At 42.3% G+C, this 125,085-nt stretch overlaps 4 protein-coding genes across 10 annotated transcripts; 1 reads left to right on the top strand and 3 right to left on the bottom strand.

Annotated features, from left to right (window-relative positions):
- Positions 1–937: 937 nt before the first annotated feature.
- On the bottom strand, positions 938–4,149 carry LOC121198255 (putative protein TPRXL; the record flags this gene model as incomplete). Its single annotated transcript, XM_041062249.1, has 1 exon — positions 938–4,149. A coding segment is annotated over one exon (576 nt), but the record flags the coding sequence as incomplete, so codon positions are not given.
- Positions 938–97,439, bottom strand: si:ch211-278a6.1 (SRC kinase signaling inhibitor 1). Of its 7 annotated transcripts, XM_041062130.1 has the most exons (21): positions 97,374–97,439; positions 41,783–41,812; positions 40,522–40,868; positions 36,200–36,226; positions 28,365–28,560; positions 26,780–27,075; positions 24,338–25,161; positions 23,904–24,005; positions 23,343–23,470; positions 21,481–21,501; positions 20,641–20,801; positions 17,705–17,880; positions 16,630–16,760; positions 16,147–16,294; positions 15,182–15,488; positions 14,766–15,027; positions 14,233–14,372; positions 13,860–14,015; positions 11,406–12,332; positions 9,589–9,726; positions 938–4,470 (listed from the first exon to the last, which is right to left on the bottom strand). In XM_041062130.1, the coding sequence occupies exons 3-21, from the start codon at positions 40,843–40,845 to the stop codon at positions 4,465–4,467; spliced, it is 4,470 nt and encodes a 1,489-aa protein (XP_040918064.1). In that variant the 5' UTR covers positions 40,846–40,868; positions 41,783–41,812; positions 97,374–97,439; the 3' UTR covers positions 938–4,464. The 7 variants fall into 7 exon arrangements, with proteins under 7 accessions (XP_040918064.1, XP_040918061.1, XP_040918058.1 ...); XM_041062127.1 differs by lacking the exons at positions 40,522–40,868; positions 41,783–41,812; positions 97,374–97,439 and adding exons at positions 13,292–13,420; positions 39,093–39,213 and having other exon boundaries at positions 23,343–23,383; XM_041062124.1 differs by lacking the exons at positions 40,522–40,868; positions 41,783–41,812; positions 97,374–97,439 and adding exons at positions 13,292–13,420; positions 39,093–39,213.
- Positions 97,440–106,447: 9,008 nt separating this feature from the next.
- arf2a (ADP-ribosylation factor 2a) lies at positions 106,448–113,510 on the bottom strand. Its single transcript, XM_041061894.1, has 5 exons — positions 113,403–113,510; positions 110,095–110,249; positions 109,845–109,955; positions 109,583–109,707; positions 106,448–108,656 (listed from the first exon to the last, which is right to left on the bottom strand). The coding sequence occupies exons 2-5, from the start codon at positions 110,237–110,239 to the stop codon at positions 108,495–108,497; spliced, it is 543 nt and encodes a 180-aa protein (XP_040917828.1). The 5' UTR covers positions 110,240–110,249; positions 113,403–113,510; the 3' UTR covers positions 106,448–108,494.
- A 1,141-nt stretch (positions 113,511–114,651) lies between these two features.
- wnt9b (wingless-type MMTV integration site family, member 9B) lies at positions 114,652–121,087 on the top strand. The gene is given in 5 exon segments (XM_041062930.1): positions 114,652–114,708; positions 114,710–114,831; positions 115,413–115,666; positions 117,415–117,680; positions 119,113–121,087. Coding segments are annotated over 5 exon segments (1,161 nt in total). The 3' UTR covers positions 119,575–121,087.
- Positions 121,088–125,085: the final 3,998 nt, after the last annotated feature.

The raw sequence follows: 125,085 nt of genomic DNA on the forward strand, positions 1-125,085 counted from the left end.
CCCCTAAGCACAGGCACTGGTCCAGCCTCGTACACCTCAATGTGACCCTTCACATCAGGAGGCAAAGGTGCAAACGAGCTGGACAAGCATTTTCAGGGACAAGCTTTTCATAAATCAAAATTACATAAACTCAGTGTTCATAAAGAAAATCCTAGAATTCAAAAATGAACTTCACTGTATATTACAGAGGCTAACTGTTATCTATACAGATATTTTTTTAAACAAATATAAAAATGTTCTGCATATGAATAAATAATCTCAGTGTGAAATGTTATTATCTCTCAATGAATTAAAAAAGAAAAATCTGTACAAAATGGTCACTAATATATAAAACTGAAGAGATGATGACATTTTACAGTATATAATTTAATCTAGGCCTATATATATCACACTTTTCTTCACAATTATAATATCATACACAAACATCTCACTTAGATATATTTATATATGTATAGTTCTTCTATGTTTGATTTCAAGTTTGCATGAGTTTTTATGATTGCCAGGGGCATCCACTGTGAGTGTCTTCAACATGCCCTCTAAGCCTCCAGCCATGTTGAAATCACAGCCCGCTAACACTCGTCTTGAAAAAAAAAAAAAATCATTCCAGAGAGCACTGTCACGCAATTCTTGGAGGGTTTCATCTCAGGCTTTACTTGGGGAAAGCAGCCAAGCATGAATACTTCCTCCCCAACGGTCACCAGACGCAAATGCAGCAAATTTAACTCGGAGAGTTATGGATTTGAGTGTGGAACAGCATGAGTAAGTGAATTTCTTTCATTTGACTTCACTCAATATGAAACCCAGGGCTTGAACCTGCCTGGCAGAGCTACAGAGCACCCAAGATGAGGCTTAATTCGCTGTGCTGTGGGCTTGCAGTTTTGCACATTGTCAGAGCTGGGGGAGTGTTTAGTCAAATGCCACCGCTGCAACCTGACACACTCTGCATTTCAAGTGCTGTTTTCAGTTTTTTTTTTTTTTCCTGCAAAAACAAGCCAGTTTTCGCAAGCCTCTTCTTTGGGTCAAAGTGTCATTCTGTCATCGCTGTTGATCTAATACTGTAACACGAGATCAACTGGGGACTTCTGGCGAGAACAAAGTCTTAGAGGCACTGGGAAAAACACTGTTACAAGTCCTTACAGACAAACAGGGAGGAGTTTCTCAAAGGGCAAGAGCACTACCTCGGTAAAACTGCAAGAGTGCTAATTACATATCGCACACACTTTTAATAATTGAGGCCCATCAAACTTTGTCCTAGCATGACCTCAACTGAGTGGTTTTTATTTCACAGACGCACCATACCAAAGACGAAGCAAAGTGAAAGGGGCAGGGAAAGAGCGGCCGTTTAATGGCTCTCTGACTGTCAAACCCTTCCTCTCATCTCTTTGGGCCTTTTATATCACAAGCACCCTCGATGGAGACAAGGCAAGTCAAAGCCGGCCTTATTAAAGTAGCCTTCAAACACATGTCCCCAAACTAATCCCCTCTCCTCAAGCTGTCTACTCTTTGACATGAGCCCCTTCGCACATGTTTTAATCTCAATGCCACAAAGAATCGATTTCACACAGTCATTCTGGTGAAATGACTGAAAAAAATGACTTTGTCTCTGACTGTCCGTTCACCTCCTCAGTGGGCAGCCTTGAGGCAACAACACAGGACAGGAAGCTTCGAAATGGCTCCTTGTGCAGGTTTTACACTTAGGGAATCACTGACAGGCCTTTGATGTGCTTTAAATAATAATAACTTGAACTTCTGTCACTGAGGCACACCAAAGACCTAACATTCAGAAATGTTTTCTGTCTCAACATGCAGGTCATTAAACCAAATGAGGCAACAGCAATATTGATAATCTAGTGTGCAGCATTTTATATATGTGGGGGTGTTTTTTTCTGCCCTCAGGAAACATTTGTAGCTTTGTGCTTGTCATAGTTTTCCAGATTCACAAAGTTAAAATTAACGGTAAAGGTCATGTGTTTGAGAGGAAACTGTGCTCGATTTACATTTCTATATTTTCCTCTCAGATCCTTCAAGAGTCGACCCACATTTGAAGTTTCTAAATGTGTGCTGATTAATATTCTTTATCTATTTAAGAGCTGAAACAGTGTAATAGATGTTGAAGTGCGATCAATTCACTAAAGTGAAAGATATATTTTGTTCTTGTTCAAAGAAGGTATTATGTCCTACAATAAGGCCTGCAAAATGCAAACTCTGAAGTTCAAAACAAGCAAGTGTCCAAAAAGAAAACATTTGATCTGTTAGTCAGATTCTGTAAAGACAGAAATCATGTTCTAGTTGTTATGGCGTATTTTACCAGGGTGCTCTTTTTCAGTGGTGCAACAGATGTGACTTAAAATGAATCATCACACACGACTGCTGAAACAAGAAACTAGCAGCTTGGCTTTACACGAGCGTGTATGACAAAATGTGTGTATTATTCATCGCTGTGTGTGCTTGAGTCTTTGGGATGGTTTGTGATGTCAGGTGCTAAAATGCCAGAGCAACCTGTAAGATGCTACTGTGAAAACATCCTGATTGTCATAATTAACTCGTTTGTACGCATATACAGGAATTCAACATTTGTATAAAATACACAATTTGCATTTTTCCCTTCCATTTGTGTAACTGTGCCTCCTCCCATTTTAAATAGAGATGTGCTGTGATAAGACTGCTCCCTACAGTGTGCTTTCAGAGTAATTTCAATTTTCCAAAAAAAGAAACTTTAAAATTGAATATTTTATACAATTAATTCCAAATTTTGGAAGGGAATGGATGCATATAAATATTCAAATAGCATGAAATATGAAATCAAAGCAGACAGTGGAATCTGCACTTGCACCAAAGTGCAGGTCAAAGATCGGGGAAGTTCATGTAAACTCTTTACACAGTGTGTACAAACAGAGGGGGAAAATATAGCACCAGTTCAGAGTTTAAAACACATGTGATGCAAGAAAAGCCACAAATGCCCTTTTGACACAAAACAGCTTGAAACCACAATCATCACCTTGATCTACTTTAGATTTTTTCTTTTTTTTTTTTCTGAGAGGGCTCACATTCTGCCAGGTGATGCAGGTAAGTGAGAGCAATATTTTCCAGAATACACACAACTACAGGACTCACTTTGTGATTATTGCATTCTATTTTCTATGATAAAAGTCACAGTCTAGATATTATATCTACTCCACTAACAACCCACCGAGTGAGGGTATATATGAGACTGGTGCTGTCAGTAAATCCATCCAGACCACATCAGCTTACAGCAGGCAGATGGTGGGAAGGGGAGGCCCGTTTGCGCGCTCTCTAGCTGGGACACTGGCAGTATGACTGTGTGGGAGAACTTCAGAGAAACTATGGAACCAGATCAGAGTGGGGAACTTGTCCAAGAAGACTGTGACTCCATTTACAATATGGTAGTTCTTGCCGTGGAAATATGATAAGACTCTCCATACTGAACTGAGGTCAAAAGTAGGAGGAGGAAAAAGAAGAAAGAGCCAAAATGTCCAGTAAAAAAACAAAATTTCTCTTCATGTGATGGTGCTTGAAAATCATCCCCCCATATCCTCATCCTCCTCTTCTTCATCATCGACAGTTATTCACAGGTTTGATGCCACCCTCCTTGCAGCCGCTGAGGCTGGAGCTGTCAAGGCTACGATCGCTGGACTTGAGAACCGCAGAGGAGAGGGTGAGGGAACTCAAAAGGGTAGGAGAAGAGGGAGACAAGGATGGAGTAGGGGTGGTGGGTGAAGAGGAAGAGGAAGAGGAGGTAGCAGTGGGAGTAGGGGAGGAGGACTGGCTGCTGGGCAGAGGCAGGGAGGAGGATCGCTGCTCGCGCAGAAGCCGATGATGACGGAGGGTGGAGGAGAGGAGCAGGGCCTCAGCGCTCAAGCCGGAGGCAGACAGGCTTGCCAACAGAGCCTTCGCTTGACTGGAGGAGGCTGTCAAGGAGGGTACTGCCCCCTCCTGGGGGTACTTCCTCAGTCCAGGGGCAAACGCTGCCGCAGGAGAGGGCACTCGGCTTGAGAAAATGCCCGTTTTGATACCAGAGAGGTATGGCTCAATACTGCCACTGGTGCTGTTGGTCCCCAAGGCCTTCAGGTAGAGCACCGACACAGGAGACAGGAAGGCGGAGGGTAGGAATGTAAATAGATGAGGTTTTCAGGGATCAAAGGGGAAACCATGAAAAATTAAAGCCTTAAAATTGGTTGTGGCTGGGCACTGTCCCCTGCAGCACCTTCCCTTACCATTACAGTCAAACATGCCCGTGCACGCATGCTTGCGCACACACACACACACACACATACACACATCCTCAAATGCACACAGAGTGGGGTTCAGTGTAGATTTTTGAGAAAACACTGGAGATGTGAAGGTAGCTGAAAAAGTAGATGGGGGCAGATGGAACTATGTAGGTCTGTAGTCAGGTGTAGATGAGAAGAGGGAAACTGAAGAGGCTGGACACGGACAGGTTGCTCACTGCTGCGGGGTCACAGGTACAGGAGGTGGTCAGGCCAGGAGGTGCAGGGCAGCACGGGTGCACGCAGGGTGAAGGGGTGGGTGAGGTTGCGCCCCAGGAACAAGTGTCAGAGGAAACATGTAGCGGAGGGGTTAAGGGTGAGGGAGAGGTGAAAACAGAACAAAAGACAAACACAGGAGATTGTTATTCAGGTTGATATCAGCATGTGTGATGCAAGCCATGAGACAGGTTGCCATCTACACATGATGGCCAAACCACTGCTAAACACAACTTCTGTCATAGGGCACAACATTGAAGGTGGTCACCTGCAAATTGCACTGTTGACCATCTTTATTTTGACACTTGTTTTAATGATTATTACTCATTAACAAATGCAAAATATCCTGATGGACAGACAGTCTCACCCCTTCAGTCCCTTCATGTACTGCTGGAATGTGCCAGGAGGTGGCACTGTTCCAACACATGAGACTTGTGGGCAACACATTCACAACATGAATTTGTCTCTCGTTTACAGGTGGAGCTAAGGTGAATGCATCCGACAGAAACAGTTTGTGTGTTTTATGTACAGCGAAACAGACCAAAACAAAATGTACCGGAGTGCTGACAGAGTGAGATAAGAGCGAGATTCTACTTTAAAGAGCCAAACCTAACTTTTTATTTTAAACAATTTTACAGTTTAGGGAAGTTTTATTTATGCTTTTCATAAGATGCAACAGTAAAAAAGTTTTTGATGTGGCTGTAAAAGTTTTAAAAGGTGTTTGAATGGGGATTACAGGGATTAGTTCTGTATGAAAGGAGAGCAGGTGTGCTAGTCTAGACTGCGCTGCTGGGAGGCTTTCACCTGCTCTGTTGCAGTTCCAGAGCCTGTGCTGCCAACCGTCCCTGGAGAGCAGGGCCGTTCCTTCTGCTCGAGGAACTCCTCTCAAGCCTGGCCGACACATTTATTCTGGTCTGTGAGCACGGCAGAGCAGCCGCCCTTCATCTCTACACACTCAAAGCTTCCTGTCAAACGATTGCCTCCAAGGATAGGCCTTCACAACCTCCACCTCATGCCCAGCACCTTTAATTAGCCAGTTTTACTGCCAGAAGTAATAAGAGGCCAAATGGGAAAATGAAATAGGGTTTTGTGGCATGAAAGTGATTCACATTGTCATGCCCTTCTTGATCAGTGCCAAAGCAAACGGGGAGAAATTGTGGTTCTGAACTGTCTATTCTTATCCAGCACATTGATTTGAAGGATCCTCATGCCTGGATTGCTCTAATACCTCAGAGTGAAGCTCTAGTGAACAGACAGCTCGAGCACAGCTGCACCATAGCACCATCAGAAAGGCTCTGTTAATTTTAACACCCGCAATTAACATACAGACATAACATCAGAGTCGAAACTGACAACGAACCCGATACTCTAAAAAACTTGAACATTAGTGCCACTTTTTTTTTTTCGCTCCAATGATCAAGTCTATTTGGAACACACTATTAGCAGGGATATTTCAAGGAATGTGGTGAGGGGTAGCAAGTCATTACACCTAAAATGTGATCGAGGCAAGTTCATTCAGCCAGCATATTTTATCTTAATGAAACTTAAAAAATTAAACGGAGTAACTTGAATTGGCAACACTAAAATCACGACCCACACAAACCCAAAAAGTGGTGCCAGTGCATCTTGTTCTAGCTGTCTGCAGTGGGTACAGAGTGATGTCTTAAACTGTTGAACTGTCCTTCCAGCTGGCTTTCACGACATGTTAATGAACACCAGCTGCCTTTCATTTCAACTGGGGCAAACTGTCACTGTGTGGACCATGCCAGTGCCACTAGTGCTAAATTTATATATTTAGATCTATTAATGTATTAGCGGGGGTGGGAGGACCAGTGCAAGGCTCCAAAGTGCCGTGCTCATTCCTTGAGTTTGTACCCTGTTCAAAACGCCCTAGAAATGTCAATTATCATTTGGCCAGAGGAGACAAAAGAGAACAATCTAAAACACCAGTTGGAGCTGGAAGGAGGGAAAACGTTTGGGGTTACATTTAGGGAGTAATGTCCAGGAAAGGTTTAAGAGAAGAGACACCTTTACCTTCAGCTGTGGGCAGAGCAGAGATGTCACCCAAGGTGGGCACGTCTGATTGTCAAAACAACAATATCAGTCAAAAGGAGGTGTGAGCTTTAAGGTGAAATCTGGGTGAGGGGAAGTTCTGCCTAAAATAGGGATAATTTTTAGATTACAGCTCAACAGTGAGGCATAACGTGGATCCTAGAAATACACGGGCAGCTTTCATGGGTGCTGGATGACTGTGTCTGATTTCACACGCTCTGCTATTCTTTAAAAATAACCTGCTTACTTTTCAGTTTCCCAAAAGCAGCAGAATGTATCGTGTTTTAGAGTCTAGTCATTAGATAATTAGGATTTCTCTTCACAAAGGTCACAAGCCTGATGCCAGTGACGGGTTAAAAAAAAAAAAAAAAACAGGGTGAAGTGAATATAAAGTCGGCAAAAGTTTCTAATTAGCTCTTAAAGGCTGTATGCAAATCAGCCAGCCGCCTCGATAATTTGATGAGATGAACTGCAGATAATCAGCACGTTTTTCTAGCATAGTCTGTGTTCAGCTGTTTCATTATGCTGAATTTAAAATGATTTAGTAGACAGATTTTGCTTCACCCATCTGTAAGCTAAATTGTCAGGATCTGTGCTGTTTTGTTGGTTTGACATTGAAGACGCCAGAAATCTGACCAAAAAAAAAAAAAACTATTTCAGCTGTAACAGCTTGTGGAAACCAACAACACAACGCTCGATTCTCAGCATCGTGACTTCATTAAGGTTTGCACGGGGTGTCAAAACATTTGTGTTGGTCTTTTCTGCCAAGCTCACGCTTCAGGAAATGGCACTGCATGGCTTACAAAGTTTGCACTATGGAAATTGTTCAATATTAAATAAATAAGAAGACATTACAAAATGAATAAATGACATGAATAAATTGTGTAAAATATATAAATGAACAAACAGTTAGCCAGCTACTAATACGACTAATACACCACAATGCTTAGCAGTTGTTTATTAAGACTGCTCTGCTTTCCTGATGAATGTCCCCACGTTTGTTTTTTTATATGACAAAATCTGCTGCAGCTCGCTGTTTGTTCTCTTAGTTTAGGTCAGCTGGTTCTTTTATTGTTGTCTTCATGCAGTTGCAGTTATGTTGCCACCCTAAACAGCCTGGCACCAACTTCCCACGGCGACAATTAGCTTTGTGTGTTCACTGTCCCTCCGAGGATAGCGCTTTCACACATACAGCGTCTTTTCACAATGACTGTTTTGAACAGTTTGTGGACAAAGAGAGCGTGCCGTGTGCGAGTGTCATACTGGAATAATGGGATTAATTTTGCTTTCATTAGACATGTGTAGGAATCCACTCTGCTTCCAAATCACAGGGAGTAAGAGACACCGACAGGGGGAAAGTGAAAGGAATAAAGGGGCAGCGTGTGTAAATTGCAGAGTACAGAAAGTGGAGGAAGGAAAGAGAGACATAAAGAAGAGGAAACATGAAAGACTTAATGGTGGTGAAAGAGAACTGTCCTCTTCATACTGAATAATCTGTGATTGCCAGTGACTCAAGGGGCGATTATTACATAGTACTGCAGAGATTCCTTCCAATCTTCTCTCAGTCTGTGGCGACCAAAGCTTCATTACTCCCACCATCTCTCAAATCTCTCTTTCTGTGCCTAACACAGTTATTTCTCTGCAATCTTCAAGACTGAATTTGTGTCTGAATGGTCTGTCAAATTCTGTGCAGTATGGGGGTTTAGGTGCACTTCACTGCTCCTGTTATTTTTCAAATTACATTGACATTAAGTTTTTTTCCCCCTGTGCACCGGGATGGTGCGAAAATCTTCTATTGGCTTTACTGGACTGACATGCTTCAACAGTTCAATTTCCTCGCCTCCAGAGGCCATCAAGCATCCTTATGTCCAGTCTTTTGTTACGTTAAAGCACTAAAATGCTAAACCAAAAAAATATGTAGAGCCAGCTATCAAATATATAAGAAATGCATAGAGAGAGGCTTTAAAAAGTTTTATAAATTAATGCTTGACTTTCTGCCAGACCTCAGATATGAAATACTTGTGTAGGAGTAAATGTATTTTTTAACATCTGTGTTGTTGGGCTGATTTCTTACTCAAAACAAACAAGCCAAGTTTTCCATTTTTTTAGATCAATAAAACCAAACTGAAGACTTACAAAAGTATATTATGGTAATACATAATGCTAGGTAAAAGTTTTTTTTTAACTTTATATACTACAATTTTAAAGTAGATGAACTGTTTAGGTAATTGAAGTACTAATTCTCAACCACTTTAACCTGACACATCTTTCTGTGGGACATAGAGCCTTCACAGGATCCAGGATCTGTTTTAACAATCACATGATAATGAGCCGTCACAAAATTTATGATCATTAGCTAAAAGTTTTAAATTCATCAAGAATTCATCATTACGGTCGTCTTTCTCATACAGAAAACGTAGGCTTATGTCTTGAATATTAAATAGTATTATATATAATATAAATATATAATAATATCTGATGATTGTAAGCTAAGGATCAGAGTGTGTTGGGGACATGCAGTTGTGCGTTGGGGGTAAAGCGAGATGATAAATTATGCTTGATCTGGTGTTTGCAGGGGTTCAGATGCACCTTGCTTTTCAAAAATATACCTTTGAAGGCTTGCTGACGTGTGGGGGTGCCATCACCTTCATGACAACTTTTGTTTCCTTATGAAGAACAAGGTCATCAACTGTGCTTGTATATACTAAAAAAATGTTTTTCATATCGTTTCACATCCAAAGAACTCTGTGTCCCATTTGTCTTGATTTATAATGGACATGGATCATTGCTTCTCTTTGCCTCAGTCGTAGACTGAGGGCATAATAATATGCAGTGTCTTTCCATAATAATAATCATCTTCATTTTTTATCATTTTTATGTTTTTTTATGATTATATGCAAGCCTTCTTAAAACATGTCTGCCACAACCACAGAAGGCAGCCAATACTGAGAGTATCTGGAAAGTACCGTACAGTCCCATCTGCACACATGCTGCCAGATCAAGCGTGCAGTGCTAAATATAAAGATGATACCTGCTGCTGGCCCTGGATCTTCAGGAAGTCCTCTCTTTTGCCACTTTTAGTCTTGTCTGTGCTGTTCTGCTGCAGGTGCTTCAGCTTGGAGGCAGCTGAGGACTGGAAAACTTTACCGATGCTGGAACTATTCCCTCCCTGAGAGGAGAGGAGAGGAGAGAGGAGAAAAGCATGAATCAGACCGTGGACACACAGTACATGGTTGTACATTTCATGTTTCCTCTTCAGTCCCTTTGGCTGATGCCTCTGACACACATAAACTCTGTGCAGAGTCTGATTCCAGCAAGCAAGTCTGTCCACTGAGACTAGTGAGGTCTTTAAGATCAGAGCTTGTAGGCAATATAAAACTGAACTATCCACTTCACAGAGTTTCACCATCTATCAGAAGAAAACGACAAAGAAGAGAATATAGAAAGGCAGCATCAAAACTGACATTGCGTAGTCTGTCCTCACTGCAGGATCCACAATGCAGTGAGTTTAATGATCTTTCCTGCTGAGTTCCTCTGTCGACTGTCTCTAATACGCACAAAAACAAATACACATTCAGTCAAATTTCAATCCAACTGTGCCTCATCTGCAAACACACAGACATTAGCTGAAAGGAATACTAATATAATATTAATCGTGGTAGTTTTAAATAGCCAGTTTTTCTCTGCTATGGCAACTCCTGCCTGTCTCCCTTCCTTGCTCATTCTTCTCTCGATGTGAAGCAGAATTGTGAAATCCTCATTCTAATGTCCTAATTAAAAACCAGAACTGTAATGGGGCTTGAAAGTAGATCACTTGTCAGTGTGAATTTGGTGAGTACACGAGCAAATGTTGGACAAGAGTAGGAAGAAGGGTCATGCTGAAATGATGAACGTGGTTGAAGTTGGACTGATGAAATAAAGCGTGAAGACTCTGTAATCCTCATCCTTCCCATGCCCATGGGAATACTCCCTGGCTCTACATCAGAGGGCTGAAATTCACCATGGCAGTGTGACTGTGAAGTGTTGCAGCCCTGCCCTGAGTGGGAGTCTACATTCAGAGCAACAGGGAATACTACGCAAACTGTCAAGACACATCAACGAAGTGGCAGCTGACACGGCAGCGCAATAAGTTTTTTGATTATCATTAATTTTGCTGTTGAGTTGCGGTCAACTGGAGGTGAGTTGAAAGGAGGCTACTCACAGTGTCTGGTAATAGAATTAAACATGTGGTCAGTAAATATTCATTCTGGCTTGACGTTTTCCCTACAATTTGTAACTTGTGCGTGTGCAATTAAAATGCGACACAGTAAATAAAACGTGCATTCATGCTTGTCAAAGTACAGCACAACAGCAGATGTACATAGTCCCCACACAGTCCCAAAATTCTGAGCGAAAGACCAGACGTCAAGGCAAAACAAAGATGAGAAGACAGATTCATTTGATAGAGCTAAGAGGAGAAAGAAGAAGAAGAAATTAGAAATGTTCGTATCGTCTATGCACTTTTTATTGCCTGTTTGGTGTAACAAAAGGTTAAATTGTCTAGGTTTACAGTCTGAATGCAGATTCTAGGACAGATCAATAAAAGAAATAATTAACATCTTCTCAGCTCAGCAGGACAGCAGCTCCGGAACTGATCACAGAACAGACAAGAAAGGAGGAAGTCTGTTGTCTGTCCCTTTTACATATTTTCAAATGCAAAAAACAATTAGATCTCAATTTAACCAGGGAGCAGACATCAGAAGCTTGAAAGTGAAGCTCCAACAAGCACCAAGAGGGAAGAGGTGAAGAAAGAAAATAGGGAATGTTGCTTTAGAGCAAGAATCTGCACAGCAGGTGTAAGCAATGAACCTGGATCGATGCTGGGCTGAAAGACGACGGCTTTGGTGGCACTGGAGGCTTCTTGGCTCCTGAGGTTGGACTACCAGTAATCTGTGCAGAAGCACTTTTGATGGCTGTCACAGCGTAGAGCTGCTCTGCAGTTGGATGGCCACTGATCTCTATCAAGGTGTTCTCCAGCTCTCGAATTGTCTCCTCCAAGCTGTCCAGCCTCCTATAGGTGCTGCGTCGGACATCTTCTGTCGTTCTCGTCCGACTAACTAGACTGTCCACAGAGCTAGCCGACCCACTGGACTCAAGACTGCTGTTTACCAAACCCTGCTGTGCCTCAGGAATCATCTTAGTTTCAGTGTTGTGGGGAAGTGCCAGCATCCTGTCCCCTGTCTCTTTCCCTTGTCTCAGAGCTTCAACCAGAGAGCTCTGCTGGCCTGAGTGATAGGAGGATTTTATTCTGGGTTTGGGAACTGGCTTGGATAACTCCAGAAGGGAATACAGAAGCCTGTAGGCCTCTCTGACAGTTTTTTCCTCCCTGAAGAGCACTAGGAGAGGTCTGTCAGCCAGCAGAACGTCAGAGACATCTTTAGTGTGTGGGTAGATGGTCAGAGTCTGTAAAACTTTTCCTGCAGTCTTGCTGAGCTCCTGGGCCTCGAGAGAGGACACCACCCTCACTTCCATCTCTGTCAACAGCAGGGCAACCTCCTGTTTTAGCTCCATTTCCTGTTTAAAACAATGCTGCTCTCGCTGAGTAGAGCTTCCAAATGAATGCCTTTCCTCTGAAATTGGAGTCTCATAGACCGTGTGATGACCCGTCCAATCTCGTGATGGACTCTCCTCCACAGAGTCATTTGCTAAATCTCTGACGGGATCCTCTGAGGCAGAAGGCGAAGCTGGCAAACACTCTGTCAACACGATGTGGGGGACAGGAGACAAGCGACTTTCCTATAAATGAGGAAAGCACTTGAGCTTTAAATTCAAACACACTTAGCCTTAGCACAGTCCAACAACTTCAAGTGAGACTGATGATCACTGCATAATATGACAACCAAGTACAACTAAAAAAAAGGAAAAAAAAGAGAGAAAGGAAAGTGTTAGTGATATTATTAACTAAAGTGCAGTGTATTTCTAGACAACCTCCTCCTTAACATAAATAGCTCTCACACAAAAAACATCAACAACAACTGTAGACCCACAGCAGAAAACACTCACACTTTATGTGGTTGTAAAGGACAGATGCATTCATATATAAAGGAACTGAATGTGTGAGTAGGTTTCTCAGCTGTTAGTGAAGGCCAAACCAGAGCTAAATGAGAGTGAATCTTGATTTTACACAGATCCAAATGAATGCTCGATGTGTATGTAGGTAACTGCTCGCTAACATGTCAGGCATGGCAACTTAATTAACACAACATAAGCTGATAGTGTGGTGGAGGCAACGTATGTCATCCAGACTGAATGTTTTCCTGCCCCAGAGTCATGTTTTAGTCATATGACTAATGCAGCTTTAATTCCAAATTGTGTGTGTGTACAATTTTTCAGAAAAGTAAAAGCACTATCAGGTAATTATGTTGTACACGGTTACATAGTCTCAACACCAGCCACATAATTTAATTAAAAAATGCTTAATTAGAGAGAAAAAAGCCCTTGCTTTGGTGTGTTCTGCATATTTTTTTGGGTTGGTATTCCTGGAATGTGTGCAAATAAATAAATAGCAAAAAGAGACACTAGTGAAAAATAACATCTGCTCTGTTAATTTCAGGTTAACGAGACTTGAGAGGTGAATGAGTGTCTAGAGGCCGAGCAGTAGCTGGGGGTTTGTGTGTGGTAGAGGGGCTAAGAGGAACAGAGACTGAGGTTTAAGAAGTTTAATCCACAGCACTCAGGGTCAGCCAGAGTGTTACCTCGGTGCCTAGGGCCTGAGAGGGCCACAGGTCCAGTCTGCACTGGGGTACGCTTTTCCTGCTGCGAGGGCTAACAGGCAGGGAATGGGGAGGGGGCAGGCTGAGCCTGACTGGGGCTCTCTCAAACAGCTGGGGAGGGAAAAGGGAGGTTCAAAAGCTGTCCTAACAGGATAAAAACACAACAGCCGCGCAATTATCAGAACCAGTTGCTGCTGACTCTTTGTTCCATCAAATTTCAGGCAGGCCATCTCAAACATAGTCCAAGCAGCCATCAGGGTCCATCTGTCTGGTTGTGATCTGTGAGCCCTGGGTGATGATATGTGTGACTGAGCAGTATGTGATCTTTGGGCTCTCGCACAGCCACGGGCAGGGGCACATATGGCACCTGCTGCTTGAACATGTGGTAATGATGGTGAGCTTCTCTGCGTGCACATTGTGCGCGCGCAAAAGCCAGTGGCAGATTGTGGATGTAACATAAATAATAAAAAGAGCGCAGTTTTCCCACTCATTGAACAGCAGCCCAATGATGATATGAGCACCATAATGCACAAGACATGTTTTAATTTACCTCCAATTCAGCAGCAATTTTCTCCTCCTCCCTTCCTTCCTCCTTGTCCCCAGAGGCCAGTGTGGGGGGTGTAGACGCAGGGCGAGGGTTTTCTGACACGGTCCTCCTCAGTTTTACATGAGGCTTCTGGCCTTCAGTCTCTTCAGATTCAGACTTCTGCAAACACAAATACAATCCTCAGCTTGCAACCTGAACATTTTATCGACAGGCACACAATGATTTGATCTAACAAGAATAAACTGATTAGTTGCCATTATCTTCCCTAATCTGTTGATATGGGTTTGTCAATCAAAGATTTTAACTGCAGAATACATACTTTATATAATACAGTGCACATGTGAAAACTGTATGTATGGGAGATTTGCTGTCTTACCTTTATACTTTTTCCAGGAATGAGGGGCTCTCCACTGCGGGTGGTCAAGCCTGGAGAAGACGGGAAGCTACGTCTAGGTGGTGGCGGAGGAGGAGACTTGGAGGGTTTCTCTGTGCGATATCGAGGCACCGTCAGCTCATCTGGAAAAAGAAGTAATACAGGCATCTTAGTAATACATTTACAGTGTTTTCAGAATGAGATATTTGGCTGTTTTTAGTCATAATATCATGTGTAGTGTTTAAAACCTACTTAACCCTGAATGCAGTGTCAAGTGACTTTTCTTAAAAATTATCTTTCGTCTCCAGTTTTTCATATTTTATTTCAGTTTAGGGAGCAGATGTTCTTGAGAAGATTAGATGACCTACAGGGCATCTGAAGGACATTTGATTAGTTTAAAAATTAATAGTGGTTACCTTGAAAACAAAGCTGTTTTTCTTTGCTCTTAAAACGTTGACAGTTTGAAGAGGCAAGGTTTCCTCTTTACAATTATGTATAAAAATTATGCCAACTCAAGCAGTGAACTCTCATCTTACCAGAGCCACGCCTGGATCCTCCCTCTTTCCCAGAAAGCTTGTGCTGGGGCTTGCTGACACGGTGCTCTGGGGTTGCCACCCCACTCTGAGGGGCCTGAGAGGAGGTTGTGTTGGAGGAGGGCTTTATCTGCTTAGCAGCAAAGTCCAGGTCTGGAATAGCCTTCATTAACTCAGCCTGAGTCTCCTCCAGCAGCCGGTTAATGTCCTGAGCGCTGTACTGGGTCAGACTGGCCCGCTTCTCCTCCCAGTCCCGCTCGGCTGCCTGTGAAAAGAAGAGGCGGATCGAAACACACATACCCACTGTGGGGTTGCCTGACTGGTGTAACTGTGTTATGATATGATTTGTAATGCGTATTATGTATGCAGGTGGTGAGAGAATAGAGGAAAACTTGAAAAATAGCAGAAATCATTCATACCAGTCGGACCTCTACAGACAAAGCTTTGTCCGCAGCAGCACGACGCTCCAGCTCCTCCAGGGCTTTGCCCTTGTGGGGAACAGGAGGATAACTGTCCTTGTGAGGGCCGGATGGGTTCCCGTGGCCTCGGCTGAGGCTGGAGTGGGGGCTCCAGTTGGACAGGCTGTTGCCTCCCCCAAGGTCATTGATGGTGAGTGGTGGGCTAGTGGGAATGTCAAAGTCTGCAAACTTGCGCAAGTCATCGTTGTGCTTTGATGAAGGACTAGAGAAGTCCTCCTGCTTCTTCCACACCCCCTCATTCGCTTGTCTGTCAAGACATGGAAGATGAATTCATTAATCAAATAAAATAAAATGTTAAACAAACTAAAGCATGAATAATCCATGACTTGAAGTAAAAACAATTGTGGCTGAATGCCAAAAACATCCAAAGAACTCAAAATACTGTGATGGGCAAACTCTTTTCAGTCAACCCAACATAACGGTTGGTCAGTTCTCAGTCTCTGTAAGAGTTTCAGAGTTTTGGCTTAAAAACAATAAATGTTTAATGGCGGAAATCTCTGATCCGGATCAACAACAATATCTAATCAATCTTCCTTTGGTCCAAGGTCTGTCTGTCCACTGCATTTTATAAAAATCCATAATGTTCTGCTGACACACAAGCAAAGAGGAATGAAAATATAATGTCTCTGGCAGATGTACAAATGGAAAATCCTTCCTCAAACTGATTAAAAATGAGCATTTCCACGTCAGCTAATGTTGGACATATTTCACTGCAAATATCGCTACGTAAGAATTTATTGGACAATTGCTTCCATCAGTATTTATACGGTTATTTAAAACTTTTCAATCTCTAAGAAAAGTTTCAGTATTCAACACAAACAGACTTTCTTCAGTAGGGATGTAAAAGTAAAGCAGGGGCTGACGAACTGTTGCTCTCAGGTGTAGCAGGTGGAGCAGGTTCATACTTGCGCATGGTGGCGAGGGTGTCAGTTATGGTCTTGCAGCGTTTTAACAGGGCATCGAGTCTGTGTGGCTCTTCTTTCAGGAATTTGACAGCCTCCACTTCTACCCTGAGCACCACCCGCATCTTGCTCTGCAGGCCTGGGAACTGATCTGCAGGAGAAAGCAGCTGAGTAACACAGGAAGCTAACCATGTTTCCCCCAAACAAATCAATTCCACTTGTCAAAGACACTGAAAGCCTTTTAATGTAATCAAACAAAACATTCTGGACAATTGTAAATGGTCAGGAAGTTCATTAAGACAATGAACAATCTCAGCAATCTGAGAGTGATTAAGCGTTTGACAGGCTGGCTGTGGGTGACTAAAAGATCATCACTGCCTTGGTGAGTAATTAGTGCATTATAAACTGTCTACCAGAGTAAAGGACTGTGTTTTTTTTTTGTTTTGTTTTCTGCCTGTGACAGTGAAGTGTGCCAGCATGACTCACTTTTCAGTTCTGTGAGTGTTTCTCCCAGTTTTCTCAGAACAGTGGCCTTCTCCTCCAGCTCCTGCACTGTCACAAGCTTGTGGTTGACAGATGACTCCTTCTGGATCTCCTCCACTGACTTCTCCAGGTCACTGAGATGGAACAGACAGAAGGCTGAACACCAGGGATTCCTCAGCTGCACTTAAATATAACTGGATTTTTATCGCAGAATTATTCCGTTTGAGTTCCTGTAAAACCTCTGCCAATAAAATGTCTCTCAATCAACTGGCAGCTAGATTAACCATTCTGGACAGCTGAACCGGAGGAGTATGGATTGGTATTTAAAAGTTTCCTGCAACAACCGAGGGAAAAGGTGGAACAGAGAATCTATACCAACGTCAGTTTGTTCAGCTCTAATGTTGAATGTGTCCGGTCCGGTCAGACTTGATGTCAAATAAATCTGCCTCAAGTTATTAAGGAATCAGAGTTCTATGTATAATTAACCAAAATAAATTGGCCATTAGCTGGGCTGAAAAACAGACTCTGATTAGCAGAGATCATCTGACAGTTCAACCAATTAGTCTGTGATCAAAATGCAGCTCAGAGTGAGATCCAGGAACTATTCTAACGCTCACAGAAAGATCCAGGAATTATTACTGCACTGAACATTTCCGCATATGGACAGACAGAAGCAAGTTATCTGCTTATTAAATCTCAAGGTAGCTCTCAGCTCTGGTTTTGCAGTCACTTCAATTACTTGCTGGACTGTTTCATGCTTCAGATCTTAATAAGCATCTTGCTCTATGCCAGGCTTAATTACAGTTTACAATTTCATCCTATCATTGCGTCACTCAGTAAGTCATCTAATTACAAAACAATTAAAGCAATTTTTAAATACCTGACAAAATTTCATCTTAAATTCTGTAAATGTCAGTTTATATACTGAATACCAAACCAAAAATAATTTATACAGACACATTTTTCTCTTTGTTACTACTGTTTGGATTATTACTGATTAAAAAAAAAAAAAAAGATTTGAGGAGAGTTTGTGGGATTTCAACATGTACTCTTCTACTCTTCTTATACTGTAACTAACTGGAGCTGCTGGATGATGAGCTCCTCCTCGTTGAGGTACTTGAGTCTCTCCTCCTCCACCAGGAGGCGCTGTCTCTGCAGAGGATCCTCCTGCTTCCTCAGGGCGTCGGCAACGCGCACATTCAGTTCAGCTCCTGTCCGCTTCAGTAGAGTTTTCACAGAATCCTGGTTCTCCAGCTGCACACACATATTCACACACAACATCAGAGATAACATGCAGTATATTGTGCTTACTTCAGCTGGGCATGTTGTATACTCAGCGGGTATTCAGAAATAAATTGTATCAAGGTTAGCCTCAGTGGCCTTGAGAGGAGAGCTTGTCGAAGTCATGAAAGCTGTTTGCAATAACATCTCAGAATTACAGGACAATAATGAAGAGAACCTCAGCCTTTTCAAAACAGACCTCAGAGCGATTGCACATTTTGTTTTCCCCCATCCTTGAGAGGGCCGACTGCGGCCTCTTGTTTTACTGTACAACCTTCACTGCTTAGTTATCTGAGAGGAGCGTTTTGCTCTATCCTTGTTTGCTTATGTGTTTTTCAGTCATTGCTTCTGGCTTAGCCTTCACACTGAATGCTTTGCTCTTGAAGACACTGGTAAATGTAGCAAGTAGTTCACTCTGTGGTGTGTGTGTGTATCAGCACGTGCATATAATATTTCCCTTAACACAGAAAGCCAGGAAGCCCTGAAGAGAATGAAGGATGTCCATGACAGAAGCACTGAGCATGAACTCAACCCAGCTCTCGGTGTTATGAATGGAATATTCTACAGGACCTCTGGATGTAATACAACTCCCTGAGATGAAAGCACCTGGTAAGCAAGAAAAATTAATAATTGATCAGCCTCATGTTCCAGGAAGTGAAGCAAGACAACAATATTGCCAACATTTAAAATGACCCAGTGTTGCCCATTATCCTGCGATCAGTGAAGATGCAGATGCAGCAGGCCAAAAGCAGGGGATATGGTAACATATCTTAAAAATAATTTACTATGTCTAGATAATGCATTTTTTAAAATTTATTTATATTTTTAATCTTGCAGTAGCGTCCTCCCTCTCACCTAGTTGCCTGTCTCTCCTGCACCTTCCCTCTGTATAATTCATGAGCCACATGTAAAATTTAAGGTGCTGGCCATCGCCATGGGCAACAATATGGGTCCAGGTGCAGTGGTCACACTTGGGCAAACAGACAAGTAAGCAGCACACTGTCCTCTCTGGGTACAGCAACGTCTCAGCTGTTTGGTCTCGCTGTTTGGTTCTCCGTCTCCCTGCTTAGCTAGTTCAAGGAGCCCTTGTGACTTCTGTCATGGAACAAATAAAAGCGCTGCATGCCTGTCATCTGTCACTGCCATTCCTCTGGCTTTTTCTTTTTCCCCTGCAAGAGACTTGAATCCTCTCCTCTGCATATGAAAGCATTTAACTCATCATCTCCCCCTGACTCCTCCTACAGTAACCATGGCACCGCTTGCATCTGAGATAAATGGAATAAATAAGGACCTCGTCTCAACATTTTTTTTAACCCTTCCATGTGGCATTTCATCTGATTCTGAATCCATCGTGACATTCTGAATCTCTGTAGAATACCACACAATGTGAACTAAGCTTTTATCTCTCTATTTCATTATTAATCCTCAAAAGGTACAATGCCCCCAATGTGTCATGCTGTACAGCTATGTGAACCTGCAGGTGTTATTTACTGTAGGTAACAGTATTGAAGTGAAGATCAAATAAACATCAAAGCCACTGCATATATGTGTGTTGAAACACTGGACAGTATACACGCCTCACCATAAAAATGTTGTACATGCGTGACTGAATGTACCTGTCGAAAGCAGAAATATTGTCGACTAATTAAGGCGTTTCCTTCAGCTTTGGGGCAATCTGTGGACCTCTGCGCCACAATCAAACCTCATATGATGTACATAATGTGGTCATACATTCTGCAGGTCATCTACAGACACTGCAGGTGTGTAGTGAGACAGGAGAGACCCCGCAAAGAATCATTCTTATTGCTGTACATCATTTAAACTAATAAAGATAACGCATCTTCAAGCACTGAAAATGACATCTGAACCCAGAGACAGTGTCCTGATTACTCTGGATAATCCACTGAATATACCTACAACACTTTTCACAGGGACTACTTCTTTGGCAGAAAGTAATGAATGATAACTGTTCAAAAACCTGTGAATTATATAGAGCAATCAGGATATTGTTACTGGACGTGTTTCTTTTTTTTTAATGTACTTTGTTTTTACATTTAGTTTAATATATAGTTGCAGTTTATTATGCTCTCGCAGACTGACAGCCGAGAGCAAGTGTATGGAAACAAATTAGGCAGGCTGACTACAAGTGTCTAGAACCTTTTTTCCTTTTTTTTTTAAACATCAACAGTGATAACCTTGGTTTGATTTTCTTCTTTAATTACCCTTTGCTGGGTATTCATACTTACCTGCTATGTTCTGCTGCTCATTTTACATTTGACTAGAGACTGAGCTCTGCCATTTTGATTTTATGAACCTGAGCGTTCAAAAAAGGAAAAAAAAAACCATTTTCTTTTCTTCTACTGACACAACAGCTCTTGGGATATGAGAGGAGTAGAAGTGTTCATGTAAATTATATGCTATTGATATGTAGATCTACAGTCCAGACCACAAGTATTTTGACATTTACACACTTTTTGTTCTTGAGACTCTGTGCTTCAGTACATTCAGTTTGAAGTAAAATAATTGATACTACATTAAAGTGCCAAGTCACAGTTTTAATTTGAGTAGGTTTATCTCAATATAGAAATACAGTAACTGTGTGGGAGCTATAGCTCTTTGAACGCAGTGGCCAAAGTTTGGCGGTTTCAAAAGTAATTTGCTAGATACCCCTGAAGCCATCATTTTAAATATTTTGTAAAAATCCTTTGCAGTCAATGAGTGCATGGTATGTACCTGTATCTTGCGCAGCTGGGTGAGCTGCTTGCGTAGGTCGGAGGCATTTTGCTGCAGGCCGTGCAGGTGGAGCTGCATCTGCAAGCGGCCCACACTGTTCACCTGGGTTGTGTTAGAAGGTGGTGGCGGCATCAGAGCTAGAGGTGCCGATGGCGTATGAGCTGCCAATCACAGAGCAGGACATGGAGGGGGTCACCGGGAGGTCGTTGGGAAACAAATTGGTTAGTTTGCTGGGCTGTGCTCCAGTGAGATCTGCAGTCAGCCAGCATGACATACAGTACAAACAGTAACACACAGCATACAGGCCCAAAGAAATGTACATACACGGAAAACCTGGGCACACACACTTGAACAAATACAGTGTGTGAATGCAACAAAAGCGCCATATTCACAAAACTCTGGTAGCCCACTGGGAGAAACGTGAGCTCATGCCATTAGTAACCTATATAGAAGTGCAATTAGTCTTTTCAATAGCGACACACAGGGGGATAACCATGCTCTTATCTTAACACAAAGCTTTGTGAGTATGGCCATTGACTTCCCAGCTATTCCCGTAAACATATGCCTCTTCAACATACACACTCATAAAGAAGAGCCCGGTGTCTGACAAAACAACCCTCTGAACTTCCCAAAGGAATACCCAAGCAGAAATTTGAACGGTAGAGACAGAGGCAAGACGAGGGAGGGTCCGCTCTCGGTGAAACCAACCGGGAGGAAAACGTGAGGATTGACACCGCCAGCTACCCAGAAACAGCACACACCCATACAGGGGGCAGAGAGCCATGAGAGATCTCTGATAGGAGCAATAAAAAGGGTGATAGAGTAGGAGATGGCAACTACCTTTATGCTTCAGTCGTCCAGCTGGAATATAGAAAGAGTCAGCCAGTTACAGAGGAATTAATGAGAGAATGAAAGAGAGACAGAAAGGGAGAGGAAAACCTTAAATGTTCATATTTACAGAATGATGATCCTGGGGAGCATTTTTATAGACTAGCAGCTGAGAAAACTACTCTGGTGATGGCTTAGTGTTTTGGCAGTGGATCACTTTGTGAGGAAGCTTCAAATACAACTGTGTCCTTGCACTGGCCCTGTGAAGGTCTGGCCACAGAGAACGTTTGTGCCAAATGTGCACAACAAAATTATGAACAGAGAAGACAGAAAGGGGAAAATAGATACAGGGTATGGAATAAAAGAAAAGCAAGAAGATCATACAGTATCATACAGTATATATGGGGCTACAGATGTTGTAGCCTGTCGCTATTTCAAAAATTCTATCCTGAAAAATATATCTGTTTCGTAAGTTAAACAACAGTCTGATATTTTGAAAAGAAAAAAAAATCAATCTATGTGCATCCGGTACAGAGATAGTAAAAAGTGAAAAAAAAGAAAATAAATCTTTCAACTACTTCAAAGCTGCTTCTTATTACCTCGCCAAGGAGGTTATGTTTGCAGTCTTGTATGTTGTTTGTTTGTTTAACACCTTTCAACAGCTCCAAAGCTGTTAGGAGGTATATATATATTTTTTATTTTTGACAGAGCTTCGCCAGCATTTCCCCACTGCTTTTTGTATTTGTGCTTAGTAAAGCAAAAAACTTCACCAGACTGGACAAATTAAGATGAAATTCACATACTGATTTTCTCATCTGACTTACTGGAACAATACTAAGGAGTCCTTCCCAGGCATTGCACTATTCCCTTAAAGGTTTGAAATGGCCTCTGTCTTTAACAGTTCTATAAAGTGGATTTGACCAGCTGTCATTTTTTTGTTATCTGTGTTTTCAAATAGCAAATGAGTCGTTGGGAACAGAACTCTTCAACTTCAATAGAGAAAGACGTAGTGAAAGAGAAACAGAAACAGAAAAAGAGAATGAGAGATGAAATCTCAGTGAGAGTTTAAGGGTGCTTTCACACCTAACCTACTCCGTTTACTTCAGTTAAAACAAACTGCTGTGTTTGCCTGTGTAGTTTGATTTGTTTGGGCTGGTGTGTGAAAGCTGTCTGTCAAACTCTGGTGTGTCTGGTCTACTCGGTGTACTTTGGCAGTCCATCAAGTCCATTAAGTACATGACAGAGATCCCACTAGAGCTGCAACGATAAGTCAATTAACAAACTGACAGAAAATTAATCAGCGACTATTTTGCTAAACAAATAATCATTTTAGTGATATTTCTGAGCAAAAATCCTTAACGTGAGGATCTGATGTTCTATCATGCATGAATATCTTTGGCCAAGGTGTTCAAAATATTTGAATATACCCCACATGGGTCCATGTAGCATTGATGATACAGTCAGTGAATTACCTGTCAGTCCATAAAACTTACAGCTCATGATTTGTTAGTTAAGAGTCAGTGTAAACATGAACTGGACCAGAACTAAACATATCATTTTTTTCTCTTGTTCCCAAACAAACGAACCACAAGTGTGACAGCAGCCTCAACCAACTCAGCATCCCTTAACTGAACCAACAAGGTGATAAAGACAACAGCTTTCTGTCAGATTTAGACAGTCTTAAAACCAGGAGATCATTGCTTCTTTGTAAGTTCATTATCCTCTGTAAATTTCAGTTCATTGTTAGTAGGAAAAAAAAATAGTAAAAGAATTTCTAGACGTTGCAGAGATCAGCACGGCAGCAGCAGTGTTAGTAACAAGTCGACTGGTGAGTAACAGTACAATACAGATCACGATTACACTGCTGTACTCACTTCCAGTGGCGGAGCCGTCACTGTTGGTTTCGGTCTTCTCGCTGGAAGAGAAAGGTAATGGCCGTGAGAACTCCGTCCCTTGGTCTGGAGGGCAGCCCGCCATCATGCAGAGACGCAGCAGGCCGCATCTGAGGATCAACGGCCACAGGGCAAGGCAATTACAGTGCTAACGCTAACAGCACTACTACTGGACACTATCAGACTGATTACGTTAACAAGCTATCTTCTTGTTAATGAGCCCCTCTTGTGTTCATGAGGATGAAGTGCCATGATAACAATGTCCACTGTAAATGAGGAACTCAAAGTCTACTGACAAGCTATCTTACACATCTCTATGTATCAGTGCATAAATCAATAGTACTGTGCCCTGCAGCAAATGGTTAGTGCTCTGTACTTGTGCTGTGCTCACGCAAAGTAATGTACCACTTCACTGCTATGGAACTGATAATGGCTCTGATAATGGCCTGCTGCTGTTTCTGTCAATAATGCTGCCTATGTGTCTGAGCTGAGGCTGTATCTGTGAGTTTTACAGGGTTAATGGGGTATAATGGAGACTCTTACGTGCTGTCACTGTCTGGTGCTCTGGTCAGCACACTCTGGACCAGGCCCGTCAGGCTGGCTATCTGCTTCTCCATGGCCTCCATACGCTCCAGACGATGATCCCTATGAAAGGAAAAGCTACAACTGTATTACAAAACACTTAATGAGCTGGTGAATTGAAAAACGGATTAGATGCAATTGGGCACATAATAGCTTTTGCAGTTTTTAATGCATCAGTTTAAGCAGTAAAGCTGTTTGAAGCCTCTGAAAACTTTCAAATAAAGTATCTTTCAAAAACATTTGTGACTGAATAAGACCCAAAGTTGAAGCTGGAAAAATATGTTTAGAAATAAAGTACTGGTTTAAAATGGCAGAGGCTGAAGGGGTTTTTCAGGACCCCCCCACCCCCCTACACAGTACAACATACCTCACCACTGACACAGACTGGTACTTACCTGCTACTGTCAGAGTCTTGTCCAGACAATGAAGGACCGAAACCAGGCGTGGCCCTGCTACCCTCCCCGGGCCCGGCTGTCAGACACAGAGGCTCTGAACTGGAGCTGGGCCTCGACTTCGGGCTCTCCACAAACACAGAGGAGGAGGCTGAGTCCTTGCGAAAAGTCTGCCTGACAGGTGAGGCTCGGCTGGGTGAGCTGGAATACGAGTCCCTGTCCCTCAGCTGCATGTCAGGGATTTTCTGTGGGGATGAGGGTGGCATGCGAAAACCCATGCCCAGAGTGGCTGAGGAGTATGTGTCAGAGTAGAGCGAACCTCCAGGCTTGTAGAGGGAGTCCTCCAGGTCCCCTTGAAGAGCAGCGGCTGAATAGGTACTGAGGGACCGCACAGAGCCACGGCGGTACAGGCCACTGGAAACAGGGAAGTTAAAGGGGTCTCCGATGGCAGCTAAAGACTGGGTGGAGGCGATGCTGAGGCGGCCCTCATGCATCAAGCTGTAGGGGTCTGCATACAGCCCCTCATTCTTCATTAATGCCATGTTTTTCGCTGAAACTTCTTCATCAGGCTTGACGTCACGGCGCTCCAGGATGGCGCTGGGTGAAGAAGAAAGGCCCGCATTGGCACCATGGCCAGCTGAGGGATGGTGGGGGTGTCGGGGCTGTTCATGCTGGGAATGGGACCCTGCGAAGGAGGGAGGGCGTCCACCGCTGTAGGAAAGGCGTGAGCGAGATGGAGAGCCAGAAGACGCCGAGGCCGTAGAGGAGGGGAGGGTGTTGAGGCGGCGAGTTGGGGAGGAGTCGCGAGACGAGTACACCATCTCCCTCTGAAATGAACAAGCAGGGCTGAAAGTTACCATGTAGACTTGCATATGACAGTGCTGTGTTTGCCATGAGTCAGTTTGGCATGAACATGGCTTAGATAATAAGCCATGTTCCAGGACTGCACTGGACTTACGTCCAGAAGATGGTAAATTTCTCACAGGACCACTTAAATCACTAATGGCAGAATGAGTCTCTAAACTTTTTGGAGTTTTAAAATAAAATAAAAGAAAACTGACTTTCTGGGCCAAAATGGAAACCTTTCAAGAGGTCAATATATCCATTTATTCTTTTCAGTAGCATCGTGACAGGGAGCTATTCAGGCGAATATATTTGTGTCCATTATTTTCAACTTAGCTTTTAGTTTTCTCAACCTGCCTTTTTTGTTCAGAGTCATACTGTCATCAAACATGTCGTGGCGCTTTTCTCTACCCACCTCTGCCTCTGTTTTCCTGTTGGGGATTCACGCCTGCTGTGGTTTTTCTCATTTCTGCAGCTTTCAAAAGCCAAATACTCTCCTTTCCCTTGTCACATAACTACTTTTGTTGCTGTTATCCCTGTTTTTAGTGTTTTTGTTTGTCTCTCTGCTTTATAGCTAACATTGTCATGTGTCACTATGCAATACACAGAAAATATTGGAGCGTGACAAAAGAATTTGGGCTGCTGAGCCTTTATGCCCAGGGACAAAATCATGTATATTCATGGCTATATGAGATGGTCTGATTTGCACAAACTGTATGGACACAGCTTAAGCTACAAGACACAGCTCAAGCCTTTACTTGCTCAGCACACAACATGCACAGGAGGAAAGAATGGCAGGATGCTTGTTAAGATGCAGTCTGCGTTTACAGTCCAAAAGAACTTACGGACTTTTACTATGAAAGATGATGGGTAACTTTGATGATACTGGGTGTTGCCCAATAAAAGTGTCACTTGAAATCATGCCTGTAAGATTTTCTGGTGTCGAACTCAGTTTGAGGGTGTCTTAAAAAGTAGATGAGCTTCTGCAGTTTAAGGGTGCTGGTGGGCTGTCTCTTTATCTTTCCCTTTATACACAGGCATGAACATGCACGAAGGGGTGCACAATCACATACACACAAAACATACAGTACAGTGCATGCACACACATTATACACAGGCATAATCGTTTTTCACTGCCTGTTTGCATCGTTAATAGCAGTTGTGTTCTGAGCACTGTGTGAATAATGCAGATGGTAAGCAGGGTTCTGTATAAAATAATTTAAAAAAAAAAAAGGTTTCCCTCAGGCTTCCTTGATCTTCACTGAAGCAGAAATAGCTTTGGATGTTAAAATATGCTCATTTCACAGAGGAACATTGTTCTCTGGTGTCTGCACAGCAACAGATGGCCTACTTGAAGATAAGAAAATACATTTCCAGGAGGAATACCTGTTAAATTACTAACCCACATACACCGCAACAGCCTGTCAACGTTACCGCTGAAATACAAAAAACACTATTACCTTGCACAGTATTATAGCAGTTCTCACTGACGGCTCAGTTGTCAAACATCAGACTTGCAGGAGATCAGACAGCATTTTTTTCTCTAAAATAACCCGGTTTGCCCTGTTCACCTCCCAACTCCCCCAGCTCCCTTCTCCTCACCCTCAGGTCTCCGTTAGCCAGGTGTGCAGCAGCAGGGTAGGAAGCGTAGATGGGCTCTTTGCGGTAAATCTTGATGATGCTGCGGTCCTGGATGTCGCGGACGTCCTCCAGCTCGTAGAAGACGTTACGCGCCTCATCCTTGATCAAGATAGCTGTGTTGGGTGACTTCAGCATACCCGCTGTCAACTTCTGAGGGAACATGTGGACGATGAGAGCATGCAGCGTGTCCAGGCTGCTCAGCTCGTGAGTAATATGCACCCGGCGTGTCTCATCCCCGTACTGCAGGAACAGCACGCCTAAATAAGGGTGATAGAGGAGAGACGGTTGAGTCAGAAGGTAATGCCTTCAGTGGATAGAGAGAACAAGTACAAAACCAAATGTGATCCAAATTTTCTGCCTCTTGGTGTATGAGTTCTAGGCAATGATTTTTACAATCAGATGAATAATCATTGACAGTGTAAACATCAGTCCTCTCTTTCTGAATATGAGAAAAGGAGTGTGGGAGCTGGGTGGGACTAAGGTGCCAAGATTCATGTTTAAGGCATTTTTAAGTTTTGGTACTACTTTTTTGTTTTTTTAAATAAAACTTACCTCCTATCAATAATTGAATAGATATAATGAATATTTGATCACCCCCCAAAAAACCACACTGCATAGTGAACTTTGCAGCAACCCTTGATTTTATAGGAAAAGACGAGTCTGATGCCTGACTAACCTGCATATTCATCTTCATACACCGTGGGACAAACAAAAAGAACAAACAAAGCAAAGAAAGACCAGTGATTAAAAGTCAAGCAAAATAAGTGTGATACTGCAGACGAGTTAGGGAGAGAAGAAAACAAAGACAGCAGTTAGTATAGAGACATGGAGTGGAAAGATTGCTGTTCTACTTCTCCCTCCTCATTCAAAACATCCCTCATCAGTCACTGTCACTTTAGTTTTACAGCCACTTTTTTTTATCTCACCGTGCCTGATGTAACACCACACCTTGGTCTTTATGAATTCAGTCCAGCTTCACACTAATCCTCTCTACTCTCCCAAGGGCCTTTAGTAGTAAACCTATTCACTGTGACTCTGTAGTTTACTCATGCAGTTGCACATAAACATATCCACAGTCCTGCCAGATCAACACGAGTATGCAGTATTACAGTCAAATAAACTAAAATAACTTCCTGAACAAAATGGTATGCTTTAATAATTCTACACTTAATACTGTAAAATATACTTTAGAGCTCATACACCTGCACAGACTTAATAAAAAAGTTTGCCCATGCTTTCTGGCTGAATAAATTAGGAATATATTGTCTACAGTCAAAAGATTAATCTGTTGTATTGCAAGTTCTCTAACTGCTCGAGAAAATGTAGAGTCAGGAATGACTGCTCTCCAGTTCTCTGAAACAGAACAATTAGACTAAAGTAAAACTGTTACAATAAATGAGATGAGAGCATAACACTCCCTCCCATTCTCTGTAGGCACAGCAGTTCATATCACTAGCTATATGAAGCAAACAGACAGCTGCAAATCTGCCTGAAGTCCAACCAGCCTGTTGTGACAGAACCTGCCAGTAGTGCTTCAAATCTTAACCTGGAGATCGTAGCTTATTCTGGCTGGCAGAGCGGGACAGCGGCAAGCTCTGGCGAAAGCGGTTCATCCGGTTGAATCCGATGGGGATGTCGGCTTCCGACATGGTCTCCAGGGATTCAGCGGAGGCAAAGGAGAGCTTGGCGGCCTGGTCGGCAAGCCCAGACTGGGTAGACTGGGAATGCCGTGGACTGCGGCTCTGTAGGAAGAGAGAACACATGGAGACACACAATCATCTACTGAGAGGTGAATTCGAGGCGGAGAGAATCGATTGGACAGCACCAATAGAGTAACACCAACCGGAAAAAAGACAGTGAACACACAATGAGACTCCACACAATGAACCACATAACAAGATTAACGAGACCTTGACAATGGTTTAGCTACCAGTCATTCAATAAGAATTACCAGCGTCTGACATCAGTTGAATGCTGCAGCAGAAAAACACAATATAGTTGTACTCAAATGGCACAGCACTCCAGGGCATCAGCCTTCATGAATCACCTACAGTGGGTGAGGAGCAAAATTAAGCCGGAAACTGTGCTCCAGCTTAGCATAAGTTATGTCATGTTTGCTCGACTCTGCATGCCTCCCACATGCCCTCATCCAAACTCTTGTCCCTGTGAAGCTACAAACTTTAAATGAGTGCTTGTGGGATGGGAGGAGAAGCTCATGCAAATCCCGGGCTGTCACTGTGGGTTTATCCCACTGGCCTATGCCCAGGCGTCTCTCGCTGAAAGACTGTTAGTGCAGCTGGGGCTGAGCTCACTGAACTGGCTCCCTGATCCCCCACTGCTGTAGCGTCTACTCCTGCTCAGAGGCTGCTGTAATGAGCTCCCAGAATGCTGTCTGCTGATTGTTTGGATGGCAGAGGCAGACACATCCTTAGCTACAGTACAGTAGCTGTGCCCGTCTCCTCCATGAACAGTTTTTCCCCTTTCCAAGGATTTCCTCTTCTCCCTTCCTCTGCCTGAGTCAAACTGCAGCATGGATCTACTGCGACTTCCATTAACGTGGTATTTAATTAACGTGAGACTGACAGAAGCAACACAGAGAGCTGCGCTCACTGACTCACAGCAGTGAGCTGTCTGAATTCATTCAGAAACACAAAACACTAAACAGAACTTATTTGTACATCCATTTTTGATTTTGTTAATTGGGCGATAAGCCAGGAGCCCATGGTGCACAGTAATCTGGAGCTGCAACTAGAGATTACTTTCATCATAGATATTTTTCAATTAATTAATTTTTTAACCATAAATATCAAGAAAAGAAAAAGTAAAAGAATGTCCATCACAATTTCCGAGAAACCAGGCAATCTTCAAATTGTTTACGTCTGACCAGCGGTTTAAAATCCAAAAGTATTCAGTTTATAATGATGTCAATCAGAAAAATGCAGCAAAACATCAAACGGCCATATTCAAATCACTATAGAGCCATGCTTTGTTCCAGACTTAAATACCTCAACAACTATTGGTTGGATGGACAGCCGGGAAATTTTGTATAGACATTTATTGCTCAGTTTGTTCAATACTTTCTTTTATGACCAAAAGTATTAGACAAACCTAAATAAATTAGCCTCTGCTATATTCTGTGCTAAATTTGTGCTGGAAAACAAAGAACAAAGTAGTGAACATGGGAAACATTACACCTAAACGACTGGTCAATCACTTAATTCATTGGTGCAAAAATATAATAGGCAGTAACTAAACTAGGGATCTAGCAACACGTCACTAGGACTATTGGTAGTTTGCTCTTTAAATCAATTGCTTTGCTATCACACGTGTGTTTACGAGGCAACGTCTAAACCCCCATCAGGTCTGAGAACTGAAAAAAAAAAATCCTCTTTTTAATGTACACACCTTCTGTCACTATCATACATAATTCAGTCACACACACCCACACACAGAATAATAGTTGTGGTGTCCAGAGATAGTGGTGGCAGACAGTGTCTGAGCACGCAGAGGGATGGTGATTCTGACAGATAACACCCACCATGTTTTCTAATAGGGTCATTCATCTAAGCTGTGACCACGCTGAACAACAACACAGTCAACAGCACCACAGAGGAGAAGCACATACTGCATGGTGTCATATTTTGGTCAGCTACAGTGAGATATGAAAGACAATAGGGGCAAATTCAATGTGAACGTATTATACATGTTTGGTAGGGTGGGTGTTGAATGGCATTTCATCTGCTCAGAATCCAGAAGTCTTATTAATGAATTTGAACCTATTTTGTTTTGGTTTAACCAATTTTAGGGAGTAAAATTTATGAATGTAGTAACCTCATATTTAGAGGAATAGTTGGACACTTTGGGAAATACTCATTTGTTTTCTTAACAGGAGTTAGATGAAAATCTCAGCCATCTAATCTTCACAAAATAAGTCAAAATTCTAACTCCAAATTTGGAACGGGCACTGCAATGGAGCAAGGGGCCTGAGCCCAACCAAATTACTCAGTAAGAGTAACACAAAAGCCATAGAAGATTTTTCCTGGGAACATCTGTTCATTTTTTTCTGCACTGCTGAGAGGAAAACACTGAGTAACTCCACATTTCGAAATCACCATTTTCGAGTCATTCTACTGGTGCATGTGAGAATTTTATCTCAAGGCTAAATAACCTAGTTGGAGCTTTCTATGAAAAGAAAAAGGGAATTAATTGAGAGTACGGTGCTGCATGACTGAGCTCGCTTCTCACAATGTCTGCATTTTAAATTTTTGAAGCAGCTGAAAAAGAAAAAAAATCTGTGCGGGGAAAGTGACCGAGCACTGCTCAACTCGCTCAACAGCTACAATGATGAAATCACAATATATGAATGTGAGTGAGCTTACCACAGCTGTCGTTATATAGGCTCTTAGTCGGCTTGCCTTGTTACAACAGGCTCCAAACACTGACTTCCATATTGGTGGTTTATGTGATATGAAAACCGAAAATATCTCTGTGCAGTAATTTTGAATTGTAAATATTACATGCGAATACACCATCTGGTCTTGCATCTGGTCCTGATAGACATGCCAGTATTATACATGATGGTGTTCACAGCCTCTTTTGAGGGAAACTGGTTCTACCTCTTTCTTATGTTCCTCTTCAGTCCTCCCTCTACATCTACCGCCCGCCCTCCGCCACAACCTTTTCTTTTAGAGTGATCTAGACTTTTTTCAACAGCACTCAATTACTGTCGAGAACTCTACACTGTTATAAGGGCATGGCGGAACAGAGGAACAAGTAGGGAACAGGATGATCTTACGTGGAACATAAGCGAATGGAGTGGAAAGCGGGACACGGCAGCCTGACAACAGACCTTAGGCTACAAACTGCATTAAACTCAATGCAACCTCCCACCATCTCTTTTCTTGTTTCGTGTGCTTGCACACACAAGCATGAGCACAGTGACACACACATACAAACAGCTCTGTTTTAAGGTCAAGGTATCAGTAGCTTTGGTATGTGTTTTTATGTCTGGGAGAGGACATCTCATCAAACATCCAACACTTCAATGTTGTCTTAGTCTGCAGACCTCTTAACCTTATACAGCTACATGTGTTTTCAGCTTTTTGTTACCTTAAAAAAAGAGTAGATTTTCACTTTAGCGACAGAATGTTTTGATGAAAAATGCAAAAATACATAGTGTCATAAAACAGCACTGATGCTTCCTGGGAAAATAAATGTAAATTTACCTGTGCAATTTCTGCCAGATCAGTTGTTTGATGTACAGTTTTGAGGGAGGTCATGAAACCCGATTAATTGCCTTAACAGCCAATGAGCTGGCTGTCAGACAATTGCACGGACTGCTGGCACTGTGCATTTTAGTTGTCTTCCAGTTTGAGCATTTCTGCAGCCCAATTTCCCTCATGACTGCTGTCACAAGATCCATTATAAGCTGTGGTGAATCTATTTTAATATTATTTTACATGTTGTGGCAAAAATTGTATCCATGATTTACAAAGTTTAACCACACCGCAGAACAGACAGACCAAATCGTCTGCTTTCTCCAGGCTTACGTGGCCACATATTCAAAACGACCAGGGGTTTCATGTTTACATTCAGTGTGAGCTCCCACATTGTGGCCAATTGGCTGATTCATACAGTGCAGGGGACAAACTAGAGGGGAGCATGGGGGGGGGCTTGGCCCCTCTTAATAAGACATGAGCTCCCTGCAAACATGATTTGTGAAATTTTGGAGTGGGGGTTCTAAAACATTGAAAACATGCTATTTTTTCATGCCTTTCTTTTTTTCCTGTATCTTTATCGTCATGGATCACAGGGAAAATTTAGGCTGTTATTGATGTATGATTCATGCATGAGGGCGATTCATCACTAATTCACTTTAATAAAGACCATCGAAGCATTGCAGCGCAGCACAATATCATAAACTTTGCTCACTTTAACTCAAAGATCAGAAAAAAAAACTTTCATGATGTCATCTGCTGTAAACCAAAAAGAAGAAGAAGAGCATACTTTCCCACTCAGTCTTTGCACCAAATCGCCATTATTTATTTCTCTGTTTTGTAGTCATCATACAGATGTCAGAAGAGATCAAGGCAGCTTGCTTGCAAATTTAGTATTATACCGTGATGTCTGTGTTTGATACTGGCGTAGCGGCTTAATGCAGTCATGAACTGATTATTGTATATCAGATGTGCTGACACAGAACTAAATGCATGCAGAGTCACAGTCAATGCTGTTTTTGTGGCACATGCAAGTGACTTGGCTTTCCTTCTTGCTGTTGTAAAACAGAAAATAACAGTTAACTAATACACAAACTGTACTTATTGCTCACAGGAGGGTGAATTTGTAAAATGGTTTCTCTCTTTACTGGCAATAAAGTTTGTTACTGTTATTTGTTATAATCTATTATCAATTATCTTTTAGTATGCCTCTCTCTTCACACTGCTCTCCACACCTCCTTGGTGCTGAACGATGCTCAGCAGGCAGCTACTTTTTGTCTGTTTTTTAATTCTTCTTATTCATATTCTTCTTAAAAGGAATGATGATATTCTTTTCTTTTCAAATTATTCTTGAACATTCTTGAACAACAGAGAACAGCAAATATGGATGAATTACACTGCTTGATAATTGGCAAGTATCAGGGTTAAATCTTGATGCTCATCACATGTTGGTTCTTTCTAATCTGTTTCTTGAGTGCAATATTTGTCCTGTTAAATGATGTGACATTCTGCTTGACTTGAGTAAGACTACATACATCAGCAACAGAAATGTCAAACACAGATTGTTGTGTGTGAAATGACCATTAAGTCTTTGCCTCCAGGGGATCAAATGGAGGCAGGTGTTAAATGGCTAAAAATCACATTCATCTTATCTGCTCCTCTTCCAATTGTTTTCCTCCAACTTTTTTAATTTCTCCACCATCATATCTTTTTCTTCCTTGTGACTGTCTTTGCCTCCAGTCGTCCGTCTTCCTCTCCTCACTTGTTTCATCCCCCGTCACTCATTTATCTTCTCCTACCACCAACAAAGCTCGCCTCTGATTCTTGCTGAGCTGCTTCCTGTCAACATATTCGTCTCTTTCCCAGTCTCTAGCGACAGAGGCCAAAGCTGCATCCAGGTATCTTGCTTGTGCTGTTGCTGTCTGCAGCTGACTATTTTGAGTCTGCAGTTTCTCCCTCTACCCATAACCTGACTCTTCTTTCCAAAACACACAAAAAAAGTTACCGGCTCTCACTTTGACAGAAGGGAGAGAGAAAAACAGTTGAATCAATCCATCTCTCACATCCGTTTGTCTCTTGTTCTTCCCCCCACTACCATTATTTCTCTCAATCTTTTTCAACTCTCAGGCCAATCTTCTGCCTGGACATGCAATCCCTCAACCCCCCAACACCCCTAGAGTACTGTCTCTTTATAAAACCAGGAGTCATCAATGCACGGAACAAATTGCTTTGCCAAATTGCTGCGAATTGTGTGTCGAGGCAATTGGTTTTCTCAGAGGGAGAGGGAGCAAAAATGGCGTTCTCTTCAAGAGGGGAGATGATGGCTGAGATTGATGCCATGTTTCTCTTTCCTGATAGATGGTAGAGAACAGAAAAACAGTGGCCTTGAAGCATGACAAAAAGCTATGTGTTCCAGACAATTTCTTTTTTGACTTTCAGATACATTTAACTGTGCATTGTTCCGTGACCAACAGTTAAAATTGCCATCAATAAGGTTTAAAAAGGGTCTGTATTTAACACATTACTATCTGATAAGATCCTTGATATGATTTTTTTTTTTTTCTGAGGTGTAAAATGAGTGTCATGCAGTCCTCATAGTAGTTCCATCTAGTGTTTATTTTCAGCAGGCAGGGGAATCCAAGGAGAGAGTTGAGCTCAGATTAGAGGTGGTGGGATAAGGGAGTAGGATGGGGCTTTCAGGAGCTTTAGTGCGAAATGAAGAAAATTGAGTAGGATGAGGTGTCAGCATAAAAGGTGTCAACAACCATGTGTGTTGAAAGCAAATATCTTTAGATCTGTGGCCACTTGGACCCTTTAGTTGTTCCATTCTACATTTTCTTAATAGTTTTTTTTTAGTTGCAGCAATAAGTAGATTAATTGTTGAATATTTTTTTTCAATTAATTGAGAAAATAACCTGTAGATTAAATGATCATGCAAATAATCATTAGCTATAGCTCTACTGTTTTTAAGCTCGGCGTTTCAAAATCTTCAGTCTTGCTGAAGATGAAACAATTTTTTAGCTTTGAGTCCTTGATTAAAAAACATCAGGATTTAATGGTTTGACGTTTAAGGCTTCATTCTTCATAATCATATACCTACAAGGTTTTGCAACCCGCCTGAGAGTCCTGCTGAGTTTAAAATCGTTTGGTTGTGTAATAGATTTATGTGACAGACGGGGCTCTAAATTCCATTTCATATCACTCATGTTTGAGGTTAAAGTACTTGTGGGAGTGAGGGATAAATTGCTTAGCCTTCCCCATGGGTCAGGGCACATGGCTATTGATATTCAGTAACATTTCCACCCTGTCCAAATGATATTGTGAGCAGGGATCCGGTGAAGAGTATACCACAGATAAACCCCGGGCTCTTCCCTTACGCATACACATCAATATGTTCTTTAACTTGCTCTATTTAAAATACAGTACACCTCCTTTCCTGCCTCTGTGAGCTGTAATGCCTCAACAAAGCGATACACATTACAATGCACACCATTTAACAAATGGGCTAAACTCTTTAAATTCAGCGTGATATACACCTTCAATATGTCTTGATGCTGGCCTTCTCCAGTATAGACAGCCCATTTTTCCCCTCTGCAACCTGTGGATAACACACATTCAGCAGCCCAGCCATGTCAAAGCATTATCTCAATAATGCCTCAGTGGCACGTCTGAAGTGTCTTCTTAATGTCTCAGTCAGTCTGAGTAATTCTTCAGTGAGGTCACATGACTTCTCGTCGCTAATGCTAGCTGACTGAGGTATCATAAATCCTGAGAGAATCGTCTTCTGCAGATTAAAAGGAGCTGGAGAGGTTTAAGCTGTCGCCACCCCCGACACCTCTGCCACTGCATCCCTACACACACACACACACACACACACACACACACACACACACACACACACACACACACACACACACACACACACACACACACACACACACACACACACAATCACATACACGCACACACACGCTGCCCAAAGAGCCAAGAGATGCCATGCGAGCTGGGTGTTGCAGGAGCCAGAGGACCAGGGAGATAGGCTGGTGATGCCTGAGGAGTCTGGCGCGATACCACACATCACACACAGACACATTGAAACACAAACGCACACACACAACAGGAAGAATGACAAACACACAGGGACACTTCGACACGCAGCACTGACCTTAAAGCTCCAGTAGTTGGGCTGTTGCTGTGGAGTTTCATGAAGGACAAAAAAGGAAAGGGAGGGAGACAGAAAAGAAAAGATTAGATACTTACTCCTCTAATAATGGCTTAAGTTTACAGATAAAAAGAAACCGCTTAAAAAGTGGTGCATAGAAGAAACTGGATTGAAGAGGAAATAGAGGCTGCAGGCCTTTGACACAAGAATCCAATACATCCTCCGCAAAAAAAGTATTATCAGTTGCCTTTTTTAATTGTTTCAGTGTGACATGTTCCTTTTCTGACAGACTGTTTATGAAACTCATTAATATTGTTGACAGCTTCATGTAATGCAACCACCTAAACCATAATCATTAAAGTGTGATTGGTGTAAATGCAGTGGGTGGTTGTGTTTTACAGGCGTCGGGTTACAACGCACCTGAAACAAGACTGCACTGTTGGCTGCAGCTGGTGAAGGGGAGGAAATGAAAAGAGTGAAATCGAATCAAACAGCGGCCCACTCTGTTGTTGCAACGTTGGCCTCTCTCCCAGACTTCTCCACCACAGGCAAGCAACGGCTCTGTCTCCCTCTCGCTCTTTCGCTCTCGATCCACCTGCCATGCTCTTTTCATCTGAACCTTTCCACCTCACCTGCTTATTTTCAGCAGCGCACGGTGTATCTCTCATCTGTCCATTTGCCCTTCCCGCTGCTCTGCCATGTATGAAAAGGTGCTTGCATGTTGGCAGTGGCCTCAGGAAGTGAACTTTCCATTAAAACATAATTACCTTACAGTCAAAACCAGGCCAAGCCACTGATGGCCCAGAAATACCTCAAAATGACATGGAAAATTAAAAAAAGATTGGGCAGAGTTCATGAATTTTAATTCTAATCCAAACTCTTATTCTAGTTCTTACTCTTATCTGCAGGCAATTTTTAGTCCATTCAGCCTCACGTCTACAGGACCCACATTACTCTCCTGGCACAGGGATTAAAAAAAATAAAAAAAAGTGACAGGCAAGTTTTGATTTATGATAGCTGGTGGTTTTTCATTATCAGCCTTCCATTTTAATACTATCTCAACAAAAGCCAAGCTTATTTCAGTAAACACAAGCATCACAGGCAGCACTTTCCCTAATTATTACCTTATTGAAATCTAATCTTTCACTTAATGTTCCCTCACTGGGCCCTGATGCCACTCCTCCAGTCTTTTCCACTTGATGCTCTTCTCTTTGTTTCTTCTACCTTTTCCTTCAGTGTTTTGGCAGAAAGAAAAGGCCTTCGTACAGTATGAAGTGCTCTCATTGCAGTAATCCAGGGAGGAAATGTGTGATAGATACATGATAGAGCACATTTTTCAACTTTCAATCAAACTTTACCTGTGTCCCAGTGCAAGAAACAACTTCAACCCCTTGTCTAATGTAAAAAAAAAAAAAAAAAAAAAAAAAAAAAGAAGCATTCTTACCAATGCTTAAAACACGAGTGCTTGTCAGGACAGTGTGAGATCTGGATCTTTAAAACATCCACATCTGGTCTGAAGGGAAGTGGTCACCCCTCAGGTGGGGGTGGGGGGTGTGGGGGGGGTCATGGGTAAAGTGGGTCACTGTCAGGGATAAGATAACACATGCGGTCTTTTCAGGTTGGACTTGTACTGGCCTTGACCACCTCATCATGTGTCAGTCAGTCTTTCAGTATTAGTGAGCCCGTAAAGCTTCGTCCTTGACAGTCTGTTGAACTGACAGCGGCTCACGGGCACCATTGGTGCATCATAAATAATTGCTGTTCACTTGTTCGGAGAACGTTAATGATTTTATTTTCCCACAAAGCTAAATAACTCTGAGGGCTTTAATGGTGCAGAAGTGATTTGTGGTCTTATGTGTCTGCCTCTGCCAGTGTTTCGTTGTTTGTTGGCTTACTCACAGGTAAAGCAAACACATTCATTCTTCACAGCCTCATGTTGTTTTAACCATTGCGCCACTGACAGCTGCAGATATACTGAACTTGGACCTTGAGTTGCAAATACTGCACTGAGAGGGTGTAAGTGCAAACTGGAGAGAGACTATTTCATTTCCCTATAACAGCTCTCAATCCTGCCAGTCATCACTGCAATCAATGCGTCTTCTGCATAGAAATAATAGTTAAAACACACTAATCATCACTTATCCCTGACGACAGATAAAACTCTTGACTGAAGCACGACTACTTTGCTCAAAAGTACATCTTGTCATTTTTAACCTCCTGTTGAATTAAATACAAGCCCCAAGGAGACAAAGTAACTGATGCATGTTTGAGATGTCAGATTAAACTTGGGGCTCAGAGGCTAAATTAATTCCTGACAGCAACGTACAGACGTAAAGCCATGTATGGATTTACACACATGCCTGTATGTGCACTCACTGTAGTTGGCCACAGAGCTCCAACATTAGGACGTATCCTCGCAGAGTGGATCGCTGCATTACCTGACCTGCATGTAAAGCAGGCTGCACTCACACCACCCCTCCTCCACCCCATCTCTTTCTCATGTCGTCATCCTCTCTGCACCCCCGCCCCCCTTCTCAATCATTCTTACTCTTCCCCCCTCAATCCTCCTCCAGTCCAGTTTGGTGTCTTAACGTTACCGCAGCCTTTGTCTCTGTTTTTCTCTGTTTTAAAAACCCTCACACTAGTCTGCACAGCAAATTGACACTCACCCAAACAGACGCACAAAAGGCTCTGTGCACAGTTTACAGTATCGTCCACTCAGACATCGTCTAGCCTGGGCTTCTGCCTTCTGAGCATATGCACACCGTCACCCCAACAACCACAACAAACACAACAGGCGTGGAATCTAATCCCAGCTGGCACATCTTTATCCCACACACACACCTCTCTACAACAGCCTCTGGCTTCCAGTTTCAAGCTTCCAGTCCCATCTCACCTGCAGTGCACCTGTGCCTGTCCACCACTCCAGTCATCCCAGGCTGTCCGTCAGGTGCAGCGAATCCTCATCGCGTTTTTGCCTCCCTCTGCTTCTCTTACCCTCCCTCCCTCTCCCTCAGTCAACCTCCCTCTCTCTCCCCCTCTCTCTCTTTCTGTCTCGCTCTCCAGTAGCACATGCGGCGGAAACTCTTTATTTAATTCATTACAACACCAGCCGATTAACTCCTTCGCAGATGGGTGCCTGGCTCCTGCTGGTGCTGGCTAATTGAGCAGCGGGCTGCTTGACTGGCTGCTCTGCTCCTCCACAGCTCCTCCTCCCTCCCTCCCTCCTTCCTTGCTGTCCATGCTCTGCACATCCACGAGATGACAAGGAATCCTGGGCTCTGCTGCTTCCTCCCCCGTGCAGTGAAAATGTCCTGTCACTTTAGGACTGTCCACTCTCCCAGCTGCTGCTTACATTTTTTTTTTTTTTTTTTAAACTCTCTGCCTTCCACTCGTTATTCCTCTCTGCCTTCTGTCTTCATTATTGCACAATTCCTCTTTCTCTACACAACCTGACCTTTGCAATGCGATATCCCTACAAGCCATATAAGGGAGAGGTTGCCACGGCAACTCCAAACTCCACCTGTCTTTCACCCGCCCTCCCTCACTCTCTCACTCCCTTTCATTCTATCCCTTCTCCCCTGATGTGTTTCTCTGTCATGTCATTACACTGATTTTACCTTTTTTTTTTTTCACCCACACAACAGCGGTGCTCACACAAGGAGAGAGCATGTTTGTGCACAGTACAGTATGTCCAGTACGTGTGACTGAGATACATTAGTAGAGCTGCATTAATATATGTGTGTTCAGTGCGTGCACGTGTGTGACTTCCTGCCTTCCTTCACATATCAGCAACACCACCTCTGCCGCTCTATGTAAAGTTCTGCAGCTTTTGCCAGCAGAGAAACAAAGAAAAGCTTGGCTGAGACAGTTTAATGACAACTTGCACTAACACAAAGACCACCTGACAGCCTTCTCTCATGCATTCACTCTCCCTCAATTATCCCAATGAGCACAATGTGAATCATTGTGCCGTTTTCACTCTGGATGTTATCTGACAGGAGGCCTATTGTTGCCTAATGATACATATGACTAGGTGACTGGGGCTTTCTGCGTCTACGTGTGACGTAATTTTTCTGTTGACCACAGGGACAGTATTGACCAGTTTAATGGCCAAATAAAAGCACATACTGAGCAGCAAATGAGATGCAAAATTTACTGCCAGATCAAGTGATAAGAATACCACAACCATGGAAAGCATAATTAATTGAAAAAAAAAATATAATTTGACAATTTAATTGGGATGTTTACCTAGAGCAGATACTGTAAGCAAACATTATTCTGTTTAAGGGTGAGATATCCTCATGCCGCAGTGAACTACATACCTGCTCACGTGCAGACCGCTCTGACGTGCCCCTCATGCTGGCGTGGGAGGGTGAGGGCGATGGCGGGTTGTGGTGTGGGCTGTGATGCGCATGCTGCAGCTGCTGCTGCTGCTGGTACTTGCTCTTCAGGTGATCCATGAAGGCATCCCTCTTGCGTTCCATGTCGGCCTTGTGCAAGTTGGTCAGGGCCTCCAGGCTCTGGGCGGCGCTGACGGTGTGGCGGTGCTCCGACGTGTGCACCAGGCCCACATTGGAGAAACGCCGAGCGCTGTTCCCCAGCGTCCGGTACTCCCGTGGATATTCCAAGTCATCTGTCGAGATCATGTGACTGCCACCACGCTCGGGATCTGAGGGGTGAGGACAGGAGAGAAGAAGGGAGGAAGGACAGGGAAGGAAGGAAGGAAGGGAAGAAAGAAGGAAGGGGTAGAAAGTGTGCAAGAAGAAGGTGAATCATCACCCACACCAGCATGCAGAAAGAGTTCAGGGTGGAGACATACATACACACCAAGCAGGCACACACAGGTGGAAACGAATGAAGCAGAGAGAAGGGGAGCAGAAAAATTAAGGCACAGGGGGACAGGAGAGAAAGAAAGAGAAAGAGAGAGGGAAAGGGGGAGAGAGAGAAAGAAATGGGATGGGATGTTAGGCTATTTGCCACCAGGACGGAGCGGTTCCCTGCAGAATTATTGATTTCAAGTTCTGAAGGGAAGAAAAATGAGAAAAGTAAAATGCTTCTGCAATAGATCAAAGGAAGAGGCTCAAACTGAATTTTATTTTGCTGGATATTCCATTGCGACATGCCTGCTTGACATCTTAAGTGGCTTTTATTGTTTTTGTAGGAAACAGAGAAATAAAATAGTGAAAATTGAGTGACTGAAAGTCAGGTGGGAACATGAGGGAGCACTTCTTTCATTTCTGTCCTTGTTCCCCTCCACCACCACTCGTGCCCTTCTGTCTCAGCTTTCCCTCAATCCCTTGACACCCTCTGCTACTTTCACTACATATTCTCACTGTCTCTCGTCTCTGGAGGTTACTGATTCTGCTGTCCGTTTTTAAGGAGGCACATCACTCTGACAGCCCTTGGCCTTTTATCAGTGCTCTAACTGACAGACAACACAGCCCAAGGTGGAAGGCACACAAGAAAGGAAGGGAGACAGCCGGGAGGAGACGGTATGGTTACACAAAAAAAATATGTGACTGGAAAAACAAATTAAAGTAAAGTGTGATAAAAGAGCAGGGAGTCATTCACCCGGTGAGTTACCTTGCTTAGGGAAACAGGCCCCGGCGTTGGCTAGAAGAGAAACATGCCAAGGGTTAATTTGTGTTTGTGCACAGATGTGCCAGCAAACACACCAGAACATCGTCACATGACCATCAGAAAAGCACTATCGTGAAATGATAGCACTTTGTCTGAATTACAAATAGTTAATGCATTATATATGCATTATAATGTATTTATAAGGGTTAACACATGGGGAAATGGTTTGCTGTGAATGCTAATAGTGTCTTACAATAACCTGAAGAATGGACACTGGACAGAGACTATCATCATGCATTTTTACACAGACAATGTTTTTTAAAACCATAACACATTTAATCACCAGCTCCTACTAAGAAGGTAGAAAAACAAATCAATTCAGAGATGGATAACAATACTACTACTACTACAACTAATAATAATAATAAAAAACCTGTTAAACTAAAAGCATAAAAAGTGCTGGGACTTAATAAGGCTGAATGAAGTGGACCATCTGTACATTAAAGGCTCATCAGCAACATTAGGATGAGCTGAGTGAGTGAGCAGCAGAGGGAGGCTCCTCGGAGCAGGGGCAACAAATGGACTGCTAATGAACGCAGAGGAAGGGAGGAGGAAGCTGGCCAGATGGAGGCCGCAACGCTCAAACGGTGGACAAACCTTAACACAGAGGAAGCCTGTTAAGGGCAGGAGGTCTGCCATCATTCCAATGCAGCTGCAATCAAACTGCGCGTCCGCTGTGAACCCATTTCTCACTCGATTCATTCTCATAGAGATATTGCACTCAAGAGTGATCAGCTGTTTCACCGCCGTGCCCTTACAATCCACCACATTATGAAGTGCTGATAAACCGAGGAGGGGTGAGGCAAAATGGACTGACCTCCTGTTTAACTGCATTAGCATTGAGTTCTCCGCTGCAAACCAAGGCTGCCGGCTATACTCATCTGGCCCCCTTGCACCCTCCCAGATCTCTAGTTTACACTTCATTAGGCTGGAGCTTATTGTGCATCAGCTAACAAGGACCTGACTCAAGGGCCCCATTACAATGGTTGGCAAAGCTGGCCTTATGTAGTATTGCTTATTATTGTGACTGAGCATCCTCGGCAACAGTGAAAAGCTGAGTAGGCTAGGCTGGCTCTGGACAAACATAAAGCTATGAAGAGAATAAAAAAACACTGCACCAACAAAACAAAAACATTTATTGTTCAATTTAGGAAAGTTTTAAGTCCTAACAGAAGTTGAAATGCTAAACAAGTTAATGGCTAACACCTGCCAAAAGAAATGAACTCAGCCGTGTTGAAATGTGAATCTCTTTATACTGCTGGTTTGGAATACAGCCCAAAAACTTCCCAAACTGCAGTTTGTGAATATACTTTGCTCTATACAAAGCCATCATCTTGAACACGGCGGGAACAAAAGTTGTGTGGGCAGGAGAGTAAGAATAGAAAATGGGAACAGGTTATTCATCTTTACTTTCGTCATTCACAGCCAATATATTTCCAAATAAGCTGGGAAACAATAACCCTGACAGCCAAAACAATCTGTGCACGCCCACGCAATGCCAGTATCATTTAAACCTACATAAAGGGGCCTTGATGGGGTGGGTTTCTGGCGAATCCTTTATCAAAAGAAAGCAATGTTTGTCAGCAAGTGTGCAGCAGGCCAAATTGCTGCTACAAAGGCGCAGAGCCTCCAGGAAAAGGTGCAGCCTGCTGGTCTACTAAATAATAGGACTTGAATGACAACAGGAGCTCACAATCAGAACCGATAACATCTGTGAACCCAGCCAATGAGGCCTGGGCTGCACTGCTAAGATAGAGAGCACACTCAAGAGCATTAACCTGACTAAATAAAAAGAGCCCGCTGCGGTGGGCACTGAGAGATAAGACAAGACAAATGGGGGAGGAGAAATTACCTGCACGGAGAAAAAGAGACTGCAAGGAATAATACGAACAAAAACAACAACTTCTAAACAACCAGTGCAGCCTGATTAAACAGCCAAACTCAGTTTGGTCACCCTCTCTGGGTTTATGCAAAATAGATGAAGCCTAAAACCTGCTTCAATCGGTGGAGGTTGGTCCATTGAAGATGAACCTTAACTCAATTAATTGTTTCATATGTAATTAAGAGCAATTTCCACAGTTATTAAGATGCGTTCAGCATTTCACTGATCGAGTCACCAGACTGCACTGCCTTCACTAGATTATTTACACAGTATATGTGGGTAATTTCAGCCTGTAGTCTGAGGCGTTTGTCAACCCACCCTCACTATACATATATATATACACTGATATTCAGTATGACCACAGTCAAATCCTCAACTACATACTTTTTTTTCCTTTATAGTCACCTCAACTGGACCGGAAAAGAAAGTGCTGCTCAACATATGCATAGACACACGGTATGGAGAATCGGGCAAAGTGGATTGGGTGTTCCTCGATGGATTTGGAAGAGGCAGAAGGAGTAGCTTCATATTTTTGGCACATTACCAAGAAGGTCAGAGGGAGTGGAAGGTGTAAGAGAGGAAGTATTCCAGAATGATAAGAGAGCTGCAGACTGAACTCTGGATTCTTTAAAAGCTACATCTAAATTCATAGGTACTTCAAACAGTTTGACTCTATACTTGGTGCTATTGCTACACATGCAGCTACAGTACGGTTTGAGGCTACCTGAGTTACTCCTGCATTTATACTGGATTTAAAAAGGCATGTTAATAATATTTGAGAGGATGCACCCGTGCATATAAATTCTATCACATGAAAAGGGATATGGGATGGAAAACACTATGGTAACTGCCATTAATGTCTACCAGGGCTGCAGCTAAGCATTATTTTCATTATTGCATTAAATTTTAAAACAGAAACATCTGAGTAGCTGAAACACAACAGTTTATCTTCACAAATGACTGAAACAATTAATAAATTATCAAAGGTGCTGACTAATTTTCTAGCGATCGATCAAGTTGTTCCCCAGATGCCAGATAGATTGTTTTTGTGGCTGCGAAATAGTAATTACTTGTGCGTACTATTTAAAGTGTAGCTCTCTGAATGCCGTCTGTCTCTCCCCTCTGACACATACACGGTCTTCTCGAGCTGTGATCTGAACCACAGTCTTGGTTGTGCGCGATTAGACATGAGGGAAATGAAGTGGGATCAGTAAACGAATAAACACAAGGGTAATAAATTGAAAAACATGTCACAAGCTAAGAGAAGTCACTGAAGCACAACTCTCTGTCCAGAACATCATGTCCAGGCAACTATGGAGTGTGTTTGCTGTTTTAATCAGACAGCAATCATTTCTGCGTAATTTTATCCGGCAAACTTTGTATTAATGAAGGTACTGAAGCCTGTCACCAAATTCCTAAAGAAAGAAAATGTTTTATGGGTGTGTTTAAGTGTGAAATTGTGCGTTAAGTAATGCCAACACAACACTGTCTTCCTGGTACTCTGTAATTTACTGTGATCTCTGTCTCACCGCTCTTTTAGCGCAGCCCTCATCAGTCTTTTAAATTAATGCGGCAATATGCATTTCTTCAGCTTTGTATTTGTTTTAACTGTTTCTTGGTTTTCATTAAGTTAAGGCTGACAGTGAAGTTTTATTTCTGTTTTTGCTTTCTTTTAGGAAAAGTTATGTGCAGCTCTTGTTCTAAGACTACTGTTTTGGTGATATTTCTTTGATTTGAACAGCATCCACAAGCCCTGTTTCCCATTTAGATTGCCTCATAGTTGTTTGTTCTTGTTAATTATCTAAGTTCCTTGCAAATAAATAACTTTATTTTACCAAACACGCCTGGTTTTATGTTGTTTCCCTTTCCCCTAACGAGCTGGGTTGTAACAGCTAAGAACTGACATAAATAACATTTTTATTGATTCATTTATTCTCAAAGAAAATATACAAGGAAAACAGACAGTTACTGCCTTTATCCTCTCTGTTTGGTTTTGTTGCCAATTTCATAAAATCTGATATTACTTTTTTTGTTGTATTTTTTTCTTTGTCTCATATTCATATCTGATTATAAGCTGTGGCCTTTAATGCTAAAAAAATTATTACATATACAATTAAACAAAGCATTCAATCATCTATGGTTTTAACTGGCTCTCTGTCTCTCTCTGTTTGTGGTTTTTTTTTTTTTTTTGTGTTGAGGTGTGTTTTTAAAAGAAGCCAGTTCTTTTTTTTTTTCCTGATAGCGCAGTGAGTCCTCACCAGAAGCTCTGGTGTTATGCAGATGGTTGGGAAAGGCAAGGTGAGCTCTTCCCTCTGATACACAGCCTAATTTACTGCAAGCATGGCAGGGCTCTTTGTGGGATGCCGGCTGTGACAGCACTGGGTGGAGAGACCAGCTGAATATTAACCAGAAAAGAAGGAGGGAAGAAGTAAAAATCGAGCAGAAAGGTGAAAACAGCAAAAAGCAAATCCGGCACGTCTATTCAGGCTACAGGCAACAGGAAATAAGCCAATCAGCAAGGCCTACAGCTGTTGGCAAATGTAACTCTATACACTCCAGTGGGAACAGTTAAAACAAATAACTCGAAGGCGAGAGGGGCATGGCAGGATTAAATATAACCTTCGAAAAAAACCACCACTCAGGCCTCCAAAAACCCTGCAGGTCACAACTCAAGAAGCAACTTGGGGGCTGCAGTTTCACATGCATTAAACCTTTAAAATGGCAGCTGTGGGCCATATTACCCGCAGTCATATGAGGATAGAAGAAAGACTGTAAGATTAACACACTGAAACCAGCTCATGTGCTGGCGGTTGACTCTGTGATGCGACTGTGACACTGACTTTCACTGCTACATAATTACTAATCCTTCAAAAGGGACAAGTGACTGGCAAGCGACTCTCGTCTCTCTGACTGCGAGCTGTCACACAGACCTTGAAATTTACTACTGCGAATATATTAAGGCAGACGTTTGGATTTCATTGAACAGCCAGCAAAAAAATAGACTTTGGACTTGAAAAGGGAACTTTTGTTTCCATCTCTCTTATCTTGCTCTTTCAGTATTCTCACTGGTTGTGCTTGCTATACGCTTAAAAAGGTGATGCTCTGGGTAAAAAAAGAAAAAAGACTCCGCAGACGTGAATTTCACTTTTTTTTCTCTCCATTAATGTAATCTCTAAAAGCACCGAGGCACTGCCGTGCCAGGAGAAGAGAGTTAAAAGGGGTGAAATTGACGGCTGGGCAGCGAGAGCAAGCCATCAGAGGAAGGTCAGTCTGCGTGTCTGTGCTACTGGACGTAATAACAGGCTGAGACAATCAGAAGGCTCCAGGCAGCCTCATGTAAAACTGACGGAGACAACTGCAAACTGTTGCTCCGCACAAGGTGATGGGAATGCGCTCTTGATCATTAAAACATGTACAAAAAAGAAGCGACGTGCCCATCTTTTCACCTATTGCTCTCCTCTGTCTATCCATCACTTGTCTCTCACTCACCCACAAGCCCTCCCACCTCCAAACTTTGTTTCCCCGGGCAACGCTGGGGAATACTGCGGAGGCAGCCAAGTTAAAATTGCAGCAGTAATGTGGATCCAGAAAAACACCTGTTAATACACAAAAACACATACTCAGACAATTAGAGCATGCTACGGCGCCGGCGTAGCATCTCTGGGGCCATCTGAAGCTGAGCACGACAAATGTGTGCATTCAACTGGAGGATAAATTCAAGAGATGATATATAAGTGTGGCAGAGACAGGCAGTAAGAGAGTGGGGGGGGGGGGGGGGGGGGGGCGGAGGTAGCAAGCATAATGCATCTCTCTGTGTTCACTTGTCATCCTGGTAAAAGCCGGCTGTCTTTTTCTGGAATAACAGCAGTCCAGTAGCAGGTGAGAGAGCCTCTTAATTACAGCCTGTTGTTGAACCAGGTCAGTCGGCACACTACTGTCACTGGGTGTGGACAACAAGACACTCAAACCACACCTCATTACATCAGTGCTGCTCAGTTTATCTCAGTGGGGAGGCAGATGTTACCTTGAATAAGATGCTAGATGGAGACAGGTGGAGTTAATAGGGTTTAAGAGATGGTAGATGGAAAATAGGACGTTTGGATAGATTGGAGGCTCCACGCTTGCCTGCATACAGAGCTACATCAAAGAGCTGCACCTCCTCTGTCAGCGGGACCTGAACCTTGGATCTCCACAGGGTGCTCCACACTCCACGCTGACTGGTAGCCACAGGTGAGAGATGCTGCAGTCAAATGCCGCAGCCTAAATTAACCTCCACTTGTACTGGCCATTGTTTACAGCCCTACGCCAGTGTTTTTGCATGATTTACAACAAATCACATCTACTTAAAATCAATGCTGCCATTATGTAGTGTAAAGCAATTTACAGACTCCAGTGTTGTTCGAGAAAGGCAATCCATCACGGTGAACATTGTTATGCAGTCGTATAGTTTGATTTGAAGTCTGTGCTCTCTTGCCTCGCAATGACCAAAATGGCAAAAAATAAAAGCAGACTGATTTTCCTTATGATGGATTAGAAATCAAAAGTAGGCTTCAATGTTCTCTGAGTACATTTTTAAACCACACAGCAATGAGTGGAAAGCAGTCGCTGCCTGATAGGAAGGAAAACAGAATGAAAAAAAAAAAAAAACCTAAAACAGAGGGATATGATTTGGAACATGGTTAGCTAACCATTAATCTAAAGTCCATGACTCTTACCAATACAAAAACATCAGTATGGTGCTTCAAAGCTGAGCCACTAAGTAGCATGCCAAAGACCAATGTCTCTGAAAGAAAACAGATAAAAACAAAACAATAATAGCAAGAAAGGAAGAAAAAGAGTTATTAGTGTTATTGTGAGAACAGATTTTTAGGGTTTAGCCACCTTCTCATGCAATATCCCTGTTCTTACCATTAGTCTAAATATGGTTAAAATCATAAAGTGGGGGTGTGTGTTACATGCTGTGAAAATGAATGGCAGAGGCAGTGGACTGCAGGCCTGAGTCACCATAACACCACCGTGAGGGTGTTGCTGACAATACAAACCCTAGCAGAGCAATGTAATAAGCTTGGCCCACTGCCATATATACATAAACATCAACCATAAACACACAAATTCACATAGCTACAGAGTGTGGCATGCACTACAAGGCAGTATAGACCACTCAAATATTTATTTTAAACTACTTGCAGATGCACAAGCTAAATGCCCATCCATTATTATTATTATTATTATTGTTAATCTGATACCTTATTGATCTCTGCTGGAAATGTCTCTTCCTGCCTGACCCTGAACACATGCAGATCAAAGTAGAGTGTCAGTTACGGAACAGCCTCTGGTGCTGGTAAGTTATTAGTGTCAAGGCAGATCTTTGAAAAAAAAAAAAGACTCAAATCCAGGTCCTCTTAATTTAAGGGCTATCTCATTCTACACCATTGTCCTTTTGTCTGCAGTATTAGTGTAACCACTGCGGGCCTCCTGTCTTCACTGTGAGATGAAGCAAGAAAGAACAGAAACAGGAAGGTGACTGTGCAGACCACACATAGTTTGAAAGATGAGATACTGCATTTATTTATCTCTACCTCATTTTACCCTCTGCTACTTCAAAATCTACAAGTGCCACTGCAAACCCAAGCTGGACTTGTTGCCTTTTCATGTCCCCCAAAATATGCACAGCGTAACACACACAGACGCAACAATCTGCAACCACAACAAAAGACAGCAAACACACAAATATCTATCTGAACATGTTAAATTCATCTGCGGCTGTCGGATGGAGGTACTGCTTCAGTGTGAGAGAATAGCCCAGTGTGCCTTCAAGCTAATCTCAATGGATTCAGCAGAGCAGCACGATGCAGCGCACTGCTGAGCCAGTGAGCCAAGTGATGAAAGCAGCAACAAAACAAAACATAAAAGACTGATTTTGGAGCAAGGGAACAGCATCACCTGTAGTACCATCCAACTTGCTTTTCTTGTACTCAAAATAAACATACTAAACTCTGACAACCACAGACTGTGTTTTATTTAAAGCATCTGTCTTGATTTGAAACAAATTTGTAATTATTAGCGCTGTATTTTGAATCACTGACAAATATAAAAATTGTACGTTTTTTTTTTCCATTTACCTACGTATAAAGCAGACCAATACATGACACACTAACATTCAAAACAGCTTAGCAAACAAAACATAAAAACACCTCACCTGACCAGCAGTTATTTAGTAGAATGAAATAATTACTCCAGATGAGCAAACATGTTTAAGCAGTGGCAGAGAAGGGAAAAAGATAGGAAGGACAGAAGCAAACTGAGGATGGAAAAACCAGACTTTCCTGAGGGGTTGAACGTGACTCTTTATCATGCAAACAGGGCAACTGTGGCTGCGGCAGGTGGATGAAAACACTCATCCAGTGAGAGTTGTCCTTTAATCTCGCTCACACATCGCCACATATCTCCCTCAGAACACACTTGAAAGAAAATATACAGACACTGAAGGAAATCTAGCTGCACTGTACTGCACTGCCTCCCCTGACTGACAGGGGGAGCCGCAGCGAGTGAGAAATAAAAAGCAGGCTGAAAAACACTCAGGTGGAGGTCACTGGTAATAGAGATACCCCTGTGACAGTTGCCAAGGACCAGAGACTAAATCTCTCAAGTCCAATAGGTCCCAATCTGTCCCACGCACACACGCAACAACAAAGAAATCCTGATGCATTGTGGGGCAAAAACTGCTGCAAAGCACCTACTTAATACTGAAATATGACTGGTGGGGTGAAATTTGGTCGAGTAGATTAGGCAGCAAAGAAAATCTGACGACGGAAACGGAAGATTTAAGAAGCGTTCTCCATCTGAGCTGATACACACAGCGTGTGCATATTCATGGGATGAGCAGGGTTATTATGAAGGAGGGGGCAAAACCAGAAGAAGACAGCAGTAAGGGAGTTATAAATCTGTTCACAACAGTGCTTCTGTTTTGTGTGTGTGCAGCAGGAGAGTGCTCCTGCATGTCTGGCCTCATGGTTTTCTGGTGGAAAATGGCATAAAAAGTAGTTAAAATGCATGCAAAGCTCCACCAATCTGTCTGTTTTATATTAACAATGAATCAAAGAACTATACGTAATATGAAAGGGTTTGCTCACTGATGAACCCACAGAGAGTTACCACCAAACCCTGCAGCTCTACAGAGCTTGTTAGCCACTTTTAGGTCATTGTTTTAGTTTTATGGCCCACAAATTTACTGTAATGGTTCAGTCTTACTGTCCAGTCTCAACATTTATATTATCAGTGGCAATACTTTTATGAGGGATTTTTTTTTTTTTGCATTTTCATGCACAAGTGATGCGATACACATATCTGCCAATGGGTTCACATTATTCCACTGATGTACAGGTGTCAATATCAACCAAGAGCAAGAGCAAGGAAATATGCAGGGGAAAAAGGCTGCTAACAAGTAAACATGGATGTAAACAAGAGCAAAGGCAAAGTACAGATTTCTGATAATATTTTTCAAGTACAGTAAGACTGTATTTCTTGTTACTGTACATCACAGGCTGCAAGTTCATTAAACTTGCTCTGGACAGGCCCCTGTCTGTTTCTCTCCACCAGAGACCAAAAGGCTGACAGCAACAGGCTGATTACACAACAGCCCTCTGCAGGCATGTTGCCAAAACTGACGGTAGGAAACCAGGGCTGTCAAAACTCCCAATCTGTATGTAGGGTGTGAGAGCTACAGTGGCTGTTTAAAGATATTGCAAGAACCAATTTTCAAGTTCTAAATCTCTTAAAATACTCCCGTGGGCAAAACCAGCAGGTACATAATGAGAAGACATAATGTGAAATAAAAGAGACGTAACATGGAAAATCAAGAATTATGTACAGGATAGAGGAGTTAAGTGTTTTTTCTCAAGTGAGAGAAAAAAGGTCCTTATTTTGCTGCTATGATCAGGCAGGGTGAATAATGGATTAAATGAATTATATCAAGAGCTGTTAAATAAAAAACACACACACACACACTGAAAACAACTGTTAAGATTTGGTCTTGCTACAGATAGAGGACTTTGTACATTCAGCTCCTCCTCCTCCAATAAAAAACAGACTCTGAACTTGTCATATCCACCAGGCAGACTGCAAACACCAAAGACCTCACTCAAATTTGGCTATTATTCATTGAATTAACTGTCAGGTTCCACTGGAAAAGTAAAAAACACAGTAGTCCAATAGAAACGCAAGGTAAATCCAAACAGCATCCCGAGTACTGCATTTTGTGTTGTTGTTGTTCTAGTGTCTAATTAAACACCTAAGTACCAAAATAAGACCCTTAACAAGATTATTATTGTTCTAATATCATTTTAAGTAAAGTGAAAGCCAAAAGTGATTTGTGCTGCTAAGATTGGGAGCCTGAGGTTTCCTAATGATTGTGTAATGATGTGTAATTTGCAGTAAATCTTGTCATCGCTGCTGGTTAAATAAGAGAATCTCAGCTTCTAGAAGAGCAGCACTGTTCAGGTTATTTCTTTTACAAGGCAGGATTACTGAGTTGGCTCTGACATGTAGTTTGTTGCCTGCACTCCTGCTGCCAAGCCTCCTGTAGTATTAGCATGCTGCCATTCTTGTTCCAGACAGAGCCAACAGGCTAACCTAACAAGCACTCTCCCACAGGAACACATCTGTTGTCAGATTAGTTAGGCTCTGGCCACGGGTTATCAATCAAAGTGGTGTATTACATTACATACTGAAATTCATTCATCACTTACATCAGCTGATTAAATGATTTACCAGAACAGATGTAGGCAGGAGTGGTGGAGAGGCGCCGAAAGACAAGGGGAATGTTAAAGAGAGAACATATTCAGCTCTACGAGCTGAACAGAAGCGACTCTGAGCAGTGAAACTGAGAAAAATGAGTTTGGAGTTCATCAGCTGCTGAGACAAAAGCATGTCTGGCACCGGATTTGGCTGCATTTTACTTAGCAACATTATCATTTAATGGGTTTATAAAATTTCGATATTGTCAGTGTGCTTGATTAGATATTAAACGGATGAACTAACCTTGATGTTTGACTTTTAAAACGCCCAAAAATACAGTATCTGGTGATAGCTGCCTCTGTAGCTGCCTAACAGTCATGCAGAAAGGCTACTGATCCACACAGGTGGTGTGTTTGTTGAAGGGAAGGTATGATGGGAAGGCTAGGCTGCACAGGTAGCTGGGCACCAGGTGATCAGCACTTCAAATTATGCAGCACTAGCTGAGACCCTGGAAACTGAGTGTAGCAAAAGCTTAAACTGAAGGGCATACACTGGGATGATATGAAGGCAACAAATGGCCTCAGTAGCCTCAGAACAAGCCCAAACTGCTCGAAGCTAAATATTAAGGTTACACTGCTCATTTAACACAGTTGTCCTTGTCAGTGCAGGGTGTTTTTTTTTTGCCCCCTTGTAAAAGAAGCTGGGTTCACTTAGCTTCTCTTGTCTTCTACCTGGAGGGGGAGACATGCACAGCCACAGCAGTGCTGATTTCCTTCAAACCATGAGAACAACATGAGCAATTTTCCTCTTCGGTGGGAATTACCCTGACGGTTTAATTGGAATGCTACTGCCAGAACTTTTTTCTTTCTAATTAAAAGAGCGAGAGGCAAAAAAAGAAAGAAACTCCAAGAAACTGAAAAAGAATTAAAAGGAATCAATCAAAGCGGCCAGTCATTAGCCGAGATGACTATGACAGTGGCTGTCACTGCAGACCGGTCGCTTGGCAACAGGTCAGCTGTTTTCCAAGCTGCAGTTCGCTAAACTAACACACACACTCATACACACACATTTGTCCAAGCGTTAAAGGTTGCACAAGCATGTTGGTGAGCGACATAGCCAGTGACAGATGCGGTACAAGCAGGGCAACAGAGATTACAAGTTGTCCAGTCAACATGGCTCAGATCTGTGCTATGATGCTGATATTTATGTGTCACAGTACAAACTGCTCCCTGTCAACTGGCATCAAAGAAAAGACAAATGGAGAATCAGAGGATAGGAGGTAGGTGGGGGATTTTCCTACGGCTGCCTTGCAGGAAATGGCTTTTACTGTAGAAGGCTGTGAGGTTCAACAATCAAAATTAAACGACTCTTTTATCTCCACATCCTGTTTTGGAATCATTTTCTTTTGTGATAACAAAAAAAACCCTAATCTAAGAGGACAGGCAGATCAGAAAATGCACATGTTGAAACTGTGTCACAAATACAAAGACACCATCTTTATTTGAAGTGAAGTGAAAACTGTGGCACAGATCAGAGATGAAATCCCATATTGAGCATTCCAGCCTGTTTGGGAGGGCTTTGTCACGCCTGTTGTGATCCAGGAACAAGTGGGGAGATGAGCGGCACACAGCAGTCCCTAGTGGGGTGTTAGAGTAATTGCTTGTTTCACCATTCCCCAGAGGACATCACAAAGTGGGCTGCGGGGAAGCTTTGCAAAACAGCAGCCCAACCTTCTGCTTCGCATCTCCCGTCATCCTCTGCCACCTGCATCTTTGTCTCTGTCACAGAGGAGAGGGCGAGAGAATGCCGCTACCTGACAAAACAAAACTTTACTTTTATTGTTAGTCTTTATGTGAACAAGAATTTCACTAAGATCTTAGTGTGTTATGTTGGTACTCCAGTAGCTATAGAAACAGGCCATTTTACTGGTCTCCCTGAAGAAAAAAAAATTATTTTGGTAATTTTTTTTATGCTCTAAAGGCAGTTTATAGTAAAATGTCCTTCATTTCTGCTGAATTTTAGAGGATGGATGGATTTGCAATGTAATAATTTAAAGCAAGTTACACTAAGTGATGCTCATGACTGGCAAATTTTTCACCACTGCAACAGTAAATCTTTGGTGTGCTATGAGTCTATGTGGGCTGGGTACTGGGTATGTACCTGCAAAAATAAATAGAGAATTGTTCAGAATATTGTAATAATACAAAATGTTGTGAGCACTAAGGACACTGCAGTTTTTACATGTTGCATTTCTTCTTGCAGCAAGGACTCACAAGGCAGCAGAGTAGACTGTTTAGAGGGCATCTAGAAGGCATTGGTAATTGCTTTTATTTGGTTTCATGTACAAAATTGTGCCGTGATAATGGCATGTTGCATTTTCCGCATTTTGCACCATTATTCCATGTACTTGTGCTTTTGAAAAGCCTTTTATATACAGTACTGCTGTGTAACCTTGACCCTGCTTGACTCAGAGAAGTAAGTTTCATTTGCACATCCAGCTCACCCATCACTTCCTCCTCCTGTGTGTATCATTGATTGGCTGTCTTTCTATACAGCACACAAGTACATATACTAATGGCCATGCAGTAATGTATCCCGCATCACGTGTGTGTGTCTATGTTTGAATGCAGGCTTTTTCCATTCACTCATCACACGCCCACTGATCTTTGTGCACATGCATTAAGGGTATCATCTCATTCTTTGGTTTCTTAAAGCAACACTGCGTTCTTTTCCTCCTCCTCCTCCCTGTCATGCCTCTTTCCCCTCTCTATCTCATGTCTCCACCGGTGCTGCATGTGTTGTGAGCATCTCATTTAGGTTGGAGTGCAGAGGGATGAAGGGGCGGGGCAGCCGTGCAGATGGATGCGTGGGTTTCTGTGGTGATGTACTGTAGGTGAGCGGGGAAGAGCAGCCAGTTGGCACGAAAGAGGAGGAGGAGATGACGAGTTAGACGTTAACAAGCTGTCACTGCACACACATACACACACACACACACACAACACAGCGCCCACCACAACAACAAAAACAACAAAGACAACCCCCTGACAAGTCTGTTGTTATAAACAACATCCAAACAGGCGTACACTCTGTTCCACCCACAGAGGAGAGGTACAAACCGCAGGTCAGGCCTGGACCAGTTAAGTGGTAACAAATGCATTTAGATGAAAATGAAATCGGTACGTGTAAAAGAGGTTTTTGCTATAAATTGCAGTTTTAGTTGGTGAAAGCAAGAAAAGAGCAACAAAGATTTCTGTCCCCTTCAAGACTAACCTCAATGTCTCAGCTCACTCCCAAATGGCTTACTGCAGCAGGACGAGGATTAGTGACTGTTGCTGCCACCACATCAGAACCTTTGAATTGCAGCATTCAAAATCAATCAAATTCGGACGTATTTTGTGGCAACATCTGTTTTTTGGGGGGTTTTTTTGAAGTAAGGGAAAACATTTAGAAGAGGCTGCCCCATTCCATCGGCTCGTTTGACTTTACAGGAGACACATTAGAAGCAAACATCGAGAAGGATTTGATCAAAAATTCAATAAAAACTGTAGCACTTTAAATCTCTGCATGCTATGATTAAGAATAACTCCCACGATGCTCCTACTACTATTTTTAGTCACATACTGTATTGTATGATGGGATCAATAGCTGCGAGGCCTTGATGGAGACATGCTCACATTTCTCAGTCCCTGATTCTCAGAGCATCAAGTAACATTTAACAAAGTAAAAGTGACATTTATGATGAGCCCTAAGGGCTATCTGATTGGATGTTTTCTTTCAGTCTTCAGGCCTCATGCTGCCAATCACACCCACGGGAAAGCTGCCTCTCTGGACACACATGCATAGACTGGCTATCATGCCTTTGGGTCTAAAGCAGGACTCCTGAGGGGACCTAGCTCTTTAAAGAGTGAGAATACAGCATTACTTAATATAAATAGAGATATTAAGACATGTCTCTATTTTAGTGACTGTTCCGCCCCTTTGTTCTTGCCACCTGCTGACTGAATGAAACTGAAATCTGACAATTGTTAAGCGTTCTGCCCCAGAGCCCCAGAGCACTTGGCAGAGCAGCCCATGGCTAATCCAGTAAGCACTAGCACTGACTCAGAACTAGCTGAGAGACAGAAAAAGAGGGAGATTGACAGAGAAGGAGACTGAGAGACAAAGGCAGCTACAGAGAGAGGGAGAGAGAGAGAGAGAGAGGCTAAGTACAGATGTGGACGAAACTTTGAGAGCCACAGACAGGGGACTACAGAGGCTGGCAGAAAGAGGTTGGTAAAGAGGAGACAAATTGATGGTTTTCAGTGGTGTAAGGTGTTGAAAAGCCAGTGAAATGTGGAGGAAGAGCAGAGAGAAGTGGGCCAGGAGGGGGGTTTGTACATAGGGAATCAAAAAAAAAAGTAAAGGAAGAAGTGGGCATTGAGGCCAAGGGCTGAATGAGCGATGGGATAGGAGGGTACAGAGAAGAGGAAGCCGGGATGTGCAAGGTGTCCTCCAAATCCATTTGTCACCCAGAGACTCATTAGTGTTTGTGAGTGGGTGTCTGGTTATAAATAGGCTTTGGAGCGTGTGTTTGACAGGAGGGAGTCTAGGATTTGACGATAGGACATTAATCTCACCAGAGAACCCCCAGAAGACAGATGGAGAGACAAACAGAAGGATCTCCCAAAAACGAGTGCACTATTTTATCAGCAGCCCCAAAGATCTACTGTCTCTCTCGGCCTGTTTGACTCCATCCTGACTCTTCCTTTTACCCACCTGGCACGTATTCAAAAATTACCTTGATTTGACAGATGCTGCACTTTGTCCTTTAAAATGGCGGTTTCAAAAATTTCTACATTTTTCTCTCTTATCATCTCTGCTTCTTTTTGGCTGCCTTTTCACTTTCCCTCCGTGTTCTGACTCTAGAGCTCTTCATGCTTCGATAGACGCTTTTGAGATATTTCCAGTTCCCGCTTAAAAGCTCGTCAGTCACTCACGGCATGTTCTCCAACTTCTTTGTCTCACTTAGGCTCGCTCTGCTCTTATTTGCATCTTTTCCTTACAGTTCCTAAAAAAATGCAACACTCTCATTGCCTTTAATTAGAAAAAAAAACTCTTACTTGTCTCATCTCCAGCTGGCATCTGGTTATATTCAGTTTTTCACCTGCTGTTCATCTCACCCTCTGGCCAGTTAGAGCAGATGTATACACATGCTCCATTTTCTCCATCTGTAGATGGCGCCTCTGGTTACAGTTTCGCCCTCTTGTCACCACCTACCACCACCTCCTGCCATACACACACACATAAACTATTTCAGGCTCCACAAATCCAGTCTCCCCAAGCATCAGCATGGAGGTGACCCCCCCGCTAGCTTAAGCAAGGCCCTTTGGCTGCACTACGCTGTAGATCATCAGCACATAAAGCTGTCAATGAGCTCAGGGAATGAATGAATGAAGGAGGCTCACAGCTTTGGCTCAATCATGACCTGAAGCCATGTGCAAATAGCTTAACTCAAGCTGCTTTAAACTGACAGATCATTACTAATGTCTGGTTTAATGATTCTGTCCGGTCCCCTCGCTCATCACTGCCACCTCGCCTGGTGATCTCTGACTTTCCCTGGTAAGTGACATAATCCAGATGGACATATATACACACAAATGTAATTTTTACATCGGCAGTGTATCAAATGACCTCACTATTACCTGAATCCGCAGCTCCCTTCAGCTTTACAGAGTGTTATGGTGAGTTTCAGCTCTTTGTCTACCAGTCTGGTCCACAACTTTACTGTTTTGGTCCGCTGTCATCACCATAATAAAACTGTGTCTGGCAATTATTTGTGTTTCAGCTATTTTCAACAAAGAAAAGCTCTAATAACCCACTGTACACTACCTGCTCAGCACCAACTGGCAGACAGGCTGGTGAACATAGCGGACCAAGATTTCTCCCTCAGGAGTTGGTAGAGACAAAAAGACAGAGCTAAAAGAGAGAATACTGGACTGACATTCATTAGGCTGACAGAAACATGACTCCAAATGAATGATAATGTTGCTCCATAACTGCTGAATGTGTAAATAAGCAACCACTTGTTAGTAAGTTTCCCTTATCAGCTTAAAAAGATGATGATATGTTAGAGCTCCTCTACTCAAGAAGCAGACAAACATTTGGTCGCTTTCACTCCCATGTTTCTGTTCACCTAGCCCAAAAAAAACAAGGACAAAAACACCATGACTTGTTGCTAGTTTAATTCATGTTCAGACTGAAGAACAAACAAGAAAGAGTAAACATGAGGTCACGTGGACTGATAGGTAACTCGTTCATTGGACGGCTTTCATCCTGCTGAATCAGGACCCGTGGGGGAAAACATTCTGCTGACTGACAGCAGCATGTTTTTATTTATTTTCTCCGATGGTCACAACGAGCAAATGAAAAAATAAGTGATTGTGAGAAATATTAGTAAAGGCTGAGGATGAAACAAATGTGACTGAGATCATAAAAACACTGAAAAAGTATAAAAAAGATTTTTTTTTCTAATTTTTTTGTGTTGTAATATTGTATTTCTGAGTCTTCGGGATTTGTGTGTTTTGCTGTAATTCTGAGGATAAAAGTCCTTCATAGTTTTCTTTACTGAGGCTATCATGTCGGATTATTTTCTGAAGCAAAGGTTTTAGCCAAACAAATAATCTAAATTCTCATAATTCCCTGTTCAACAAAGGTTGGTCTGGCTTTGAAATGTCTGAGACACTAACGTTTAGCAGCTTATTGCAAATAAAGCCTTGTATGGATTGACAGATGCAGAGTCTTTCTGGACAGAGGAGTTGAAAGCCAGTCCTTCAGCTACAGATCCTGGGCTCAAGCCCCACTGCTGGCAGACATCTAACCTGCTGAAGTGTCCTTGAGCAAGACACTGAGTCACTGGCTTCAGTCATGTTGTGGAGGGATGGCAAAGGAAGAGAGCTTTCTGATAAAGAGCAGTGAAGTATCATGCTGTTTATTTGATTTAGTGTGAAGTGCATCTATTATGAAGAATATCATTTATTAGAACATTTCCAAGTGTGGCAGAGGAGGTAAAACAATTTTTCAACCTGAACACCAGAGAGAACATGTCTCCACAGAGAGCTAATGCCAGAGGTCGACTCAATGTGACTACACACAAGAAAAAAGAGAATATATGAAAAAGAAACATCACTTTGGGGGTAAGATGGAACTCTCTGCCACAGCCCTTCATCATCTCTTATCCACTTTCACCCTCACATCTCACATCTCCTCTCCATGGTTATGACAAACAGGGCAGATCCCGAGTTTCAAATTTGACCCATGCCTGGAGAAAAGCGAGGCTGAGCAAAGCTGCATCTTTTAATGTGAACCCTTGTTACCACACAAACAGTATAACAGTCTACCCTTCGGTTCAGTGCGCAGCCTTTTAGGATCTTTTCCGTTTGAGGCGATTGTATACTAAAGGGATGTAAACTGAAGATGTCACCTTGGGCGTTAGAAAACTACGACGAGCATTTCCTGCTCCTTTAACTCTAATGATTCAAATCACTGGTCGAGAAGCCCTGGAGTCGACTTGTGTTTTGTTAGTTGAATCACGACAGAGGGCAGCACAACTCATTTCTGTTCACTGCCCCGATGCTCTCAGCTCTCATGCTGAATTTCAGCAAAGTTGGCTAAACTACTTTCGAACCAGACACTGGGGAAACCTCCCTCTACTTTTGTCCACTGTGACTCAGTTTTTGGCTAACAGGCTCTCAGCAGGAGGACGCACACGTTTTAGTTCTCTGAGTGGAAATCTGTTGTTGTCACATCACAGATGCCGAACAGCCGAAAAAAAATGTGTCTTACAAGTAAAACATGAGACTTACGCAGCTGTTGCAGGAGCTGAGTGAGATGCAGCTGCTGTGCTGTAAATGGGTGGAGACCATAAACATTTTTCATAATTGCAGGTAAGATGTATAGAAGAAAAAAAAACATCAGTAATTCCTCATGTTGACTATGACATTCCCACTCATTTCAAGAATCCTGATTCAGGTACAGCCCGAGCATTTTTTGTTATTTCACATACTATACAATTGTGAAGTCCCAAGAAGGTAGAAAGGTAGTAGTAACGAAACAGAAGCTTCCTCTGTCACACACATCTACACCTACATACTGTCTGTGATCCATCACACTGTACATGCTTCGACTCCACAGACGTAAGAAATCCCAGCACAAACACAAATGTCAGCGGCTCACTTTTGATCTCCCACTGCCTATTCTCTAGGTGCCTTATATCCTTTAAACTCGTTTTATGAAGACAACAGTGTAGGTGTGTTTATAAGAAGTGGATGAGGAAAGTCATTTATGCAGGGAGAGTGCGCCTTGTTTTAATCTCTGCAGCTGCTGCTTTGCTAAAAGTGTACACTTGAGTGTGCGCGTGTGTGTCTGTGTGTGTTAGATGGTCTGACTTTTTGAACCCTGCATCCTCCTGGCATTGATCGTAAACGAACACACAAGCATACACACACACAAACACACACACACACATTAACTCATCGAACTGAGGGAATGATGAATAAATAATGGTTTAAACTCTGGAGGTTCCCTTGACTAATTAATGGGGGAAAAAGATTCTTCTCAGGACGCAACAATACAAGAGAGCAAGAGGAGGCCAAGTAGTGAATCAAGGATCACTGCACAGGCTTCATACACACCAACACATGAACACTTGAAATAAATACACATACTACACACACACACACACACACACACACCCATGCACATCCTAATTTGCGATTCAGTGAAGGGAAAGACAAAAGAGGGGAGGAGAGGTGTTGGCCTCTATTGACTCAAAACCCTGTTGGCTAATGAGAGCTCCAGCACACAGACACACACACAAAAACACCCTTGCACACACACTGCACACACTCATTACTGTCATATCGCTGTGTCGGAGTGTGAAGGCAGTGGGTTAGCATCTCACCACAGTCCTCTTCATCCGAGGTTATCCTGAAGGACTATCTAGAGAGAGAAATCCCAGTCGCTTGTCAGTGTCCTTATCGCTCTGTGAGCTTTGTGGTCACCTAGCTACACACACACACTCAAACACATCACTGAGGTCATTAGAGTGATATAATTATGAAGGACAACCAGTCAAGCTGGCCCAGCTGTTCTGCTAACATCATCCAGCTACTTCCCCCAGATCGTGCACTGTCACTAAATATGAGACAGAACGACAGGGATAGTTGGAAAAGGGAGTGGCAACACTGACTGACTGACTGAGAGCTTTTATTTTGGCATGCTGACATCTCCTTGGAAACAGACGTGCTTGATATACAATTTCCCCTCGGGGATTAATAAAGCATCTATCTACCAACAAGGAATAGCAGGAGCCCTCACAGAGAAGCCAAACAGTAAATCCAAATCAGTTTCAACAGCAACAAAAACATTTTCGCTCTCGCAAACATGCAAATATGAATCAGCGAGGCAGCAGAAGAAGCAACAATAGAAATCAAATGAACTAAAACTGACTGGCTACAAACGACTTAAAAAGTCCCCAAGGGTGCACGGGAAGCCATGACAGAGTTTGTGAAAAAGCTTGTCATGAACGAGGCGGCGGCAGCAGCCGCAGCTTGAGTCCTGGAGGAGCCACCGGGCTCCACAGCCTTTGAACATACAGGAGGCAGGCAGAGGCAGACAGCAGAGCTACGTGACTCTCATGACAACAACTGCAATCACACAAATACACAAACGCACTCTCACACACATCCAGAGTCCCTCAATGCTGCAAGTTATCAAGATTAAAATACCACAAGCATCCAAGCAAATGCACTAAAAAGGGATGCCCTAAAACAAAGTGAGAGGGGATAAGGAGACAGAAAAAAAAGACAAAAAACAAGGAGGACCGGGACACACAAAAGGAGGATAAGGGACCACTCCAAGCGCCCACCTGAGGGTTTCCCAGCATTCTCCATTTGCGCTCCTCTCAGCCCTCTATCCCTCACTCTCTTTTCTCGTCTAGGTCAATCCATCCCTCCACCCATCTCCTCATTCATCCCCAGCCGTCTTCACCTCACTGGGACACGGGACACTGGCTTAGGCAGAATATTGTGTTTAAAAAAAAAAAAATCAAAGAGTGGGAAGGCAGGGAGGGACAAAAGGACTGTGAAAGAGGTGGGAGAGAGGAGGAGTATGGGAAGAAACACAGGGAGAGAGAGAGAGAGACACACACACACACACACCCAGAGAAAGAAAGAGAGTGAGCGAGAGAGAAGTAAGGCTGCCAGTTCTGAACATTGTCTCTTCTCTCTCTGTCTGATTGTGTGTCCCTGGCTGTCTGTCTCACTCACTCCTTTATCTCTCTCCCTCCCTCTCTCTCTCTCTCTCTCTCTCTCTCTCTCTTTCTCTCTACATTTCCCTCATTATGTCGATCCGAGTGGTTGTGCCAAGCTTGCAGGAGAAAACATGGCTCGCCGTGGCCCTAAAACACCTTGCAGACTCGCCACCTCCTGCTGGCCACTGACTGTGGACCTGTGTACACTGGTTGTGTGCTGGATGCCATGGATTGAGCAGGACTATGTGTGTGTGAGTGTGTGTGTGTGTGTATCCTGTCTTCTAGCCAGAGCAGCAGATTACTGACGCTTCACTGGCACGTCCCACTTCATCCTTCTCTCCTGTCACCCCGGCAACACCTCCGCTCCCTGCCTACTTCCCCCGTACTCCGCTCATCACCCTCCCCTCCTCCCCCCTTCTCCTCCATCTGCCTCCACTACTCCCTCCCCATCTCCCTACTTGCCTCTCTCGACATAACCCAAGAAAGAGTCTTTAAATTTAATTTCATCCATCTCTGAAATCCATACTAGCAGCGCTAACTCCACGCAGCCCACAGGAATAGTAAAGATTGTCAATCTCTGCATCACTATCCGCTCTAATAAAAAGAGCCCCATCAAAGTGGTGTATATACCCACACTGCCCCCAGGGTGCTTCCTTGCTCAGATAAAATAGCCAATCACGGGCTTGCGAGGCGAGAGAAGTTGCGCAGTAATTAACACCAGTGGGCCTGGGCTTAGGTCCATGTCAACACTCAGAAAAGCTCTGAAACCCCACTCACCAACAACCATGGGTAAAATCAGAGGTGGATGAAGGCGAAGGCTTTGCTCTCTGCTCTTCTGAGATAGCGATGATGTTTAATTAACATGTTAGATTCAGTCCGGATCGGCACCTGAGAGGCCTTCATAAAAAGCAGCGAGAGGTCAAGGCAGCCCTCGAGGTGAAGATCCCCGACAGGAACCATTGCAAGGAACGAATCTCTGCAGCGAGAGAAAATCTGCTTGGAGTGAGTGTGTGTTTCTCTGCGTGTGAGGTTTAGTTTGGCTGAATTTTTTGGTAGGTCACTTGGCTGTGTAACGTAGTTGAAATTAAAATCACAATATTAAATTTTTCACAATTATATTCATTAATTAGTTGATTAACAGAAATCAAAATCAGCAACTATTCTGATCAAAGTAAAGGCCTTTATCAGTATTTTTATAATTATTTTACAGACTAAATAATTAATTTAGAAAACAATTTACTGATTCATTGGTAATGGAAATAATCATTGCAGCCCTGAACTTAATATTTCAAAATAGTCCAATTAATGTTGCAATGATATCATCCACTGTTGGAGTAATTTCATCAGACAGAAAAATATGAATTTAAACTTCATTGGCTAACTGGCTAGTTTTTAGAGACAATTTGGTTGGAATAATTAATCTGGACAAAAACATAATCACACAGTTGTAATTAAATTAAATTAAATGAATGATGCCACTGGGTGTTATTTGAGCATTTAAAAAGGTACCCTGTGGAGTTTTCCAGTTAACAGTTTAACAGTTATTTCTCACCAAAACACACTGCATGCACCCTCAAGGCCTGACGAACCTGTTGAACGCATTTCCGTCATTAAATGCATTTATATTAACAGTTTGCAGTCCTTCTCTGCCTTTGTTAGTGCATTGATTTGTTTCTTTGTAGGTTACTGACGTCAACCGCCAATTAGAGGAATAGTGAGAAACTGGCGGCATGATTGTGCTTGTGTGGGTCCTTATGCACACACATGATACAAACAACACATGGAGCCACTGAGAAAACTATTGCTACATAGTACTACTAGTGGTCAAATTCTCCACAGTTTACCTTTAATGGATCAGTTTTTTTCAAGTCTGTCTTGAAACAGAAAAAGAGTCAGATCTCAAAGGAGCATTGAAAAAAGTTTTGCTTGCTGTAAAAATTCTTGCTTTTCATACTGGCAATTAAAACATCCTTTCCTATGCACTTTCAGTGTAAGTAGTAAAAAAAATTCACAGTCTACTTTAGTTCAGAATTGTATGACAAAAATTATCTGAAGCGTATCTGAGGCTTCAGCAGAGTTGGTTAATCACAGCAGATATTTTGCAAAGTAAGAGTCTCTTTGGTATAAAATTCCCTCTTTTTCTTTTCCATGGACGGGGTTTCCCTGTTGAGATGCAGTAGAGGGACATTAACAAAAACAACTCCCCTTGATTTGTCTAACTCAGCCTGCTGAAACCTCATATTAATTTCAGATAAAGTTCTGAGGGAGAACTGTGGACTTCCCAGTTCCATCACTTACATTGGAAATGTGTTGGAAAGGAGTCAAAACTACAAACTATTTCAGAGTTCATCTGGGCACCTAATTATTGTTTTATGACAGACTTGAAAAATTATGAGCCTTTCCTTTAACGTGGAGAGGATGTTAAAGAGGATCGATCTAAACTTTTAAGAGCTCACTGTTCCCTCCCCTGAAAATCTCCACCAGCATAAAATCATAATGTAAGTGACAAAGAAGTGTTTTATAAAATAGCAGAAATGTTGATTGGCTGCTTGGACTGAGGTCACATTGGCTACACGCTCTGCATTGGCTACTGTATGTATATAGTTTAAAAGCACACATTTAAGTGTCTGTCATTTAAAAAAAAAGAAAAACCTGTCATTAGCTGCAATCTCACCACAGACTGAGTGTACGTGATTGTGAGACAAAGGCCCACCCACCACTTTAACTGTACAGTAGACTGAAGAGCAGAGGATGACACCCACAGATATCTTACCCGATGCAGAGCTACACCTGCTGAGCAGTGCAAGGTGAACAATGGCCACATAGGGCTCGACAACTGCTGAACATGCAGCTTTTCTCCGCACAGAGTTCACACACAAACACCCATTTAACTATTTAACACGTATCAGGCTGTGCACATGTATGCACTGTGTGGGATATCTGTGTTGGTGTGCAAGGTCTATATTTGTACCTGTGCATGTGTGGATAAGTGACAGAGGGGAAAAAAAGTGTGTTAAGCTAATGCAGTGTGCTAATGCCTCACAAGGACAAGTAAACAACAAATAAACAAAACAGCGTATCCTCTACCTTTGAAAAACAACCCTCTACCCACCAAGCAATTTAGCACCTACAAATACATACAGATGAGATATTAATGGCTTACTATGTCCTCTTTGACCTTTTAATTATTCTGATTTGTGTACAGAGCAAGCGTGCAGTAATTGCATTAGCATCTCTGCAGGTTTACTTAATGTTCCAGTAGAGAGGGAATTGTGATTCAGCAAGCAGATAACACACCCTTCTTTTTGTGTACACTGAATGATCCACTGTGAGAGAGTGTGTGTGTGTGTGTGCCTATGTGGCTGCAGTAAATCATCTGAGATTTATTAGCTCAGTTACCACTAGTCAAACCCTCTGACGTGCAATTATGCTCTATCAGCAAATAAATGATTTGGCCATTAAAGGCCATAATTGGTTATGGAACAAAGGGTACAATATATTGTCTGTCTTTCTTCAGCTGTTTAACACCCGGTCCTGCTCTTTGCTGCTTGTATTACCAGAAAACCCTACTTGCCCCCTGTTTGCCCCTTCTTCCTATTCCCCACTTCCTCTTCTCCTTCCTCTGAGCATTTCCCCAGAGAGGACCACTGCTCCTTCCTTCCCTTTATCTTTAGAACGAGGCATCTGGAAAACAGGCCCTGTCTCCGCCTCTCTCCATCACATTCAATCATCCCGATGTTTATTCAGCTCTCCCGCCCTTTCTGCTGTCCCTCCACCTCCCTTTCTCGCTCCTCCTGTCCCACACATGTCCCTCTCTGCACTCCTTACGCCTCAGCTTTTAAACACAGCATTGCTTATCATAGTCCTGCATCTTTCCATTTCTATCTCCCTCCAATTGTTTTCTTCCCCACCATCTTGCCACCGCTTGACACCTCTTCCTCTCATATTTCCTCTCCGCCTCAGAGTGTTGTTGTCCTCAAAGATGCTCTACCATTTGTAATATATGAGCAAATATTAAACTTGAAGGTAGCATTCGCGTGTGAAGGTGCCTACATGTATACAGTTTCATCCCTACAGCTGTGTAAACAGGTCAAAAAGAGCTAAACCCTGGCTCACTTGTAATGGCTCCATGCACTAACCTAAAAGTGTTTTCACACAGTTTGTTTTGAGTCTAAACCTGAGTTCATGTCCCCTGTTCCTCTAACCCGACCAGTCCGCTTTTTGCACTTGTTTACTATTTCGATCCACAGTGTGTTCCCTAATGCTTTTCTCATCAAATCGCTGGTGTACACCTCCATCGACAGAAAACAATACACCCTCTTTTGACCTAGCAGAAAAAACGTACAGCTATGTGCATGCAGGCTGAACCGCATGAGCACGACAGAGCAAGTGATACCACCTGTGTCGGCTTTAAAGTAAAGAAGTTAGAGCGTCTTAAGCTTCTGTAGGGTGGCATATTTCAGAGTGATGACTAAATGTGTGGACAAACACCTGTCATAGTATTCCTCATTTTATTTTGCAATACTATACATATCATGCTATGGTATCAATTCTGCATAATTACACAAGAAAATGTTTAACCAGACAGAAGTGTCAGTTTTTGGCCAGTTCTAGTGAATTGCACCGGCTCCCTGACAAATCAAGTTACTTCACATTGATGCAAGACTCCTATATCCGTATCTAATACAGCTATATATAACGGATAACTGGAACCACCTCAGAGTGAAGGCAGCATCACTACACTGATGGAGCCAAAGATGGGATGTACTACCTATCAGGAGTGGGTGAGGGTGATTGGTGTCTTGCTACGGGCTAAGTAGGAGGAGATCGGCCTGCTGCCTAAAACTGCTCCCACACTGCAGCTAATTAAGGCTGCCTCGTTCTGGTTCAGCAGCCTCTGTGGTACCGTCTTCAACATCTTGAGATGACACAAAGTGAGGGAGAGAGGAAGGGAGAGATTGTGAGAGAGAGAGAGAGAGAGAGAGAGAGAGAGAGAGAGAGAGAGAGAGAGAGAGAGAGAGAGAGAGATTGTGATGACAGCGCATCAAAAACAAGCGTGACCTTCTGGACCAGATCTTATTTTGATGCTGCACGTAAACAGTCTGTCCCACGCAGAGATAAAAAGAGTTGGTGGAAGAGGGATGAAGCTGGTATCTCTGTGCGAGAAGGTGGCCGAGGAAGAGGCATCTACCCTGCAGAGCCGAGCTACGCCTCAGATAAGAGGAAGCTTGAAGAAAACTTTCAGCCGATAAGAACTGCTCTTGGAAAACACAGACGCTGAAAAAAATGGAAGAGGAGCTCGACAGAAGTGCGAGGGGAAAGAGAGCTGAGAAAGGCCAGAGAGAGAGGATGGATGGATTTGCTGGGTAAATGGCTGCAAGCTAATGATGACGTTAACAGTAATGGATAGGCAGGGCTGTCCAGGTTGCCTCATTTAAGGACACTTGAGTATCGTTTAGGTAATCTCTCCGACGCACTCACAATGGATTTGAGTCATGGAGACAGAGTGGTCTGTAAGGAGACAAATGACAAAGGGTATTCTTATGTGTGTTTTCCTATTCTCTGCCTGACCTTAGGTCTGCACCCGATGTTGACGACGTGAGCGACGTAGAAATACTGTAGCTGCATCCATCTTGGAGTCTCTGAGCTGACATGGAGTGGAGGCAGCGCACAAAATCAGAGGCAAGTTAAAATGTGTTTCTCGAGTTTTGCTCTGCTTTGATCCTCAGCTGGAGGCGGAACGGGACAATGAACATCAGCGACCCTGAACAACCTTCACTGGGATTTTCACACATACACCCAACTATTCACACACATAAAACACCATTATTTTTGCCTTGGGCATGGCCCTTTACACTCTGCTACACTTTTGAGGACTCCTGTACACCAGCACCAACTACTTTTGGTTCTAGTATTCCACTCTCTCAGTGGCTTTGTCCCTCTTCTATATTTTCCACTAATCTGTTTTTTTATCTCTCTTCATCCCTGACAGGACCTAGGGTTTTGTTCCTTAACTCAGTACCTCCCTGGTGATGCCTCAGGGGTGCTGTTGCCTGTACCGTGGCCCTCACTGCAGTAATCTAATGTTATTGGGGGTGCTATAAGTCAGTGTTATGTGATCAGGAGCCCCACAGCCCCGCCTGCTCCAACTTGTGACAAACGACCCAAGTCAGATATGGCATCGATGAATCATCCCCTCTGAAAGGAGGGCAATGAAACCAACTTTTTAAAGCTTTAGTGTTTCTGCTTTTATTTTTTTCAGGCTGGCTTGTTGAATGTGCGTCAGTCATGTGCGTTCCCCACTGCGTGGGTGAGTTTCTCCATCAGCGAAGAGTTGGCGCCGCTGTGCAACATTAACATTAGATGTGATCAGTCCGCCAGGAATCCAAAACAGACAGCAGAGCCATGTTGGGATGTTAGCTCTTTAAAATGCTACAATGTAAGACTACGAGGGAATCACAGTGCTGTCTGTTTATTCTGCTCTCACAGAAGGAAATTCCCATCAGCTTTTCCTCTTGCTTAACGAAGGGCTTCTGCAACAGCACACACCAAAGCAAACAAGGAAACACATGCGAATGATGCCTTTCGTTGCGGACTTTTATTCTATGCCAAGAGCAAGAAGGCCTCGGTTATTTGTTATTAGCATTCCTTAGCCCCGTGAACCATTCTCTGAGAAGAGAGCAAACAGCAGCAGTCAGGAGATTTGGAAAAACACTATTTGCTAATACCATCTATAAACAACTCAAGTGGATTATTTGATCCTCGATGTATCACCGAGAGAATCAATCTGTATGAGGAAGGAGGGCAGCTTTAGATCAAATCTTCAAGAGATATAGTAGAGAGCTGCCATGCTGCTTCTCAGCAGAGAGAATATTTAACTACTTCTACACCAACACACAAAACAAAATCGGTATCCTACGTACTGTACTTTGTATGCATGAGGCTAATTCGTATTAGTTTTAACTTTCACCATAGACAACCAAGACTTTTTCACTCCCATTTTGTGTCTCCACAAAGCCAAAAGTTTCCAGTTGCAAAACGACTCACCAGAGTTTATGGTTAACGAGTTCAAATGTTGAAAATTCAGAAAATATTCCTGTTATACTTGAAAGTGAAAAAGGGGGAGAAAATACAAATGAGCTGCTGATTATGCACCAGAGTCCTTCTCAGTAAGTGAAACACTAACTATTAGATTAAGGAGTGTTTGCAGTGCAAATGGTATTTTTAAAATCCAATGGTCATAGTTTTGAGATTGATTTCTTTATACAGTGTTTGCCAGTTTTTGAACTGTAAAATAAGCACTAATAAATTCCTGTTATTCTTTGAACCAAAATTAGCAATGAATGTGCTGTATAAAGAAAAAGGAACCTTCTACATCCAATACAAAAGAACTCGTCCACCATTGTTACATACACTTCCAAGTATAGACAGGGCTTTACATTAATCATGTTGCTGTACTACGTCAGCAGTTCTGTGAAGCTGCCCTCTCAAGGTCTATCCATCAATCCTCCGTCCCCGATGACCGCTGAGTTCTATGATGAGGACGAGGGCAGTCTTCATCCTTCAAAAACCCACTAAATGCTGGGGTAGAGGATGGTCACCCAGATACAGGTGTCATTGTGTCTTCTACAACTATTTAGCAGTTTTCTGACAGAGGCGAAATATCCACTAATATGTCACAAATCCTGCAAAAAAACCCACGATGTAGTGATGTTTATTAATAATGCAGATTTTGTAGCACAAAGTATTAAAAACACTTATATCCAAATTAGCATCAGTGAGGTTCAGAGAGAAAAATAATGGAGAGCAGTGTTCTGTGACGTCCTAAGCAGCTTTTAATGACTGTTAGAGAGTGCACATGGGTCCCAGGCACAGTGGACGAATTAGCATTCAGCACTGGAAGACGCAAAGACTCAGTGAGGTCTGAAGGAGATCCAAAGGGAGTAGGCCGGCTCTTTGAACGGGAAGCCGGACTGGACTGTGTGACATATCGATCGGCTATTGGCTACGCAGTACTGCACTGTGGGCTCCATCACCGTCACGGCTACACCATGTCACTCCCTCTTTTCAGCTGTTAATTTGTGGTACTCCAGATCTTAAAATTCTGCCCTACACTCTGGCAGCCATCACATTCAGGAGAGGACCACTACATCAAACCGCTGCTATGACGACAGGAATTTTAAGTACTTGGGGTGGGTGGGGGTGGGGGTGGGGGGGTAGCACAACACCAATCCACAGTAATGCTTCTGTGCATGAATTTGTGTGTACCTTCACATGCACTTGCTCCTCTGTGCTGTACGTCCTTCTCTGTTACCCTCCATCCACGTCTCCTGCTCTGTTATGTCATACTTGCACACATTCATCATTGCTTTACCCTACACCCTTGATGCTGATGTGCTGCATTGTAGTATTAATATATCCGGAGTGGCAAATTATGAGCGCTTCTTATTTAAGAGGCTTTACGGCTTCAGCAAGCAGCTTTTTAACTGTTCTACTCAACCTTATCAGAGCAAATCCAGACGTCCTTGGAAGGAAAAAAAAAAAAAAAACAAGGTTCTGCTGACAATAAGACAACCAGACAAGTTTTACAATGTAAAAGTTAAGTTTTTGTTCAGTCTTTGTCTGTGCAGATGTTGACTTGGATAATCTGTGTGCAGAGACAGAGGCTGTATCAGTAATGTATCCACTAATTGGCTATTTAATTGGCTGCGGTTAGAGACATCTGTATCAAACAGCAAGCTAAAATATCAGCAGTAATGAGATGCCGTATCTGATGATACCTTATGTAAAAATGTAGAAAACCATATAAGAGAGGATCGAGGTTATCGCAGGGGCACAAGGGGAGAGAGAGGACAAGATGATAAACGGGAGAATCTAATGTCAGTGAAACAGGCAGAAATATAAAGGCTTAAAACTAAACCATCACTTGTGTGCTTTACATGAAAGCTCTGTTCATCCTATTTTGTCTGTGAGGGATGAAATGTGTGTTTTATGGAGGGTGTTGGAGGGTTAATGCTCTGCTCTCTCTGCTCAACAGGGCAGCCCCAGGCCTTCTGGGGGCCCTTGATGAAATTTAATTTGGTCTCTTCATTCCTGGGTCTGTGTCAACCATCAACACACTCACAACAGTACATCTACAAAGCATGAGCCATTTTCACAAAAACATATGTTGATTATTGTGGGGGAAAAAAACAAAACAAAACTGGAATAGACGACATAGTAGTTGTTCAAAATGTCTGTTTTGGCCACTGTAAAATAAGAGTTTTTAAATTAATTTAATCTAATCTGTTATCCTAATCAACACCAGCCTGATCGATAATGAAATTAACTGTAAAAGATTCAGCTCATTAATCATATTTCTTAATCAATGGCTCAATAATAACTGTCAATACTCGCATTGTTTTGACACTACTGTATTTAAAATGTTGCTGTCCCTGAATGGCCCCTTTAATTGCTACACGGAGACAGCCTAATGGCTGTCCAGGGTGTCTAATTAGACAGGACACAGTCAAGAGACAGCTGTATCTGCTCTAGTGTCCTTGAGCAACATGTGCTGCAACCAGCAGCTCCAAAAAGAATTTCCCTCTTGACAAAAATAAACTTAAAATCAGATCACTTTACCCTGACTATGACATGAATGCAAAGACAGATGTTTTATATATATTCTCACAACCATAACTAGTACTAACCCTGATCAAGTACCATCCCTGGTGTGTTGTGATATGGATGTAGATTTGTGATACTGATATTTGGCAGCCTTGGACACATTCACAGACCGACGGACTGCGAGACAGTAATCTGGGCACGTGGCACAGTTTTCTTGGCGTTTTCTTTACCCTCAAATGTTGTGGTATATATTATGAGACCACTGTATATAATTGAGTTCTGAGAATTAAAATAAAGATTTAAATAAAGTATTTAAAATGTGTGTGTGGACTGGCAGGTCAGGTCTGCTGTTGCAGAAAGCCATGAGCGTGGGTGGAGATTCTGTCTCTTCAGCTGGTGGCTGGCTGCAAGTACAGCCATCTGGGAGAGAAAACTGCATAGCCTCACTGCAGAAGAGTGTAACTTGCAATAGTAAAGAACTTGTAAAAAACTTTTTGCGGTTTTTTTTTTCCAGATATCAATGCTGCAGTTTTTTTGCTTGTAAGAAAATGAACTAAATACAGAACAAAACCATCTTCCAACCATGACAAAATGGTCTGCATTTCCACTCCAGCCTTTACAGGGCACCACAGTGTCAAAATAGGATGTTCTGGAAGAACACAGGGGTTTCTTAAGCTTTGTTGCTGCATTTCTGCTCTACCATGGATTCAGAGCTGGCTGAGTTAAGCACCAAAGCCAAATTACTATTGCTCATTTACTGTTTGCTTGTTTCTTACACCATTTCTAAGGCCAGATATACGCTTTTCGGTCAAGGTCTTTCAGTAGTTCTACCACACTGGATTTAAACTTTCATAACTTTGCCATATTGCTGTGAGAGGCATGTGAAGTATATTGTCAGACCTTGTTGTGCATCCACTATGTACCTGAAGTATACACATATACTACTGTCACTATGAGAACCATGCAGATAAATACATAACCAATCACAGTTCTTGTGGTTTCCACACAGTATCTGCACAGACCCCACGGCCCCATCATTTGATCCCAGTGAGATTCATTCAGTGTTCTATACAGATTTTAAATCTGTGAAAAAGGAACCTGCATTGGCAGATACCCTGAGCTGAGGTAGTGGTTACATCTGCAATATCCTGATGTGGGGAGTATTCTGCATTAGTTTCCAGTGTAGTGTTAAAATTGTGAAGAAACAGCATTCGCACGGATTCAGTTCAACACACACACACACACACACACACACAAGCTTACATCAGAGATCAAACTAGGGTTTCTGTTTTTCTTAAGAAATCATTTTATGCTCTCAGATCTGTGTCCCAGAGGATTTCTGGAGATGCCGTCTCAGCAACAAATAAGTTCATGTGCATGTCACTGATCGTGATTTTGATTTTCTTTTCACTTTAATGACAGTTCTAATTATTTTATACAAATGCACAACTGAAGCCTGCCAGCCTGTTATTCCTCAACAGCAAAGCAAACCTCCCTTGTTAACAGGTGAGTACAGAAAAAGTAATCCTGGCCTCTGTCAAGGGAGATGTGTGGATTTATTACTTTAAGCCTGACAGATCCAAGAGGAACTCCCAGCCTTTACCTAAAACCCTGCTTTCAGTTGTAGCCTAGCCCTGAACTAGAGATAATCATTTGACTCCTCAAGCCTAAACACCCGGAGTGAGCCCATGCAGTTTTAAGGGAGGCCCCGTTTTTGATTTGACATAAATAGCGTGTGACTTGGAATGCAGTCTTTCAAACTACCTCCATGTTACTAAACTCTAAAAACTGAATCAATAGTGAGGATTACCTGTCAATCATTCTGTTTGATAAACCAAAAGAAAAAGCAACAGAATTCCTCTGAAAATGAAAACCACTGAAAGCGCTGTCTAGATATCAGCCTAGATTGCCTACAGTGAATTCCTGGGTGTTTTGAGATGAATCTGTGTTTTGTGCGACTCTCTGACACTACATGCCTTCCAAAATAAGGCTGCAAAAAGGTCACTCAAACATTGGCAAACCTCCAGCAGCTTTTGAGGTTCATCGTCCTTTGGCCTTCTAAACCTTCACCAAGTCAGAATTAATGGACTCCAATCAAATGCTGCTATCTATCCTGGTTAATCCTCCTCTCTGCTGCCGAGATCCCACATCTGTCTCCATAAACCCCACTGGTCTCTACGGGACTCTGCAACCTGATAGGCCCGTTCACCTGATTGCATATCAAACAGGAGATCTGATTCCCAGGTTACCGCAGAAAGGCTATTGCCATGGAATAGATACCTAAGAGATTCATGTGTGTGATTAGAGAATCCTCAGGAATAAGGAAGCACACAGCAACAATATGTTTGTGTGTTTTCACCTGGAACGCTAAAGTGGTTATAATCAACTCGCAATTCTTCAGGTCACAGGAAAGGCTTGACATTTGCTTTGTTTGTCTCTTCTACCTGACTGCACATCAGTGTCACTGGCAGAACAAATTAGGGAACATGCAGAGTGTGCCGAGTGTTAATAATGACAGAGAGAAATCGAGGCAGGAGTAAAAGGCGAGACATATCACATGGTTGAAAAGAGATGGAGAAGAAATCAAAAAAAGAGATTTGTAAATGTGAAGGAGACAGATTTGAGGAACGAAAAAAAGGATGAAGATGTGAATGGTGAGGGAGAACTGAGGGAAACAGAGAAGCGAGGCTAGGTCTGGGCATGACCCCTGTTATCTGTTGACAGTCTGGAAATAGAGTGGGGCGCGTGCCCTTGTCATCTAAACTTCACGACGATGACAGCCCATGTAGTGAACCACAGAATAACTACAAGTCAAGGCTATTAGAGTGAGAATTTGACAAATGAGAGCATGCACTTACTAAACCCTAAGAAGACCCAGTTCCAACAGTCCAACAGAAAAGAAAAGCAAGACATCATGCACTCATCCTCTTCTGACTACCGTGGCTCGGTGCTGAGATCTTATTATGTGTGTGCATGCCTGCATCTACTTCTCCACTTTCAGGGATGATGGCAGAGTGTGAATGTGTCAAAGTGAGGCAGGAGCAGACACCCATGGGAGGAACGTCCAATCCAGTCGCCCTGCCGCAGGGAAAACAGGAGGAAAGTACTCTGTCCTCTTCCTCTCAACCAAACCCTCCCCTCCACCCTCCCACCACTTTCCAGCTCTTGGCCTTTTCCTTTTGTGTGTCTGAGTGGTGATAATGGCAGGCTGTCCGTCACGCAAGGTCTGACCCAGATTCACTCGGTGAGGAGAAGGACAGGGAGTGGGATGATGGGGGATATCTCAGCCCCTCACCCACGGGAGCGATCCTCCCCAGTGAGAGCTGCTCGCCTCCCAGACGAGGCTGAACAGGAGGGAACAAAGTCAAGGGCACAGTCTAGCCAGCGTCTTCAACCTGTACTGCTGCAGGAGAAAAGGCTGACTGAAGTGCGATGCAAACCAGCAGCGACCAGCTCATAAGTCCGATAACCCGTGGTAGGATGCTGACTTATTCATGCAGAGCTCCACAGAACAAAGGCCACTGAGACATAGTTAACTTGCTTACTTGTGTGTCAGGCAAAAATAACTGAACTTTGTAGTCCACAAATCAAATGTATTCCTGCATCAAAAATGCCAACATCTGTGCCAATCAGAGAAAATCCCCTGTGGCCCTGCCCACACCTTGCTGCATAGATACGGTTACCAAGGCAGACAAGAATGAGCAGAGAGACAGGCGCTGAGAGAAGACAGTGGAGATGGAGGACAATGGGACACAGAAAAAGAAATAACAAGACGAAAATCTATAGCCATAACTGAAGCCCCATGAGGCTGTGATGCTTATTACAAACCAGAAAATTTCGTTATTATCGTTTGAAAATGTAAACTAGTTTTAAAACATCTGTGGAGCCTGTATATTAAACGTTGCGACAGAGTCGTGCCAAAGGACAGGCCACATCGTTATCTGAATAGAGGAAAAGAGGTGTTATCTTCTGTGTGGTGGACATTTTAGGCAGACATACACTTTCAGAGTCTAAACTTCAGTATGTCTCAGGTGCACTCAGATGCTTGAAGCTGAATGATAACATTTTTGCATTTGTCAGTTCACGTGTTGCGGACCAACTGACCCAAAGACACCTCAGTGTCACAACTTTATGAAAAATGATTACTTTATAGAAAGCGCTGAATCTTTGGAAAAAAAGAAAAGAAGTAGGTAATAATAAAACCTCCAAATAATAAAGCCACTGCAAATTTTAAACAAATCTCTTTCAGGTTCCTTTTCTCTTCTTGATATCCCATCAGTATCACTCACTGCATCCTGCCCCACCATCCTGTTCCAACAGGGGATACATCAAGTTGATGATAAGTTCAAGAATCAGTAGAGTCGGTGGCATTTCTCCCCTGGGGGCAATGAATGTCTGTGCCAAAATCATGGCAATCCACCCAACAGCTGTCAAGATATTTCAGTTTGGACATAGAAGTGGACATGCTGGACTAACAGACTGGCTTTGCCATCCTTTCAGCCACACCAACAGCAGCGCTAAAAAACAGCGAGAGGAGGAAAAAAAACAGAGTTGTTTTTGGCAATTACCCTGATACAATATCTCAACATCACATGGCCACTTCAGAGGGATTAACAGTTTAGTCATAGTGAGGAAAACTAGTGTGAGCAATACAGGAAATGGAAAGAGATCAGTAATAAAATGTAAGAGAATGAAATGCAGGTGGTGAACAAGCAAAAGATAAAAAAGACTGAAGCATCTGAACCCCAATTACAATACAGCAAATGCTGCAAAAGACGAATATTGTCACATAGAACACCAATTGGAAGTGTATTTCAGATAAAATCAAAACCTGAGCACATCTAAACACCACTAAGACAGCTTTCCACTGTCTTAGTTCCTCAAAAAACTAAAAAGATTTTACATTTTCCAAGAAAGGTCCAACATCAACAGACCCACAGTTAAGGACTTGTTTGAGGATTCAGTCACTTCTCAAGGCTGAGGAAGGGCCTCTTTCTTATGCGATATTCATATCATGCTTTCAGTTTCCATTTCCATTGTTTCGCCCTTTACCTGTAGCATGGCACATTAAATTATATTTATGAGCCATCACTAACCACAGTGCCCATTACTATGTACAGCAGTATTTCTTTAAAGCTAGTTTAAAGTGCTTTTGTTCATGTTTGTAAAAAAAAAAAAAAGGACAGTATTACTTTTCAATTTGTCCTTTAAACTGAGCAATAATAGGTTTTTATGATGGAGGATACGAGCTACAGTAGTATCAATCAATGCAGGAAAATGAATCTTTTTCTCTCTCTTGCTCAGTTTGAATGGTCTCAGCCACAGAGGTACAGCCATCCTCCCTCTCCCTCTCTCTCTCCCTCCCTCTGTGTCCTTCATATGTCCTTGCGTGACAGTGCAACTGCGGCTTCACCGTTTCTGTGGGAGGCATCTCTGGGATCCCAGTGTGTGGGAGAGGACTTCAGCCTGGCTCCCCATCTATCTGTCGCTTATCTCAATCATGCACACTCCTGCCATCCCTCCCACTGTCTCCCAATCTTTCTCTCTCTCTCTGTTGTCACGTGGAGTGAAATATCACTCTTTCATTTAGCTCTGCCCTGCTTCACTTTGTTTTACGAACAAAGGGACATTTCTCAGTCTGTCACCCAGATGATGACTGACAGGGAATTGAGGCATTTGTTGCCTTAATCCTTCCAAAATTGCTTTGAAAATGATTCCTCGCTGCTTAGTTAACAGGCCATGGCTACATTTGACGCCTTGACAATGCTTTGTCATGGAAATTCAAGGTTCTCGCATCGCTATGAAAACGCTGTCATCTCAGTGGCAGGGAGGTTACTCGGGTTAATGTGAGAAAACCTGTTTCCACTCTTGGGCTATCCTCTCACATCCTCTCTGCAGCTCTATTAATTACAACGAAATAAATAATTTAATCTCAAATATCTCAGGTTGTTGATACAACCTACCAAAAGTGTAGGATGAAATTGCGCAGCTGCTATCATCAAGGATGATAATCATGATTAATAATTGTCATAATCATCATCTAACAAAATAGTCAGGACTGTCACACAAACGCGTCCACATACACACCCGGACTTTCGCTATCACAGCTCATAGCTGCAGAGAATTTCTCCTGATTGAGAGTGATATAGTGGCAGAACTAATTAACAGCGTTTGATTGTCTTGCCGCAGAGGTGGAAGTCATTACCATCATACTTCCCTGCATATGCAGAATATAGTGGTTTAAAACTCTAGCAGATGTTCGATATATGGATGCACTGTAGGTGAGCTCAATTCACATCTACTGTATGTTCCAATCTCATCAAAGACATGTGACATCAACTGTAGAAACTGTAGAGACTAGAGGCAGAGGCACATTTGTTTGGTCTTTCCTTCCTACCTTCTTAGGACAGTTTTCACATTCGTCATTAAGATAATGGAGGGTGATACAATGGGCTTCTCATTTTTATACCAGATATCTGGCTCTTTACTCCAGCCAGTGGCTTTCCATTCACTTCAAAGTTTTTTGAACATTTTGAATGGGATGGAGCAGGCTAATTAGCCTCCCTGCCTCCACAATCCCGGCCTTGGAAAGGGAGGGAGAAGGGGACTTTTAAAAAGGGAAGGGAGGAAAACAGGGAGTTGTACATGCCTTTCCTATTCCTTCTCCAATGATCAATCACAGCTCAGATTTTTTTTTTTTTTTACAGCATCTCCACCGTTCGGCCCTGTTCAAGTCTCAAATTATTCTCACGGACATGAATCGAGGTCCACTGCACACAGAAAAGCGGCCAGAGCATGAAAGACCACACCAACTTTACACACACAAAAAAAACACATGGTAATGACAGAGACAGAGAGGGGGTATGAACACAGGAGCAAAGAGAATCCAAAAGCAAAAAATGTGTCACACCGCTGTGTGAAATGTTCTCTCAGGCTCCACTTGGCAGACAAAGTAGGTCTAAATGATTTATGAGAGGCAACAAAGCTTGCCAGTTGTTTGTTTTAGATAAATGCTACACAAAGCAAAAACTAACAAACCTGATGATGGCAAACAAAGGAAGATGAAGGTTTTTGGCTCAAAAAAAGCACCTAGTTTTCCTGAGCTCCACATTGCCATTTCAGGAGCAGCACAAAGTTCAGCCCTGCAGGCTGTGCAAAGCTTGGCGCAGATAGAGGTTTCTGTAACAGCGGAATTTATTTACAAAGGTAGCTTTTCAAAAGACGTTTTTGGTGTTGAACCTCAAGTGAAACTGTTCCCTGTGGCTGGAGGTGCTTACCTACTGCAGCAGGATCCCTGTGCTCCAGCACCCACACCTGGCTGACTGCCCGCCCATCAGATACGAACACCTGGTAGTCCTCACCAAACATCCCCTCCCCCTGCACTGCCAGCAAACACCCTCTATCCATCAGCTCAACCAGCACAGCTTTACTCAGCTACAGCTAACTCAGTGATGCATCGCAGTACTGTACTGCATTGTGCTGTACTGTACCATGATCTACTATATTGGTACTGTACAACACTATTCCCCTCCCACAGTAACATCACCCCTGAGTGTTTACGAGACACACTGAGGTTAGAATATAGCAGAGGCCCAAACAGGACTGCTAACAGTTTACACAGTGAGCACCCACAATAGGAGTCTTCACACACACACACACACACACACACACACACAACTATACATTCTTTCAACATCTGCGCTCTTCATCAGCAGCGTGCCTATTCAAAGTCAGGATTGGAGACGAGCGCTCGGGGCTGCAGAAGCACTTCCCTTCTCCTTTCCTCTGCACTTTCTCTCTGCCTTGATCTCCCTCTTTCCATCTTTCTCTTTCTCCGTCTGAAAGGTTCCTGTGAAAGGCTCAAGATGAAAGGCTGCCCTCAATGGGAGCGTGATTGCAGAGACAGCGCTTGCGGCCCAAGGTGCTACCAGAATTGCTCACTCATAGCCGCTCCGCCCTACAAAGATGCGCACTGCCATTGTCCACAGTTTGTGCATGTGCGACGTCAGAAAGATGCTCAGTTTAGCTGTCTCTTTCTTACACACATTTATATTCTAGCGGTATACAGACAGTATTTGTACACAGGAAATCACACAAATATGCTCGTCAGATCTCATGAAGATGATGTAATGTGCTATGACACACTACAGAAACACAATGAGATAAATACCAACCACACACAGCGAAATGTAGATACCCCTACTGCATAGTAAGTGGTCCTTTCTGTGACTGCGATTATTTTCAGCACATACACACAAACACACAGCCAAGTACGCACACACATGCACAAATATACACACTTTTTTTGTGATGATAAAAACTGCTTTTCTAATCTGCTAATCTAACAGCATAAGGCCTGGGGACTGGTGCAGAGAGCAGCCAGTAGGACACAAGCATCTGCTTATGTAAAGCTGAGTCCGCGGAGAGAAAGCAGGACAAACCAGATGACGGACACTACACTGACAGAACTGCAGAAAGGAACAGAGTTATTGTCTTAGAATGGCCAGAATCCCAGACAGTGCTAATCTATATCCACCTCTCTCTGTGGTGAGTGGAAATGTCCTTGAGAAGTCAAGGATCACTTTAGCTTTTGTGGGCAAAACCCATCGGAAAAGCAGAGTTTGAAATCAATGCAAGGGGCGTCACGATCAGTGTCTACATAGCTGGCCTTCAGTAGAGTTCAAACAGCGTACATTGTGTTTGGTACTTTGGCACAGGACCGATCTTGACAAGCTTTAGCACAGACACCATGCAAGTCATGAAGGCAAGCACAGTCACCGTTACATCTGAGGCTAATATCTTTGGATGTCACAGCAGAGGGAAGTATCTTTTTCAGCCACAGTCTTCACCAGAGACTCAACAAAGCTAAATCACACTTTACAGGTGCTTTTCCACAACATCAGCTCTAGATTTCAGCTAAGATTTTAAAGATAAGAGCTCAAAGGTGAAAACAAAAAACACTGAAAAGTAAAGATTTAATTATATCCTTCAGTCACATAACAGAAGCACAGAGAGTCCTCCTCAATATGTCTTGGTTATAATAATAGTTCACCCTTGTCTGTTCCATAATAAGAAAGGCTGCAGATCGATAATGCAGAGTGATGTTGCTGTAATGTAACCACAAACCCACTTTTCTTCCAGTACTGGGATGCATACACAAAGTAGAAATCTGCCAAAGACGTGACTGTGAAAGTGATTAAAATCAATCGGATGTGACGTGAAATGAATTGACCAGCATGCCAGATTTACAGTAAACATGTCTCTGCCACGAGACAGGACTTGTAGGTTGTAGTGAATTAGATTTCCAGAAGCCAGTGACAGGCGGTAAATAAGAGAGAAAAATGAGAACTGAAACATCCCAGCTCTTCCGATGTTACACTGAACACACGCACAAAAATGGCTACTGCAAAAGCCTGCAGTCAGAGCTACAGAAGGACAGACAATTACCCCTCTTAATCCCAGAGATGATATGTAAACACACATAGACATAACCCCTAAACCTATTCATATATTTGAGAGGAAACAGTGGATTTTCAGACCAATTGTGCCAAATACCTCTCTCATCTCCCATCCATCACAAAACTGCCTCTTTTTCAGCTTCAGCACAGTTAAAGTGATTATGTGACAAAGAGGAAAGCATAATATGATGATTATGATAATGACAGTGAGTGACAGACGTGGCTCTTTACAAAAGAGGCACAGGTGCAAAACTAGAGCCAGGCATCTCTATCCCAAGCGGAGGACTTGGGCACATTAGAGCCAGGCATTCTTACCATACGGGGCGGAGAGATGAGAGATAAGAGTCGACTCTTGACCTCCCAGAGACATTAAAATACACACTCACTGTGGAAAGGAGATACAGGTGTCACAGCCCAGTATCTCTTAATTACTCTTAGGCTGATTTACAACAGAAGCTGTAGGGACTCACACAGCAGGTTCCAGTTAAGTGGTCTACAGGGTTTGAACAGTGACTGGAATTCATTATGATGGTTCACTGGTGTGATATTAATTCAGGAAAAGCTTAGAAAGTTAACAGTATGTTAAGAGGGAGGACCACACCAGTGAAATCAGCATCAGATAAAATCAACCTGTCTGCATAAAACTACCAGCTACTGATATTCAATTTTTTCATTTTTTAAATTTAAGGATCCCTTTTTTTTTTTTTAACTGTAAATAAAGTGGTCAATACATGTTTTGGCCAAAATTCTAAAAAAAAATATATATAAATCATCTCTAAAACTTTAAAATATTAACATAATATACCTTAAAAATCCAGTACTGAAGCAGCTTTACAACGTGCATTGCCTGCAAATTTAAACTGGCATGAATGATGTAATCACTTTGTTACCATCCATAATGGAGCCTCACTGATCCCCATGTGAAATACAGCCCTGTGTACAGTCTACACAGTGTGGTGCCTGCCTGTATATGCTGCGATTCAACAGCTGTCTACAGCCTCCATCTTTAAGATATGAGAATGAAGTGATTACATACTGGTTTACAGGTGTAAAAAGGACATTAAAGGTACTTTTGGCTCTAATCTCAATTGAAGTAACTGTATCGACAACCATTTTAACCTCCATTAGTCCACTGTGGAATTTCCATGTTTTCAAACTGTTTAATATACATGGATGTCCAAGGCGCTCCGGAATCAATGACTGGGACATTTTCTTCGCCATTTAAAACCCCTGCTGAGATTTTAGAGCATCCTGCTGCTCTAGTGGAAAGTCATGCAGGCTCCGTGGGGTCCAGACTGTGACACCAGCGAGGCCAGCATTCAGAGGGCATGCTGTCAGGTGGGCGGCACACAGACAGGGCATTTTTATGATATATGGATAGGCTAGGCCGGAGTGAGGATGCGGAAAAGGAACAAAGGACCACAACATAGCCCTGTGTGTCCCTGAACTCCTGCGTCACACACCCACCAACAGAGCAGAGGGAAGAGAAATCAATATCAACTCACGCTATGCCCAGGCAGCACCAGGTATATGATGACCGTGAAGACAAAACAAGAAGAGAGGAGAGAGAGAGAGAGCAAAGGAAGAGATGCAGACAGGAAGAGAGCAATGAGTCACATTTTGAAGGCCAACCCTGCTCCCTATTGTTATTAGACAGCTCCCTATCCTCCTTCAGCTGCACAATGCTGATTTTCTTTCTCCCTGTGACCTTCTTCTGTAAGATCTTGTTGCACTCTTTTCCCAAACAACTCATCTATTGTGGAGCATCTGCAGAAATGATTAATCTATTTCAATCTGGTCTTCATATTGCTTTCAATCATGTATGCATTGTGCAAGTGTCATAAATTACCATAACAACACACAAAGTTGGAAAGGTTAAATTAAGCCTGGAACAAATGGGAAATTAAGAACTTGCTGCATCAGTTGGCATTTTCCATGAAGCTTCTGTTAGTTTGGAGTCGTGAGAGTGAGACGTGCAGGTGACCAGCATCCCTGAGGGCTGAGTGACACCTAAAGGGCACAGCTTGGCTTCTCCAAGACATCTGCAGCATGTCTCATTAGTATTCAGCTATGAATCATTCAAACACAGCCGGCTGTCATTATCACAAACAGCAGAAGAGGGGGAACACACACTCACACATCCTCACATCCACACACGTTCTATCACACTCAGGGGCACAAACCAAAAAAAAAAAAAAAAAAAAGACCAAAAAATGCTCAGGCAAAAAATCTGCACCAATATGGAGGAAAAGAATATCCCAGTGCTTATCGGCAGAAATAGAAACCGTTTCAGTTTCAGTTTTTAAGTCATTTATCAAGCAAAATAGCAAAACAATCACTTGTTCCACCTTCTCCAGTGCGAGGATTTTAGGATTTTCTCTGTTTTATATTAATATAAATTGAATATCTTTAGGGTTTGGACAGTTTGTTGGACAAAAGAGGAATCTGAAAACAGCACCTGGGGAACTGTAGTGATCATTTTTCACTTCTAAACGATTAATACAAAACAGACTAATTGATGATAGGAGTATTATTTTCATTTTTGATAAATTTTGAATAATTTTGAATAATTTTCTTGATTAGTCAATTAATCATTTGGTCTATATAACATCACAAAACAGTGAAAACATCCATTACAATGTCCTAAAGCTTAGGGTGATGCCTTCAGATTGGCTGCAACTTGTAATTACTTTCATTATCAATTAATATGTTGGTTATTTTTTAAAATCAATTATTTGAACATCAGAAAGCAGTGAAAGAGGCCAATCACATATGAAGCTAAAACCATTAAATGTTTGGCATTTTTTTTATGTTTATGGTCACATGCAAACCAGCAAATACATTTACATTTAAGTAACTGGAACCAGAGAATACTGGGCATATTTGGTAGAAAAATAGTTGTCAGTCAAGTTTCTTCTCACTGACTAAATGATTAATAAACTAATCCTTACAGCTTGTTGTATATGTCAATCTTTACAGTCAATGCAAACAGGCACATGCTGGAGCGCCATGAGGAAACATGTAAGACACACACAGAAACTCTGTTTCCCTGCACAAGGTGAGACCTCTCTCTTACTGAACCCCATTTGCATGCTGTGCAACAACTGTTCGTGGTTAACGTGCGTGCAAACCAGAACAGACTGCTAATGCAGGAAGGATCAACTTCAAATAAAGATACTCCTCTCCATCTCTTCCCCTCTCTCTCTCTCTGTGTTTGTGTGAGTCAGAATGCACATGCCCAGTGGAGATGCAAAACTACAAAAGGCACAAGAACTTTGTGTCCTCGACATTTCATCGGCATACTTGACATCGATTATCTATACACTTACATTATAACAAGCACTGTGCTGTGACAAACAACAGGACGGTCAATGATAACCCAGTGAGCTACAACGGATTTTCCAATTTGTGCCGGACTCAGCTGGGAGTCAGCATTTATTAACCACATCACATCTAATGTCTACTGAGGGCTCTATTCAATTTATAACATTATTTTAGCAAATGTGTTTACATGCCAATGTCTGTCTTATTGTTATATTATTGTATACAGAGCAATACAAATACATATGCGCTGATGTCAACATAAAACCACACAATTATCGTTTCTCGCAGCAAAGCTTCAAACTGTATCCAAGGAAGTTGCAAATGACGCATCGCACAAGGTGAGAGAGACACAGTAAGTAAGCAGTTGTGCAATTTCAAAGACAACACTGGGATAGAGTGAGATACAAAGCAATAAGGAAAGGTCCTCAGTGGCCTCAGCAACCTTTCTCTGGCATTTTCCACAGCTGAGAAACAGAATGTCTATTAATGAAACCAGTAAAATACAGAATTCCCCACCCCATCCCCCGTGCTCACGATGCATTAATAATTCCACGAAGGTATGAATATTTGAAGCTTTGTCTTAGAGTGACTGTTAGCAGGACTTGAGTGCTGAGGAAATCAGTGATTGATGCTGGTAAAATGATCTGATGCCCAGACATCATCTGCATAACCTGAAGAGGCATCGCATGTGGCCAGGGAAGCAATCTCATAAAGAATAAATGAATAAATACCTTGTACAATAATCTTCATAGAGCCTATCTCTGATGCCACCCACCCAGCAGCATCCCCCATTTTAGAAATGACATTCCTGCATGGATGGATTATTGAACGGGCCCACTAGGCACAGACTCAAAGATCTGTAAAGTGTCACTAAAATGCAAAATGACCCCAATGAGATGCAACACAGCCTCACAGACACACAAAACGTCCACAAAGAGACACAAAATGACCACAAAGAATTGCTGCAAGACTAAAGAGAGAAGCACAATGACCCAAAAGAGACACAGAATGACAAAGTTGCTAAAAAACCTACAGAGATGCAAAAGTGTCCAGCAAGAGAGGCAAAACAACCAAAGCATGTCCACAGAGACACAAAACTAAAAATGTCCACAAAACAGACAACAAAGTCTTGGCATCTTGCTCTTATGTAATATTCAACAATATTCAACTCCATAAACAAATATCATGGACATCTGAATGACAGGCAGTGACCTATCTGTGTACTCTCTCTCAATCTCCAGAGCATCTTTTTGGCAGTGGGAGGGAGTGGGTCAGGCTGAATGAGCCCTGCTGCCAAACCCCGAAGCTTCCCGCTGCAGCTCTGCAAACCATGAGTGCAGGATTCCTGCTGCCATCTAGAAGGTGGAGCTGGTATTTTACCATTTCGGCCTTTGGCATCCTGATGAGCCCACAGGCAGCACAAAGAAGGAGAGAAAGCTGCAGCACAAGCCAGCCTCCAGTTACTGGCCAAGCAAAAACACATTTGCCAAACCAAAAGGAGCAGGATGAGGGAGCCAAACTGTCGCACCCACCTCTGTGCAAAGAGTAAAATAACAGAGCTGAAGAAACACGAAAATCTTGTACTAGATCTACCTACACAAAAACTGAATAAAGTCAGGCCAATACACAAACACACATGAATTATACAGATAAACATACACATGGGAATGTGCCAACACAAAGACTGATTATAAGGTCAGGGCTGCTGGACTTGGTTTCCCCAGCACCTGCTGGAGGATCAGTTGTTTGATGTATGGCTGGGTGATACAACATGCATGCTCAATGAGGTTAATAAATTGTTTATCAGTGTGAAGGAACTCGTAAGTGGAGTCATTAGGGGTGTTAACACATTTATCACACCAGAGATAGCATGAATTTACAATGTCAGAGGCTCTGAACATGTTTTTTTTTTAGGAGACAAATTTCACCAAACACGCAAGAAAATGCTTTGGATGACTAAAGTACAGGAGCTGGTGAAGTGAGGGAGATAATATGAGAGCTTGTGTATACGTGCGATGAAATTCACTGTCAGATGTATTCACTATCAGGGAACAAAGCTTATGTCTAAAACAGAGAGCGCAGCATGTGTGCAGGTATTATTGTACTGCTGCCAACACACTGGATGACACAGTGATCTTTTTAATGCATACAGCCTCTAGCATCTTTGTAGCGTTTAACCCCTGGGCTTCACGTCTCATAATCACGTTACCCCTTGCTGCTGGTCTGCTTCTTCGCCACACCTCCACAGTCAGCTCTGTGAGCCTCTTGTTTCCTAGTAACTGTGGGAGGAATGTGGGGCTTTGTGAACGCAGGAGCTTTTCTAATCATCAGATGCCCGTCATTTGTGTGCATGCATGCAGTGATTTCCAAATGATTACATGACTATTTGTCCTTTAGCCATGCTAGAGGCAAAGCCCTGGGAATGGCGAAGTCTGTCGGTCAGTCAGTCTGTCCACCACTTTGGTCTCAACAGCTATTCAAAGGATTTACATGACATTTTGAAGAGATATTCGTGATCCCCGAAGGGTGAATCTTAATAACTTTTGTGATCCACTGACTCTTCCGCTAATGCTACCAGAAGGTCAAAAGTCTTAATCTGGTGGTTCCATGACTTTCCTTCTAGCACCATCCTTTTATGGAGGATAAAATGATAAATGAAAAAATAAAATCAAGAAAATAATCAAATATGAAAATCATTTGTTGCAGCTAACAATATGAAAAGAATGCGAACCTAAAAGAAGGAACACATCCACACCAATGACAACCTTCAAACATCCTTGTTATAACCTACAGGCCGAGCCCTGGCTTTAGCAGTTATTACCTCTGTGTGCTGTTCTGAACAGAGCTCCTGTTATTGAACAAGGTCAAACATTAAAAGGCGACTCCTCTTTTTGCTGCTGAAATTATGACCAATGAGTGACTCACTACCACCAGCAACAATAACTAGGCTAAGCACAAAACCACAACAACACGTTCAACATGTTCCGCACAGTCATTTTCCTCCCTCTTCCTCCCTTACACCTTCTCTGCAAATAATCAAAGAAAATCTCAGCACAGCAGTGTTCATCTCTCTCCTGCCTGTCTTGTGTTTTATGTTGCACGCTGGCTATGTTTCACGTCTCACGCCCCGTGCATTGGAGATGGATCCCACCCAGCTAATCGACCGGGAGACGCAAAAACACAGGCAGCATCGGCTGAACCAGAGGGATACAGGTCTGTCTCAGGGGAAAACAGATCTGACCTTTTCATACTCGCTGCTCTAATAGTTTATGACAGTGAGTTTGGCCTCATTCGTGGATTTCACATGTAATGTTTGTGGCTGCAGTGGTCCCCGTTACAGAAAATCCATCTTTTAAGCTTGGCTGGATTACTGGATAATGCGAGTCCGTATCTGCTTCCCAGCCGGTTATAAGTCATTACATGTATATTAGTGAGCGATAACATGGGAATTGGTTTCCTTGTGAGAAGGGTAGCTCCTAGTGGGGAAAATGAGGAAGGAAATGAAAAGTGATCCACAAGGTTGCAGCAGAGCATAGCCTTTCTTACTGCAGAGACTCGCAATCGCAGAACAGGAAAAACAAGGATATGGACATACTGAAATGAACGAGCGATTTCAGAGATTGAGACTAGAACACAACTGACAGTAAATGTGACAGAGGTTTAAATGTTGACCGAGGCAGAGGGAAGATGGAAATCTAAGTTGTAGCCAAGCCCCAAGGCAGTGCAAACATATTTTATGCTTCACAAAGTGATTCTAAATCTCTCGTTTCAGTTTGATAAATCGACCTTTAGCCTGAAAGTAGAGAGTCAAGCTGAGAAGAAGCGCAAAGAGGGAGATGGTGAAGGAGTCTATTGAGACCACGGAGCAGAATGAGATGAGGGATATTTGGATCCAGTCAGGAGCAGAAGGAGACTAATCTGCCCAAAATGATCAGAGCCTGTGCTGTCTGCTTTGTATTCCTGCATGAGCTTCATGGGAATGAAGATCAGAAGCGATAGGAGGAGAAGGTAGGAGGAAACTGAGCGAGAAGACTATTACAGCGTCTTCATCTTCTAGCGCCTCACCAACACCGTCATCTTCATTTCCTCTCTCTCTTCTTTCTTTCTTTCTTCTGGGGAAGTTTTAGGGAACGACTATTTCCCCCTTTCAGGTTTCTCAGTTGCTTCACAGTTCAGCACCCTTTGTGAAGTAACACAGATGCCAAAAATGAGTCTTTAGCCCAGAGGTATCTGAAATGTAAGCTAAATCAGGCTCTGCTTAATATGAAATGCACTCCGTCCCACACTCAGGAGTTCCTAAGTGATTCAGCTCCACTTGCTCTAAATCTTTTTAAGCATTCACCTGGCTTTAAATGTTTAATAATAACCGCAAAAACAGTGTACACATAACAAAACACAACCTTGTGGGAAGGAGAACGGTGCAACATGATCTGCATCTCCTATGTTTAGACTACCGCTGTCCCATGCAGGGAGGAAGCAGATGTATTTGAATCTGACACTGTGTGACCCATTTCTACTGAATATTAAAAGCAGAGCGTATGCATGCTGCTATTTCAGGTACGTCAAAACACCAGGTGAGGCTCATACGCATGTTAGACCTCTTTGTTTCACAAGAAGAGACTTCATTTGGCTTTGGAGGTGCAGACACTGTACTAGTAGGTATACAGTAGATGCATAGATGAAGAAGCCTCCTGGTACACAAATCTTTTCAGTGGACCCATAAACCATTCAACCACACCAATCACTAGTTTTAATGTTGTGGCTGAATAGTGTATGAATTCATAAATAAAACATGATTTATTTAAAATACAAACATATTCTTCAATGATCTTGAAGTCAGTTTTAAAGTTACCACAGGCAGGTTTCATAAATTGATGTCTAAATTCAGCAAAAGTACACCGGGTAAATATAAATGATTAAGATGTCACCATCCTGGAAATACTGAGAGCAGGATTACTATGCATGCTGTCAGTCATGTGTGTGCTGACTGCCACATGCTGGGTGAGTAGTGGAGGGAGAGGAGAAATGAAAAATCATTATCTGCTCAGCCTCGCACACTGATGAAGTACAAATGCTTTTCAAAAATAGATTTTAACGACTGGCTCTTCAACTGATGTAGTTTCACATAAAATATCTGCAGATTTTCTTCAGTTTTTCAAAGATGCAAAAAGGGCAAAAAGTGACCACTAATCACTGCATAAAAAGTTGAGTGCTGAAGCCAAGTGACTGTTTTTTGCCTGGCAAATTTGAATATTCAGCTAATTATCTCCTAGATTTTCACAAATTGATCTGCACTGTACCAACTGTCTGTAAAGCAGAGAACAGATGCTGCCTTCAAAATCTGCTAAGAAATATTTTAATTGTAAACTGGTAGGGTACATTTTAACCATCTCAAATAGCCAACAAATGGAAAAGTTGAATTTTTGCATTCACTTTAAGCCACGGTGTGTTATTCTCATTATCTGACAAACATTCTGTCGTTGCATTTCACCGCCACTCACAAATATGAATCTTTTCCTCTTTTTCTTCCTGCTGCAGCACAAAGCAGTTCTGTACTAGTTGGTCTCTCAAATAGTCTACAGAGAGCTGCTTTTGATTGAGAGTCCATTTTGTTATGTCTCACAACAGAACACCTTAATACGCCACAAGTTGTTTTTATGACTCACAGGCTGGAGCTTTCAAGCAGTACATTAGGGCCGCAAGACTTTTCCAACATACCACTGTGGACCAACCAGGGCTTTGTGAGCTGGGAAAATCTAGAGGATAATGAAGTAAACACTGGCCTCTTGGACCAGTGCAATCACTTCAGGATCATGTTGCTGCTGTAGAGTAATTTTACTGTCATTTTCTGCTTTTCTTTTTTTTTTTGAGATCTACCAAACAGCTGCAGCCATCTCAGTGGTCAGAGAGAAGGCTGAGTAGGAGTTGCATCTAACTTGATTTGTGTACTGACACACACACACTTTATCAGCTGACGCAAGGGAATTTGTAACCCTGCAATGGACAGCAGCTGTGGCACCGTTATAGAGATTTATTCATGTAACAATGCACTGACAATGACCCAAGGATGTATATTCTGTCATATAAATTGTCTTCCAACATGTTTTTGTGAGAGAAGAAGAAACAGCATCAGTGGTTTCAACCAGTGCCCCCAAAACCCCACAGCAGCCGAAGTAATTATGACGGGAAAAAAGGAGGATGTCAAGTGACATTACTACAGAGCGACAAAGTTCATGTAGGGAGGATGGGACTGGTTCAACATCAGACTTTAAAATGAGACATCACAGTTTGTTTCCCAGTTCCAACTAACCAAATCTTAGCCACTACGCTGTCACATCATCAAGCTGATTCATTTTTCCACAGTGATTTGAACAGTTTTGGAAAGCACGGACAAATGATATCATCACCAACAACACTAACTGCTCAATAACTTTTTTTCTTTTCAATTTTCTCTGTAAAGGTCAAAACTTTATGAAATTAGAGGATTTTTCCTTTACACTGATTTTGCAATAATTTGCATATCCATCGCTTTTATAACACACACACAAAAAAACAAAAAAAAACACTGATGGCTCATATTCAGTCTATGATTGTGCCCAAATATCAAACTCTACCATGCATATAATTGTGGCATGGAAACAAGGACCTTTGATAAATGCATGTAATATTTAAACTCTTGAATCATTAATGACCTTGAGAGCTTACTGGTGTGCTGACCACTGCAGCTGCGGGAGACTCATCATATAGGCCACAAAACCCTGGAGTAAAAGGCCAAACCATTCTCAAAGAGTTTGATTTTTGACTTGCAACCTCAGTTCGCACTAAGGAATCCTTGCCAAGCACAAGAAACCTGAGAAAATGCCAAGACTCTCGAACAAGATGTGAAGACAGCCTCAGCTCTGTGGCAACCAGTTTTTCACAGAACTCTTATTTTCTATTGAAGCACGCTTTGATCAGTGTTCCTCTACAAGCCCAAATGCTGCATGTGTATAATTGTCCTTCTGTGTGCTAATACAAAGCACATATTTGCACACATGCATGTGGTTGTACATATGTGAGCTCAAAAGCCCTGGTGCATTTACAACTTGTCAAGGACACTGCATGAAGCAAAGCTACCATAAAGAACAGCTTGCTGGGCTGCACAGAGAATTCTGGCATTTTCCCCATCACACAATCATTATGTGCTCAGCCCCTTTTACGCATGAGAGGTTGTGCCCCAGAATGTGTGGAGTCTGTATATCATGTTAATATTTTGTTTAGCTGATTTACTTTAACATCAGTACAACTCTGGCAACGCTATTCCCAGCAGGGTCAATTACTTCGGAAATGCCCTCAAAACATGCAGCTCCTCTGCCATAAAACATTGCATCACCATCAGCCAATCACGAGGCGGCATTCATGGGGCTTTGTGTGGTACAGACCTAGGGAATAAGCAGGTGCATAAGTGCAAAACAATAACTCCACAAACACACCGCTGTCAGTGACACACAATTAAAGGCTCAGAGCAACTGTGGATTTCGTAATAAACATCTCTACCAAAAACCCTTATTACTTGTAACATGATCCATACTTAAATAAACTTAACAAAAGGCAAGGATATACCATGGGTCATTTGTAGTTGTGTCCTTGCATGTTAGATAAATATCTGACAGGCACGTGATGGCGTGACTCTGAACGGTCCACCTGTCTATTGCTTTCAGTATTTCAGTATTGTCCTCTGAAATGAAAAGATGGTAAACAGACCAGAAGAGCTCAGCTGGTCTGAAAACAAAATCTTTAATATTATCAGAAAAGCATTTATCTGCTTCTTTCCATTAATCCTATCTTCAGCTCGGCACTAAATATTATGATGGCAGAGTGAATATCACTGTAAGGCAAAAATATGAACAAAATCAAAGTTTACAAAGGTTTATCCTCCCCTATCCAAACTCCTGCAGTATGTCCATGTGTCTACACCAATGTCAAGACAACATCCTCTACATTTTCTGTGTAAATAGGCTTCAGTTGCCAAGATGTCATGACAGTACCTCACACTTTCAGTCTGAGTCCAAATGGCACTGGTTTGGATTTATATCGTGCTATTCTCTCATCACATCATGTGCCATGTTCATGTCTTTGCCAGCACTCTCCTTTCATACAGTATAACATCACCTCAACATGCAGTACAGCAGCATCTCAGTCACTGCAGACCCCTCCCAGACGTGATTCTGGCTTTGCCTCACTGGAGAGGATCAGCAGATAGACGGACATGTGTGTTGACATAAACCTCAGCTGAGCATACTAGGTGTAACATGGAGGCATAAAGCTACCAGGATCTGCCGTCTCTCCACAATGGCAACATTACGATAAGCATTAGCTCTTCAGGAGGCTAATACTGGGCTTAATGCTCGACTCTGCTTAATCTATTCTTTACGGTTTAGCCTAGCAGTGTGAACTGGTGCAACTACATAATGGGCTTATAAAGATGCATCTATTTGCTGTGGTTAAACTGTGACTACCAAATGTAAATACTGTACTCCTTTACTGGTGCGCTTGGCAAAACTAAGCCTGACCTGGCAAACAGCTGGCTCACAATTAAACTGGCACCCTTGAATTGTCACAAGCAGCAATGGTAATCTTGAATATTGCATGTCAATACATCTGGACATCTTTTGTTCCACCAAATGATTAAAAACTGCTCTCCTTCTATAGGAAATAAAGTCACTGCTCGGACATTCAGCCAACTCTGTTCTCTGTTTTTAAATAAAAGACACCCGTGGCTCTGCATTCAGCCTAATCCATGTCAATCCCTCTAAAATAGACACTGACTACAGACAGAGCTCCAAGGACAAGCTTTACAGTGATAAAGCAAAAAAGAAAAAAAAATCCAATATACACACAGACCTCTGACTAGTGTAAAAGGTCTCATGCCACAGCAGTTTTAGTCTGCCTTCACCTGAGTCTCAAACTGATTTCCTCTGTGTTTAAAGAGACTGATAAGAGCGTCTGACAAGAGAATTCAAATATCAACTTGGAGAAATGAAAACCTCCAAAGGTCACCCCCAAAAAAATCTGAAAAAAGCAAAACACGGCAGCCCAAAACTGACCTGACAAGATGAAGGCATCGGTATTCTACATGAAATGTCCAAGCTTACAAGTAAACAAGTTTAAAGTGCTGTTTACTATTCCACTGTTGAGCCCCTGCAATCATTCCAAGTAACGACCTTATTTAGACACTGTTAAAGAGAATTATGCTGCTGTTAGCCTCCGCGAGACATCTGCATCGCAACTTACTTGTCCATCTGCGAGCCAGCCCTTTTTTTGTCTTTTGTTCTTTCAAACTTCCTTTCATTCTCTCCCCGTCTTTCAAATCCTCTCTCTCACATCCGTTCTCCCCACTAGCTACCAGACTGTCCCTGGGTGACAGGCAAGTGAGGGTTGAAGAAGAGGGGAGGAAGAAAGGAGGGAGAAAAAGGTGAGAGAGAATGAGGAGACAGAGAGGGAAAAGAGGGTAGTTGAATTCCCCGAGCTGTGCGGTGCTGCCTTTCTCTGTTAAAAGTGAGCGTTTATCCTTTTCTCTTCTTCTCCTTTCTTTATTCCTTTGCATCTTGATACTGGATATACTTTTCTCCTGTTGACTGTCCTTTCCTTTCAACCCCAGGAGTGTTTCAACATGCCTCAAGCATATTTTCACCCCCAATTCTCTCTTAATTTAACCCCAACACCCTTCCCACTCTTTCTTTATCATTTGTCTCTACAGGTCACACATTCTCTCTCCTTGAAACACGTGTCACACGCGGACCCAAATGCAGATATACAGTATACTGCATGTAGAATTACAGTGTATATACATAAAGACATATGTCTACCTCTCATCAGGAGTCACAGACCTTCAGTCCATTTTCAAGCACAGAATTTTCAGGATGCAAAGCTCCAAGATAGAAATTTACAAAAGGGAAAGTAAAAGACAGTGAAATAGAGAGATAAAAAGAAAGATAAAGCGATAGAAAAAAGGAGATAGATAGAGGCCTGGGGGGGGAAAGGGAGCATCATAGGAAAGAGTTGACCCACCCGATCATCCATTTACAATACCCTCCCCCATTCACTCAAGGCAAATCTGCCAAGTCCCCTCAGTAACTTATTATTTCATACACCAGATTCTTTTATCAGTCTTATTCATGTTTGTTTCTTCTCTGCCTTTTTGTCTTTCATGCATGCACACGCACAAGCACACACACCCTTTGGAGCGCCTCACTTCCCAGAGGTCGTCCATGTGGCAGCGGCAATTGCGACACACAATCACACTTTCACACTTTGCACTCAACTACACACATGACAAAAATCGCTCTCACTAGTCACCTCCCTCTTTCTTACACACAAACACAAACGCACACACACACAGGCTCACACCCACCCGCACCACCTGCTTCACTGATGGTACTTCTGCTCTACACCAGCCCCCTCCCATGTCTTGCTGCTCCCACACATGGTGCCTCCACCCAGCACCTCCAGCACCTCATCCCCGTATTCCACATCCCTGCAAGCCTCTCCCCAGGCTCCTCACTCCTAACCTACTACCCATGAACTGATGCTACCTTACAGCATCACTCTGCTCAAGTGATGCCGCTCTCCACGAGCCCTCAGCCCAACCCCCATCCTTCTGCTCTCAGAGAGTGTGACAGGAGGACAGCCGGCTGGTTGGATAGCACAGCACGCAGAATCAAAAAAATACCTGCTACACAAGTATGCATGAAGATAGGGTTGACATGCCTTGGGATGGTGCATTGCCCATGCTGCGACACGGACCGCTGCAGCTGAAAGTGATCGCGTTTCCTGTTCCCCCTCCTCTTTTTTTCCTTTCTCCTCCTCCCTCCTCCTGTCCCTCGCTTTCTGTTCTTCACAAAGCGCTGGGTCTCTCCTTCCTTGTGCCGGTCCCCACGCTCCTATTCGCTCCTCTCCTTCTACCGTCCTCCTTCCCTTTGTCTCGCTCTCACTCTGGCTTTCTCTTCCCTCCGCTGGAACCTCCTTCGCGAGATGGCTGTGGTCCAGCGGCGGCGCTCCTCACAGCACTGCGCGTGTGTGACTGCGAGCACGTGTGTGTGTGTGTGTGTGTATAACGGAGAGGTTGGGTGGGAGAGCCTGAGTATGTGTGTATGCGTGTGTATGAGAGAGAGAGGGGTGTACTCTTCGACAGGATGAGCCTTTGGAGACTGTGCATGCCGGTGCAGGGATGCTCAGTACACAGCTAAGAATGAAGCACAAATTTTGCCCATAATAAATTCACACTCCCTCACCCACACTCTCTCACTTGCTCTCTCCATGCCTTATTTCCTCCCCATTACACATTATACTCTCTCTCTCTTAAAGACACAGGCAGCACGCTGCATTGCTACACGCCTTGGGCGCATCTCATGATATGGTAATAAAGGGGAGTCCAGGGACACGGTCCTGTGTGGGGCTCAGCAGCTGAGCTAGCAGGGGGTGAGGGGCGGGTGGAGAAATGCTTGAAGCATCTACTGTACCAGGAATGGGGGAGGATGAGAGAGGGTGGTGCTGGTGATGCGAGTTAGAGAGTGGAAGGGAGAGACAAGAGTGAACACTTGAAATATCCCCTAGTGACAACAGCAGCTAATGATGAAGCTGTATTAGGCCTGAGGCGAGGTTGTAGCGGATTGGCATGGCAACCGGAGCGCAGTGGAAGGTGAGAATGACGAGAGGGACGCCACAGGAGGGTAACCTCAGCATCACTGTAGCCTGTGGCTCTTCACTGCTGGATGTTTGTTTGCAAGCATAAATTATTACTCTCACGAACCCTAGCAACGATCAACTCCAGTCGCCAACAATCACAGTCCGGCAATAAGACAGAGTCCAGCATTATGTCACCTATTCAACAATGCCCTTTAAAACACAGTGAGGAAAAATCCATATTGAAATCAATCATGTATAATTCTGTATCTGATAGCGGACAAGGGACAAAAAATGAGTCACAAGTGGCCGAGAGAAGCAACCAGATGGAGTGAAATCAAGGACAAACAGAAAGTGGAAACTGTCAGGTGTTGTGTATGAGTGAGCGATTCTGAGTGTTGCTGTCCAACAGAGTGAGGCTATTCTTTGCTATAGTAGCTAATGGGTGCTGATGAATTAAGTAAGAGGGGAAGAGGGGGAGACAAAATGCCAGGAGATGGAGAGATAAAAGGGGATGGAGGGCCTCTTCACGATGAGTGTGATGAATAATGTATGGTGAGGCTGCTCATGACTTACACAGCACACCGGTCTGTCCGTCATGTCCAGCTGGTTCACGGTTTCTGGGAGAGGACACATCAGCCTGTCAGCCGGCGCATGTCCACCTGAGCCAAAGACAAGCCGACGAATCCCTGCAACACCACAGATTTATCGATTATTTCCTTAAGTTAATGTTAAGGTGACGGAAGTTCACAAGACTCCGTTCATGAGGTCAGTATCAATTTAAGACCGTACAAACAGAAACATCCTTTACAAACGTCATGAATCTGAGGTGATCAGTCAGTGCCAAGTCAGGTGCCAAATACGAAATTCAATTCACAGCATTTGATTTAAATGTAATTCAGCAAAACCATACGTCCATTAGTAGCATTGTATTGTGAATATTGTCAGTGTATATATCTACAAAGGCACAAGAACATATTAACATACTATATTGTGAAAGATGCCAATTAAAGCGATGCTGTTTTCTTGAAAGATCTTCCCTAAATGAGTAATGTCTAACCTCACAGAGACCAAAACCAGTTAGGTATTAAAGTGATCACGGTCAACTTAAAAGAAAAATACAACAATTTAAAAAAAAACCTTTCGCTCATCTGTAAAGTGCTATTATTACTAACAGGCCGCTGACAGAAACTAACTTTAGCTATTTTATCCTCAGCTTCCATTATTTACATCCTGCTGTGGCTTTTTCAATGGTCCATTTCATGGGACGTATACTTCACACCACGCATGTAAACTAGACAAGCAATTTATGTTCCAATTCTAAATTTGATTACTCCTTATATACCACTGCTGCGAGGCTATATTTCATGTTGTATACCTGCATCCAGAAAGTAAACAAACAAGTATAAAACCGCTGCAGTAGGTCTAATAGATTTTCAGTCCAAGGAGGCTGTAGCTGTCATTTTGAGATAATTGCTATGATTTGTGAAACGGCTTACCATCACACTGATACATTGTTTAAGAAAACAATAATGGAGATTAGGAAGGGCTAATGGCATGTTTTGCCTCAGGGTTTGTGTATTTTCCCGAGAAAGAAGCTGCTCATTGCCAAAGTGCAACTTGCTGAGTAAGTAGCTTTTGTGGAGCTGATGAGCACATTTTGCACAGTTTTCTCATAAAATGACATCTGCTGCTTTATTGTTGGCTCTGAAACTGACCACACTGCAGAGTGAATTATCAGGGTGCTCAATCTCTTTTTTAGATACCGTTTTACAAGATTTAAAGTCACGGTCTTAAAAGAAATTTCTGGTTGTCCCTGAGGAGTTATAGGAACCCAGTTTGTCCTGGTTGTCCTCCTTGCTTCTCTCCATCTCAGCTGTGCAAGCTCATCGACCCAGAAACCCTTCAGCACATTCTGTGGCACAATAGATCTGCCCTCGCTTTAGTGGAAACTGGCCATCTGAGGTTATTAGAGGGGGGCTGGGGAGGAATGTCAATGACAGAGTGACTTGAAGGCAGGAAGACAAGACACCTTTGCCATGCAGGGGCAGAGGTGTTCATGAGGTACCTGTCATGACACATCAGTCATCTCTCAACTCTTCCCTTCACGGCCTGCATAAACACTGTACTAGTGCATTAATGCACACAGTTGCATATGTCTTGTTGTCACCTTCAAAGCACTACCCAATGACATTGCTCATTCAGTGTAGTGCAGTGGAGTATGTAGGATCCTCTGAGTACAGGTAGAAGAGGTAAGAGGAAACGTGTGGGCCTAAATGTCCACAATGACTGATATCACTCCTCTTTATATCCGATAAGCCTGCATGACACAGTGGACAAGACTTTTCAAATTTATCATAACCGTTTCTAACTTCACACAAATCCGGCAGTGTCACTGCAGCTGATGCACTTATGACTCTATTTCTAGAGGAAAGAATAGAGAAAAATGTTTTTTGCAGCCAATGAGCCACATTCAGTCCGCCAACTCACAAAGAACAATAATAAACGTCTGCCAAAAACTGGATTAGATACAGAGTCTGACACCAGCTATTATGTGGAATCTACTGTGTGCCTGGCGGCGACTGCTGTGTGGCCATTCCTTTGAAGGCACCTCTTTCCAAGAGAGGAACACACTGTGAGCATCTTATACTGTATATAAGTAGTGGGTATCAGCTGCCCATTGGCAATCAGACCTGAGATACAGCAGCTGGCTACAACACCAGATATGTAGCACATAGTTATGGCTAAAGCAAAGAAAAAAAAAAAGAAAGAAAAATCCTAAAAATTCATAGGAGTATACTAATTCAAGAAATGTATTGCTAAGCAGCCAATGACCATCAGAACATGGATAGTAGCATGTAAACAGGAAAAAAAAACAAAAAAACATAGTACCAAAAGACTCAGCTGTGCGTAAGACAACAAACATGTTTATTTTTCTAAAGCCAATATATATTACTACCCTCTACTAGAGACTAACGTTTGCAGTGCGCTTTTCAGGAACCAAAACAAAACAAATGCAACAACCTACATTCTCATATTCAGTTATCAGAATGCAGCAGGCTGATGTGGTTGCTCTGATTGACTGCCCTTTCTGTTTGCATAGCTGTCTATTCACTGAAAGCTCTGTGGTCAGATGGGGACATTGGCAGGTATAAAACGTGAACCATGTAGGTGCCGCCATGATAAGGTGCTTCTATCTCTTGCTGACACACTAGAGGACAAGGCATCTCGGCTGTGGAGGTTTCTCAGCCAAATCAACATGGTGGTTATTGTCAGCTCTGAGCATGGACGAAAGCAAGAAATAAGCAACTCGCAGGATGTGGGAAGAGGCAGAATGAGAAGCCAGGAGCAGATGGGCAGTGATTTGGCCACCGCTGCCTGTCCACCCACTGGAGTGTCATGGTTAAGGGCTTTAACACTCAGTGAAGGTTGGGTAAAACCTAATGACATCTACTCCCGGCCAAAGGTTACGGTTACCTCATAAGGTAACTGAAGAATGCACCCCAACAGGTGTATGTCACATGTGAGCACACTTTAAGGTATCAGTGGGTGTCTGTGCATATCTGAAGCTTCTGCTGCTTACAGTAAACGAACAGATGTATGGGACAGCATTTATTTTTTAAAATAGATGATGCGCATACAAAAGGTGCAGGTTCTTATATTATTCAAATGTTTTGCACACGTAGGCCTAAATGTGCCGTGTTTCAGTTGTTTTCCACTTGCACAGGGAAAATAAATCCCTGGTCTGCATTTTCTGGGAAATGTGTTTACAATTTCATAATTTTTAAATACAAGGAAGCAGGTGTTGCTCCCACGCTGAATGTAGAAGAAACTTAAGTTTGCAGGACAGGTTCTGAGAAGCACTTTTGGCAACATTGGTACTGATCTCATGTCATTGAACCATCAAGCACGATTACCGCAATGCTAAAACATCAGACTGAACAGGTGTAACTAATAAAGTGGCCGCCGATCGATCGTTAAAGAGCCGAAACACAGAACAAACATAGCAAACACGTACTTTCGGTCCTGAAGGCTCCGCCATTTGGCTTGAAGCAGCGTTTGAGGCTGACATGAACAGCGAACAAGAAACTGACCACGGAAGCAGAGAAAAACCTAAACGCGTTCATTTCCTCTCCAAAGTTCACCTGGAACAGGTGTGCGCTTGATATACGTCGCAGCGTGTACCGAACGCCAGGTCAAGCGTGACTATTTCTTCTTCCCTGTATCAAGAACGTCTTCTTTAACGAATGCAAAGTGTGCATTGTATTTTATATGGAGTTCAGCTAATGTAAATGCACAATTGTTATACAAGTGTGTGTTGTAATGTCAATAACTACTGGTGTGTTTATGTGTGTTTTGTTATCTTCGTTAAAATAACAAATGGACTATTCCAGAGGTCTTCAACCTGTTCCGTGTGGGCTGCAGGTTTTCGTTCCAACCAATCAAGAGCGCACAGTTTGACCAATCAGCTGTCTTAAGACTGAGAGCAGTTGATTAAATGAGTCAAGTCTGGTGTGCTACTGGCCTCTGAGGAACAGGTGGAAGACCTCTGGACTGTTCCATTTCAGCAGGACAAATAAAAGTGGCAGTGGCACCTAAAAAATACTCAGTATGCAGAATGGTCTGTTTCAAAATATACATTATATTATTGGTGTTTGGTGTACACTGCTGTTTAGATAAACGTAAATGATACTAAAATACACTCAGCTGTATTTAAATATAGTAGCAACAAATCTGTTTGGGGTTCAGAGTCTCGCTCAAGGACACACTGACATGTGAACAGAAGGAGCTGGAGATCGAACCTCCTTCCCATACGATTAATGAGCTGCTCTCCCAAGTGAAATCAATATGAGTGTCCATACATTAAAACTTCGACAAGAGGATGAAGGAGAAAAAATAAAATGAAATTTAGGCATTATAGTCCAGAGTCCAACAAGGACTACACTTACTGACAAGGCTTCATTCCAATTAAATTATCTAAATTGTTCTTTTTTTTTTTCGTGCACAGCAGACATCTTTCTTCAACTATGACTACTTCAGCTATTATGAAATCAAAGAGTTCTTGGCCTCAGCATTAGTCCGCTGCCAATCAACTGGACAAATCCTGTGTTTCCATGGCGATGTGAAAGGCTAGAGAAGACTCGTCTTTAGAAAAAGGTGTAGTCACTGGTGAACTCTGTCTCCTTTGGCGTGTGTGGGTGGATGGTCAGAATTTAAAATACCGCCCCAGCTACAGGCACACTGCTGAGCACCTTCTGTGACTTCTGCACGCCAAGAAATGCAAGTGGACATTTATTTTACATCTACATGTTATAGGTATGTAGATAGAAAATGTTGTAATGGAATGTTTAACTGCATTGTCAAAAGACTTATTCAGTGCGGTACACAGAACCTATGTCAACACACATAAAACAGCAAAGATGTACTACAGCCTTTTTTTGTTGTTGAAGTTAAAATTTATATGAGATACTGCATGATGTTTATGTGACCATGGCTTCATGGACTCCTCTTACTCTTTATCATTTCAGTACCAATACCATTTGATTGAGCTTCAGAGGTTACTCATTGTTAGAGCTGGTCAATGGCAAACAATGCTGCAGTGCCTCCTGGGATGGAGGCTGTCAGTGATGGAAGAAGTATTCAGATCCTTTACTTAAGTCAAAAGAGCATTACAAGATCACTACATAACATGTAAAACAGCTTCATTTAAAATATCACTTATGTAAAAGTACAGATGTATTACCAGTAAAATGTACTAGAATTATATATAAATAAAAATATATATATGATATATTGTATGTAATATGTGCAATAGATAATATTATTGTGTTAATACTGATGCAGTAATGTGGCAGCGGCATTTTACTGTTGTAGCAGGTCCAGTTGGAGCTAGTTTCAACTACAGTTACAGATACAGTTAAGCAGTTTAATCCAGTGGTTCCCAAACCAGGCCCCTTTAAAGGGTCATGAGATAGGGATAACAGCTCTGCTCCACTTTTTTCTTTTTCTCCCGTTTTTTCAGACTCATGATAGACATTTTAAAAAATGATCAAATTTGATGCAGCGAAACCAGAGATATTGTCTTTTTTTATTCCATTCATTCTTCCTCCTGGTCAACATCTGGTGCCTGCGTTACCCACTGTGCTGTGCAACTCCAATGGCAACAGTTCGGCTCGGCTGGAAATTCAGTAGTGGCTGAGCCACCGGCCTCAAGCAGAGATGAGGCTCAGACAACACACGTCTGGTAAGTTCACTTCTTTCTAACGCCACACCCCCTCATTTTTATTTTAGTAGGATTCCTTTTCACTGTTGAATTGAAACACTAACAAATCATAAACATCTGAAACATGACAAGGGGTCCCGAGTAGACAGAGCTTTTTGCCATGGGTCACAAGTGGAAATGGTTGGAAACCGCGTCTGGTTTAATCTTTAATGATGTGTTGAATTTTACAAGCTTATCTGATGTAATTTTAATGTAATGTCATTTAAAATCTTAATCTGAAAGTAGCTACAGTAGTAGTAAATGCAGTGGAGTAAGAAGTATGATATTTCTTTATAACATTTAAGCATAAAGTAGCATTAAAATGGAATTACTATTGTATACAATCATACTTCAGGACAGTACTTGAGTAAATATACTTTCCATCACAGGAGGAAATAGAGAAGGAAGAATGTTAGCACCAAGAGTGACGCTGAAAAGTCGACATCATGTTTGGGTGAACGAACGGTTAATGTGCTGCGAAACTCAGGAGAGGGATGTCACACATCAAGGTGAGATTTAGTGGATCCACAGAGAGCACCTGCCAAAGGTCAAAAGCAGCGCAGTGTGGAGGGAGAGTGTGATTCTACATATGCTATTAGAATTATTTCAGGTCATTTCAGCTTTATCTGACATTCAGGGTGAGTGTGAGACCGAGGTAGATTATGGCAGGAAAGATGGGATGTACTTGAGGGCAGATGGCAAATGTGTTGTAGCAGTGAAAATGATTCAGCCCCATCGTGTTGTGCGAAGATGGTAATCACCTGAGCTCAAGCTCAATTACAAAGCAGTGTCTTTCAAAATAAAAACATTACCAGATTACTTCATCAAACATATTGCACCTCAGCATGTGCTCTCCGAGCTAAATGAAAACCTCCATCACAGTCCGTGCCTTGTTTCCTGCTCTCCCTTCTCCATGTCTGCTCAGTTGCTCTCTATAAATACATAAGGTGCTGTTTCCAAGGTAACAACTCTATGGAGAATTGGCCACCTGAAATCTAGATGGAGTGGAAAAGGAGGGTGAACAGTGGTCTGCAGGCTCTCTGATTGTCAGGAAAACACCCTCGTCTTCACTGTCAATCTCTGTCCTGCTCTGTGGCCCCAAGGTCCATCAGTCTTCATTACCCCAATATGTCACCCTAAAGTTATGCCTTAGGCCTGTGATAGAGAACCATGTCTAAAAATGATTCCCATTGTCGTCAGGATGTGTTTGCTGTCTCATCTGTAGCTGGGTGGATCAGACAGCACAAAATGCTGGAGTATTCCTTTCCACATCTTCTTTATACTATACTTGGGTATTTAACTCTTATACTCATTTTATTATTTATAATAAAATTATATTGCACTTTTTACGACACTACATTTATGTGGCACCCATAGTAAGATGGGTGCAGATGAAGATTTTTAAAAAGGTACATGAACATTTAAAATACAGTGCATTGTTACACAGTAAATTAAATCACCCAACTGTATCAAAAATTAGTAAAAATAGCTGTACATTAAAATGGGCACGACATTTAAAATGCTGCTTACATGTTACTGTGTCAATAAATAATCGAATATGTATATTAGATCATCTAATATATGCACACTGAGCACGTTTATACTTTTTATGCTTTCACTACTGACATATAATAACTAACATTTTAATTGGCAATAACTATAAAACTTATATATAACATAACAATAGTATATAATAACTTATAAAGGGCTGCTTTAGTAACAGGGATTTGGTTTCTGCCTTCTAGACATGTTCATACCAGCATCAAGGCAGACACTATAACATACAAACACTTCCAGTGAGTGCTCTCTTTCTTCTGATTGCTTCATTGTGACAGGGCTAACAGAACTATTAGTACAGTGAGTGTATTCAGTATCACAACAGTTCACTGCCCTCCAGTCGTCACAGTGAGAAACTGCAGGACTAAATTCAATTCTAATCTAACAGTTTTAATATTAGTATAATCATCATTAATCTTAAGTCATTAACACACTTATCATTATAATTAACAGTAGTGACATTAGCACTGATAATAACAGTTATGATAGCAGTTTTGTGGTGTGGAGACCAGCCTAATCAGCAAGGCACCTCCATCTGGAAAAGGAAATACTCCCCCAAAGACCTTTTATCTGAAGCAGACATGCTGTGTTGTCCTGAGTATAGAATAGACCAAAATAGCAGAATTACAATGTGGAATATCAGGATGAAATAATTGATGAATTGGGAACATGTTACTTAGGACTGTGTTAATAGAATCTATATTATTTTACACATACACAGTTATCAAACAACAAACATGTTACATGCACCATTTAATGCAATCCAGTAAACAGACCTGGAATGAATACTGACTTTGTGAATGTTTTGTTCATCTCGTTTCCAACAGTGGGCAAAGGTCTGTTTGTTAGATGTTCATTAACTGCTCAGCTGATCGTATTGAGAATCATGTGTGTTTGCTGCCCTCCAGTGGCCACAGTCAGGAACTGCATCTGATGCTAAGATGCACACAATATTTGATTTGTTCTAATGTGATCCTACATAGACAAAATACTTGAATAACTACGCACTATATTACACTTGTATAGTGTGCTTAAGAAGCTAGTTGGAAACATACCATTCTTCTTCACTGTGAAGGCAGAATTATTATTCATTAGATGCTTTAATACTTCAATTAACGCTTATTACGTATTAAAGCTTCAGATGCTGCCAGATTATCTTCAAATCGCTGGTCTGATCTGAAGGAAAAAAAATTTCTCTCAGATTAAAATTTTAAAAAACACCTTAAGTAAGGTACAGAACTACATGATTGTGGATTTACCAGACAAATGTCTTAACTGTCAGAGGAAATAAATCAGAACAAAACCAAAACAGAACTCAGCTGGAAACTATTTTAGCTGAACAAACATCATATGGCCTGTAAACATAACATTCAAATCTGCTTCTGAGCCTGCTGATTGACAGGCAACACACTGAGGATGGTGACAGTGTCATGTTTGTACATTTTACTGAGTAGGAAAATAAGATGTGAAAGACAGCTCACATTCTGTTCCATCTTTGTTAAGGTCAGAAGCATAAAATATATATGAATTCCTGACAGGAAATGGCTGATATGCTCCACACTCAAAACAGAAAACATGCCAACTGGTTAAAAATAAAATAAAATTACTAATGATTAATATTTTTAATCAGTCACTCAGAGATGCTATGACAATCCAAACTATGTTATGTCTGCACGTTGGGGCTCTGAGGCCATTCACATTAACCAACAGTCACATTCTTCATTTTAAAAATTCTGTTTCTAAGTGATTTATGCTAACTGAACAAAAGGATGCTTTTCTCATATGAACACCTTGAAATTCATTTTGAACTTATTTGCCGGTAAAGCATTTGTACAATAGAGATCTCTTTATTATAGTGCATTTATCAGATGTTACAAGATGAGTTTAAAAAAAAAGCATAAAAGGTACTTAAGAAATACATATGCACATACCTTGACATTTGTACAGAAACGGTCTTGAAAATTAAAGCTTCACATCTGAACAAGGGTCGGTGGATGATGTCAAGTTAAAATACATTTTCATACAGAATATTATATACATTTGTATTTCTTGCTGTATCCATAGAGTTCATTACGTAACGTATGAACTCTATGGATGAAAGAAAGCCCAAAGGATTAGTTCGGTTACTCAAAATTTCCGAGGAGACGTCTAAATATCCAGTTGTAGAAAGACAAAAAGGGGAAAATGAATTTCCCTTTAGAGGTCAGTGTGATGATATGACCTTAAAGTCATCTTCACTCAGTAAGGGGTGTGCGCTGTTCAAGATTGTTTGCTTATTAATTGCATCTGGGATCAGTGGATATATGGGTATCTGTTCTGTTACTTGTTGAACAGGTGTAACATTCTCACGTTTACTGTCTGCTGGTGTAGAGCAATGGGCAGGTTATTGTCAACAGGCTCATTGCGATGGCTGATGGATAAACTGTCTTCTGTCAACTGTCTTCACAGGACTATGTTGTGCAAAGCTGGTGAGGTTGTGCAAACGGCATTAGAGGGACGTGATGTAAATAAGACCAGGGGAAGCGCCCTGGATACACGCAGGGAAAACACCATGAAGCCTGAAGCATTGAGGAGGCATTTATAGTGCTGACTCATTCAGCAGGCCGGACTAAACGCTTCCAATTCAACTGTACCGTCTATCACAGCGCTGACAATTGGGTTAAGAGCATGTGTGCCCTCTGGAACAAAAAACACAATGGTACGGAGGTGACCTCCCGCTCTGCAGACAACCCCAAAACTAAACACAATGAGCCAATTCCTGAATCAAACCAATTGGTCCCCAGAGTATTTTACTCAAAAGACTGCACACCTGGCACGTCAGCTCATGCTAAAGTAAACCAGGTCATGCGTGCGTCAACAGTAACATTAAAAAAACAAAAAACAAAAGACAACAATAACATAAAACAGACCCTAACCAAAAGAACTACATTCAAGAGGAAATAAGACTACTAGTAAATAAAAAGCCAGAGTGGGAGCAACTCTTTAAAAAAAGAAAAAAAAAAAAAGAAAAAAAGGCCTCATCGTTTCAATGGGCTGGATGTAGCTGAAACCCACACAGCACCCAGAGGATGCACACATCCACTAATGACGATGTAGCTACACTCAACACACCTCCACCAATGTAAACATGCTCTGAAAACATTTATTGCTTTTTCTAAATGCAGCCATGACGGATCTTTTTAGACCTCTGTGTGTAAAACACGAGGCCTAATGAAAAGAAATATGGTCAGGGATTTAAAAACGGACAAAATGCTTCCACGAATGTGGAAACGTCTGGGACAGAAGCTGAATGACTGTTAGCAGGACCTGCAGATCCTTAAGAATTCAAAACAAAAAATCTGAAAAATTAGAGTTGAAACTTAAATCTGCAAAATTTTCAAAGTAAAAATTTCTTTTTATCAAACACGACAGGTTACACTGTGGTGTACTGTGGTACTGTGGTGAATGAACCGTTATCAGAAAGCCTTTAATGCACTAACAGATTTTTTTTTTTTTTTTTTTACATTTTTGAGAGATAACACACAGGACTCAACATCCCATGTCGTCCTTTGCTTTGTGGGAACCAGTACCTTTGGATGTGCTGACACTGGAGGGAGGAGGTGTTTGAGAGTTAACTGTGTTCAAGGCACAGCAGGGCTGCTCCCACTCGGCTCACACATACAAACACACGTTCATTCATTCATTCATTCATTCATCCATCCATCCAAAAACACTCATCCAAACCCACCCATACAGTACACAGATGCAGGGGAGCACTGGCCAAAAGTCCAACTCTTCAGAGGAAAGACAGGAAAAGAGAGGAATGAGTGAGACCAGGACCAGTGCAGTCTCCCATTACACTGCAGACAGAGATGACAGACAGGAGGGGGAGTGACGGATCATTTCGCGTTTTTCAGCTGGCTCGAAAGCCAGTCCAGACCCTCATACAGACCATCTCCGCTAGTGGCGCACGTGGCCTGGATATACCAGTTACGGTGGCGCAGGGAGTGCAGGGTCAGCTTGTCTGTGATCTCAGCTGCATTCATGGCATTGGGCAGGTCCTGAAAGCAGAAAACGACAACAGTAAGTAAATGAGAGAGAGAAAAAAAAACAACTGGCATTCCCTGTTGAGGTCTGCACAGATTGTTTTTGTAGCCGCTTGCAAATACGGATTGCTTAACAAACATCAGATCGGAATCATTCTCCTTAATCAGTGTATTGAAACTGTCATCATGCAGCTGCAATTGAAATTTGCCTGTCAGGTCTAGTTCCAGCCTAATGTTACTCACTGTTGCACAGTGACATTCAGTGAGTTCACACTGAGGAAGGAGTGTTACTGTTACTGATTCATTACTCAGTACTCAGGCCAATTATAACTTAGATTAGCGGTCAGTACTATCAGTATTTAGTATCGTATTCTAGTATAGTTTAGTATAGTGTTCTACACTGTGCTCCACCGCGTTTCCAGTTTCCACTCTTCCATAGTTCTTTTTATGAGTAAATGAGATCAGACTGTGAGGGCTGTTATGCACAATTAGGCGGATTTAATTTACTTCTAGTTTCTAAACTTATTCCAAATTAAAATTAATGGATGGTTTCAACCCACATAAATACAATCTGTGTTCATGATGCAAGTATAGTTCATAAATTTCAGTGCTGGAATGAAAAACCACAATAATTACATGACTGATAAATGACATGTTTTCTGGGTCTGTCTGTCTTTTAGCCATCAAACAAGTTTTAAATTAGTATTAGGGTTGGATCTTTTATAATGTTGCGTATCTTATAATATATAGATATTTCTCAATCTGCATGTTCCCATCTACAATTTATCATACTCATGAGAAATGAAGTAATTTGATTGTTTTCTTTGATCACACCCATCATATGGTCAATGTCAATCTCCTGTTCAGTAGTTGACTAAGATCAGTTTATGAGTGACAAGTTAATGATACTTGTTTTATTAAGGACAGTGACACTAATTTACCTGTTTGTTGGCAAACACAAGCAGCACGGCATCCCTCAGCTCGTCCTCAGCCAGCATTCGCATCAGCTCCTCCTTCGCCTCGCCGACTCTCTCCCTGTCATTGCTGTCCACAACAAAGATAAGGCCTGAAAATGGAAAAGTGACAAGGTTTGTACGGAGGACGTGGACGGTGGTCTTCACTCGTAATGGAAGATTAAACCAAAAACGGGCTAATACTTGTGCAAAAGACTGAGAGATGTGGAAACATCAGGAAGCCTCTTACCTTGTGTATTTTGGAAGTAATGCCTCCAGAGTGGCCTGATCTTGTCCTGACCGCCGACATCCCACACTGTAAAACTGATGTTCTTGAATTCTACTGTCTCAACATTAAAACCTGCGGATGAAGGAGAAAAACAAAGAGACAGGCAAGTGTTTACAAAGTGTGAGTCTTCACACTTCACAGTCTTCACACCAGTACCAAGGTACCACTAACTGTAAGGGTTAAGCTCACGAAGACGCGGCAGAAGACTCACCGATGGTAGGGATTGTGGTGACAATTTCTCCTAGTTTGAGCTTGTACAGGATGGTGGTCTTTCCAGCAGCATCCAGTCCGACCATCAGGATCCTCATCTCCCTCTTGCCAAACAATCCTTTAAACAGACTAGCAAAATTCCCCATCTTGGCTCACCTGCAGACAAAGGGAGTGGTCACAGCTCTAAAAACATACTGCAAACAAAGACAGAGTGTCTGTTCAGGATAGCTGGCAGTGTTGCTACAGACAGCACTTAACGCCACCTCCTATGACCTATAAAGCCTTTCAAAATGTGTGTGTACATTTTAATGATGGGAAAAAAAGTTATTTTGATGTTTAAGTTCCTCTTAGTCTTTCTCATGAAAAAAAAAAAAAAAAAAAAACAGAAAAAAGTTTCCCCTTTAAGCACACAGCTGCTGTGAATGCTCCACCCAAGCAAAACAAAGTCAATAAAAAGGCCACTGTGTCCTGCTATTAAGACCTATTTGGCTAATTATACCCCTTTGTCACACAGGTTTGTGAACACGTGCAACCCGCATTTGACAGTTTATGTGGGATTGCTGTTACATGACTTAACTCTAGCCTGCAGTGCTAATTTTATAAAGACAACTGAAAAGACCACAAACATGTAATTACAATGCATGTTTCTTTTCTTATGTGCTCACGTGCTACCTCTTTTTTGGATGTTGTCAGTAACACAGAGAAGTACTCATTCAAATGTCAAAATCTTTAAGTGAAACTCCCATTCATGATAGAAACTGCCATCATCATAGACAGGAGGTCATGAGCCTAGGCTGGATGACACACTTGGATCCGTTCAGACAAACCACAGTCTTCAGTTCAACCTGCATCTCTGTGTCTGTCTGAGAGGCGTTTCACCTGTACTGAACTGTCAGGTTAAGCTACATTGTTCAAGAAACAAGTGTTTAGGCCAGACACTGATTTCCCACTTTGCTCTGTATGTTTGAATGTACAAATCTCTGATTGAGGTTCCCCAACATATGCTTAATTACTGGCTTATTAATCATCCAGTCTATTAACTGACAAAACTGACAAACACCAATTAGAAAATTAAAATTGCCGGCATGTCAGACAACATTAAGTATCATATTTACAAAAATGTGAAACTGGGAAAAGTTGGGCTGCAACTAGCGATTTATCTTCTGCTGGTTTTTTTAATCAATAAATTTGTTTCAGCTCTACTTTAACATTAATCAAAACTGCTGGATTTCTGTCTCTATTCACCACAATATTCTGCAAATTCTGCATCCTTACTTGTCATATTATCCTTAATGAAACTTTATGAAAGGAAATTTATAGCAGAAATAAACAACCACTGAAGTCAAGGAGTAAGTCAGTGATCATGTGCCGTAAATCATATTTCTGTTGTGTTTTCCTCAGCCTACCCACCTGTTTATACTCCAGTGAGGTCTGTTGACCAAGAAGGGGCAACGTGCCTCAGCCTGTTCTGCTCAGCTGTGTATAATGTGTACAGGTGGCACGTGCAATAGAGATAACCACCAGTAAGTAAAAAACAGAGCACATTCTTCAAGCTCAGAAACAGCAAGAGTCCGTTGCTAAGAAAACAACACGTCCTCTGGCAGAGCTGGATTCTGGACAACTGCATCTATTGTCAGTAAAGAAACTGATATCACTGCTGCTCCTACGACAGATTTCTGCCTGCATGACTGTTGGCTGACGGTGCAAAATGTCCAGGCTAGAAAAAAAAGCCCTTTTGTTCCAATTCTCAGGGGCTGACACCAAGACATGCTGTTCACTGTTTATGTTTTAGAGTCACAAATTCTCTTTTTACACAAGAAATATTGACATTCCCTCACAGTGTTTGCGATTTCACTAACGATTCATTTCATTGTTTCATTTTAGTTTTATTGTTTCCAACTGTGAAATTACCACTTAAGCTATTTATTTGGATCCACTGATTTAAACAACTTTCCAAAGTTGTTGGAGATTCATTTTCTGTCACTAAACTAATCCATTAATCAACCATTCATTTCTAGTCCTTTGTAAGTGATGGAAACCATGTTGTTAATCTCCAGGGATAAAACAGGAAAAGTAGCTTTAAACTGGCTATAGAGTTTCTGAATAGCTGGTTGTATGAATACTGGCTGTTTCTATGAACTCCATTAGAGAGTACTAGTATATACTTGTGATCAGTGGCTGAGGCTGATCACATGACAGGCACAATGCAAAGCCAATAAACTCAAATCCACCAGTGGGAAAATCATGTTTCCATTAAATAATCACTTCATGTTCAGCTTACAGCTTCTGTGATGTGCTACTGTTTTACCAAAACACAGATCAAGCAGCTAGACAGACAATAAAAGATCATATTCAGAAAAACCTAATTTTCAGTGAACACTGAAAATAACTGCATCCTTGGAAGCATGTTGAGTATAGATATGAATCTTGCTCAAGTTGTCTTATTTTTTTATTTTTTTTTACCAGTATTAGTGTCAGAATTAATTTTCTATACTGATAAAATCCTGATAGAAACATATTTCATGCTGCTATTTAACTAGGGTTAGGGTAAGCATCCAGCTTCTCAGAAATAGGAGGAAGTCCTGTTAAGCAGATGCTCCTTTAAGGAAACTGGAATGACAGGTTTCTTTTAATTCAACAGGACACACGAGGTTGTTGGATAGTACTAGAGTACTAGAGTAAAGTACTAGCAGAAACCTGGGGTTTTATTCTGACAGACGATTTAAACCTGACAAAATCATTTTGTGAAAGTACAATTAGTGCCTCACGTCTGTGACTTATATTTTTGTTCATCAGATAAATTAAATTTAAAATGTACGTGTCGTAACTTGTACTTCCTTCAGTTATGGTTACGCTGGGGTCGGATAACTGATTCTAACGCCCATAAATCCAAGAGTCGGGTGTTTAATATCACTTTAATTTAAATTCTAACGCGCGCTGTAAATTCTATGTCAACTGATATTAAGAGGTAATCGTCGGTTAGCATGCAGCTGGAATGGAAGGCTAGCTCTGTTTAAGGACTCACCTCCGACATTCGATTATAAAAGCACAGAAGTGACTCCATACGTAGAAAGACTACAACGACTGATAACTCTACTGGTTGTTGTTTAAGAGTAGTTTTCTTCTTCTTAAGCCATGCTAAAGTTAAACTGCTAAGGAAACAGCTAACGAACTTCGCTTCAAGTTTCCACGACCTACGGCCACCTGTGACCAGGAAGACGCTAATGGGCTCATGGTCTCTATCGTTATTTAAATGTAAATTACATACATGACGCTCGAAAGTTGAATGTTTTAAAATAACGTTTGTACCTTTACTAACGCTTCTGGATCCTTCACCGCTGCTCCCGTTCGACAACAAAATGGCGTTTTCCGGCGTCGTCGTCTTCTTCGTCTCCGTCATCATCCGCCTCGTCGTCGTCTTCTTCTTCTCTGCGTATTTTCAAGGCGGTTGCAAACAAGGAAATGGCGCACTAGCGCCAACAAATGGTATGGAGTGCGGATCGGAATTATGAGCTTCTGATACTGTAGGAAAAAAAACTGTACTATGATGTGTTATTGTGATGGAAGCTGGTTTGCAAATGGGACCAGACAATGAGATAGAGAGCCGCTGCTGATAATCAATTAATCATTAAATTCACTTTTGGAGCAAAATATTTTCTGTTTCCAGTTTTAAAATTGCGAGGATTTCTAGGTTTCTAGTCTGAATTTCTATATTGAATCCACTAGATGGGGCTCCATCCATGGTGTCTTTTTTTCCCTAAAGGACCAAAACACTTTAGGGGGAACATGGAGTGTGTGCTTTGATTGAAAGAACAGGCTATGACCCTTTAATAATATACCTTATGTTTGCTTCCTTTAATTCCAGACCTCACACATCATTTATTTCTCATACATGGGGTTCTCTTGAATCCTGACAGCTGTGCTTTGATTTGTTTGCAGGACTGGCGCCTAATGGCAATTATTTTAAGAACTAATATGGCAAAAATATGGATTTTTTTAAACTTTCTCTTCTCCATGTTAAAGGATTCAACCTGTTGTCCAAGGACACTTCAGTGTGTGTGTGTGTGTGTGTGTGTGTGTGTGTGTGTTGGCCTTTCAGGGTTAGACCTTGAATTTGAGTTTCAGACTCTAAACATGAAACCAGCATGTTGCTTTTCACTTGTAAGACTACCGATCAACCAATCAGAAATGTATGCAAAAAAAAATTAAATCTGTGTTGAGAGACCGTGACCACAAATAAATTCCTTCCAAAAGGAATAAGTTTAATGAGTCTCCTCATAAAGAAAAAAAAGTTTTGATTCCTGTGCGTAACGAGGATGGCTGGAGACCCGAACATCCTAATGGTGTGTATTACAGATTTCTATATCACAGCAGGTAAACCCAGTCATCCTGCAGCTTCGTCCACCTGGGTGGCGTTACAGTGGGAGGGAACATACAGTAATATTGTGAGAGTCCAATGAGGGTGCGGTAATATGATGTACCCCTCCACCCCACCCCAAAGAGCCCTGCCTCCCAGCAGACCACTGGGCCAGGCGCACCGGATTGAAAGTCTGTGTGCATGTGGGGCCCCTTAAAGAGGTGCGCCGAGCAGACGGCACGGACTTTCTCCGTTGAAGAATCAGCGAGATGAAGAGCAGCGCCAACCCGGCACCATGCGCTCCAGGCTCCCACGGACCGCCTGCCTATTGCGACTCTTTGCACTCTGCATCCTCCTCTCGCACACTGCTGCTTATTTTGGGTCAGCCAAAGTCCTTTTTTACTTCTACCCATCACATTTATTGACTGCACTTGCTGTTTTAACCCTTAGAAGAGATCATAACGACGAGCTTTACAAGTCTTAACCAGAATACACGCGCGTTAATTCTGCGCAGACAACTGAGATATATTGTTATGGAATTGTTAAGTAACTTGTTAATCTATAGTAATAAACCATAATCATCGATAGTGGTAATATAAGACGTATCTCAACCAAATTAAGATGAATAATTTGGCTGTTTTGACGTGATTTTCTTGGATTTGTTGGATTATCCTTTATTTTATTTAGGTATACGGATTCCTACTAGAACTAATATAATACCCCCCAATTTATTATCAAATAATTGTATTTTTCAGGTGGCAGGACTGCAGCGCAAAGAGCCTTAAATTAAATACAAAGCACAAATTTGTCAAAGCCAGTGATTGCATAGCCTAATTATTAGAATTATTATAAGAATTAACTATTATAATATAGGCCTGCAGTGGATTTCAAACGTAGGAATATACTTTGCATTTTAACCAAGGCTCACGATTTCTAATGAGTTTCTTTCTTTCCTCCCTAAGGCTGACAGGTCGGGAACCCTTGGTGTTTTTACCTGGTCCGTTTTCCAATGAACCTCCGACGGGAAAAGCCCACCTGAAGCAGTGCGAGCAGATGACTCTGACCAGGCGGCAGAAGAGACTGTGTCGCAGGGAGCCCGGTTTGGCCGAGACGCTGCGGGAGTCGGTGCGCCTCAGCCTCCTGGAGTGTCGGTATCAGTTCAGGAGTGAGCGCTGGAACTGCAGTCTGGATGGCCGGGGGAGCCTTCTGAAAAGAGGTAAGTCATTCATCAAGTCTGTAATTTCAACACGCGTTAGTTTAAGCAATACATTTTTACTAGAGTGATTATTAATAAGCAGATGTTGGTTTTTGCTGTGACCAAACCTTTGACCTTCAAGTAACCCAAACACTTTATGTCTTTTATTCTTTATTTGTCTTTATCTATATTTACCTGAAGTGAGACAGGTGCATATCTGCCTTTTTTTATTTAGTTTTTTTTTTTTTTTTTTTTTTATCTCCATCACATACAGTAGATGACTTGCAGAATGTTTTACAGAAAATCGTGTCTCTGAGAAGGACACCAGAACAGAGTGCTGTGCCATATCTGCCTGCAGAGCCCTAACTCTGATGGCAACATCAGTTTATCTTAAAATAAGTGATTATATGAAGCAATTAAAGGTGAGAGGGGAAAAAAATAGGGTGAACAAATGCACTATCACCAAACAAGTGCCACGGCTGGAGACAGCAATCCAACAAGATTCTTGTCTAACTTGACCTTCTATTGATAATTTTTATTGATGTTTTGACTCATAAACCAAATGTAAAATTGGTCTCACACATGGATGTAATGGTTTGTAAACATCTACACTTACCTCAAGCATTTTCAAATATCAGTGTTCGTATGAATTCATATTATTTGTCGTAGAAAACAGCATCGAATGGATTTCAACTGATTTATTATATCAGTCTTAAAACAATAAAATGTCAGAAATGGAATGCAAAAAAAAAGTGGTTGTTTTGCCCTATGATTGCAAACTGATTTTACAAGATAGAAATTGGCTTCAACTACTCAAATCACAGTAAACTGTCTCAAGAACTGTGCAGCACCTTATTTAAACTCAGTCTTTCTCTTCTACTAACACATGATAACAAAGCCTCTGTGACAATGACAACTACTGACACTTTTAAAGGCTTTCTCTTATATTTTACGTTACTTCAGAAGTCCCTGACTTGATAGAACTCTTGAAAAAAGTTTTCCAGAAGAACATTTTTTGCATGGTCTGATACAACCATTGATTAGCACCAGTAAAAAAAATAGATGTGCCCAGACTAAATCATCATTTTGCATTTAGCTCAAATCCCCCGCAGGTCTGCTGTGCACAGAAAACGCTTTAGGGTCCTCCAGGCTTTATGCATATGGATATCAGTGTGTGGGAGAACATGAACAGGTCAGCATGGAGGTAATGAGGGAGTAGAAAGCCAAGAAATGTGGTGCGGTGGAGAGCGCTCAAGCCCTGTGGTTATTTTTATCTCGGGAAAGCGCCCATTCCCAGAGGAAAAGGGTGGTGTGATTACCCACTTTCATCTGGGAAAATCCTTCCTAGTCAAAATAATAATTAATTGGATCAAAATATACCCTGGTGACGGCTCTGGCTGAAGCAAATAACAGTGCGAAACCAAAAGGAAAGGTCAGCAGAGGAATTATGACACAGGAAAACTTGCAGGATAATGCTGATGTTGTTTTGAACCATGACAACGTAGTGAGCTCTTTGTAAACATTTTCACTTAAACGTTTTTTCAGTGGCATAAAAGACATTGTGATGAATGTAAACTATGAATTAATCCGTAAAACTATATGCAGTTTGCACTAAGAACACGTTTTTGATGCCAAGAATTGCTCCTGCAGTGAAAACTCAATAAATTCAGCTTTTTAAATATGTCCAGATAAAACTGAATTGATGTACTTTTAATATTTCTTCTTTTGTTTTATAAAATGTTATTCTTTATTTTTTACTTTTATCCCAGCATTCAAGGAGACTGCCTTCCTACTGGCAGTGTCCTCTGCAGCACTGACCCATGCACTCGCCAAAGCGTGCAGCTCGGGCCGAATGGAGAGGTGCACGTGTGACGATTCCCCCGGCATCCAGCATCGTGAAGCGTGGCAGTGGGGGGTCTGCGGTGACAACCTGAAATATAGCACCAAGTTTCTAAAGAAGTTCCTCGGCCAAAAGAGGGTCAGCAAGGACCTGAGGGCTCAGGTCGACGCCCACAACATCAATGTTGGAATTCGGGTGAGTGTAAACAAATAAACACAACGAGCATGAAAGAAATATTACAGCAAAATCTCTGTCTCTTCCTTTTACGACGAAGCTGCCACCCAAGCCCAAAGCATCAAAAACATCACCCATGCCTGAGCCACACTTAGCTCAATTAGTTGGGCTGCAATTTTACATGACAATTATACCTCTGACACACTCCTGCACCATCAGAAGATACAGAATTGGAATCCTCACCTGCATAATTTTTCTCAGCGCCAGCCAGACAAACGCCCCCTTATTTGTTGCCGTCGTTGGCCTTGGTGGATAATACAGAGGCAGAGGGTGAGGCAGTGTAGCGGGGAGACACGACGGCTGTGGGATCGTTGGAGCCAGGTGTTCTCAGGCATGATAAAGCTTGCTGTGCAGGCCTACAGAAAATTAAAGGTCTCATGTCGGAGAGAGCGATTATAACCGTGGCCTCTTTTTAATATACGAGCGAGCATTTTTTTCCACTTACTGGATCACTGTGCTCTTCATAAATCCACCTAATGTTCATAACCACCACTGTGGAGCCCTGAAATAGCAGGCCCCAGGGTCGTACTCCTGTAGCTAACACCTAAGTTAGAGCTGGTGGAGACACACAAAGAAAAAGGAAAAACACAACAGGAAGAACTGAGGGCGACTATCTTATCTCATCTTTACTGAGTTAAATGTTTTCCTCACTTTTCACCAGTGTGGCTTAGAGGAGCCGTGTTGACAAAAACATGAAGTGGCATCCCCCTCCCCACTCTCTCGGTAATGGTGTTCTGAACCCCCTGAGGCATTCATACCTGCAAAGGGAGGAACTGAGCAGAACTTTTCAACCTAGATGTACCCTCTGGCTCTCTCTGTTTGACCTGTCTCTGGCCCCCGCCAAGACAGCGGGCTGAGTGATCGCGCTCTCATCACTGACCATCAAGCTCAGTGAACTATTAACCTACATCAGGGGCACCGTCAGAAACCACTTCAACAATTTTTGGCACTTCTAGCACAGAAATTCTTATCAATGTTTTCCATGAGCAGGCATGTACTAAAAACAGGGTGGAGAGATTCCACTGTCTGCGCTGTTTGTCACCTGTGCCTCAGGCTTTAGGAAGGAGAGACAGGAGAGAAGCAGACAGAGCTAGTTTCAACACATTGAGAAAAAAAAATTTGCAAGAGCTGTCCAAGTGAGAAATGTGAGGTAAATGAAATACGGCATCCTGAACAGTCCCCCTCAATCCATTATGTCAAAATTTTTGACTGAGGAGAGCTAAAGACACACTAGCTGCAGATCACCATCCTAACCCTCTACCCACCCCGCAGGAAACTGTCTCACTCTGTCCAGATAGACCTCCCAGATAAGAGGCCAGGTAATGAATCAAACTGAAGGAACTGACATCTCTCCCTTTTTTCCCTCCCATGCTTTTTTTCCCTCTCATCCCAGGCAGTGAAGAGCGGGCTGAAAACAACCTGCAAATGTCACGGTGTCTCCGGCTCTTGCGCCGTACGGACTTGCTGGAAGCAGCTATCGCCTTTCCACGACACTGGGCGGCTGCTGAAGTACCGATACGACACTGCAGTGCGAGTGCTGAGTGTCACCAACGCAGCCACGGGGGAGACAGAGCTCTCAGGCCCCCGCCGTCACGGCCAGAGCCTCCGCACTACTGACCTGGTCTACCTGGAAGACTCCCCCAGCTTCTGCAGGCCATCCCGCTACTCCCCGGGTACAGGCGGCCGGTCATGTGCCAAAGACACCAGCTGTCAGAGTCTGTGCTGTGGACGGGGTTACAACACAGCCATGCGTCTCACCAGCCTGTCCTGCCACTGCCAGGTACGCTGGTGCTGCCACGTGGAGTGTCAGACATGTGTGAGGGAGGAGGAGGTGTATACCTGCAAAACTGCATAAACAAACAATGAGATAAAAGAAATACAGGGAGTATGTGAAGACGTGCAAAAAAGAGACAGTGGAAAAATGTGAGAGAGATAAAGAGTTCATCATTGATCAGACTTGTGGACATGGCTGAACTTTAATCTCCTAGAGACAATACGCTGCTCTGATCTCACATCAGAGCATGTCTTTGCAGATCTCCAATCTGAGTTGCATGTTATTTTGGGAGGAATATACACTTATCATTGTAAAATTGTCGGTTATTTGCTAATCATCACCAATATGATATGCAGCCGCTTACAGTAGGTGAGGATGTTGTCAAACTACTCTACTTTCCTCTCACTGGATGCACTGAAATCCCACTCTTCTGGGACGGAGGGAAACAAGCTCTTAAAAACAGGTACTGGACTGGACCGGGTGCCACCAGCAGTACAAAGCCAAACCCTGTCTGCAGGGGAGCTCTGACACTGACTTTGTTGTATTGAAATTATCCAGCTTCATTTGACTATTTATTGTACTGGTCCTTGTGTCTGTTGTACTGCTGCTTCATACTTTAACCTTCTTATAATCGAGAGTTGCCACTGAGGCTAAAAATGGCCTTAAAAGGAATCTACCTGTCTGTCTTTCTGTCTGCTGTGTTTTATTTTCTGCTGTGGAGAACCGTTTAGAGTTCTTTTCTGAGTAAAAAGCACTTAAGTTGCTCTTGCTACATATCATACAAAGTGTATAGTTAATCACAGAAGTTAGAAAAAAAATGTTTAGTTCTAAATATATGTATAAATACAACCACTGGAGGCTTTGAAGGGTGGTTAATGCCACTGATATACATTGCTACTACATGCATTCACTGGGTTATTGTGTAAAGGAACAAGCTAGGTTTCAGTTTCAGTTGCTCTTATGGAAATATCTATGGAAATCTCTACATGTAGCCTAATGTGTGCTCAGCAGAACAAAGGGAAATGCCTGGAGTAATAGAGAGGGAAACGCCAAACATTATCCTCGAAAATAGCTGCAAACAAGGCTGAAACACCAAATTTGTGAACATACTAGTTCTTCTCTTTTTTTCTTCTATATATAGACACACACTTTGCAATACTTTCAAGTTTAAAATTGCCTGATTGAACCATTTGGTCTTCAAAGTCTAATTTAGCCACGTCTTTGTTCTCAGTGCCTTTGAACTGGGCCAGTCATTGCAAATTGCAAATCAAAGACAATCACTGTGTTTACTCCCTTATGCTCACATCCAAATCAGTGTGTCCATGTGTGCAGGTCAAAAGTGCACGTTAGACCCAAAAGATTTATTTTTATTGGCCAGTTTCTGTTTTATGTGAATGATTCTGAACTGTATATATGATATGAATATAACTCATGTCAGGGCTCCAGGTGTGTGAAAATGTGGAATCGTAATTTTCTACCTCACTTCATCTTTTGGCAAATATCAGTAAGATTTATGAGCTATGCAGAGTTATTCTCTCTGTAGATACATGTCCTTTTCTTTGCATTTGTTTTAAAGGTCACGCTTTAGGTTTTTGTACAGTTCTTTTGAATTTGGTATATATATATATACATATTTCAAAAGTAAATGTTTTTCTTTAATCTTGTTGCATTGCATTCTTATTTAAAACAAATAAGATTAATAAATGGACATACGTTTGTAAGAGCTATGTGTTTGTTGTGTCTTGTTCAGTTGCTGCAGGCGGTCACCCTCAACTGCGCTCTAACACACGTGCACACACACTCAACACGCAACGGGGAAGCGAGTGCGATACACCTGCCTGAAACTCTGCACCCTGCATCTATCCAGCAAAAACCACTTCCTGCTGATTCTGCCCTGCCCTCCTTTTCATCTGAAAGGACTGTGGTCTCTCTGCATCACCCTCAACCGCCCTGTAACAGGCAAGGGGGTGGGGTGGGGTGGGTGGAGGACACGCTTACAGGTGCTGTGCCTCTGGCCAGTACAACATCTACGATGACAATCATAATGACGATGATGACTCAGAGGAATGCTGTCTTACGGAGCATATGACCCCCCATTCACCATTAGAAAGTTACAATTGGCCGCCCCAATATGACGATGATGAGAGCAGTTTATGTGCCATTATCCATGAATCATAAACTTTCCACTCATTTGTAAGGCATCATTGAAGCTACAGTGTACAGAGGGCTATTGTATGAGGTATTTATGTTTAGTGTGTGCTCTGGTGCTTTTGATGTTGCTCTCTAATTACTATGATTATACATTATTATTCCTTATTAGAACATCAACTTGAGACCCAGAGTATTGCTAAGCATTGTAAAATTATTTTAAAATTACTAAGTTTTTCTCATGATTTTACTTGCCTTAAAAACCTCTGTTGCAGATGTACAGTGTATGCTATTATTGGTGCAATTTATCTCTTAGTGTGATGAGTGGTCTGTCTTGAGGGCAGCCATTTTCTAAGTAACTTTTAGGAAGAAAAAAATCTGTTGGACAATCATGACGACATGAGTCATATTCATATAAAAAGATGAGGAAATAAGAAAAGGTAAAAGGTTTTCCTTGTGTGAAAGAAAGAAACCTGTCTTCTTTAATGCAACTCTTCTCAATTCAACACACTTGGGTATTTTGCTACTGCACCCTTACTTGGTCTGGTATGACCAAAAGCTTATGGTTGCTAAATCTTAGGTAATGTTTGCAAACTTCAGCTATATAGTGCCTTACAATAAGATTCTTAAGCCTGCTGACCTTATGACTCCTTTCCACTTTTCCTACAATGGACACTGTTAAACTAAAGCAGCATAGTCTTGCTTTAATTGTTGCTTATGGAGTGAGAAAATTCTCTTATTTCTAAAGTTAAATACAACATTTAAAGTCCATTGAACTGGCTGAAAAATGTATAGCCACAAAGCAGAAAACAGGGCTGATTTTCTTGTTTCACAGAATGTTGACATTTTGGAGATACATGGTTTTCACTGGACAGCAACAATATGCTTTTGTCCATCTAATAGCAGCATTATATTACCAGTATAAACCTTTGCATGCGTCATTTGTTACAATATCAATTTCCCCTCTCGGACAATAAAGTCGAAAACTTCAGCAATCCATACACGAGTCAGCTGTCTTTCTGGTGGCTGAGGTCAAACAAGTTCATATGGTGAGACTTACCATATTAACTCGCCATATTATAATATTGCAGATCAATATTTAACTTTATTCAAGATGAAAGCTGAGGGTTTTTTTCTTTTTTTTAAAAAAAGCCACCTTCTTCTCAGAAGAGCTGTGGGATAAATAACGAGACAGAGGAGTGTGTCGCGGGCAGCAGGGTGGACCGGGGTTGAGATATTGAAGGACATAAAGGAAAAAGATGAGGATGGAGGGATGAGAAGGGATAGTTTGTGGCCCCAGGAGGCCTATCCCCTGCTGCTGCTGTTGTTGTTTTATAATGAACTCCTAAAGCCTTCATTTCCCTCACTACCCTGAGAGGAGGGGGTGCAGCGATGGGGGCTGCTGAGTCCACAGCCGGATTCGCACGCACAAGCCCTGAGGGTGGCTGCTTTGAGCAGGGTGGGGGGGTGGATAGAGCAGGGGTGCAATATGCTAGGTCTGTGTATGTGTTTGAAACAGTCCTGACAGGAGACAGGTGAGGGTAGAAAGGTTTTTTTGCATATGTGTGTGTGCATAATTGCTGTGTGCACACCTGTGGTCACTTCAATGGGAGAGATATGTGAGTGTGTGTTTGTAGTGAGGTTTTCCTCTGCGGGTGGGAGCTGCAGTCGGGCCTGCTGTATGCTGGAGCTTCTCTGTGTCACCCTAGGACACTGAATGACATAGATAATGTAGGGTGATGCTGGTGGTAACACTATCTCTTGTGTCTGCACTGGTCTGGTTCAGGTAAAGGTTACTATGCCGGGCTGAGCTGCAGCTCTACGCTGCACTCTGATAGATGAAGATGAATTGACAGGCTGAGGCTGGGGCAATTTTTTGAGATATGTATTATACTTGCGTTGCTTAGCAAAGAGATATTTTCCATAGCAATTTACATAGCTTTCGGGTTTATACATCACCCATTTGTGTACAGTAGATGTTAACTGAAGCGTAGAAGGCCTGGTAGATACTTTGCTCAAGGACACAAAGCGCTGTCCCGTCCTGTAATCAGAACCTTTGAGCCCCAAGTCAAACAACTAAACCCTGCAAGACTTCTGCTTCTGAAGAGAAAGCACTTAGATAGCATCAGTGCCGGGCCTGATCCCCACACCCTGACATCGCACAGAGAGAAAATTAAATGATGAGGAGAATGTGGAGAGATGGATTTGGTGCAGAAAAAGAGGGAAAGGAGAGAGAGACAGAGTTGTAAATACGGCATGGGGTAGGAATTTGGAATGTGAAATGACTAATGCAATTGCTCAACCCACAACAAGAACATGCACTGCCTAGAGCTATGACAAGGCTGAGTGCATACCTCTATGGGGGGGCCTAGCTCAGAGGCTGGGGTGGACTGGGATGGTGGCTGAGCTCTTCGCAGTGGGTGATGAGACGCATGGGTGTAGAGACTGTGTATACATGTGTGACGGTCAATTGAGCAGGCAGCAGGGTTGAAATGATGGATTTTCACCTGAGGGCGGAGAAAAGCACTGTGTTACGGTATGAATGCTCAAAGTAAGAAAATAAAACACACAAAATTAAAGCAGACAAAAAAGAAGGATTAAAACCATCTCACTCAGAGACGAGTAAGCCAATTGCCTGCATGATAAATAGCCTTTTATATGTCTGCTCTGTTTCCAGAGGCATCCTGACATCTACCAGAGTTCAGCCCCTGGATAACAACGGATGTGAGGGTTCCTCCATGATACACAGTCTTTCTCCTCACTGTCTGTTCTAGAGCTGATATTATTAGTTGATTAATCAACAGCTATTGTGATGATCAATTAATTGAGTAAGTCACCTTTTTTTAAAGCAAGATGCCCAAAATTCTGTGTGAACTGGGATGAACTGTAGTGACTCCGGTGATCCTATGACTTTTCGGTCAGGTCAAAATCAAAATTTGTCCAATTGTCCCGCAAAACTAATGGCATTCCCATCAATATCAGCTGTACTTTGTGTTTCCTGCTAATTAGTAAATGTTTGCAGGCTAACACAACAAATTGAGACAGTGAACATAGTAAATGTATTACACCTGCTTAAGATCAGCATGTTAGCATTTAGTTCAAAGCTCTGCTGCGTCCAAGTACAGCCCTATACAGGAGTTCCTGAGGCTGTAGACTCCAGTCTTGTTTCAGTCATGAAACTAATCATTAGTTGGAGCCCTACTGTGTTCACAATGAGACAAGGTAACCCCCACCTCCCCAGCAACCAGTCCAATGACCAGTCCCCCCCACCTCCAAATGGGAAACTCCTGGGGGAGTTTGTTCCCATGCTGCTCCACAGAAACACCTGCAGCACTAACAGCAGGGTTTGCAATGCAGCTGCAGTGATAGGACGCGATAAGACCTCATGCACTTTCATAACTGACTCCCCCTGCTCAATGTATGGTACTCCTCTGCTTTTCTCTC

The sequence above is a fragment of the Toxotes jaculatrix genome, chromosome 18 (genome assembly GCF_017976425.1).
Source record: "Toxotes jaculatrix isolate fToxJac2 chromosome 18, fToxJac2.pri, whole genome shotgun sequence".
Taxonomy (NCBI): domain Eukaryota; kingdom Metazoa; phylum Chordata; class Actinopteri; family Toxotidae; genus Toxotes; species Toxotes jaculatrix.

Coding starts and splice junctions, on each gene's coding strand:
- si:ch211-278a6.1 (XM_041062130.1), bottom strand. CDS start 40,845: ATGATCTCGACAGATGACTTGGAATATCCACGGGAGTACCGGACGCTG. Junction 15,489..16,146: donor ACCCTCGCCACCATGCGCAA/GTATGAACCTGC, acceptor ATGTCTTGACAG/ACAAGCGAATGAGGGGGTGT. Junction 14,373..14,765: donor AGGATCCAGGCGTGGCTCTG/GTAAGATGAGAG, acceptor TTCTTTTTCCAG/ATGAGCTGACGGTGCCTCGA.
- arf2a (XM_041061894.1), bottom strand. CDS start 110,239: ATGGGGAATTTTGCTAGTCTGTTTAAAGGATTGTTTGGCAAGAGGGAG. Junction 109,956..110,094: donor CACCACAATCCCTACCATCG/GTGAGTCTTCTG, acceptor CTTCATCCGCAG/GTTTTAATGTTGAGACAGTA. Junction 108,657..109,582: donor TTGTGTTTGCCAACAAACAG/GTAAATTAGTGT, acceptor TTCTGCTTTCAG/GACCTGCCCAATGCCATGAA.